The sequence below is a fragment of the Haliotis asinina genome, chromosome 4 (assembly GCF_037392515.1).
Source record: "Haliotis asinina isolate JCU_RB_2024 chromosome 4, JCU_Hal_asi_v2, whole genome shotgun sequence".
Classification (NCBI taxonomy): domain Eukaryota; kingdom Metazoa; phylum Mollusca; class Gastropoda; order Lepetellida; family Haliotidae; genus Haliotis; species Haliotis asinina.
The window spans coordinates 17,297,577-17,441,755 of NC_090283.1; the positions used below are offsets into that span (position 1 = coordinate 17,297,577).

At 39.8% G+C, this 144,179-nt stretch overlaps 3 protein-coding genes across 3 annotated transcripts; 2 read left to right on the forward strand and 1 right to left on the reverse strand.

Moving 5' to 3' along the window:
• Nucleotides 1–12,282: 12,282 nt before the first annotated feature.
• LOC137282302 (feeding circuit activating peptides-like) lies at nucleotides 12,283–60,903 on the forward strand. Its single transcript, XM_067814043.1, has 2 exons — nucleotides 12,283–12,428; nucleotides 58,783–60,903. Exons 1-2 carry the CDS (start codon nucleotides 12,364–12,366, stop codon nucleotides 59,906–59,908), a joined length of 1,191 nt encoding a protein of 396 aa, XP_067670144.1. The 5' UTR covers nucleotides 12,283–12,363; the 3' UTR covers nucleotides 59,909–60,903.
• Nucleotides 60,904–72,445: 11,542 nt separating this feature from the next.
• On the forward strand, nucleotides 72,446–73,960 carry LOC137280812 (uncharacterized). The gene is made up of 3 exons (XM_067812014.1): nucleotides 72,446–72,497; nucleotides 72,947–73,599; nucleotides 73,685–73,960. Exons 1-3 carry the CDS (start codon nucleotides 72,446–72,448, stop codon nucleotides 73,958–73,960), a joined length of 981 nt encoding a protein of 326 aa, XP_067668115.1.
• Nucleotides 73,961–77,966: 4,006 nt separating this feature from the next.
• LOC137280813 (uncharacterized) lies at nucleotides 77,967–79,548 on the reverse strand. The gene is given in 2 exon segments (XM_067812015.1): nucleotides 77,967–78,801; nucleotides 79,502–79,548. Coding segments are annotated over 2 exon segments (882 nt in total).
• Between the last annotated feature and the right edge of the window lie 64,631 nt (nucleotides 79,549–144,179).

The window sequence follows — 144,179 nt, forward strand, 5'->3', positions numbered from 1 at the left end:
GTCTATTTTGCAGTTCATGAAAACAAAAACGACAATTTGTTAGGCACCATGGGATCACATGAAATGTATATATTATTTTGTAATAGTTGAACATTTACATAAATGTCTCTTGAAAAATTCATCATAATGATGCGTAAATGACCTATTTGCACGTTCACGAGTAATTGAACTACGTCAAAACAGTGATAAATAATTAACGCTCACATGTCGACCAAAGAATGCCAATGTAATCATCCTATCTTCCTCACGATTAACAGGTAAAGGGTCCTCTTATCACTTGTCTTTCTGTTCTCATATATCTATCTTTATAGAATAGAGCCCCTTGTGGAAACAATATCCCCAGCTGGTAATTGAGCTAAACGATCTTACACTAACCTGTACATTCAGGATCGTGTTCATGATATTAACAACGGATGATTGATCATCTGGCCTTGGAATATGACAAGTGACGGGTCGACTGAAACTTTCATCGCCCTTTTGAAGAGTAATCATTTATAGACCCTTGTACTGTCACTGTTGTTTTGGCACTACACGTTTAACGAGAAGTGGATGGTGAAAGGCCCTTGGGATGGTCATATTTTGATAATTATTTTGTCAGCACTAGTGTAGTTGCATGGGTTTCCATGAGTTCTCAGTCCTGTATCAACTCTTCCCCATGATCAAACATGTTATAGTGGTATTGTGTAGTACTACAGGCGAGGCCAATAACGTTAGACGTCACACTCTTGGATTATAAAAGTAATAGTGATCTATATGCCTGCCTCGATATGTACATTAAGCACATCCCCACCACGCCCAGGTATATTGGTGTAATAAAACAGATGTACGTGAAATTAATAGATATTAGTTTAATAACCATCTCGATAATGATATGGGTTTTAAGTGGGCTCATTTCTAAACAAGATGCGAGATGACGCTCAAGGGGTTTTCGAAGCTTTAAGCAAATATCGATGATGGTGGTGATGATGATGATGATGATGATGAATAAGATGACGATGATTTTGATGATGACTGAGCATTAAAGATTCTACATAATCACCGAGCATTGACCGTTAAAAGAAGACCGTATATAAGCACTGCATACATCCCCATATCCGCAACACATAAGCATACATGGCCTAATTGATTTGTGTGTCTGTTTATACATCACCGGGAGAGCATCATCCTTATCAGCCACGTCAGGCCTCGACAATCCTAGAATACGATAGCTATGAATTAATGAAAGACTCCTATCAGATTGTATTGTGCACAGAGACATGCGTTGTTCCTGTCATCAGAACATATCCTCGCACACAACATCCGTCATTAGTTCGTGCTTAGTTCACTCCACTACAATTTAATGTAGTTCCATTTCCACATAACCGCTATCAAGTTCGCAAAAATATATGTAAATAAAAAAAATAGAAACAAAAGTATTCCGTAACGAAAATATATTAATGTCTGAGATACCGATAGACAGAAGAAGATGGTATTACGTTATTGTTTATACTTATGTGAACAAATAAGGGAACACATGAAAGCACACGTGTCCCTTCATTCTTTTCGCATCCGTGAAGATCCAGGGTAGAATAGGCCATCGACAACCCATCCTTGCCACAAAAGGTGACTATGCTTGCCGTAAGAGGCGACTAACGGGATCGGTTGTCAGGCTCGCCGACTTGGTTGATACATGTCATCGGTTCCCAACTGATCGATGCTCGTGCTGTCGACCACTGGATTGTCTGGTCCAGATTCGATAATTTACATTTCGTCGCCACATATCTGCTGGAAAATTGCTGGGTGTAGCGTAAAATTAAACTCACTCACTCATTCCATTATTATTTTCCAGGTTTCTTCACAAGGTATGGATTGCACTGTGGGTGAAACTTTGGAAACAATAACTACTGTCATATGTTCCCTTATTTGCTTTCATGAGTATATATTTTGAATTCTAAATGTTTGAAATCAAGCAATATTTCATGAAAGAAAATCACATAGCGCTGACTTGTAACTACAACACTTCATGTTTATCATAGCATAGCTTACTTGAGTTATTTTCATTTCAAAATGAAACATGGTAAAATCAAATGTGAGATTCCTTTTGACAATTTTGACTTAAGGAAGTCATTGTTGAGTGGCAAGGTAGGATATGATCATTTAACAGTACCTTCTTTGACAGAAGAAGTCGATTTAGTTTTCAGACCAGCTAATTGTGTGTCATTGTTCTCTGACTCCTGCAACTTTGTTCATGACATCAGTCAGTGGTTTGTGTGGGCAAGTCTCGACAACATCAAGAACCCCATGTCAATTATTGGCGACTGCGGATCAATGCACCAAAAATATGATATCTGATCAAAGATATCTACTTTGATGTTTAAAACGACTCTGTCTTACGCCGTTTTTAATCATCGGCTTGTCTGGTCCAATTAAACCAATATATCGACATTCTGTTATTTGTTTGTTGCTTAACGTGGAAAACCAACAATACTTCACCTACATGGCTGGAGTCTGCAATTAACTGGACCATATCATCAACTGATTGGCATCACGAGCATTGATCTGTGGGATGCGATGACATTCACTTTGGAACACCCTTTATGACAAGAAAAAGTTGCTAGAGATCTTTACCTGAATCTTCACGGATGTTCGACTCTTCTTTACGGAGGTACTGGCAAAACATGTGAGTGAGTTTAGTTTTACGCCGCTTTTAGCAATATTCCAGCAACATCACGGCGCGGGACATCAGAAATCTGCATCACACACTGCATCCATGTGGGGAATTGAACCTGGATCTTTGGCGTGACGAGCAAACGCTACTCCACCACCCTACTGTATGTACATGAAACAGATAAGGAAGTTCACAGGTGTCTTTCGTCTTCAGTTCAGCTGGACAAATCAGTGCATCAACTTTTAGAGAATCCCAGACCCCACTCCATGAACATCTTGCTGACCACTTACCAAACCGAGGATTGGGCATCACCTTCGAACACGCACTGACCATGTCATTGATGTCCAAAGTGACCCGAACATGAGGCTAGAGTAAGCATCTTGTGCCGATTCCCGTCTTTGGAGGAGACGCAGTAATTAGTACTGTGTGTGAACGAGACACCGTCTCTATTTAATCAAAGTAACCAGCTATTGAAAGACTGAAATAGATCGAGAAGCGTGAGTTAAAGTGATGTTTGAATGACTTAATTCAAAACGTCTACGCCTGCCGTTTCGACCCGCTCTGGTTCATCATTAAGAGTTCAGACGCATCCCTTGGTGACCCAGATAACGAATGATTTGATAACAGTCACCGGTGAACAAAGAACGATTTCATTTGTGACAAAAAGGTGTGGGGTCCCACACCATTTCTGTAAGCCATTCAGAATTACTGAAACACATTTACGGTTCCAGGGAATTAATTAGGAGCTATGGGTTAACGTGAACAGCGGAAAGGCCACGGCAAATGTATTGAACTGATGACCGAAGCAAGTAAACAGCTATGTCTGTTGGTCACGTTAAAGAAATACAGGGTGTGTGTGTGTGTGTTTGTTTGTTTGTGTGTGTGTGTGAGAGAGAGAGTGTGTGTGTGTTTGTTTGTGTGTGTGTGTGTGTGTGTGAGAGAGAGAGAGAGTGTGTGTATGTGTGTGTTTGTGTGTGTAATGAAGTGTTTTGCAGTGACAGGGTGGATATCGTTCTGTGCCGCTTTTAGCAATATTAACGAAATATGATGGCGGGGAACACTCAAAATGGGTTTCACTCATCGAGGGGAATGGAAGCCAGGCCTTCTGCGTGTCGAGAGAATGCGTTATGAACTAGACTACTCCACCACCCTGATTTGTCTCGGATGTGATGTTTGCACACTGTTTTTTTTCTCGCCAGATTACATCTTTTACCTATTTATTTGGTTTTCAAAGCCAACAATATTCAAGCTGCATGGCGTCAATCTGTAAATAATCTGGTCCAGAAAATCCAGTGATCAACAGCATGATTATCGATCTACACAACCGGTGTACAATGACATGTGTCAACCAAGTTAGCGAGTCTGACCATCTGATCGTATTAACTGAAGCTTACGACAAACAAGGGCTGCTGAGGATGAGACCAATATTACAACAAGCATAATTTTGTGTCAGTTAAGTACGTCAGTAATGTCTTCAACACCGCCTATATTAGACTAAATAAAAAGTGAAATGTTTCTCCGGCATCAGAGTGTCTCTCTTATCTATGCACGTAACAATTATTTATTGCCATTTAAAAACAATATTTTTTTCCTTTCCGCGTCCCGATCATAGATGTGTCCACTATGAGAATGAATGTCTGTAAGAACGAGTGTGACTGAATCTAAGAACTCATTAATACGTGCTAAGCTTTCCAAGCTGTATTTCTGAGAGAAAAAATTAAAATGTGTTCCTCCCTCGTTACTGTTTTTCTGTCAAATATTTTACGAAACGTCCTAATGCCCTCGTCACTCTTGAAAACATGTGTCCGAGAAACATTTATTTTTTTTAATGCAGCTGCCTCAGAATCATGAAGTAGGTCCTAAATTGATAAAATGTCAAGGCTGGAATACAAACAAGTAAATCATTTTCATTTTTACTGTAGACTTCGATTGTTAGGCAGTGGACCTTAATGTTAATCGGTTGTCACTGTGAAACCATGTTTCAAACGTTTGATCTTATTTGGTAAATTGTTGCCTTGAGAGAGTAGTCATGGGAACCGTTGAAACAGATCAACTTTTCAGGGGACTAGGCAGTCATGACACACATATTTAAACTGATGTGGCCTAAGGTTTAGACAAGGTTAATCCTGGTGAAATGACCAGTGGCTCGTGACGCACTGGTCAGATACTGACTGGACCCAGACGAAGTTACTGTGGTCAATTATCAAGTTGGTTGGGGTCACAACAAATGCCACCGGTCAGGTTTCGGAGCTTTGCTACGACTCCGACAAAGCGTCCAAAAGTTGTTAAAATGTAGTAGTGTGTCCAGACTTTATTGGTGACGGATGGAGTTGAACGTTAAGCAACAAACATACAAAACCTCCCACTTCCTCTAAGTCCAATACCATGACATCCAAAATATCATGTCTGGCATAATTTTGTTCAAATATTATGTTTCGTCCTTCGATATCAAAGTACTGCCATTTATCATTCCCAAATATAGATATAACGATTGACTTACTTGTAATTTGAAGAAATATTTTTTTCCGAGTCGTGGTACAGTGTACATATTTCAACATAGGTAACGCACATTGAACATCAATTAATTTCACCATATAACATTTCCTGAAGAATCCCATATTTACAGGCACTGTGATGTTACTTCCTGATTAAACAGACAGTGATCCACGTGAAGAATGGCACCCACTCGTTTACACTATGATTAACACACAAACAACCACAAGGACATTTAAGCATAGAAGCACACGACCTGTGAATATTAGAACTGGTTTTCACAAGCCATGCTTCTCGTGCCACACAACTACAAACATTAGAACCATCCTCACAACGTCAGTCACACGCATACAAGCACGGGCCTGTGAATATTAAATTTGGTGTTCACCAATCCATGCTTTTCGTGCCATACAACTACAAAGCGTAGAACGATGCTCATAATGTCAATCACTGGATTGTCTACTCCAAACTGCATTTTGTTACTGACAATATATCTGGTGCGGTGTAAAACAATGTATGTATGTATGTATGTATGTATGTATGTATGTATGTATGTATGTATGTGTGTGTGTGTGTGTGTGTGTGTGTGTGTGTGTGTGTGCATGTATACCTGCTTGCCTCTCTGTCTGTCTGTGTATGTACATTATCAGCACTCCCCGTTCCATTAAGTATGCAATCACAAGTTACAAATTATACATTTACCTATAAGAAATGGGATTTACTTTAGTTTTAAGCAGGTATACAGGGTACAAAATAAATAATGAAAAATGAGGTCTCCACGCTAAGGATGGTGTACAACTAGATCCTCCTTGGTGGTGTACGGATATATCCCCCATGAGTGAGTGAGTTTAGTTTTACAACGCACTCAGCAATATATCCCAGCTATATGGCGGCGATCTGTAAATAATCGAGTCTGGACCAGACAATCCAGTGATCAACAACATGGGCATCGATCTGCGCAATTGGGAACCGATGACATGTGCCAACCAAGTCAGGGAGCCTGCACACCCGATCCAGTTAGTCGTCTCTTACGACAAGCATAGTCACCTTTTATGGCAAGCATGGGTTACTGAAGGCCTATTCTACCCCGAGACCTTCATGGGTCTATCCTCCATGAATGCACTGTATGGCATGAGAGTGAATATCTGTTTCCACGATCATATACCAACTGTTAAGAAGCAGATACTTTAGATAAACACGTTCTTCAATCGAAAACACACATATTATCAACATAGTAACATCCTCATAGGGCGAAAAAACTCGATTTAGTGTAGGCAACTGGGACGTGAAGGAAGATGGAGACACGTCCCATGGGCTGTTTAATATTGAACAGATTGTTAAGAGATGCTGTTGCAATTATCGTTAATCAACACGGGCTAATGGAAAACCAAACACGTTGGCATTGGTTGTCATAACGACAACAGCAATTTGACATCTTATAACTTCTTTTTATTAAGATATTATTGAAACACTTGTCCATGGTCTCCACAATGAATATCATTTATGCTCAGCGCTATGACATTACCAGTAGTTGCTGTTGCTACGCACATGTCCCTGGTTTCAACTTCATTGTCTACACTCTGGAACAATGCGTAAACAAATGTATCATTGATGTTCAAAGTGATACAGGATTGAATTATTATGAACAGATCCTATTTCAATGCGCGATAAAGCTTCTATGTACCTTTTGGTGGAATTTTGGAGTGCTCTGGTTAGATCCTCAACGCATCGTATTATTTGAAAACGTTGTTTGTTGTTGCCTTGCTGTTGTTACCTTGCTGTTGTTGCCAAGACGAGTCGGCCTGGAAGCCATCATACTATATCTGTATCCATGTCAAAAAGCTGTGTCCGAAATCCGTATCAGTCTGAAAATCAATACCAGCAGTCCAACACTCAAACGTTCATAGTGTTACAAAAAGAGTCCACTTTGAACCAGCACAATAGAACACAGGCAAATCTAAGATGTTCAAGTATGTACTGAATAATAATGACAAAAACAACAGTACAGATTTCAAGTACAATACAGTTAAGTCACAAATTTAAAATATTAACTCACCAAAGTCTTGATATGACCGGAGAATAGATGGAAGGGTTGAAGATTGTTGACAGCCGTTGAAATCAATGCAGACGAGGCCATATGAACGGATGGTCTTGAAAAGCTGATGCTGGCAGACAGATGAGCGTAAGTCTAGTAAATAAAGTATTAGTAGTCCCACCTGTCTCTCAGCACAACAGTCCTGTATATATCTATTATACAGTTCCAGACAATTCCAAGAGAAGCCACACCTCTTTAGAAGTGAATCAGTGTGGCATTTTAATGTACAAAACAGAGAGAGATGGAGGCGTGATGGAGAGAGAGAAAGAGAGACAGAGAGAGACAGAGAGAGACAGAGAGAGAGCAATTAAACCTCTCCATCCTTATTTGCAACCTTGTGAATTATGTTCTCAAGGTCGTGGCCGGTCATATCATGCTTATTGCCAATACTCCACGGCTTAATTACTATACGGTCCGCCACCTACAATGTATCTCTGTGTACAGTATAACAGTGGCTCGCCTCAGACAGTTAATGAAGTAAGGACGTGTACAATTAACACTGGCAATAGTCATAATAAGCAATCTCTGCCAAAAGCAATTGTACCATTCCGATCAAATTATGAGCATGAGGAGTGGTGGTGATGTCCAGTGGTTAAAGCGTCCGCTCATCACACCGAAGACCCTGGTTCGATTCCCCACTATATGGAAGACATTAATACAAGCAATGCCATGAAATGATATTGGTCACTTAAGTAAAATAACCACAATAAATAAAATATGGAAACCACAAAATGTGTGGAGCTGATGCTGGTAGGCCATGACTCTTGGCGAAAGTCGTTGTCATTTGAGCCCCCATTTGCCTATCTCATCACGCTTTCCTTGTTTTCCTCCTTCCTGACTGACTGAGTTTATTTCTATGCCGCTCTTGGCAATATTCCAGCAACTTTATGGCGGGGAACACCAGTGGGCTTCACACATTGTACCCATGGGGGGATTTGAACCAGGGTCTTCGGCGTGACGAGCGAACGCTTTAACCACTAGGCTAGTCCATTCGGCCGCTTCTTTCCTGAAATAAAAAACAATTCTCATGATTGTACCCACACCAATATTCCAAAGCAGAATTTTGACAAACAAAACCCAACCAAGTACGAATGTTAAATAAAAATGTGTGTAGGCATTCTTTTCCCAATTTATTCACGACGACTTGCACAGATTGCACCAAGGATTCGTTCAAGGATTCAGGCAAAACAGAATTTCATATTTTCACTTTACGAGCCACAGGTTTAACGACTATGCTGTAAAGATTGTTAGTACACACGTTACGGTGGGGTGGTATAATGGTTAAAGCATTTGCTTGTCATACCGAACACCCGGGTTCGATTCCAATTCCCACATGGGTGCAGTGTGTAAAGAACATTTCTGGTGTACCCGCCGTGGCATTGCTGGAATCATACTAAAAGCGACATAAAACTAAACTCACTCACGCATTCTCCAATGTTTATTTGTGGAATCGATTTGTATTGGGACACTCGGGGAATCACGGATGCGTTTGAAGAAATAAACAATATGGACGAAATGAAAACAAAATCGAATGCCAGGGAGGATGAAGTGTTTCTGCATCCACACATTCACATTAAAGAGAGATGCCTATTTTCTGATTTTCATGCGTACGTTTTTCACTGAACTCTAATTACCACCTGCCTAATCCGTCAATGTATTTGTTGTTGAAGGATGTCGATGAGCACACGCTGGACAGAGCGAAGATGGATGATATCTGACGGCATTGATTTCTGAGGCATTTTTTGTGTGGACAGAACACAGTATAATTATATTCCATGTTATTTACATTGGCCATTGTAAACATCATTAGTTTCAATAGAATGTGAGGGCACTTGGTGCAGAAAAAACATGAGGTTTGGGTGTGGGGAGGAGTAGAATGCCCGTGCTGCAGTTGTGAATATGGATGTGGTGATGTCCGGGCGTGGCTGGGGCAGATACGGCTAGGGTTTAGGGTGTGGAGAGGAACAGGTGCGAGTAGGAATTGGGGTGTGGCTGGGACAGGTGCAGATAGGGATCCCGGTGTTGCCGAGTGCAGGTGTAGCTAGGGGTTCGGGTCTGAGTGGGTGCAGGTATGGCATACAGATCCAAATGTGGCTAGGGACAGGTGTGGCTAGGGGTCCGGTTGTGGCATGGGGAAGGTGTAGCTCTGGTTGTGGTATGGGGACGGTGTGGTTAGGGGTCCGGTTGTGGCATGGGGAAGGTGTGACTAGGGGTCAGGTGTGGTATGGGGAAGGTGTGGCTAGGGGTCAGGTGTGGCATGGGGACGGTGTGGTTAGGGGTCAGGTGTGGTATGGCGACGGTGTGGTTAGGGGTCCGGTTGTGGCATGGGGAAGGTGTGGCTAGGGGTCAAGTGTGGTATGGGGAAGGTGTGGTTAGGGGTCAGGTGTGGCATGGGGACGGTGTGGCTAGGGGTCAGGTTGTGGCATGGGGAAGGTGTGGTTAGGGGTCCGGTTGTGGCATGGGGAAGGTGTGGCTAGGGTCAGGTGTGGCATTGGGAAGGTGTGGCTAGGGGTCGGGTGTGGTATGGGGAAGGTGTGGCTAAGGGTCAGGTGTGGTATGGGGAAGGTGTGGTTAGGGGTCCGGTTGTGGCATGGGGAAGGTGTGGCTAGGGGTCAGGTGTGGCATGGGGAAGGTGTGGCTAGGGGTCCGGTTGTGGCATGGGGAAGGTGTGGCTAGGGTCAGGTGTGGCATTGGGAAGGTGTGGATAGGGGTCAGGTGTGGCATGGGGAAGGTGTGGCTAAGGGTCAGGTGTGGCATTGGGAAGGTGTGGCTAGGGGTCCGGTTGTGGCATGGGGAAGGTGTGGCTAGGGTCAGGTGTGGCATTGGGAAGGTGCGGATAGGGGTCGGGTGTGGCATGGGGAAGGTGTGGCTAAGGGTCAGGTGTGGCATGGGGAAGGTGTGGCTAAGGGTCAGGTGTGGCAACGTGTCCGGGTGTTGCCGGGGACAGAAGCGGCATGGGGTCCGGATGTGACAGGATGTACTCCAAGAAAAAGAAATATTGCAGTACTATCTACGACCGTTTTTAATAAAACAGGACCCATTAGTTGTATCTAAATAAAATATATGGCAAATGGTCACACGTATATTAATATCGTAATGCATCTAAAGTGCTGGTAATTGTGATACGACTGGGAACAGTTCCTGAATCAATACTAGCGACACTAGCTGTTCTAATTCAAAAGGGCAGTGTGGTAGCCTCGTGGGTAAAGTATTCGCTCGTATCGCCGAAGACCAGGGTTCGATCCTCCACTTGGTTACCATGTACGAGTCCCATTTCTTGTGATCCCCGCCGTGATATAGGTGGAACATTGCTGAAAGCGGCGATTTAGCAGAAATATCGCTTGACTCAGTAAAAAGTGAAAACACTTCAAGGAACAAATCTGAAAGTGATGTTCACGATGCAGAATAGCTCCTGTTAAATACACGAAATCCATGTCTGCTTTGGTCACGAGGTGACTAACGGGTAGCCAGGTTTGGTGACTTGGTTGACACAAGTCATCGTATGCCGTTTGTGTAGATCGATGCTTAGTTGGTTATTTGGTTTTCTGGTCGAAACGATATTTTTGACAGACTGCTGCATTATAGATGGAATATGGCTGGGTGCGGTGTAAAACTAAACTCACTCACTCGCTTTGGTAACGCTGGAGCAAAAACAGTGTAACGGTGGTTCTTCTTTGACGGTAACCCAGTCAACATGCAATAACCGACGTTTGCTGGAAGAGACACATTATTGGTCGCCTTATGGTCTGAATGTGATCTCAATGATGTGATCTCAGTATGCGATCTCAGTGATGTGATCAAATACCAATATCTTATTCAACTGTTACTGATAATCTTATCATACTGGGTTTGAATCCCGATTGGTTCTTATTGTACTCAAAGTTTCTCATCCCATACTAGCGTCTTCGATTTCGATAGCGTAAATGTGCAAAACTGGCATCACTGTATGTTTTTTCTAACACATCAGACATGATTTTCTAAAGCTAAATCTCAGAATCTCTAAATTTGTTTGTGGTTGAAGTCTACAGACAGCAAAATTTCAGCTACCTGACATCCAGCACTACGTTTGTACATAGTCGAATCTGAAGAAGGCAACATAGTGATGGATGTCATGAGCACCGATCCTCGCTAATGTGATTTTTTCTTGGTGTAAAACAAAGAGTATGTATTGCATGTTTGCTGTTTAAAGCCGCAGATGGTAAAATATATGATCAACTCGGTCAATCTAGTGACCCACATTGTTAGCATCGATGTTATGAAATATGGTACGATGCCGTGTGTCAGTGTGGTCACAGAGCTGAGTCACTTAGTCGCCTCTTTCGACAAGCAAAGAATAATGAAAATCAATTCCATCCAGTTAAACAAGATCATCACCCAGTCTAAGAAACGACGTGACTACCAATGGTAACTCTGGCGCTTTCGACTTCTTCGGGGACGACTAAAACGGTCACACGCGCAGCAACACCCTCGCCTGATTACAACTAGTGTAAGCTCATATGCCTTCGATCATCTACGCAAATTGATGATTCTTTAAATTACAGTTGTTAGAAGAAGCAGACGACACTTTAGTCCACTTCTGTGAAGGCTTGACACAAACGACATCGACAACGTCGTTAAAACCAATCACAACGTCACCAACGTGAATTTTATAATGTCGATATTAACATACGCGGGTTTTTTACTACCAAACACTCCGACACATTTCTTCAACATATCTTCCATATTTTACTTTCAGCAATCAGAACAGGCCTCAATGACACATCCAAGCGTTTTATGACGTGTTTATCACTAAACCCCATTTCGGTAGAAATTTGTAAGGCAAATACCAGGCAACAAAATGACACTTATCAACCTGTCGTCTGCATCTATTACCTCCAGTGGAGCCGACCCAAGAGTTCAGCCAATAGCGGTATCGCTTTCTCTGCTCAGTCCATTCAGCTTGGCAGCGCTTGTTGAGAACTTGTATTGATCAGGGATTCCTGATCAGCGGCCAGTCTGCGCATGTCAGAGAATCTGTAGATATAAAACTGATTGGTGTGTAGTCATCGTCCACTTTTAAACTTGCAGACGACAGATCGGCCGAGGCAGAAGACCCGGCACTTGTGAACGAGACACGGTGTCCGCGACTATGGAGACTGTGAAGATTTTCTTTTCCGCCTGTGTGCTACTGCTTCTCAGTGGGATGGTTCTGTGGTAGGTGAAACTTTGTCAAACTTTACTTCTGTTGAAAGATACTGTTAAACTGGGAAGGCGTGGCGAATGTTAAACTGGGATGGCGTGACAAATGTTAAACTGGGTGGGTGGCGAATGCTAGACTGGGTAGGTAACGAATGTTAGACTGGGGTGAGTGACGAAAATTAAACTGGGATGGGGTGACGAATGTTGGACTGGGATGGGGTGACGAATGTTGAACTGGGATGGCGTGACGAATGTTTAACTGTGATGGGGAAGGGTGACGACTAAGATAAAGAACTTTCTCTGATATGAACTTTTCGTTTTACATATTAGGAAAGCATTTATAACACTGCATGTGAAAGCCTTTTAGGAGGAAGATGAAATGACAGGGATCGACTTGAGAATTGATATAGGTATTACATCTTATCATCGGTGATGTTTACAAACACTTTGATGTGTATTAAAGCTGTTGAAGAATGGGCTGGTGATGGGAGATGAGGGTTCAGAAAGGGAATTTTGAACGGTACTGGGCTTTAACTCATATCAGCTCGGCAATTTATTTACAGTTTTATCAAAGACTTACTATTTAGAGTAGTTCACATGGGATGAAGTTGGGATAGGTGATAGTGTGTAAGTCGGGGCGGTGATGTGAAGTTTGAGTTAGGGTGGCGATCGAGTTTGGGTGGCGATGCGGGTTACGGTGGTGATGTGAGTTAGGGCGGCCATGTGAGTTGGGGTGGTGATGTGAGAGGGGGCGGTGATGATACCGAGGACTGGGACAGCCATGGCGATCTGAGTTGTGGTAGTGATGGGGGATTTCAAAGTCGACCAGGGCGATAACTTCTCAAAGACGGAGCATTACCTCAGATCAGCTTGATGATTTTCAGACTTATGATTGATAAGATTGCATTTCAAAGATTTTTCTATGTAATATAGTTACATGCTGAGGAAGATGAAGGTCGGAACTTGGTTAGGTGGCGGCAATGTGGATAGCGAAAAGATGGCAAATACTTTCGGGAACATGACCTATCTTAGCGAGAAGTTTACCGATTTATGATAAGTGTCACGATTTGAACGATTTTGAATTTGAAAGTCTATATAGCGATACGTTTTATCATCAATACAGATTTTGGCCGTCTATTCTTACACACTAGTATTGCTGACAGCTAATTTCCTGAATCGAGTTTTAACTATGTACGTCTTATTTTGCAATCTTCTAATACTTAAAATCGTTAAGCGAATGTTTACATTCTGAGATATGTGATCATGATGCTCTCAACATGATTATCACGACTATTTTCCACCCTAAATATGAATTGTTCCCGTGCATGGTATAGGCACTGCAAGAACCGCTGTTCTAATGCTTGAAAATGGATTGTTCCAGTGCATGTTATGGGCACTGCAAGAATCGCTGTTCTAATGCTTGAAAGTGGATAGTTCCAGAGCGTGTTAGAGGCACTGCAAGGACCGCTGTTTCAATGTTTGAACATGGAGATCGTTCCAGTTTCATGCAGTACACAGACCGCGCTGTTCTGATGCTTGTCAGTCATACGAGTTAAATACGTTTACCTTTACAGACTGATTTGAAACTCGTCCTATTATTTGATGTAACGGTTATAGGTCAGCCGGTAACTGCTCCGAGCTGTTAATCTAATCTCACGGTGTAATTTCCCTGTACGTTACGTTAGGATATGCCGACCTGTCATTAACTGTCACAATAACATTAGCGATGTTGTCGCATATGACACGAACCATAATCGCTGTTTAATGCGTTATATATATCCCAAACAAACAGCTCTGTGTGTAAGTAAATGAAATCGAATCAATCTTCCCTTAAGCTCGGTTCCTTATACAAATGACAGACACAGTGAGTGAATTTAGCTTTACGCAACATTAGCAATATTTAAGCACTATCACAGAAGGGGGCACAGAAATGGGCGTCATACATTGTACCCATGTAGGGATCCGAACCCAGGTCTTCAGCGTGACGAGCGAACGCTTGAGCGACTGGGCTACCTAACCGCCCCTGACGAACACAGTGCAAAGGGGCAAGAGGGTCGCAAGCAATGGCAGTTAGTCCACCATTTCTAGCGATCCTCTAGCCCCGTTTTATATTGTGTTTGCATACTTATTTTGATAGTATATTTCATTTACCCTTAACAAAATTTTAATATATCTTTGCGTTAATTTTATGCTGTTGATATATAGTTGGCATTGATGTATGGATATAGCATTCTCTCGTCACGATATGACTGAACAACTGCCGATGTGACGTGAACTCGCTCCTTCACCTATCATATGCAATAATGTAAACTCCCGTTAAGTATTTTCTGAATGAGTTTGGGTTAAATCAATGTGAGTGTGGACTAAATCAGTGAGATTGGATTAAATCATTGTGAGTTTGGATTAAATCACTGTGAGTTTGGATTAAATCGCTGTCAGTAATGACATTGTATTCGAGAACAATGTTACATGAGGTAATCTAATTCAGTAGCTAGTTATCGGGTCGGTGGGATAGGCTAGTGGTTATCCCGTCACGCTGAAAACCCGATTATGACTCCCCACAGGGATAAAATGTCTGAAAAGCATTTCGGGTGTCCCCCGCCGTGATATCGGTGTAACATTGTTAAAAGCGGCGTGAAACTCACTCTTGCCATTGAGTAAATTCAAAAGTCCTTTACCAAATACTCAGTGGCATTTGTCTGCCCGATAGATTCCACTTCACTCAGAGTCACTAGTGATGAATGGACCACCCGGTGCCCTGATCAGCTGGTAGCCGCATGTGTAACGCTCAGTCTTACTTGGGTGTCTCATACTCTTATCAGTCAGGAGAAGTTTACATATAAATGAAGGAATGAGTTTGGATTTACTCCGCGTTTAGCAATATTCCAACTATATCATAGTTGGGGTCATCGGAAACGGGTTCCACACATTGTCCACATATGAGGAGTCGAACCCGGATATTCGGCGTGACTAGCGAACGCTTTGAAATGTAGGTTGTCCTACAGCTCCAGTTTGCAAATAAAAAACGAGAAATTTTCGTTATTAATGGAATTCAAACATTATAGACTTCGTGCGTGAGTGAAAAAGAGAGTGAGTAAACGTTTTGACAGTTATCAAGAGCCACGTATTAATGACGTACTTCAATCGACCTTTCTAGGTCAGTAGATAGGTCAAATCAAAGGTTTCAAATCGCAATTTCCACCTCTAAATTGGATGACGCACCACCGCGAGTAAATCGTCCCCATTCTACCATGTTCAAGGCATGTATGGCTATACAATGCAGCCAGTGATCACACAATAGGAATCGAGCTAAATGTACCGTTTACAATATCATTCTACAGTGATCTCACCAAATTCAATTTAGCACCAACAAATCTTCTAACGTTGGAAAATAGGCTGAGGTTATCTTTAGAGCTTGACGCTGTCTCTCTCCCTTTCTTTCTCTCTCTTTCTTACTCTCTCTTTTTCTTTCTCTCCCTCTTTCTCTCTCTCTCCCTCTCTTTCTCTCTCTTTCTTTCTCTCTCTTTTTCTTTCTCTCTCTCCCTCTCTTTCTCTCTCTCTTTCTCTCTCTTTTTCTCTCTTTCTCCCCCTCTCTCTCCCCTCTCTCTCTTTCTCTCTCTCTTTCTCGTCTCTCTTTCTCTCTCTCTTTCCTTCTCGCTCTCTTTTCCTTTCTTTCTTTGTTTCTCTCTCTCTCTCTCCTTTCCTTGTCCTTGTATTTTGGCTTTAATTGTTGTTTCTATCGGATTTCGCCCGCTACGCCAATGAAATGATATGAAAGTGATTATTCTCCAGCTTTCACATTTTATCCAGTTTAACTCACGTCTCCATGTTCTTTATCACAAATAACAATACACACTTTGTTCACTTTCTGACATTAAAATAATGTTATTACGCGATTTACTTGCGTGAGGAACTGCAAGTGTTACTGGGGGGAAACGGATACGGCCAGAGAGAGAACGGCCACGGCCAACATACGTAAAAGCGTGTGCACACCCCAACGCCACTAAGATGTTGACAAACAAGTTAATTGTGTCCACAAACATTGGCAGTTATCGACAGGAATATCAAATTCCATGCCGTTGTTGAAGACCGTGATAATGATGTCGCATTCCCGTGTTGGGGTCGTCCCGGACACTCTACTAAATCATGAATACAACTAATCTCTACGCTGAGCGTCAGCGGATAAACGTACGCAGACAAGGGGAGTTCAAGATGTTGCAAACGCTGTATCGATAGTTCTTGAAGGTACGATGAAACAAAAACCCGCTGAAGGACACTTTCTTTTTAACTGTTCAGAATTTACTGCACCTATCATGACTGTAATGTCCCCATGTTAAATCATTATAGCATTGTTCATTATGCTTTGTCATTGCTGTGTAGGCATTTTATAGATACTGTTGCTGCTGCTACTACTACTGCTACTACTACAAGTATTAAAGCTACCGCTACTACTACTTGTAATACCACTACTGCTACTACTACCAGTATTACTACTACCGCTACTACTACTTCTAATACCACTACTGCCACTTCTATTACTACACTACTACTACTGCAACTACTAGCTACTAGAGAAAACTACTACTTATGCAACTATTAAACTGTCCAACCGCTAGATGTTCTTAATGTTTATCATTGCATTATCTGGTCCAGACTCCATGACTTTTAGGCCGCCGCTACGTAGCTACTACGTAGCTATTATGTGGCTACTACTACTACTACTACTACTACTGCTGCTGCTGCTACTACAACTACTACTACTACTGCTACTACTACTGCAGCTACTGCTACTACTGCTACTGCTACTACTACTGCTGCTACTCCTGGTGCTACTGCTACTGCTACTACCACTGTTACTACTACTACTACTGCTACAATTACGTACTGCTGTTACTACTACTGCTGCTGCAACTACTACTACTACTACTACTACTACTACTACTACCACTGCAACTATCATCGCTATCACTATCATCCACGTAACTCAACGTAACATTTACGTCAAATAATTCATTTACTTCACTTTGATGTATTTCTGTACAAATATTTCTGTGTAAACTCAAGTAATTTCATGTGATAAAGTAAACAAGTGATGATCATGCCCATCGCCATGTCAGAAATACTCTTTCACATGTTACAAATGCACGCTTGTATAATTCATACGACACGGAACTCCACCTTTGATCCGTAAACATCATCCCAGTCGCCACGCTGTTTACATCACATGTAAACAAGTGACACCCTTGTCCTCTCCAGCTATCCTGTTGCGTGATCGTTAAGCATACATTTGATGCTTATGGTTAATTATGTCTTAAATCAACCCTGCATCGTCGTGTTGCGACGAGAGATTAAACAATAAGTGTGTTACAACGAGGTTTAATGATGGCTCCAGGGCAGATGGTATTTCCAGAGCACAAATCAGATAATTGGCGTGCTTCACATAGTGAAACCGTTGGCTTCTATTGCCTTGATTGTGTTGAGAAACCTTGAAGCAGTACATACACTTGACGTCCATCGGTTTGATGTTGATGTCGTTGCCTTGAATAGTTTGCTAAGATTCAGTTAGATGAGCTAATTCAATCATGGTTCAGTCCCAGTAGAATGTTCTGAATAGTATTTACCAATGCCCTAAGTTGATTCGGCATTATTATCTGTATATGATTTACGACGAGATTTTTCCACGACTTGTATATATGAAGCTTGAACTTTTTCCTTAAGATTTGTTTAGTTTTCCAATATATCAATATATGGAGGGAGGGGGTGGGGTGGATGGGGGGTGGAGGGGTGTTACCAGTAGAGCAGAATGTGCTTACCCTTTATCAGAGCACCGGGTGTCAGAGATCATGTCATATAATTATTGTCACTGGATTGCCTGTAACGCCCAATTAAGGCTGTTTCGGCAGACAGATGATGCTGATCGTATATTGATATTATTATGACAAATCGTATTATAGGGTTAGCAAATCTTAGCTTTACAAATATTCTTAGGGACTACAGTAGAGCGACATGTTCAAATTTTGGATGTATGTTATACTTGAATCTACTCGGTTTTGTCACAGTGTGTGTGTGAATGAGTGAATGAGTGAGTGAGTGCATGAGTGAAACAGTGCGTGAGTGCTTGAGTGAGTACATGAGTGCTTGAGTGAGTGAGTGACTGAGTGCTTGAGTGAGTGAGTGAGTGAATGAGTGAGTGAGTGAGTATTACACCAAAGTCAGTATGACCTTACTCAGCTTTAAGCAATATTCCAGCTATACCATGGCGAGGTACACCAGAAAGGTGAAATTTGACCAATGTGGGGAATTGAACCCGGGCCTTCCAAGTGGCAACCTCACCACCCCTTCATGCTTAGAAGGTCGTGATGTGGGCTTAGTACCGTTTTGAACAGTAATTTAATCCAAACCGCTTTGTCAGATTAATGATGAATATGGTTTTACGCCGCGTTTAGAAATATTCCAGCACCATCACTGCAGGGGACACCACAAATGTGATTCTCACATTGTGCTCACGTGGAGAGTCGAATCGAGTCTTCAGCGTGACGTGTTAACGCTTTAACCATTAGGCTACCCCACCGTAGGATACATGGATGCTGAGAGCATGGTTGATATTGTGACCACCAGTCTACGCAAAATATGACGCAGCAACACAATTCACCGTCTCAGACCCCTGATTAATGTAGTGGCTCTGTCGACAAGGATTAGTTGTTCGGGGCCTATTTTGACCTGAATACCTGTTGGGTATACAACAAATATTGTCTTGTAGCCTGTGCTTTGGATGGATACAACTGACATAATTGAGAGTGGATACCGCCGCTCACACCTTGCCTATGCTTCAAATACCGTTTAAATTGGTGTACTGTCTAACGATCAAGGTGTAAGTCAGATGTCAGACAAAACAATTCGTTAAATAGTAATATAAAAACGTGATCATTAGTGTCACAATGTATTGCAAAACCAATATAGGCCTGTATATCTTCCATGTTATCGACATTGTACAGGGAGGAATGGTAAAATGGATGGTAAAATGGATAAAATGGGTTAACTTGGTAAACAGTTAGTGCGCGGGAATGTTTCGAGCTAAATGAACGCATCCCGCGAGGGTTGCGCCAAGGGCCTGTGCTGCGGCTCCAGATATTATGAGCAGAAAATCGTAAATCGTGACTGGAAAGGCCAATTCAGCAATCTGATGAGATGATATGTCCTTGGTGGTTTGAAATAAATCATCGGAAATATGCTGGGTAAATGACATAAATTCTATCAAAAACATGCTCGCTATCAAAATAGCTAATAATCCGAAGTAATCCTAATGAGAACGTTATCCTAATTGTCTGACGACCAGATCATATTTGTATTTCCTTCAATTAAAAACACAAAGCAAACTGAATAAAAGAGGAAACAATATTGGGTTTGAGTGCAAAGGTTTTTGGGTTTGTATGAATGATATTTCTTGTGCTATCATGTCTTTGTATCATTATCATCAATCACTACTTTACCTTACTTTATGTTTCTTTACAGGCCGATTTATGGGTGGTATTTTACTAAACGTTTGTAACAAAATCAGACACTTATGACAAGTTAATACTGTTCACTGCCGAAACCTCGAAAAATAGAAATCCTAATGTTTATTAAATCAAATGAAAATAATCAAACTAAATATTAGCACACAGATGAATGAAACCCTTTAGACACCGGCTGTTAAAAAAAAGCCGACGACGTGGCTATATTCAAGAACGTGAAATATGCGGGAAAGTTTTGCCGCCGATGAAAATGTGTGTTTGAGTTTAGTTTTACGCCGCACTCAGCAATATACTAGCTCTATGTCGGCGGTCTGTAAATAGTGGAATTTGGACCAGGCAGTCCTGTGATCAACAACATGAGCATCGATCTACACAACTGGAATACGGTGACATGATTTAACCACGCTTTTTCACCAATCACGTCTTACAAAAAGCATGGTTTACTAAAGATTAATTTTACCTCCGATCCTCACGAGAAGAACTCACTGGAAGGAAATAATTTAATACCCAGTGTAGTGTCAGCACACACCAAGCACACTTAAAATCTGAATTTGTTAAGTTCATTGAATAGTATTTACATTGATAGGAGACGACGCTCATAATATCAATCACTGGTTTGCTTGGTCCAGACTACATTACTTACAGGCCACCGTGACACCGTGAGACCGTGACGTTTAAAAACAAACATACAGACACTTTCCGCTACTAAAGTTATTTAGAAACGTTGAGCCTTAATGAAACGTCAATAAGGGTTATAATGTATGTTCTCACAACGTCGCTAGCGATATTGACGAAGCAGTCACCGTGAAATAGAATCGATGAGGCAATTTTAAAGCATGCGATAAAACCGATCACACAATAGCGAGCAGTGTCTTTTTCAATTTTACATTTAACACTCATGATCAAAGGATCGCTTCCAAATACCCCAATTAGTACTACGTGATCATAAATGGAACTTCATGCGATTCACAAGAGGAGGAGACGAATTAAAGAGACACTGGTGCGACTTTATTTGATATTTACGCATTGCCGTAACTAAAACTACTTTCACTTGGCTCTTATTTCACAGTAATGACCCTAACAGGACGGCACTGATACCGCCGTAAGTAAGATTTTACCGTTAGATCAGATGAAGCGCACTGGCAGGTACTTGGTCGCATACAATGCCAGGATGACCGGAGCCAATTAGTGAATGGTTCTTTTCGTGATGGTAATATAATATTTAATATTTCATTTTATTTGCATTTCATCTGTGGCAGTATAATTGATAGGAGGTGTTTGAAATCCTTTTTCGAGATTCTGTGACAAATATAAAGAGTAATAGCCTAATTACCTTGATGTATTTTGAAGTCAGGACCGGAAGGATTTGGGGAAATGATTGATATGTGTGACGTAATCATTTAGTTCATTTTATCAAGGAGATATTTAATAAACGATTCAAACAATAATTCAAACGTGAATTGTGAATACGCGTTATTTACGACACGTTTAGTGGTGCCACACATGAACAAAATAAATCATACTTTTAAGTTTCATTTCTAAGTCAGAGAAGAACTGTGGAAATGTTTCATCCATAAATTGATGACGCTAAAATATTGTAAAAAGCAACTGTCGGATCATAGGCAAATACTTTTGTCCAGTCGGTAGAACTATTTAGTTGAAGGTGGAATGTATCATCATGCTGATAAAGTAGGTTTACGGTTGTAATGTCATGAAACTGGTGCAATTTGAAGCTTGTACATTTCAGACAGAAATGAATTAAAATACTTCGTTTCAAAAGTTTAGACTCATGTAAAACACTCACGCTATGTTATGTATATCTATATATGTGGTTACATCGTAGGCTGATGTCTCCACTAACTTGGGGTAACCATTTACAAACCTTATGCAGATGGAATGCTTGAGGATCGCGCATCAAATTGCTAAAAAGCATGTGCAAATATCGTGCAGGTGAACAGTAGCGTTTTGGTGTAAATTTGTGTTCAGAATTCGCCATTTTGTACTGTTTTTTTATCATAGATTTAACTCGTGACAATAGTCGTTTCAATGTTACGAATTTGTTTTGCAATACATCATCTGGTAAACAGTTTTAAAAAGTAGGAAATAATTGTAAAAAAATGTAAAATCGAATTGAAACCAGTTGCCGGAACAACCTCGATATCTCCAGGCTATACGTTCCGATAAGTATCACTATACCCTGAATGCAACTACAGGTATAATTTTATTACCTCCCCTTGCTAGCTCCTCATTATCACAGTAACCAATCAGCTAAGTCGCTGTTACAACCGAGCTTGCCAGTGTCAACAAAGACAGCGGTCGGAGCTACGAAGGTTGTTCGCAGTGCGGCTCTGTGCCTTGGGGGGAATTATACAGACAAACTGACAGCACCGAAACTTTAACAAAATATATGCAGGAACTCTTTCTACCTGTGTCACAGAAGCTCTGTATTGTTTGTGTTGCCAAGTTTAGTCGGTTAGATAATGTAAAAAGCCAAAGTGAGTTGTGATTGGTACGCTCAACTTTCCAGCGTAGATACCTGATTGGATAAAAAGCCAGCCAAAGGAACTAATATATTCATCGAGGCGAGCCGTAGATTCGTAACTATTCGTCTCTTTCCGTGACCTACTAGAAGACTCGTCCCCCTTTCGTACACCATTATTGCCAAGAATCGTAGTAAACCAATCAAATCTCACGTAGTAAAACGTTTTCGAAACATGAAAATGGCGCATTGCTGGTTTTCACGAGTAAGTTACGAATGCCGTAGATACCATTCGTAACTATTCGTCTCTTTCCGTGACTTACAAGATGCCATCTGGATTGCCTGAATGACACGAGTAGATACGAATGCCGTAGATACCATTCGTAACTATTCGTCTCTTTCCGTGACTTACAAGATGCCATCTAACTTGCCGGAATGACACGAGTAGTTACGAATGCCGTAGATGTTTCAATGGTATACTGGAGATTAATCGGAACGTACAACCTGGAGATCTCGAGGATGTTGCCTGAAGTAAAAGAGACAAACGAACAAAATAGCAAATCAAAACAGAGAAACAAAAACGAAATGAAACAAAATAAACGATTAAAAAAACCCGAAAATATCAAAAAGAAAAAAACCCACCCCCACACAAAAATACCTCAACACATGATAATACGAAACAAAATAAAAAAAAAAAAAAAAAAAAACAGAGAAAAAAACAAGAAGACTGAAACGTATGGTGACAGTCAAAATTGGGAATTTGCTTTGCTCTAAGACAGATAAGACGTTTTCTGTCAGAACTTGTATATATATATATAGATCGCGAGTAAGAACAGGCACTTGTCCTTTGGTTCTCACACATCAGCCGTAACATCTCCACTTTATCATTAACGTCATTCGGTCCTTAGATTCGCTCTGACGGGCGGAGTGTATCAACCTACTTCAAACTCGTCTGTCACTCGACAGCAGAGATTCTTTCCTAACGAGTTTAGAAGGACGTATTTAAAGGTGAATTATCCATGGTAAACTTTCCAGAACAATTGCATGAGAATTGAAAGGTTAAAGCATACAATTCCACAGGCTTTAGAAATCGATCAGTGACGTGGAGAAATTATTCAGTAAAGACGAACCTGTTTGTAATTGAAAACCCGACGCTCCAAGTAGACAGAGAGCGAGAGATATTTATCCTAAGTGTGATTATGATGCAATTGTTACTTTCATCATGTAGAAGCAAAATCAGAGTTAGTAGTGGCAGTAGTAGTAGTAAGACAAAATAGGAATATGCAGCTACTAATCATTAGTATTTTCATTATCGTAGTAGTAATAGTAGTAGTAGTAGTCTTAGTAGTAGTGGGGGCGGTGGTGGTGGTAGTAGTAACAGTACGTCGTCGTCGTCGTCGTCGTAATAGTAGTAGTAGTAGTAAAATTAGTATATATAGCTGGAATATTGCAGAATGTGGCTTAAAACTAAACTCACAAAAATTAAATAGGTAGTAGTAATAATATTAGTAGCACTTGTAGTAATAGTGTTGGTAGTTGTGGTAGCACTAACAGTAGCAGTAACAGTTGTCGTAATAGTGTCAGTGTCAGTGGTAGTAATAGTAACAGCTGTAGTAATAGTGTCAGTGTCAGTGTCAGTGGTAGTAATAGTAACAGCTGTAGTAATAGTGATAGTAGCAGTGGTAGTAATAGTAACAGCTGCAGTAATAGTGTCAGTAGCAGTAGTAGTAATAGTAACAGCTGTACTAATAGTGTTAGTAGCAGTGGTAGTAATAGTAACGGCTGTAGTAACAGTGTTAGTAGCAGTAGTAGTACTAGTAGTAATAAAGATAGCTGTAGTAGTGGTGGTGCTAGTAGAAGTACAGGTAGTTGTGGCGTAAGTAGTATTAGTATTAGTATTAGTAGTATTAGTAGTAGTAGTAGTAGTAGTAGTAGTAGTAGTAGAGATCAGTAAAATATACGAAAATGATATAGCGACTCTAATCATAACATTGAAAAGAACTGAGCTTCCCTAGGAGCGCACGGTAACGTTACGTTTTCACGAACAAGTTGAAGTATCCAGGGTAGGTAACTTATCCAAATGCATAACAACAGATATTTGCATATTGACGGATGAGCTATGGCCGATGCTGCAAGTTGTCCCTGAGTTAAGGGCCAACTGTGCATGCGCAAAAGATTCGTTGTGTTTCGGGTTATCTCTCGGGACATTACGTATTTTATCAGTTCATTAGGAGCTATATCTGGGACAGTTAAACGTCAAAATGTGTTGACGGATTGCTCATCATAAAGTACACATTTTTTCTTCTTCCAAGAATTTCATAACACTGACAATTGATGCCGTTATTTTATGCAATGAGGCAATGAAGAAAAAAGATATATGGGGAAATAATAAGATATGGTTCTAACCTCAACACGAGCCTTTTTGGAAATTGCAAAGGAAATAAATTGGTTTTAAGATACGCATTTTGAACCACCGTGAATTAATAGCCGGAAATTTCACCGATGTCACAAATACTGCTTAAATCTATACAGACTGACGATTATATTGCCGCGTCCTTGATTAAAGTCCACATCAGTTCCTGGAGATATTTCAACTTCTATTCAGGTGATCGCAGAGTCGAACTATAGGACTGGGGACCAGTGGATGGTTTTTCCACCCGGTTAGAAATAAATTTGTGAAATTGTTCCTATTTCACCTATTTATTCATCCAAATCAAGTTGACTCTGCTTTGACAGAATGATTCCCGTTGGGACTGTAGGTGGAATTAACTTTTAACACTTTCTTGTGGAGTAATTGGTTTAAACAAGACACGACCTTTCGGAGCAGCAGGGTCATGGGCGTTAAGTTAAATACTTGTTCTGAAAATAGATTTGAGTATATTTACGACATTAAAAACAGTTATTTGAACGGAACAAGCTGGATTTAAGTTTTGACACCGTTTGGACATGACACATGGATTTTAAAATACATTTTGTTGTGCGCTCCTGGCAGTGGTACATCTTCATCATTCGTTCACACAACATGTGTAGGTTCGGGTTGGCACTGATCTTCGGTAACCCATACGTGTCGTAAATGGGATCGGGTGATCAGGCTCACTGACTTGATTGGCACATGTCATCGTATCGATGCAATGGGCATCAATAACTGGACTTCCTGGTCCAGATTCGATTATTTAAAGGCCACCACCATATAGGTAGCATACTGTTGTTTTCAAACAACAAACAAACATTCCTCAACTCACCGAAGTCACTGTATCAACGTACTTTCTGGGTCATCGCTGACGTCATTGTTTGGCGTCATGTACAGGCCAAATGACAGGGCTCCTGCAAAGGGGAAATAGCAATCCTTTTCGCTAACACGTGGTGCCATTACTGATTTTCAGTAGTCCATTCCTGCAGTTTCCACAGCTATTTTATCCTTCAGCTTAAGTGAATATTTTTCTGTGGATAATCTAAATTGCAATGACAATTAAAATTTCCATGATCTGATATCCGCGTTTCAGTCCACTCGTTCTATGTAGTACCCGCGTGTTGTTGTCATTAGGGTATCGGTGTCCCATTCTCCACCTGTGAAGATCCGGGTAAAACCCAAGGTTATCATCCCGACTGACGGGATCGGGTGGTGAGGCTCGCGAACGTGGTTGATACACGTCATCGTATCGCAGTTGCGCAGTTCGATGCTCATGCTGTTGATCACTGGATTGTCTGATCCAGACTCGATTTTTTACAGACCGTCGCCATATAGCTGGAATATTGCTAAGTGCGGCGTTAAACTCACTCACTAATAAGTCAGCCCCGCCTTAGGGATGTATTCTTCAAGTCATGCTGCTTTTCAAGGCATCTACTGGCAAAAAAGGACAAGCTGACCAACGACCTGCAAATTGACCCGTACTAATATCTATGAGTGCCGCTCTCTGTCACTTACCACTGAGAGCGAAGGGGCCCCAGGTTGTCTGCGATCACGTGTGGTGCGATGGGTGAATCGCGTGGCCTGTCTCAGCAAAGTGCTAATCGCGGTATCAATTTCATCTTCATCCACTGCAAGTGCACTAGCCAACATCTGATCCTCCTTTCCCAAATCAAATAGGTTAGCTCACTATCGTGCACCACCATTACCGTGCGCTGGTGGGTTCGACGCCACAAACCAGAATTGTAACACGAGGTGCTTATCAATAATGATAATCATTATGAAGATAATGAGCTCGAGTGATTGAGTATAGTTTTAAGTCGCTTTTAGGAACATTCCACCAATTTCACGGTGAGTACACCAGACATGGACTTCACACATTGTACCCATGTGGGGAATGGAACGCGGGTCTTCAGCGTGACGAAGGGACGCTTTCACCACTAGACAACCCCATCGCCTACGACGACGAGGACAACGTCGATGGCGTTTGAGTGCGTTTAGTTTTACCCCGCACTCAGCAATATCCCAGCTATATGGCGGCGGTCTGTAAATAATCGAGTCTGGACCAGACAATCCAGTGATCAATAACATGAGCATCGATCTGTGCAATTGGGAACCGATGACATGTGTCAATCAAGACTCGAGCCTGACCACCCGATCCCGTTAGTCGCCATTTATGGCAAGCATAGTCGCCTTTTATGGCAAGCATGGGTTGCTGAAGGCCTATTTCACGGGACTTTCACGGGTTGTTGTGAAGTTAATGTATGTGAAAATAACAAATATTTTTCGAATTACAATCAACTTCATTTTACGCTGTGGATTAAGACTATGACCAAAGCCACGTATTTGATATAGTCATCGATATTATGTTCCTATTTAAAGCGTGCTTACTGACTCCGTCAAAGTGAGAGCAAACATTTGGTATCTTGATCGGTTATATATCCGAATTCGATATCATCCCGAGAAGGTCCAGGGTAGAATAGGCCTTCACCAACCCATGCTTGCCATAAAAGGCAACCCAGCTTGTCGTAAGAGGCGACTAACGGGATCGGGTGGTCAGGCTCGCTGACTTGGTTGACACATGTCATCGGTTCCCAATTGCGCAGATCGATGCTCATGTTGTTGGTCACTGGATTGTCTGGTCCAGACTCGATTATTTACAGACCGCCACCATATAACTGGAATACTGCTGAGTGCGGTGTAAACCTAAACGCACTCACTCACTTATATATCCGAATTCGATATCATCTCGAGAGCAGCCATGTCTTGTACTGTCAACTTTCAAGAAGGTGACGTTTGGCTGCGAAAAAAAAACTACATGAAAAAACAGCGAAGATTAATTCTTCCATGATGTCCAACTGTCCAACAAACACACTGACAAAAAATACACCACATTAAACAGAAACTAAATATAATATCAATCTTATATTACGTCTTGGACTCCGCAGACTGTGATTTCGATGTAAGTCACGCATGTCCTCGGGACGCTTATGGGTATTAAACTTAGAACCGGAGTGACGGCGGATGAAGACGTTATAAAGACTTGAAGATGCTACGTTCTGCCTCGGTAGCCAATTTTCATGCTTCATGCCTGTTTTGATTAATTTCTGTCTTTGAAGAGTGTTTGTGGCCTGTCCGCCTTCTCCTAATGCCCTGACACAAAGCGTTGAGATGCCATGTGAAGGGTTTGTCCTGGATTGGATTGTTGAATGACGATTGTTGTTAATGACGCCAATGAGATGACTAGAACACGCCTGTTGAATCAGATCTTATCACATGTATGTCTGCATCTGTTTTTCCGAACCGTCCATCTTCCAGTGTCTGTCCGTCTATCTGCATGTTTGACCGCCTGTTTATTACTGTCTGTCTGTCTGCCTTTCCGACAGTCTGTCTCTCCCTGTCTGCCCGTCTTTGTCTGGCTGTCTGCATCATGTGCTATACGAAGGACAGTGGCAACTGGCGTTTTCTGATCTTCGGCGTGAAGGTGACACAAGGATTATTTGCTGTGACTAGTATGAGTAGACTCAGTGCATGACAGGACAAGCCATATATAAAGCCACTCTTAGTCCAGTGAAACGTTCACTCTCGTCTTTAGTACGGTTATGTTGAAGTTAATTTATGAAAATGATTTCGTTCAGTCCAGTGATGGGCATCAAACTACTTCAGTAGGTGAGGCGGGCCAATGTCTTGTCCACAAGGCCGCTTGACCGCCATTGACGTTAAGTTTTCATCCATGCATTCATCCCTACCTACCTCCCTCCCTCCATCTAGCCATTCTTCCACTTTTCATCAAACCATAGATTTAGTTTGTATAACATTTTACAAGATTTTCGAAATCATTGCTCCTCCATCTCTCTCTCTTTCTCTCTCTCTCTCTCTCTCTCTCTCTATATATATATATATATATATATCACTGTGTTCTCCCCAAACCATTTGTATCGATCAACGCATTAAGCAATCTCCCTGTATCGATCAATATACATTATATATATCAGTAAGGTTTTAGTTAATCATTCAAAGTCAACACAATGACCCTCAACCGAAGTATTTTGCAAGTTATACAGCCTCTTTGATGAGAGATATTTATTGCATAATCCTATCTTGCGCAGTCCCATTCAACATCTACAAAATCCCATTATGCCGTGAAAAAGGTTGTCGAGGAGGACCGTACTTCATAACTCACGCCTCTGTTGTCCGTTTTATTCCTCGGGAGTTCAACGATGGCGCTTTGCGTGATTAGGTTGTAGATTTGTATATAGCTTCATCATCCCCGAGGGGCGAACTGGATTGTCGGCATCACGATATTAAGCAAAGATGTCATCGCATGACCATATACAACGAGGCGGTAATCATATTGCACCATTAACACCATAAAATGGATTAGTACCAAGGAAGCTGGTTTTGAATTTGTTATGACAGTTTTTATGCTTCAGTTATCTGGCCAGTTCAACATCGCCATTTTCTGAGAACATATGGGGCTAGTTTTACGAAAAAACGTTTAGCTCTAAGGCCCACGTAAAAACCGATTAGACGAATCTAACAGAGATAAACATAGACCGGCCATGAATTGGTTCTTATAGCTTCGTTTCTCCACCTCGTGGCTGTTATTTAGTGGGCACTATCTAAACCAGCTCATGTCACAGAGGAATCTTAATCCAAAGAAATTTGTAACTGAAAGGCTGGACTGAAAATAATGACTGACTGGTTGTTGTTTAACACCGCCCTCAGCAATATTCCAGCTATATGGAGACGGTCTGTGAAATTAGTAATCAGATCTGGACCAGACAATCTAGTGATGAACTACATGAGCATCGATCTACGCAAATGGGGTAGGTTGACATGTGGCTGACAAGTCATCGGTCCTGACCACCAGATTCTGTTAATCACCACTTAGCGTGGCTTGTCGAAGATCTTCACGGATCAGAAATCAAACAGATGAATGCCAAGAAAGGTAGTGTAGAATGAGACACTTATCGTACCTCTTTCTTGGTGCTAGTTTCAGTGATGACATTGCCTTGGTCTGGTTTCACGAAGCAGTCTTAACTCGAAGACTATTGTAGTTCACAGACTAAACATGGTCTGGGTCTCATTCAGAGAAAGGATGAAGGTCAGTTTGGTTCGTGCACAAGTGTTGATGTTTCTTTGGATTATCCTTCCACCACACAAACAGATAATTATCTACCCTTTGGTTTCTATAGACTTGAAATGCTCTGTTATCCATTGTCCTGTCACGTGTAATGTGAGTGAGTGAGTGAGTGAGTGAGTGAGTGGAGTCCAATAACCTCGAATTAGCCGATTACCTATGATGACTATCTGTCGACCTCGTATGTTCTGAAAACAGCTTTTATTGATCGCTTATATGTACTGAGAGTGAGTGAGTCAGTTGGATCAGTAATATTTTGAAGAAATATTCAATAACCTTATCCTAGACAATTACCTACGATGAATATCTACCGATTACGTATGTTCAGATACCAGTACTAATTGATCTATCGATCTATCGCATATACTGTGAGTGAGTGAGTTAGATAAGTAATATTAAAAAAATAGTCAAAACTTCAACTTAGACAATTGATGACGATCTGTCGACCTCGTATGTTCTGATACCCGTACGTACTGACCTATGACATATACTGTGAGTGAGTGGGATAGGTCATATTTTACATATGTTCAATAACCTAAACATACAGCACGCAAGTAGGCAATTAAACATGCCCCCAAAACGTGGCGAACAAATACTCCAACCAAAAGATCCTTGTCCACTTCAATATTTAACTTGAAAAACGTGGGTAATTGTACATTACAGATTTCCTAAAACAGACGGCTTCCCTGACGGGATAAACTGATTCATCACTTCCATCTTCACGAATACAATATCCGTTTAAAGTGTCCTTTTGAAATGCAAGGCAGGGAAAATAACCCAATTCATTGTGTTGGAGAACAAAGGGCACGGGCCTTACCAGCACGGACCAAGTGCTCTTTTCCTCATCTCAAGTGAATTCTCATTTCGTATTCCTTTCCTGTTCTATCTTTTCAAACACTAAGTCTCTTTGTGTCAATGTCTGTCATACAGATACGTTGTTAGGGTCAGTCTTTATATTCACTCCCACGTTGAGCAAATATTTGTTCCTATTGATTTGTAACAAGCGTTTTTATTGTCTCCACCAATACGTTTGTTCCTAATAGGAAAAGTTCATCCGTAGAACGTCGGATGGCACGGTCGATTTTATGCAAGTTCGATCTTAGACTTTCATTAACTCGATGCAATTCGTTACAAGGGAATATATTGTCATATTTGGTAATTTCGACCATCCTCCTGTCTTGACTGGAAGTGCAGAACATAAAGAGGCAATGAGATCGTAGGGGGTGATGCAATGAAGATTCAGGATCGATAGACGTCAATCTCATGCCAATCCTTCTATCAATTGCATCATCGATCTAGACGTTTATACGTTTACATTAAATATCAACAATTTACACCAACTTTCCATGGGGACTTACAATGAAAGAATATGAAAGGGGTATTCGATGGTGATGCATTTTAAATGGGTTTCATAGTTTGGTTTTAAAGGTTGTACCCTTTCTGTGACTGTTTTCAGGCTAGTAACGAATATTATCACATTTGTATTTCGTAGCGCTTTGAGAACCCAAATACTGGTTGGATATAGCGCTACCTGATACTTGTTATTGGTCGCGTAAATGAGTATGGTTTTACGCCGCTTTTAGCAATATTCCATCTATATCATGGCATGGGACACCAGAAATGAGCTTCACACCCGTGTGGGGTATCGAACCCGTGTCCTTGGCGTGACGAACCACTTGGCTATCCTGCCGCCCTTCATTTTTATTGTTATTTTTATTACCAAGTCAAATTCAGTTCTCAAATGCTTATTTTGCCAAGCTGTCTATCTACGTACGTAAAATCAAGTAAATAATACATAAATGTTCTTGTTAGGTTGCAAGATATCTATAAACATTTCAACTGACAATCCATTCAACAACCTTACCAATACCAATCTGCCTATCATTTACCTGCGCATCAAAGATGCAGTACCACAGCTAGTTTCTGTGTGATCAACCACCTGTGAATCAAACCAACCAATACTTAGTCCAAGACAATCCATCCAATCCACCATTTACCTCAGTGACCATTAAGCTATCAATCCAATAATACAATCTATTTACGCAACCAAGCACAATCCTGAGCCAAGTACTCATTTGTTCTACCACCGAATGTTCCAATAAAAAATGTCTCTCACATTCGTGATATATTAACATGCACCAGAAAAAATGCTGACTGCATATGCATGTAAACATGCAGCATTACATATGAAAATATACTTTGACTTTCGAAATTCCTGGTAAGATTACTGGTAAAAAGTTGAACGATTTCATCTCCAACGCTATTTCACTTTCAAAAGTTCCCAGATTTCAATACGTACAGAGTGATCATAAAGTCTTTTGAAATAAATTGCTAAAAAACAAGAGGAGAAAAACTTGCAGGAAGCCCCATATCAGCCGTAGAAGAAGTAAATCCATGAGATTCCAAGTAATGCAGTAAATGACTGCTCTCGTCCATTTCCTCTCTTGTGAAGTGCCATGCATTTCATCCCCTTCGCACAGATCGCGAATCCGATACCGTTGTTGACGAAGTACCCCCCCTACTTGGCCATAGTAGAAAGCGGGCTGTCATCGTGCGATGAATTTAAGAGTCATTACTATCATCGATGGAACTTTCCAATACTCCTCTTGTGACAGCCTGCTCTACACACAAGTGATGATTTATTTACTGAAGGAAATTCGCAGCTGAAGAAATGAAAGCGATGTAGGTGGCTTGCGACCTCCTCAGAGACATATAAGCTGAATTAGCAATCGGGAGATATTTTCTACCTTTTTCAGAAGCATTAAGCACCGAAATGCATCATGCTGAAAAACTCGTTATTATATTTCGAAGCACTTACGCAAATCATTCGTGAGAAGCATTTTTAATGATTAAAAATATGATATTAGTTTTGGACGTTAATTGACATTCAAAGGCTCTTGGTATCTTGGAGCTTCAGTGTCTTCCCTTTCAGAAGTAACGTCAAAGCTGTGTGCTTCTGAGGTCATGTGACACATAACGAGGTACGCAGCTTCAGGGCTGTTTAGAAGTTGTACCGGTCAAGATAGTATTGACACATCAAGCTTGACAGGGTATGATGACTCTTCAGCAAGGACTCCATGTCCATGTCCATATATTTATTTCTAGGAATTGTCAATCTGACTAGGCATCATTATTCATTGTGACTTGTCAACACCATACTGCTTGTGGGTTTCAAAGAAGTAGTTCTTGTCTCTGTGACCTACAGCGAACATGCAGGAAAATGACTGACCAACAACACAAAGCGTCTCTTGTCTAGAGTAGTGTATTTCCAGGTTCGTGAGTTCCACGTTATTCTTGTGTGTTATTAGTGTCTGTGTAATCTACAGCGGACAAGCAGATAAAAGTTTGAAAACAACTCCAACCGTCTCTCGTCTTGAGTTGTGTATGTCCAGGTTTGTGAGCTCCGCATTAGTCTTGTGTTTTCATCAAAGCGGTTACTTGAGCGAGGCTGTTCTATCGCTATCGCTATCAGAAGCTTCCCGCTCGAAAGGAGACTTTCTGGGACTTTTTATGAAAGTGACCATTGTTCAGAGTCAAAGCTATTGACTTTTCTAAAAACGTACACTGGACATGCAGGGAAACGACTGACCACAAATACAAAACTTCACCTTTCATGGGCAGTGTGTTTGTAGGCTTGTAAGCACAGCGCCGTTCTCAGAGAAGTAGTAAAGGTCTGAGAGGTGGGGCTTTCCTTCCACCTCGTGTATACATGCAGAGAAACAACTGAATAACAAGTCAAGCGTCTTCATCCAGCTAGTATAATCTGGTTTCTCAGGTGTAACGTGATCAAATGTCGGTCTCCAGCTGGTGTTGTTACTCGCGGTGTCCCACATCTTGGTCTGTCCTGTGTCTGGCCTGTATGCTTGTAACGTTGCAGCAGTCTAGACACGGCAACGTGTGCAGCCGGAGGTTCTTGAAACATCAGCGTGTATTGGCCCCATACCTATGCCCTCTCACATTCAGATGCTGACAGTCGTGGCATGTCAGAGGTGATTACTGCATGTGTAACTGTCCGCACACTAAACTTTATACCCTTAGTACATGTAAAACTCTGACAGTGGCCCCAAATCGTGGTTTATACAATTGACCACTTCAAGGTTTTAATCACGGCGTGCACATGAATTCCACTGCAGGTATCAAACTGCTCTCTGTGTATGATTTACCTTAAAATATTTCTTTAATGTTTGAGAAAGGGTAATTTGGGGTATACTTTCTTTGACGGGTCAGTTTGATTTGATTTCATGTAAACTATACATGCATTAGGGAAATGACTTCAAATGAGACGATTCAAGGAGTAAATGCTGTTGTAGTAGTGAGTCGCCTCAAGCTGTCGCTATCGTAATAGTATTCTGCATAGTCTGTGAATAGTCACCCCTATTTAAAGACTGTGAAGGGAATCAAAACATTTGCTTAACCATAACGCCTTCACCCAACACACACACACACACACACACACACACACACACACACACACACACACACACACACACACACACACACACACACATCCTTTCGATCGCACTGAGTAATGGACAAAGAGAGAGAGTGTGTGTGCGTGTGTGTGTGAGAGAGAGAGAAAGAGAGATACACACACACTCACACGTTAACGTTTGATTGAAATACCAGCAAGCTTATGATATGTTGATATATGAGATGCTATCGACAGCTGACAAACATTCGGAATGCATGGCTTATTTCCTGATACTTAGGATGAGGTTCCGTTCCGTTGATTGTCGTAGCAGACCAGGCTCATCATTATTATTAGGCACAAATAATGATTATCTTGGCCATAGCCGACCAAGACACATTAAGAGACACTCCCATCCTAACATGTATCAATATTTATCGAAATCACAGTTTCGTATTTCTTGATGATTAAGCTTATTTCCCCAATTAGATCCCTTCTAGTAGGTTGACAAAGTTTTGTAAGTTGTGTGGACCTAATAACCTTCATTTAATCATTGACCACTGACCAACTGGACAGACGACTTAAGGTGTGTCTAAGAAATCTTGTCCAACATTCATCTCACAAATTATACGCTGTGTTCCGCGTTTTCCAGGTATCACAGTGATCAATAATTTTCTCGTTTATTATAACGATATCACTTATTTCAAATTATATACATAAACAGATTTAAGGTTCCTCATGAGCATCACCTTGGAAAATTAACATAATTAAATAGCATACGTTTTTAGAAAAGTCAATTGCTTTGACTCTGAACAATTGCCACTTTCATAAAAAAGTCCCAGAAAGTCTCCTTTCTAGCGGGAAGCTTCTGATAGCGACAGAACAGCCTCGCTCATAGTCATTGCGAGAATTGAATTTGAAAGGTCTGTAATTTGATTTCTTAAATTAGGCAGTGGTATTTGAAACCGCGCGGCGTGTTAGAGGTGATTTTTCTAAAGCGTTGAAGATCCAAATGGGCTGAAGGGCAGTGTTGTCTGGACAGATGACACCTTCTAGTGGGCTGTAAAATACTTGTTATCTCATAACAAATTGTCACCCTTCTTCCAAGGCGGCATTTACCGTCGATGGCACACTTTTTCACGTTCGATGGTGGACGCGAACACTGGGCTCGCGTGTCTTGCCATTAGGTGACACAGTAGTTGTCAAGAGCCACGTTTTTGCCTGACTTCAGTTGATGAAGCTACGGTATCAGCGAGTCTAAAAGGAGATGCCTAAATGATATAGTGTACCTATGAAGGAGGAAAGCTGGGAGAAGATGAAAGGTGTTGGATTCTAAGAAGAAAGTAAAGTATATTTATCCATGAATGTGTGGTTGTTGTGCAACATAGGATCATTAGGACTTTCCGATGGAAGGTTATAGATAACGAATCAGGATCCGATAGAATTGAGGTTGTATTTCTTTATTTATTTTGATTAAATTGACATGAACAATCACTCACGCCCTCACCAGTAAACTTTATTGGTAAATAAGATTACAGCCATAATTAAAATCTGTCAGCAAAGGACAGTCAAAGAGTATGGTGTATCCAAGTGTAAGGACAATTCACAACGCTAATGTAAAAGAATCGGAGTCTTTGCTGTCCTCAGAAACAAATTCCGTTTGGGGGAGTGATTGCGTTTACTTTTACCCCGCAACCGGCAATTTTCCAGCCATATGGAGGTGAAATTCCGTTTGTTGTATAGGAAAAATGGTAATGAAAATATGTGCATGAATCATTTAAACTCAGTGATGTCATCGGGTGTTCGCGAAAGAGGTACGTCCTACTGGCAGCACAAGAAATTCACAAAATTTGCCCCAAAATGGAAGTATTGTTTTGCTCTGCTGAACTCCTGTCAAACAAACCAGAGAATTACATGTGTGTGATTGATGAATCAGTAATTCCAGATTGATAAGTTGGAATTACGACTGCTGTGTAACAGTGCAGGTATTCTGATACTTGTAAATAAGGAAATGTGTTTCGGCAATAGAGTTGTTGGACAATAAATTAATTAGACAGTGTAAATGTCGGGGTTCCAAATCATTGCTTTTGTTATTTTTTGCATATTTAAATATGCTCCTGAACGTATGAAGAAAACAAACATGATCAAAATTAGAGTGAGTGAGGTTAGTTTTACGCCACCTTAAGCAATATGCCAGCTATATGACGGCGGTCTGCAAATAAACGAGTCCGGATTAGACAACCCAGTGGTCAATAGCATGGGCATCGATCTGCGCAATGGGGATACGATGACATGAGTCAACCAAGTCAGCTAGTCTGATCACATGAGCTTGGATCAAAATTAGAAAGAAATAATTAAACACAGAACAATAATTTTCCCTTTTCGCTGTTTAATGCTGCACTAAGCAGTTTTATATTTTGACACCATGACGGGAGTTTACTCATTTTATCTAAGAACAGAAAAATAGTGGTTGATAATATGAACAACGATGTACACAGTCGGCGCACACCTACAAGATTTTCAACGAGGTCATTATAAGTCATCACATCGTGTCGAGGGAAATACGGGGTTATATCAGTCCCGAGCGTTTATCTAGCTGAATGTTTTCACTAAATCAAAACAAAACAACACGCATCGATTCGACTTGTGTTTATATACGTGAGATGCCACTGTTTGACCTCAATGCACCGCACGTTACTAAAGGCTTGTCGATGCACGCTTTTCTCACTTCACGTCGTCACCAAGTGATTCCTCGCGGCGTGTAATCAGACTTTGATTCGTATTACCTCGGATAACCCAAGCTGTCTAATAGTCACATTACTATACCCTGCCGGGTACCCATTTTCTACTGGGTGAACAGTCAGTTTTGAACAAATGCGAGACCACATGCATCACACCTGCTTGGTTGACGTAGTGTCCTAGGATTTTGTTGGAGTCAAACTGTCAAACATAGTCACCCGTCCAAGGATTGTCTGAGCTTGATGTTGCTTAACTTCAGTTGATTCAGCTAGGCTCTGTGTACTGAACTGATTCCGCTGATATGAAACAATTTCATTACCTACGAGGGGGTTAACATTTTTCATACAATTCCATATGGCAAAATATCATTTTGTCAAGGTAACGTGACGTCATGAACAATGCCATGACGTCAAGGTTCTTCTGTGACTTTTCGTTCTACGGCGGGTAGTCAGCCCATGTTTGAAAGTAGATTTGGGTTTACTTTCCTCATTTTAACGACTTCGTTAAGAAACAGAATATTATATTCGTGCCCATTATATACTATGTTTACTACACTCGTGCCTGTATATCGGCATGTACTCCGCTCTCGCTTGGGAAATACCAACATTTAGACACTCGAGTCGTAAACACAGTATGACATGGGCACCCATGCAGTGAAAGCTGTCTAAACCGGCACCCAATGAGACTGAAGAAATAATCTGGACAAAGTGCCGGAGTGGAGAGCTGATGATAAATGTGCAAGTCACGGACAGGACTGAGATTTTATGCCAGTGTTGACAACTTGCCGGATTGGACAGATGCCGGTTTTGACAGTTTCCACTGTATAACATCCCCTATCTAGTTTTCCCGCCCTTGTGTTCTAGCACCTGTCTGGAACATTGGCTCTTACAGTCTAAGAGCTTCGGAAACGTAGTCATACATGTATCTGTGCCAGAAAAACCCAGAGAAAGCACAAAGGGTTGGAATCATATGTCAGTCATGAGTTCATTAATTTCTTCAAAGATCTGTTCTAGTGATGTGTCACTCTGTTCAGGACACAAGATTGTTGGTTATATGTCATGAAACAAAACCTGACGCGATATGTGACAGAAATATTTTGCCAAAGGTGTAATTATAATATACAGCGCTTGATTAAGCACATATTGGTGTCTGGGAACAAGTATTTGCACTAAGCTGCGACGGGACTTCTCTCTGAGGTTGTGATAAACCTAATCAAACGAACGAAACTGATACATCGCCTCAATATCTAATCACACTGTAAGTTTCATATGACGCCAGGGTGGTGTGTCATCTAATACCGTCATTATGCAACGGCTGAAGGTAGCTATGGTTACCACAGCATCACGCCCGTCATCAACAGCTATCCCAGAAGTCATCGCGGATGATTAGCTTAGAAATCCGGGAAAAAATCTAATTTGCATCTCTCTATCATCACACAGCGACAAATCGGTCTTGTTATGAGCCTGACAAGGCTAGTTTTGTGGCAAAATGAATTTAATATTAGGTTTCAACTTGAAAGTTACTATTTGGATCAAAGTATTCATCAAATTGTTGGAAGGAGTTTTTGTCGTCTTCCCCCGAGGAAAGAATGACGTCCTGAGCAACAAATAATCAATGAAAATATACCATTCCAAAATGTTGTTCGTAGTTTGTGTTTCGGAAAAACGACCAAGTTAGATAGTACTGATTCTTCATCGATTGGGTCTCTAGTATGTGTCCAAATTGCGGTTGTCAGTGTAAAACAGTCAGTCTTTCCTGTCATTGTCGTGTCTCCAGGTTCCTTGATTCCTCGTTAATTCCACACCATGGTTGTGTGCTGTTTACAATTCCCTTAAGCCTCATATAGTCAAGGAGGTTTTGTTTCTACAATACATCTTTATTGCTGCAACATTTATGGTGTGTTTATTTTTTTTTTATAACTGAATCAACGTTATCACGTGATGGCATTTCCATTGATTATTTACTAACATAAAATCGTTTCAATTTGAACTTAAATGAAATTTCATGTTATGCCTTTACGAAGCATATATTCCTACATTCTTCGCTGAAAAATTGAATCATAACGTATCATACATACTGAGTCAGTCTGAAAATGACTTGCTTAAGACGATTACAACAGACGGATTACCGACTAGATACCATCTGCAAAAGCTCGCGAAGATCGGGATTAGAATAGGTCTTCAGTAATCCATGCTTGTCGTAAGAGGTGACTAGCAGGGTCGGGTGGTCAGACGTACTGACTTGGCTAACATCATTTACCTTTTTCATGCTCGTGCTATTAATCACTGGATTCTCTGGTCCAGACTCGATTATTTGCAGACCGCTGTCGTACAGCTGGAATGTTACTGAGTGCGACTTTAAACGACCAAATGATGTGTTTAAAAGACTTTAGGGAGACAAACGTACGAATGCATTGCTCAAAGCAACATCCATGTGGCGTTCACAAAAAATTAGTTGCCAGGACCAAATTGTCTAAACCCGTGTTTACGGGCATTGGTGGTGAGCTTGGTATTAACGCGTTGATTGTATGGCACGAACCTTGATGTGACACATCATAATATCAGTTACTTGCTAAATGCCCAGGACGTCAGTATTAACAGACCAAAGCTGGAATGTTCCTGACAAACGAGTAAACTGATCTGTGTCACATATTCACTTAGTATTCACTCTTCAAAGTCCAGTGCCACCAACCTGTCAACATAATACCTCGTTTTCATTACAACGACTCCACGGCCAGGACTCCTCTTGTACGATTACATTCACAGGAAAAACACTAACACTAAATTGAACGAAATGCTTCAATTGCTTACACAACAGAGTGATACTTTCATAGTGAAGCATTTTCATCGGAACCATGAAACTTTAAGTAGAGCAATTATCGGTTCTTCATAAGGTGAACTCATGAATGAAATTCGGTGTTGGCAAATACGAGATTACCTTAGTTCTATGTTGGAGGAGAGCCATCAATGCTTCCTCCTTGTATGGGCTTGAGGGATGGGCTAATTTTACCCTAAGGCGCAGAGAACATTTTCCCGTCATGGAAAGCTTGCAGTTGTTCAGCAAGTGAGGTAACAAAGATGGGATCAATTACCTGTAATTGTGACACAGTGAGACTTCTTGAACAGCATCCTTGTCCTTGGAATTAAGTGGTGGTTTGAAGACGTGATTCTATAGTTTCAATAAGCAGCGTTTGTTCCTTTTTTGGAGTTAAAATACTCATTTTTGTGCAAAAGAAATACCCCACATGTAGGCCTTGGAATGAAAATGCGTTGTAAGCCATATTCATATTGTGAAGTAAGTAATTATGTTGACATACATACATCTGACCATTTACATCAATATTGATGTAAGACACATTAGGAACTACCTTTGATAAATAATATTGACTACGTTATGTCTTATACTTATGGGCACGATGGGATTGTTTGATATGTGCAAATTCAATACATGTTCAGTGTAGCCAGTACATAGTTACACTTTATTTGAAATCCATAATGCCGCCATCTTATAACATGAAAGAAAAGGTTTTCTGCAGAAGGATGTCGACATTTGAAAGTTCTGTTATACAATAGTCATTAACTGTGATGTATTCATAACTGAAACAAGAAAACATTTAACTGGGATCAAAATATTTTTATTGATTGAATTCGTCTATTTATTGCAGAGTTCAAACCGATTTTAATTAAACCAACTGTGTCTGCATTTCAGTTTCACGACCCACATAGATACATCAGCATTCTTATTACAAATCCACTTACACCAACATTCTTAACACAAATCCATGTAAAGCATACCTAACACAAATCTATTTACATCAGCATTGTTAACACAAATCCATTTTGATGCTGGCGTACCATAAGAAAAAACCGTAGAAGACTTGAAGTCTCTATCTTACATGATTTTATCTATGCAGCATAAAGAAAACAAAAGAAAAAGACAGGGTGAACTTTAAAAGTACTTATTGTTTCATTGAGCCCATTTCTTCGATGTACAGCAGAACTGTTTCCTACCCAAATCATTTTAGTAAGAAAGCGACACTTTATGCTGTTCGTCTGTTAAAAACTTTGACAGGTAGAGCCTGTGACCGGTTTGGGGACTGTCCATTGACACTTCAAACCAACACTTAAGAGACACTGAGACAGAAAGGTTATCTGTTGTATATCCATTCGTAATTACCATAAATGAGTTTCCATTGGAAATAAAGACGTTCCATTAGGCGAACATCACGCGCCAGATGTGACAGAGATTTAAGTAAATTGTTTTTCACCTGTGCTAAACAACGTGCCTATGTTTGCCTTTTCTTCGGGAAATGAACCCTGCTGGTGCTACACGAATACTTCGAACAGGAAATCAACAACAACTTTTGGGGTTGAGTCCCATCTGGGTTTGAAGGCGACAATAAATTGCCACTACAAAAAGTCAACGAATTGTAACTTAATCACCAAACGTTTCCATGAACATAAACGTGGGACAGATCTTGAGTTTCATGGGAAACTCTCAGTGGTTGAACTGGCCTGTTCCCCATAATGGAATGTTGGACTGGACTGTCAGTTGTCAGACTAATGTAGAGGTTAGATTGTTTTGTTGCATATCGTAGGCACTCGTGAAGATCAGGGTTAGAATTGGTCTTCAGTAACCCATGGTTATTGCAAGACGCGACTAACAGGACAGTGGTCACACTCGCTGATATGTTTGATATATGTCATTGTATACTGATGCTCTTGCAGTTTATCACTGGATTGTCTGGTTCAGATTCGATTATTTACAGACCATTGCTGTAACATCGCTGAGTGCGGTATTAAACAAAAAGCAAACAGTATCATATCATAGATTATTGGTTTGCTATAGATGTATATGTATATATGTGTAGATGACGGACACAACGAACCCGACTGAAATCGCTCTTAGTTATACATTTTGGAAATATACTCATGGAAACAAATAAGGGAACATATGAAAGTTCAAGTGTTCCTTTATTTATATCCAGAATTTCACTGACACTGCAATGCATACCCTGTGAAGAAACCTGGAAAAGAATAAAGGAACACATGTACCTTCTTGTACTTGTTCTCTTATTTGTTTCCATGAGTATATTTAGATTAAATATTTGAGGGGTAATGAATTCCCAGTAACTATACAATTTAAGCATTTTAAAGTGGTATGTCGATATCAGGCACATCCATAAAGACAGACCCGACTCATGATTGTCAAGTAAAGGCATCGGAATTAGTTTGGTAAAGAGGTTGTATTATCTGGGGTAGCACAGAAAACAATAAAAGTTGGTATCACATATAAGTCTTCTGGTCACTTGTTTCGTCAAAGACCAAGTTGGGTTTCTCTGAGTGAATGAGTTAATATAATCGTTACATCGGAAATATTTCAGCTACACCTTGACGAGAACAATCAACAAAAAGTCAACAGTAAACATAAAAAAGTTAGACATAAAAAAACTGTTGACGATGAACAGTGAAGTGCTAGAGCATCTAATCACAAAACGATATTATTGTAGAGAACACATAATATCATACACAGAGAGTTTAGATACATGACTAGTCAGCGAAATTATGATCTGTTATCGTTTCAAAATGAACGATTCTGCTTCTTTAAACATTGACAATGACTGTGAAATGTAATGACTTCCTTTGGGATGAGAATTGTCCAACATTCATAGGGACAGTAATGTTAAATCTAAAAGGTATTGTAAAACATTACTCTTAAATCACACTGTCATTGATGGTATATGGAAGTCCTGATATGACCATTGAACAGAATGAATACGTTATTAAATGTGTGCAAACTTGTATTCAAAAGTCAAAACGTATTGTGTGATTACGTGCACTGCGTCCCTTCCTCTCTTTTACTTTCCTATCTCTTCTCTTTGTTCTTTCCTAAGGTGTATATAATCATAACTTTAGTTATGTAAATATTAAGGAGCGGGTATTTTAAGTTGGATAACTTGTTCCCAATACGGTTCACATTTGTGAATAAAATATGTTTAAATCAAATCAATAATACATTATTAAAATGGGCTATGGATCAAGATCAACTAAAGGTAGATCACCATATTAGGGACCATGGGGACTTAAAGCACTCCCTGTCCAGGAACCAAAGAGATTTGTAATAGTACATGAAAATCCTGACGTAATATGGAACAGAAATAATTTAGCGAAGGCGCTACTGTGATACGCACTGCTTGATTAAATACATCGGTGTTTGAGAAACCGAATTTGTTGTGAGCTTTGACGGCAACAGCATGCGTACAGGGTGTAAAAACACTAATCACTCGATGAAAACTGATAAACAATATCCAGTATTAATCAACTTTGATATGACAGCATCGTCGCAGGTGTCACTGAACAAAAATGTTACCTAATGAGTGAAAATTGATGTAGTTACCATGACATCACGCCCACCATTAACAAGTATCCCAGAAGTCAGCGCGGATTAGCTTAGAAGTGTGCGAAAAGAAAAAGATTGCACCAGTGTTATCACATGGCGTCAAATCGGTCTTGCTACGAGCCTGACAAGGTATTTATGTTGCAAAATGAATTTAATAATAGGTTTCAACTTTAAAGTTACTGATTGGATCAAGCCATTCATCAGATTGTCAGCAGGAGTTCTTCCCCCCACGAGAGAATGACGTCCTTAGCTACAATTAATCAATAAAATAAAACCATATCTCATTGATATTTGTATTATGTGTAAAGTTTGAAAATCGGCCAAGCCAAATATAATTTATTTACTGATTCTTCGCTAATTAAGTTAATGATATAGTTTTGATCTCTTTCCAAATTATACTTGGCTGTTTGAAACCTGATATGTGTGCCAATCTCTGCTGTCAAATTGGCATCTCCAGATTGATTCTCTGTGAATTATCCACCGCAATGGTCAAGTGTTGTTTTACAGCCATATAGGCCTTATGACGTGTGAAGATCCCGGGTAAACGCATGTTGGCCATAGAAGGCAGCTTGTCGTAAGAGGTGACTAATGGGATCGGGAGGTCAGGTTCGCTGACCATTACTAAGATCGATGCTCATGCTTTTGATCACTGGAGTGTCTACTCCAGACTTGAATATTTACAACCGACATATAGCTGGAATATGGCTACGTGCGGCGTAAAACTAATCTCACTCACTGTGAGCCTTCTGTAGAGTCAGTGTGTCTTCTACTTTATAACTTTGTCGTTTCAGCGTTATGAATTTAGAACTAATTCATTGTTAACGTTTGACAACATTCTGACTAATAATTCTTAAATATTTAATTTAATTTCACCTTAAACTCACTTTCCCAGTGCACCGCAATGTCCAATTTTCTCTTGGATTCATCGCTGAGACCCCTGTTACAAGATAACCGTGGCAGAGAAAGGAACCCGCTAACTAATTAACAGAAATGATTGAACTGTTTGCACTATGCTTGTCGTAAGAGACGACGAACATGATCGGGTGGACATGACGGTGGACACATGGCATCGTGTCCAAACTGCGCAGGTCAGTGCTTACGCTGTTGATCACAGGATTGTTTGGTCCAGATTTATTTAGACCGCCGACATATAGCTGGAATCTTGCTGAGTGCGACGTTACAACAAAACTAAGAAACAAAATGATAGTGGAACATTATCAATATAAGCCTGAAACTCTAAGCATTTTCATCGTAGCCACGAAACTTTATGCAGAGCAAGTATTGGTTCTTCATAAGGCGAACTCGTGAATGTAATTCGGCATTGGCAAATGCGAGATTACCTTAGTTCTATGTTGGAGGAGAGTCATCAATGTTTCCTCCTTGTAAAGCTTTGAGGGATGGGCCAATTGTACCCTAAGGCGCCGTTAACATTTTCCCCGTCATGGAAAGCCTGCAATTGTTCACCAGCGAGCCAACAAAGAAAGGATCGAATATCTGTAAATGGGACACAGTGCACATGAATCCGAAAGGATTTTTTGCCATAGGAATTAAGCATATTTTTTCAAGGTTTTATTCTCCGGTTGTAGGACCACTGTATGTGATTCTCTGGTGGTTAAATACCCATTTGGTGCAAGTGAAATGCTCAAAAGGCTTTCATTCGAATATGAATAGGTTATCAGGTGTATTCATATTGGGAAGTAGGTAATTGTGTTGACATACATATGTTTGACTAAGTAAATATTGATGTAAAACGCATTAATACTTACATTTAATAAATAATGGACAGACATCTTTTCTCATAGTTATGGAATATATAGAATCGTGTGTTGTAGACAAAAACAAAATGTTCAATACAGGCAGTACATAGTTACATAAGCATTCTTATTAGAAATCCAATTTAATGCTAGCTTTCGATAGGAAAAAGTTATTGAAGCATACAAAATCTATATTGCATTTTTGTATTCTTGGGAGGATAAACAGACGAGAAGGAAGAACTTTTAACATACAAATGAAATTGAAAAAAAAATACTAATTATTTTATGGATTCCATTTCTTCGATGAATTGCAAAATCCGAACTGTTCTCTGCCAAAATAATTTCGGCGTTTGTGGTGTCCGATGATAATAAACCCCTGTGCCGACAGATGATGCCACTCGGAAAAACCATGACAGGCAGGGTCTGAGCAAGATTTGGAAGTTGTGCAATGGCATCTGAAACCTTCATATGCCAGACACTTTAGACAGAAATGTGGTCTGCTGTATATCCATCTGTAATTACTGTAAACGAGTTGACATTGGACATAGAGAACTTCCATTAGATGCACATGCTGCTCCAGATGGGACATGGGTCCGAATCGGTTTTTACTCATGTTGATAATTTTGCTGATGTTTGCTTTTTCTCAGAACAGTCTTGCTGCGGCAACTCCAACAGCCCTGTGTCTTACAGGCACAGCTGGAAACTGTCATATGCTGCGTTACTTAAGGTGTTTCCCATTATTTGAATAACGTGCTCCACCAAGTATTTGAATATATTTATCAAGATATCATGTGAGGAAAAGGGATGATTTGCATGGTGAAGTTATTCCATGTGTACATCCTTTCAATACTCTGGGTAATTTTCCTATGCTCTTGGGGTGCTTCCCATTTACTGAACAACATTCTATAGCAAGTATTTGAATTTACTTACCAAGACAGCAAGGTAGGAAGATATTATGGGTGGAAAAAGGATACTCTGCATGGTGAAGTTTTTCTGTTCATGTATATGTATATCCATCAGTATCCTGGGTTATTTTCAAATGCTGTTCATGATTTTTCCATTATTTGGACAACATGCTCTACCATATATTTGAATGTGTTTAGCAACATATCTGGGTGAAAAACGGATACTTTGCACGGCGATATGGTTCTGTGCACGTATTTAATGTAATGCCATATTTTGCTGCAAGGTTAGTCCCAAGACAAGTCATGCTCTGTTTGATGGGACATTCCGGGCTTGAATTTCAGGGTGAACTCCAAACAACAGTGACCTTCATTGACATGATGAATGGCTTCGTGCCATTAAAATCCCCAAATGAACATTTCAGTTAGGCTATATCTTTCGGTACGGGACTGGATGTTGTTTGTATTCATATAAGCTTTGAATCTGTAGCTTATTCGCAATTATTTCGTCATAATGAATTTTCTCTGTGCAAACAGCATCGGAATTCCATTCAATTTACAATATGTGTTTATCTGTTACGTTGATCTTAAGACATGTGTTTCCACCATATAATCAATGTAACAGAAAGATATCTGTTACGTTGATCTTAAGACATGTGTTTCCACCATATAATCAATGTAACAGAAAGATATCTGTTACGTTGATCTTAAGACATGTGTTTCCACCATATAATCAATGTAACAGAAAGATATCTTTGTTGGACTTGTTACGAGAAGTACTGTTTGCACGGTGCAAACATCGAATCTGACAGTTGTGGTCACAGTTAGGGAAAAGTGAGGAAAAATAAATCAGATATTGATGAGAACCGAAGGAAACGTAGATCCATTTTTCTTTTCCTCACTCACGTAATGGATAGTTGGTTTTACATCAATATTTACACAACCAATCAAACGCGTATACATCATCGTAATTTTGCACTTCGCGATATGAATATAATGTTTTAAATAAAGAAAAATAATAATGTTAATTTTAATGTTTTAGTATTTCAAAACAATCATATTTCGGAACATTTATGTGAAGTTTTTCATTTGCAGCGAAAGAGTATTGCATTTATAGTATACACATGAAATTATGATATTCATCGAAATAATAAATAGAAAATCGATATAAGTAACAGGTGATTGAGATGTGATTGGAGGTAAAATATTACATGATTTAAAAATAGTTATAAATAATGACAGGATTAAGAATTGTGATGATAGGTTTTGATAGGGTTTCTCACAGGTAGACGTACTAAGCATAGATAGAATACATTCCCTGCACTAGTGACGGGGTGCAGGGTCGGTACTTTGTGTCAAGAATTATTTATCTTCATGGGGCAAGGTGAAGTGACTCATAGATTTATTAAAGGGTACTAGCTGTGGAGAATGAACCCGGTCTTAAGAATTGCAAAGCGCTCGGGTGGCAGACTGGTGCGCTTGGCAAGGTGAGGTGACTCATAGCTTAGGTAAAGGGAATTGGCTGTAGAGAGGGAACCCGGTCTTAAGGAAAGCAAAGCACCAGTCTTGATGTTCTGCCCACTAGGATCTTCACGGAAATTTTATGAAGGCACCAGTAATTTGTCTTAAGATTTAGATAATGGCCATAAAGTGGGTTGACCAACAACACAGTGTTAATAAAACTATCAAACGAGGATCATCGTCTTGCGGTTGGTTGGGGAACTAACATAAAGTTCCACGGGCCCCTGGTTACTAACACTTTATCTCTCGCACGTCCCCTAATCGTCAGGACCGAAGTACAAGGGTATACTGTAGTCCATGTAGAGGCACACTATCCAAAGTGTGGGATACTGACAGGTAAACACCATCAACCTGTCCAGTAACGGCGTTGTTCGAATCCCTTGGAAATTTTAAAGATCCCTGAAAGTCCGGGGTAGAATAGGCCTTCAGCAACACATGCTTTCCATAAAAGCCGATTATTCTTGTCGTAAGAGGCGACTAACGGGATCGGGTGGTGAAGCTAGCTGACTTGGTTGACACGTTATCGGTTCCCAATTGCATAGAGTGATGCTCATGCTGTTGACCACTGGATTGTCTGGTGCAGACTCGATTGTTTACAGACCGCCGCAATATAGATGCAATATTGCTGAGTGCGGCGTAAAACTAAACTCACTCACTTGAAAATTTATAGAGGGACACGCGCTGTTTATTCAAACCATAATACCACAAAATAATACACCTAATCCCATGGGTAATACTACGTTTCCATTAATTACATCCTCGATATCTCCTGGGTATATGTTCCGATAAGTCTTCACTATACTCCACTATGCATCTAAGGCTCATCCTGACGAATCTATTACCTCCCTTGGCTGGCTCTATATCCAATCGGGTGTCTACACTCGGAAGTTGATCGAACCAATCACAACTCGCTTTCGCTTATTAAATTATGTAACCGATTAAACTTGGCAACACAAACCATGATTCTCTGAGAGAGGTATGAGTTCTTGTACATATTTTTTAAAGTTTCGGACCTGTCAATTTGTCTGTAAGATTTCCCCCAAATCTGTCCGAGTCGCTCTGCAAACAAACCTTCGCAGCTGCGACCGCTATCTTTGTTAACACTGGCAAGTTCAGTTGTAACGGCGGCATAGCTGATTGGCTAGTGTGAGCATGCGGAGCCAGCAAAGGGAGGTATTAATATTACCAGACCCGTAGACCCATCCAGGTTATCGGGCGACTTATCGGAACGTACACCCTGGAGGTATCGACGATGGAATAATTGGGACTGTATCACAATTATCGGTAATCGGTCCAACATGTGTTACTTTGCATGATTAATAATAGAGAGCTTTCCGTGATAGGAAATGTTCTTGTCGATTAACGGTAAAATTGGCCTATCCCTCAAAGCTTTCCACGGAGGAAACATTGATGGTTCTTGTCACACTTAGAACTAAGGAAATCTTGTGTTTCGGACACCGAATTTCATTCATTAATTCACATTACGGCTAACCGACAATTCCTCGGCGCAAACATTTCCCAAATTTCTGTCAATTAATTTTTACCGTTAGGATTTCTACCATATATTCGTTGTGATAAAAAAATGCTACTATGATATCATGTTGGTGGGTCTTGGCAGTAATGTTTGGACAGGTGCTTTCCGAATGAATATGAGTACTTACAGCCGTCAGCTATATTTCACTGTTTTGAAATAGTCAATTGCAAGTTATCCAGAAAACCAGTGCTTGATATCCGAGCAGCTTCTAGCAACAAGGTACTAGTCTTATCGGGGTCTTCTATTCACTATTCACCTATTCACTATAGACCTATTCACTTGTGCTGTCCACTGATGGCTTTCGTCACATGCTTAGACTACTCGCTTAACCCGTGGGGATCCGCATTAGAACTAATCTTCAGTAACCCATGCTTGTCGCAAAAAGCGACTAACGGGATCGGGTGTGCGGGCTCGTTGACTTGAGTGACACATGTCATCGTATCCAAACTGCGTAGACGATGCTCATGCTGTTGACAGCTGGAGTATCTGGTTCAGACCGTAGCCGTGTAGCTGGAATATTGCTGAGTGTGGCATAAAACCTAGCTCACTCTCTCATAGTGTAGATGAGTCCGATGGAGGATATATGACCTTTTTTTCACCTTGATCATAATGAGGATACATAGTGTGTCTTAAGCATTTTATGAAAATTGTTTCATGAGTATGTGCTGCTGAATCTCCTTTGTCTTGAACACCAGGTATAATAATTTATATTGCGCCAAACTCCGCTCACGAGGTGAGTGCTCATAGCGCTATCAGTCAAAGCAGGCATATTATTACCCCTTATAACCCAAGCTGCCTGTTAGGCGCTAGAAGGTTATACTCACATGACTTATGCCACCGGGTACCAATTTTCTGCTGGGTGAACAGAAGCAATTTTGAACAAACTCATTTGTCTAAGGTGAGACCACATGTCTCATTCGCTTCGCTGTAGGGCAGGACTGAAATCGCAGAAACTCTGAGGGGTTAAACTGCCGGTCACCCATCCGAGCACTGTCCACTCCCATCGCTGCTTAACTTCACCGGATTGTGATCTGAGCTTTATGCACAGGACCACACGCCACCACTATGGTCAAGGTTACTCGCCACTGGTATGGGATTAAAACAAATTCAGAATTATTTTGAAAAGGGGCAGTGGGGTAGCCTGGTGGTTAAAGCGTCCACTCGTCATGTCAAAGAGTGCGGGTTCGATTCCCCACATGAGTGTGTGATATTGCTGGAACATTACTAAAGCGGCGTAAAACCATATTCGTTCACTGACATAAAAACACAAAATTAGGACACAATTATCTTGTGACAGAGAGACTAGTGCAAATATATCCAAATCATTTATTTCTCAGTTTAAACTTCACACGAAGTGTAATTTTTTATCAAGCAAAATGGTTACGAAATTTCAAAGTAAAAAAGACATTTGGCATCTGAGAATAATAGAATCAAACTAGCCTTGTCAGGTTCATAACACGACCATTTTGTCGCTGTGTGATGATGGAGAAATGCAAATTCGATTTTTCCGCTGACTCGTAATGTAATCAGCCGCGTTGACTTCTGGGATATCTGTTGATGACGGCTTTGATGCCATGGTAACCACCGAATGCTCCATCCGTTACATAACGTCTGTGACAAGTGGCACATGTGAATATGCTGTCATATGAAGTGACATTATGACTAATATAGAAAATGTGAACCAGTTTTTCGTAGTGTGATTCGGTTTATCACAACCTGCCATAGTTAAGCAAGAGTACAGTGTCCATGGCACCCATACGTGTTTAATCAAGAAGTGGGAATAATGAAAACACCTTTGGCAAATTATGTTTGTCACCTGTCACGTGGGAAATCTGTTGCAAAACGCCACGAAAATGTTGCAATCTTTGGTTCCCGAAGTAAAGGTAAATAAACTTATCTCAAACTTTCATGTTTCGACAAATTAATTAACACAGAATTGACACACGATTCTTAAATTATGAACTTTTGTTGAAACTATTGGTAATTACACAAAATCGGTTGATATGCCTTCATTTGGACGTCATGAGCCAGCCCTGTGTTCACAGATGTTTCTGATTCTAAACATCTCTTAGGGACGTTTGATGACATTTCATCGTATCCCAACTGACGCTCATGCTGTTGATCAGTGGGTTGTCTGGCTAGGTCCCGACTCCATTTCTTACAGATCGCCGATATGTAGTTTGAATATTGTTGAGTGCGGCGTTAAACAAAGAAACAAGCAAGCAAGCAAGCAAGCAAGCAAGCAAGCAAGCAAACAAACAAACAAACAAACAAACAAACAAACAAACGGATAGTGAAACATTAGCACCACAACAAATAAACTATCAGCAGAGACATTATCGGTTAGTGCCTATGTGAATTCACAAATGACATTCCGTGTTCGCCAGCACAAAATTCCCTTGTACATGAGTGTGAAACAACAAGCAAATAAGAAGATGCTATGAAGAACAAGCTTGGATGTCGTGGTGGAAGTATAAATTTAAAGGCATTAAGCTCAACATTTAAGCAGGTTTAGTTCACCCTGGTATATCTGAGAACGTCTAAACATAAAGCGTTTATCGCCAGATTGGTCAATCTAGAGACCAGTATTGAGAAGGCGTATTACATGAATCGCCTCGTAAAGACTCTAGGACGGAATTATCCTCTGTATCACGTGCTGGCTGTCATGTTTATTGACCTGACTGATAGCATTTCAGCGTGCTCCACGCGCTTTGGATTAGTGTTCATAGTATCAACGGCTACTTTGTTAGAACCAGACTCAGAACGTTGTCAGCTGCCGTCGTGCATCTGGGACGTTGATGAGTGCAGTGTTGAATTCAAAATGCCACATATTTACGACAGTATTTTGTCCTGTGTTATATCTATCGGGGCATATGCACTCACTTTAGCTTATTATCCATACAGTAAAAGACGTATTATCCCTTAAGACTTTCCTGAAATGGATAAATGAAACTTCGAATTGCTCCATACATCGAACACTGTCGCACGCACTGTTGTTGGTGTTTACCGATCTTGTTTCACTCAGAAACTGTGAGTATGATATTCGTAAAGAGCACCCAGGGGACGTAACTCTATGGGAGTCGTTTGAAATTATGCTCGGAGGGTAGAGGGAGCAAGAGACGTTATAATGCAATGTCGCACTGATTCGTGTGAACTTTTGATTTGATACTATAATCTAAAGTAGGTAATTGTTTTTGGAATAAGTAATGTTTAACTTTCATGAGGGCTGATAATGTAATTTATTGTCATGTTTGAGTTAGGGGTTTACATATTCACCTTAAGTCTTATTGTGTATCTGTATGTTTCTAAGTTTGATCAAGCTTGTGTTATTCAAAGCTTATGATATTCTCTCCTTTGTCGACAGATATTTTAAAGTGAATACCTTTTTACTACTATATAGCTGTATCCTTGTTGTCATGGAAACTTTGACCACTTCCCCCTGAACCTGACATTCGAAGAAAACAATTAATGATTATTTAAACACGAATTTTAGTGATGCTCAACACACATGCATATAGCCAGGCCTTTCCAAACAAACGGAGACATATATGGCCATTTTACCAATTCCGTGCCTAGTCGTTCCCCCTGTAAGAAAATAGCTGGGAGACCACAAACACTATCATGAGAACTCGTTCTTTCATATTTCAACACAGATTTCATGTGTAAAGATCATCATTACAACAGATAAAAGAAACACACTTTCAGTAATGATGCATTATTAAACAACACCCGAGGCTCCCAGAATTTAAATATTTACAATCTGTTTTTGCCTGAATGTTGTAGAACTTTCTGTATCCCATGATTGGGCATAACTGTATAAACCATTTCACGAAAGCTACTGAGGCCATTTAACACCTTCAATGAAGTTCAACAAACTCTCAAGTGTGCCACCTATGGGATTCACCTAATTAAGCCCTTTGCTCGTCGTGACCGTCAATGCGGAGCCTACAAACTAATGACATACGATATGCTAAATTATTCGATTACAAAATTGCATACCCTGAAGCATCATAGAACTGGAATAAGCAACCCTCTTTGCACCAACTTCCTATGCAAATCTGATTTAACGGAGAGCCCATGACGGTTTCAAATCACGTTCAAGAGCACCAATAGTAGTAACTGCAAATAAAACGGATGTGTAGCTTAGTTGGATTCCCGAAGGCTGGAATTCCCCTTGGGAAACCATTTGACTCGTTGAGACAATAAAACAAGTGAATAGTGAGGATTTAAACTTCGGCTGCTTTTTATTCAACCTTCCTCTAATTGCCAGGGTTAAATGGTTTTGTTGTTTGACAGTTGTTTTTGGAACTGTTGCCATTCAGTGAAATGAGTGTCCGTTAGCTGTTCTTTACAATCCTTCAATCTTGTTCCTGGGGTGAAGTATTGCCAATAATTAACCCAGTACGGGAGCCTGATGGAGCAATTTGCCATTTAGCTGAACAGTGAGTGACACAGGAGATTCAGTGCAAGGCCCAAGTCGTTGACAAAGGAAGACATGGAGTTATTGCCCTTCTTTGAATACTCATTGCTTCTAGTCCACGTTTAATCAAGTCTTTCTTTACAAAAAGTGAGTGGAATCTGTCGGTTGCCGCGTGTGTTCCCTACGGGTGAATGCTGAAGTAATTGAGGGCTGAAACATATCCTGTACTCGACACAGACTCATTTACTTTGATTGCGATCAGTTTTACCAAATATATCAGTGCCAACCTTGCAGTGCTGATTAATAGGTAAGGTGTGACACGCATCGGGTGTTCTAACAAACATTATTCGCCAGGGCGAAGTAATCAAGTCACGCAAATTTGAAGGTATTGATAGTTGTAGAAGTAACTATTGTCTCGAATCAGATTACTAATTTGGGCATCGGCAATAATTTGATAACTATGTTCAAAGTAAATACGCTGATTATTTAACCAAATAAATTGCTAGTACTACAGAACATATTGGTATGATATTTTGATTAAGGTGAACATAATCCTCCTCCCAAAAAGCACAAACAAAAGAGAATCAAAAAAAAAAAAAAAGGAAGGACGCACCAAACACAGTAAAAAGGCCCACACAAAACGGTACACCTGTTTTCAGCTTAAAGGCAGTATCATACAATGTAATTATCCAGGGCAATGACTTTTTGAAATCAAAGTATATATATGTTGTTATATATCTATATGTGATATTGTATGAACAGCAGAATACGATATCTGTATTCACAAAAGTAAAATAACCGGTTTGTCTTCTGTAAGGGGTTTGATCAGTAATAACCTAATGTATTTTAAATTTAATTTAAACTTGCTTTACATTACCATTCTGTTTGATACCGTTTCCATGTTGTTTTGTCAACCACTTTTCAAGTGTATGCTGTTCGTATGCTGTTTAAAGACGAAGTCGCATTACGCGATTATGGTTTATTCAAGATATGGTCACCCTTTCACTCATTTAATCAATCAATACATTTGAAAACGAAATAGCTGAAGGAAGCATGGTATAATTTTAATCACACTAGATAGCTTCACTTCAATAGTATTAGCGTTCTGTGGTGTCCCGCAGAGATGTACTCGTTTACAAGTGTGTCCTCTTACTATTTTCCAATAACAAATGTTAAGCAGTGATGACTTTATATGATGTAAAGAGACACGCAAGTCTGGGACCGAATGTAAAGACGTTTTTATTTACAACAGGTTTTAACCACATGTGGTATGCACATTATGCTGAGTTTCCCTCATCGTGTAATAATTAGTTTATTTGCACAAATACTGAAAGATATATGCCAACGAAACTGGCTTGAAAAGATGTGTTTCTTCGAAAAGCGATTTCTATTCATCTTCTAAACCATCCGGGTTTTTTTCAGAGCATAATCTATCAGGTGTCACGATAAAATTATTCAATTACATCATCACATGATTTTTGGATTGAAAAAGGTAGATTTATGAAGACAAATGGCGAATATAGGCTATGTAAATCATATAAATGTCTTAGAAAATGGATAGTTATTATTTTTCACTTGTAGTTCAGTTATTAGACTACGCTGAATACACCTTAATAATTTTTTTATTGTTTTCATCCATCAGTAAACAGAGTTTTATTCCGTATTAAATTGCAACAATCACTATGTGATTAAGAATGTTGCTGTGTTTATATAGTATGCCATGAAACACAGGAAAGAATCGTCTGGGCGCCATAATTGTATGCAAACACAATATCAGTGTCGTATATAAAACTATTGAATTTCTATATTGTACTATTATATGTTGTACTATAGGCCTGTGGCTGTTTCGTATTGAATTAGGATTGATTGAAGTATTGTGAACATCTAACTTGTAGCTGTGTTTTATTCAGGGCGCACATCAGGGGCGTGGGATATCCTCTTTAGAAAATTTATTTCCCAAAGACCTGATCGAAATCCTTTGTTCTTTCCTGGGTGAAATCTGGGATGAGAGTTATTCCTAGATGAAAATAATTGTAGCCGTTGGGATAATAAATGGAAAAGGTACTAAGTGTACGAACTTTATTCTCACTGAGTTATGATCTGTTCATGAGTGTCATAAACAAGATGCACTGGAGAAGACAATGGAGTTGTTTTCACGTTTTACGTCACACTGAGAGAGGGCTACTGATGCTACTGCCTCTACTATATCATTACAATGCATGATTCTCACGCTCATTCTCTACCCGCTGTACACTGTGTGAAGCCCATGTCCTGTCCCATGATTTTCTCGGTCCTGGGTAGAATAGGCATTCACCAACCGATAGTTGCCGTGAAAGGCGACTATGCTTGTCGTAGGAGGCGACTAACCGGATCGGGTGGTCAGGCTCGCTTTCTTGGTTGACACATGTCATCTGTTTCCAATTGCGCAGATCGATGCTCATGTTGTTGATCACTGGATTGTCTGGTCTCGATTATATACAGACCACCGCCATATAGTTGGAATATTGCTGATTGCGGCGTCAAAACTAAACTCACGTGACTTTCCTGGAATACGGCAACAAGCGGCGTAAACCTAAACTCACTCACTCACTCAACTGTTACACTGGTTTTGTAACTGAGATCACGTTCGCCGTGCGAGCATTTGTTTTTGTACAACGAACACTTCTTTCACTACTGAGCTAGGTTTTTTAAGTCATTTTATGATTTTTTGACTTAAATACAGTCACATATATATAGACCATCCTCGATATTTCCAGGGTATACGTTCCGATAAGTCTCGACTATACCATGGATGCATCTACGGCTCGGTCCGGAAATTTTATTACCTCCCGCATCCTCACAATCAGCCAATCAGCTAGGCCCCCGTTACAACTGAACTTGCCAGTCTCAATAAATATAGCGGTTGTAGCTGCGAAGGTTTACTCGCAGTGCGACTCAAATTTAAGAGAAATCATACATGCACATTGATAGGTCCGAAAATTTAAAAAATATATGTATACAAGAACTCCCTCTGCCTCTTTCAGAGAACCTCTGCACAGTTTGTTTTGCCAAGTTTAATCGGTTAGATAATTTAAAAAGCGAAAGTGTGTTGTGATTGGCTCGCTCAACGTCCCGCCGTATACACCTGATTGGATAAAAAGTCAGCCAGGGGAGGTAATAAATTTATCGGGCTTAGCCGTAGATGCATCCAGGGTATAGTGGAGACTTATCGGAACGTATACGCTGGAGATATCGGGGATGAAATACATACTAGACATTTGTATAGCGAAGATATCTAGTTCGCCAGTTCAACTGCTGAATGGCGCTTTGTTCTCCCCCGATTATTGGATCACATTGTATTTTAATACAACTCTGGCAGCCTACTATGCGCACCGAGTTAATGTGGCTTACCCATTCTTACGAGGTACTCAGTTAACAGACTGGGAGACATCGTCACGGTACTGTGTCCATGTTTACTACACGTTGCTGTACCCGCAACTAGGTGTTCGCGCGTATTCGTGTGGCCACCATCTGGCCATCTACCAACGGATTCGCGTGTTCTTTTAAGTGCACAGGTTTGTGTATAGCACACTAGGGGTTGTGATAACACCGAAAGAGTCTGCACACAAAGTTGACTTCAAGTTGTTTTACACCCAGTCACAGGTGGGCTCGATACCGGCATCTCAGGTCGCTGGATTACTAGTCTGGCACCTTAGATAGCCCGTCCACCGCGCCCCACAGTACATACTTGACCTCAAGCATCTATCCCCCTGTGGCAGGAACTGAAGAGTATGAGTTGGCCAGTTAATCGTAAATGTAGAGCTTTAAAGGTCACATGCAACGTAAAACACAACTTTGCAGATTCTGGTACCTTTCGGTATGCACTTACCGAAACAAATCATAAAAAATGCCACTTCAACCTATAAAGTTGAAAAAACGCGATGAAAAAAAAGCCCGCGAAATCGGAGTTCAAACGTTTCACTAAATTCCCCCCCAGCGCTGGGGGGAAAACTGGTTTCAACAGCTGTGCTGCGCTGCGTCCATAACGCATGCGCAGTGAATAGGTTCCCGGAGCTTGAAACAGTATGCATGCCCAGCGTCTGAAGTCGTGAGCAGTAGTCTAATCTTGGTTGTGTACACAAACAAGTAAATGATCTACTCGTTACGTAAAACAACTTGTTGATTGTGGTAAGCAGTCTTTGTCACAGAGAAAGCTCAGTGTCTTGTTTATTCACACCTATATGTCTGCCTGCCTGTCTGCTAAAGACAACATGCAATACACAGGTTCAATCACTGACTACGTGCAATTTGAACTTAACACCTATCAGACTATACGACATAAAGAAAATAAGTTGATTTATGACTCGTGCACCCGGGTCCCGTGTCTGCCACATTATGTAATGGAAACGGAAACTGGTGCAAACTCTTGTCAGTTTGAAGTCCTGCTTTGTACTTGGACGAATGACAGATTCCAGTCACGCAGTAGTTTACCATCTGACATGATTTTTGATTGGATCGAGCGAAAATTCATAGAACATGTATTTTCCAAACCCAACATGTCTATATACATTCTTCATGGATAACGACTTCTTTTAGTGTATATGATTTTGTTTGACAACAGTATATGAATCCATACTGAAACGACGCATCAAGTACACAAAAAGAAGTTGTTACCCATAAAGAATCTTACTTTCTTGTGACTGGCTTTACTTCTAAAGTGCCCATCAAACAGATCATCTTACTGTACACACAACGAACCCTCAGTATATCAGCAAATGAAACAGCCAATCGGAAGCCGTCGTTACACTTGAGTGCATATCCACCCGCTATGACTGTGTTCGGTCTCCCGAGGGCTTCGTTTCGGGGGAAGTAAGCCCAAGTAAAAAATATTGCACTTTTGAATCGCGATTGTACGCTTATAATTTTGTTTATTTGTTTTTTTAAAGCAGCAATGTATATTAGATGTCATGAATAAGTGATAAATGTGTTTTAATAATGTTTGATTTTTTGGTTGTATGTGACCTTTAAGTAAACTGAGAATATTACAGATTGGAACGTAATGAAATCAAAATATTCGAAAACTGACCCCTTATTCACCAATTGTAAAATTGTATACGCATGCGTTTTTGTACATTTACATTTTTTACCTCGTTTCTCTTGCTTGTTTCAGCACCGAGGAGGAGGGGGAATCGCACGAAGTATCAAAGAGGTCATTAGACAGTGTCGGCAGCGGTTTCATCAAACGACCTCTTGACTATGTCGGCAGTGGTTTCATCAAACGACCTCTTGACTATGTGGGGAGTGGCTTCATTAAGAGGAAGTGGAACCCAGACATTGGGAAACGCCCAATAGATCAAATAGGTGCGGGCCTCATCAAGAGAACCATGGAACAAGATGAGGAGGAGAAACGAGATCTGGACTATCTTGGCCTTGGCCTTCTCAAGCGTGAGGATGACTATGAAGAGGAAAAGAGGAACTTGGATCGTGTGGGAATGGGGCTGATCAAGCGACCAATTGATACATTAGGAAGTGGGTTCATCAAGAAAAGACCCCTTGATTACCTTGGATCTGGTCTGATCAGGAAACGGTTCTACGACCCTTTCGAAGACAGCCTAAAGAAAAGACCCATTGATCGGATCGGCAGTGGTCTTATTAAGAAGCGGGCCATTGATGAACATGACATGGGTCTCTTAAAGCGATCACTTGATTCAGTTGGTTCTGGTTTCATTAAAAAGAGACCCATTGATTCCCTTGGCTCTGGATTTATCAAGAAACGTCCAATTGATTCCCTTGGATCCGGATTTATCAAGAAACGTCCAATTGATTCCCTTGGTTCAGGATTTATCAAGAAACGCCCAATCGATTCCCTTGGCTCCGGATTTATCAAGAAACGCCCAATCGATTCCCTTGGCTCCGGATTTATCAAGAAACGCCCCATCGATACCCTTGGCTCCGGATTTATCAAGAAACGCCCCATCGATTCTCTTGGCTCTGGATTTATCAAGAAACGCCCAATCGATTCTCTTGGCTCTGGATTCATCAAGAAACGCCCAATTGATTCCCTTGGCTCCGGATTTATCAAGAAACGCCCCATCGATTCTCTTGGCTCCGGATTTATCAAGAAACGCCCCATCGATTCTCTTGGCTCCGGATTTATCAAGAAACGCCCAATCGATTCTCTTGGCTCTGGATTCATCAAGAAACGCCCAATTGATTCCCTTGGCTCCGGATTTATCAAGAAACGTTCCACTGACACTAACAATGCTGATCTGATCAATAGAGATGCGTCAAAGTAAACGCTCACGGAGAGATTATTTGAAAAATAACACAGTTGTGTAAAAAATAAATAACATGCTTGAAATGGTGGGAGAAAGACATAATATGATATTTTGAACAGTCATACTGATCTTCAGTTTATTAAACAAATATTATAATTAAACTTTTCTACTAGTAGTAACGGTCATATTAACGGTCTTAAATAATTCGCTCAATTTGACAATTTGCTGCTGATTGAATCAGAAAATCACAACCATTTCATTTTTATGTCCGAATCAAAAGAAGCTGAAAAGTTTCTTTTGAAAAAGGAATGCAATGTTTAATTTTCGTACACTTCCTTATTTATTTGTTAACAAATGAAGAGAGAACCTCGTCAACGACTACTGTGCTAGGAAGTACAGTGAGTCTGGATGGTGCGTAGTGGTGACACCTATGGCAATCAAGACGTACGGACAGTTATCCTGAGATGACAGATCGAGACGTCACCTACATCTGTGATAGTGTCATTCTTAGCATTGTTATGGGAAAGGATTTGCAAAACAGGTATTTTACATGACATTCCAAACATACAATCCTCCTTATCAGAAAATACAAAATATGTTAAAAAGCAATTTTCTAGAGAAAAGGACATTTCAAAAAGTGAGTTCTGTCATTGTTTTACCTTCCCAGTAGGTTTTTTAACTGACAGCTGAGGTTCTAGAATGAGTGAGAGAGTGTGATGCTTAAAGGATCTCCATAAAGATAGAAACTGCTGTAGCAATGGCACACATACATGTTTTGTGGCATATAATAAATCCTGCAATCTACGTATCCTTAACCAGAATCTAGATAATATTGTAAAAATGTACATATGGATAGGTCATAGACAGAAACTTCATCGAAATCCGACTCAAAATTTCCATACGTTGAGGCGAGGAACCATCACTGTATATTTGAATATAATTTATTGTACAAATGAGTAATCTTGTTGGAAGCAACTGTTAATCTTATTTTTGAATAAATAAATGGACTCTAAGCAGGTAGTTTGTTTTAACGTTATCATTTGATGGCAGAGTACTTTACAAACCCGACTCTACTTCAATGTGGATTCCTGGTTTGAACCACATCAGCCTACGAGGATCGTAAGGTGTTACAAAATGGATCAGGTTGTCTTTTGTCGGTGTTGGGGTGTCTCGTTTTCACCCATCGTGGGTGGGTAGTCTCAATATCAATCGCCGGATTGTCTGATTCAGTTAAGGATTTAGCTGTTCTGTTTCTTAGTATTTTTAACGCTGCACTCAGTAATACCCCAGCTGTATGGCGGCTGTCTGTAAATAGTCGAGTCCCAACCGGACAATACAGTGATTGACGTGATGGGCGTTAATTTCAGTTGGAGTACGATGACATGTGTCTGGCAAGACAGCGACAGAGTTCTGTCAGTTATCGCATAGTCAGTTAGTCTGACCATTCGGACCCGTTAGTCGCCTCTTGTGACATGCATGGATAGCTAAAGACCAGTTCTAACACGGATCTTAACGAATGCTCTATGCATTCCTATTCTTGAAATAATAACTCAAATGTTCTTTACACATTGTACACACGAAGGAAAATGTTTTCGACGAAAGAAGCAAACACTTTAACCATCAGGCTACACCACCGCCCCTGTAAGCCCTATTACATGCACATGTAAGCAGCGGCAAATATACATTCCTGATATACATCTGTGAACTGTCCGCTATATACTGATATACATCTGTGAACTGTGCGCGATAGATTGGACCATGGTTCCTGGCTCGGAGCACGCAAAGGATCCATTGTACAGAGATGTGAACGGTTTAATTGCACAGCTACTACCGCTTCGTTGAGCGAGAATGAAATTTACACCTGCATATTGGCCAAAGGCCAACGGGCAACAGGTAGTTGTTGACTGTAGTAATCTCAATGATGCAAGATAAAATTAACGATCTAACTTAACTAACTGATGGGAGATAGGCTGTAGGAACTTCCATGGTACCGTTTCGGATAATACAACTTGAAGTCAGTGATATGAGGTAATGATTCTTCCAGGGTTACGAAACTTGATTGTCATTTTTTTTCTCACACCTTGATCTCTCGATCGGGTCATAATTCTGACAACATGAGACTCCATGTCCGTTAAATGTCATATCAATATTTTAAGGCTAACGGTGATATTGTGAAAAGGCTAACGGTGATATTTTGAAATGACATGCGTAGGGTTTTCCCTTCTCATGGATGCAGAATTTTGAAACATTAATATGTTCTGTATCACAAACGCTTTAACTACCCGTGCGGCCTTCTGGGTGTAAGTAACTCGGTCCTGATCGATCAAAATGTATATTAAGTGGTCTGAAGATATCCAGGTTAGATTTCTTCAGCAACCCATTCTTGTGAGAGTCTCATGGACGCTCTATGACGAGTGTCAACAAATGCCACTTGTTTGAGTTATGCTGATGATGTTAATCACTGGATTATCTGGTCCTCAATTCAAGATTTGTGTTCCGTTTTCGTTTCTTGCCTCGCTCGGCACTATTCCAGCTATCCCAACCAACAGACTATCCCAACGCCCCACGTTTGTTTGTTTGTTTTTTTTGACTCCACAATCAGCAATATTCCGGCTATATGGTTCAGGCTAATAATCGAGTCCGGACCAGACAATCTAGTGATCAACGGTATGAGCACCGATCAACCCAAATGGGACACGATGACCTGTGTGAAGCAAGCCAGTGAGGACCACCCAATCCTTTCAGTTGCTACTAACGACAATCGTGGATCGCTGAATACAATTTCTAAACCGGAGATCCACACAATAATGAAGAGATCGCAGTCGCATACCTGGAATGTTTCGAACGCTGCTTTAAACAGTAGAAAAAAAGAATATACTGACAACGTTCCCCCATCACGTCTGAATAGATAAGCGGTCACTTCTAATGAAATGAATGCTTGGAAGAAAGCAATCATCCTTCAGCTTAGCTTAAGCAAGACAGTACCAAGCAGGTCTGGAACAAATGAAAGCATTGACACATGGTAAATGTACACGATTACTTGTTTAGAATGTGCCTGACTATGTTGACACGTACTCTATGCATTGCTGCAAGGTCAGGCAATAGGGGGGATTCGCTTGCTGACAGTGTACGGAGTGAAGACCTTTGACGTCGATGAACCGACACACGTTATGTATGTGCCATAATATAATAAACTAAGTTCTTTTGTAGTGGCCTGAAAAAAAGAATGTAAATTTAGTGAATGAGTAATATAGTATAGTGAATGAGTAACGTTTTACACCGTTTAATCAATATTCAAGCAACAGAAATTTCTGGGGACCAGAAATGGGCCTCACCAAAACTACAAATTTACAGTGGGTGAAAATGGTTTTACGTCGCTGTTAGCAATACGCAAGCAAAATCGGTTTCTTAGGACCAGAAATGGGCTTCAGTAAAAGTACCCATATGAGCTAGGGAATATGGTTTTACGCCGCGTTTTTGCAATATCCCAGAGATATCACGGTGGGGAACACCGCAAGCTGGCTTCACACATTGTACCCATATGGGAAATGGAACCAGCGTCTTTTTCGTGACGAGCGAATTATTTAAGTCTCTTTCATCCAAAACCCACGGGATGGTGAGGTAGCCTAGTGGGTAAGGCTTTCGCTCGTCACGCCGAAAACACGGGTTCGATTCCCCACATGGTTACAACGTGTGAAGCTCATTTCTGGTGTCATTCACCGAAATATTACTTGAACATTGCTAGACTGGGAGATAAAGTAAACTCATTCCCTCACTGACTCTAAAATACACATTATTACAACGCACAGCGGTCTTTTGTATTCACCGCAGATGAAGGGATTATACCGCAAACGGGATTGTGAATTAATGACGATGACAAAATTGATCTTTGGCATTTTTATTGTCGTATTAAAATTATGGATTATGATAAAATAAGTTATTCATCTCAAACAATATCATAATCCATATTTCACTAAAATGAAATTACTTTTTCAACCTTTTCTACCACAATGGCACTATGAATTTCTGAGAAAACTCATTTCGATGACAAGTAAAAACAGCAATAAAAAGAATATATGTCTTTTCCTATCAAATGACTTGGTTGTTCCATTGTGTCACCTAAACGCGATGCACTGTCCCTCCCAAACTTCACCTTCATTTCTAGCGACGAAAGGGTAGCCTAGAGATTAAAGCGTCCACTCGTCACACCGAAGACCTGGGTTCGATTCTCCAAAGGGTGCTATGAGTGAAGCCCATTTCTGACATTCCCGCGATGACATTGTTGAATCAAGATTGATTTTAAATGCAAATATACCAGAGTGTATTCCTCCTCCACTTGGTAAATAAATGATGTTTTGTTAGTGTAAAGGTCTTAATAAAGAGGATTAAAACACAATCATAAGTCTAACAATTAGTCTCTGAAATGAACATAATTATATTACTGAAAAAAGTTCATAGTTAAAAAATAATATCATGAAATGGAGCCTTGAAACTTTTTTTCATTTTTAGAAGCTAGGAGAATCTAGACTTGCCATATTTTCTAGACTTGCGTTGGCTTTCTTGGATATATTTGCTTCAGGGTCTGTACGACACACTACGCAATCATTTGCACGGATGGATTTAGTAGGACACATTATAATGCAAAGATAATTTAACACGGTGAAGTTTTAAAAATGGCTCATCAGCCTCTAAACTATGACTCGGCAAGGCTCTGCAGAGTCCCGAATTTCCGGGTTCGATTCCCCACATGGGTGCAATGTGTGAAGCCCATTTTCTGGTGTCCCCCGCCGTGATATTGCTGGAATATTGCTAAAAAGCGGCGTAAAACTAAACTCACTCACTCACTCACTTTGCTGAGTCCAAGGCAATCTGATAATTTCGAACTGCTTTTCACATATCCTACCATAAATGTTGGAGTCCTAGTTGTCTACCGTATATTGAAGGAGGAGAGTTTTCTGAGCTCCTTCCCATAGCTTTTGATATATCCAGTGTCTTCAAACATTATTTGTTTATATATTTTATTTAAATTTTATATGAGAACGAAGGGTCCAACGTAAATAAAAATACCCGATCGGTCAAAGATGAATTGAAATGTAAATACCAAATATGAAATGGCATTGATTGACGTATTGGATGTATTTTGGCCCTTACTAGGGATTATGTATTCCTAAAATGTACTTGTCTATTTTCTTTGTAAATGAACACGATGAACGATGATAAAGTAAATTGAAAATTGATACTCGTTGATTTCTCGACTGGCAAACAAATCATTGGAGAGAATGCGATCGTGGTTGAATGTGAGACGCTGAAAGTCGTTTCCAGCATGACACCATCTTAACACACTGAGCCTTTCCCCACTTTTTCAGATATTATTGTGGCCAGAAAATAAGATTAATCTTTCGAAACAATGGACAAATGTTCGGAATATACGTTCATGTAAACATTATGTAAAAAATGTTGATAAGCGTGTCGTGTTTCAAGACGACCATTCAGTAGTGCGTTTCCACTAAACACGCTTCCATGAAATACCATTGTTATTAAACTCGTGAAAGATTTAGTATCAAACCCTCGTTTGATACCAAATCATTCACTCTTTTGATAAACATGGTATTACACGGAACGTCGTTTAGTATCCCCTATATATTCTATGATTAAAAACCTGGTACAAATAAATCTACTTTGAGTGACTCGGTCTTATGTACCCGTCGGGGGACAATTACTTTTACGCTACTTTAAAACCCTGCTGTTAACTATCTCTCTATTCTACCAATCGTTAAAAAATAAAAAAGAGAGACACATGTCAAACAAAACCCCTAGTTTATGAATAAAACATTTCAGTGCATGTTTAATTGCAGAGACATTGACATTATCCAGAATTTAAACCAATTTATTTTTACACAAAAACATAACTTCAAACACAGTAAAGATTGAGATATATTAATGCAACGTCTCAACATACATGATCTTGCTTCGTGAGCGTCAAAAACAACATTAGGTCTTTTTAAACACCGCCTGACGCAGTTTATGAACATTCTGAAACTGTAACAGCGAAACCACACCATATAATGTTCGCATGGCAACATGGTCGCTGTGGTCATGCGCACTGCAATCTGTCATTTCTTTCTGCAATCTCACTGAATAAGCCAAACGATGATGAGAGTTTTTAATCTTTGTCAGCGACACTAGTTCCGGCAGTAGACAAGGACGAGCTTTGCTCTTAAACAATATATTAAACTACTGTATGATCATCAAGGAGGAATAATCTATTTATGTCAGCGAAAGTAGTTCCGGCAGTAGTCAAGTATGAGCTTTGCTCTTAAACAATGTATTAAACTACTGTATGATCATCAAGGAGGAATAATCTATTTATGTCAGCGAAAGTAGTTCCGGCAGTAGTCAAGGACGAGCTTTGCTCTTAAACAATGTATTAAACCACTGTATGATCATCAAGGAGGAATAATCAATTTATGTCAGCGAAAGTAGTTCCGGCAGTAGTCAAGTATGAGCTTTGCTCATAAACAATGTATTAAACTACTGTATGATCATCAAGGAGGGATAATGAATTTATGTCAGCGAAAGTAGTTCCGGCAATAGACAAGGACGATCTTTGCTCTTAAACAATATATTAAACTACTGTATGATTATGAACGGGGGTTCATGATGAGTAGTACTGTAGTTGTTATGTTTGCCACATCCAAGTAAGGGCTAGCTTTACATATTTCTGGGCTTGTTGTGCCATTTAACGATTGGTGTTCATGTTTGCAACATCGTGATTGGGGTCATCTTTATTCTTCGTCTGAAATGTAATATACAAAATAGCCCACATGGATTTGAAGGAATCATGCGTGCGTGCCTGTGTGTGTACTTGGTATATATCCATTACAAATTGTTACGTACGTACAACCATGCAAAACAGTAAAATGCGTTTTCGATGTGAAAAGAGGGTATAAAAGCCAGACCAACCATCTTTAGATATCCCGAGGAAAACGACAGTAGAACAGCTAATATTAGAATCAATAAAAATCCAGTAAAAACGTTTAGTAAAAGCGTCTTCCATTTTCAAACAAACAGTACTATTTATGATTGCATACAACTTTGGATGTATACAATTAATTATAACGTCCTTTAATAATTGTTCACAACTCATGATTTCTATAACTAATTATTTACAAGAAACGGTACAATTAAAAAATGTTAAAATATGATGTTTGTTGTTATTTGTTCACAAGAACACTGCTATTGATAATTGTTCAAACGCACGATTTCTGTAATTTATCGTGTAAAGCTCAAACACGTGACAACAACGAGGACAATAAATCGTTTATAAATGTTAACAAATGTTAGAATTTCATATAAAGTAACAATAGTTTAGTCACCAAAGATTGTTTTGATCTGACCGATTGAAGTTTAAGACCACGCGTACGAATACACCAACTGAAAAACAGTTAGAGAGTATACTCTGAAAGGATCAAAGTCCTTGCAACACATCAGATTCAGCCAATCTGAAAGGATCAAAGTCCTTGTAACACATTAGATTCAGTCAATCTGAAAGGATCAAAGTCCATGTAACACATCAGATTCAGCCAATCGTCTCACTCATTTCTATTCATGCTCACACGCAGAGGTGATGACTTTAGTTATACTAATGTTGGAAACTGAACAAAATTATCAACAGGTATAACAATATGAGCTAAAACGGCAAAAGGACATAGGCTGTTGTGTACAATCGTGTTGGAAATGAATTAAGAAATAGTTCTTCAACAATGTTTCACAACAAGACGTGTCTCCAAACAGGTGGCATATACATGTCTTCCCCGAGAAGGTGGACAAATCCATAAGTTGAGTGGGTTCATTGTCCTTGAGTGGGTGAGTTACGGGAATTCAGTGTTTCCTTGAGTAGGTGAGTTAAAGTATTTCAGTATTACGACGCCTTATTGCGATATTCTCTCCTGCAATACCATGACATTCACACATTGCACCCACTTTCGGAATAGATCTCCGGTATTCAGCGTGACGAGCGACCACTTTAACGACTGGGCTACCCGACCCACTAGGTATCACAGATACCAGAATTCGTGAAGATTTGGCGATAGAAATGGCCATCGGCAACCTGCCGTGAGAAGCGACTAACGGGATCGTGTGTTCAGGCTCGCTGACGTGGTTGATGCACACCGTTGCATCCCCATCAGCATACATCGATACTGATAATGGCAGTACTGAGACTGTCTGGTCCAGATTCGATTATTTACAGACCGCCGCCATACAGCTGGAAAATTACTGTGTACGGCTGGAACAAGACACAGACATACACAACAGATATCAGACATTACTAAGTAGCGAATATAATAATTACTAGCACCGGTCTCGTCGATGATGTCGTGATTGGGACGTCGTTCCAGTCGTCCCTCGGTGGGGTTCTAGATGATGGTTTGGCGGTGGATGAGGGCACACTATCTGATGGTCCAGATATGAGACGGAGTTCATTTATACGCCGCACGCAGTAATATCCCAGCTGTAGGAGGTAGGTCTGGACCAGATAATCCAATGATCAACATCAGGAACATCGATCTACGTAATGGGATACGATGACAGGTGTTAACCAAGTCAGCGAGCCTGACCACCCGATCACTTAGATCTTGTGTTAAGATTTGCACGGACTGCTTAACACCAATTCTACTTCGGATTTTCACGGGTACACCGTATGAGTTTACCGTCCATCCACCCTCCAGCAAGTTTAGGCTTTCCTTTGTCTGAATCAACTTTCTAACAGCCTTTCGTCACACATTTAAATATTTGTTTCTCTGAATATTTATATGAATATAATTGAAAGACCAAATATTGGCGCGCTTTACAAACCCCAACCATTCGAACAATGAGAGGACGTCAGATGCCGCCCGTTGCTGCTTAATACACATATTTACTGAATGAATTTTCATGGTTGTGGTCCAGATGCTTCAGCCCTTCATGGGAAGATTTAACAACGGAAATGACCCCTGTTTCTGCACAGCTCGTGGAACACCCACGTACTAGTACTGTTTGCTGATTTGTTAGGAATTACACTTTTTGAAATTGATGAGACAAAACCTGAAGAATTTAGAGAGTCTGTTGTCTTCGTCTCAAGCCGCGCACACTCTATAAATCGATAAAAAAACTGAGAGTCTTGAGATACAGTGAAACAATTCTAGAAGTTACTTTTGATCGATATTTTACTTCCTAAAAACGTATTGATCTATTTATCATATCTATTAGTAGAGATAAATTGCAGTTATATTTGAAACTATTGCATATGAATGGGAACACAGAAAAATGTCGACAAAGAATGGTGAAGTCAGCCAACGATTAATTCAGATATAAATTTCACTTTTTAGGATTGTTAGTAAATGACTTTCGAGAACTTGACTCCTCCCCGCTGTCCGTTTACTTGATCCCACAAATCACTTTGCCAAACATGGTAAGAAATGGATACGGGTTCCACTATCTTCACGTGATTATCACCTTTCACCCACTACCAAATATGGGAAGGCACTGATTGACGTACTGGATGTGTCTTGACCCTTACTAGGGATTATGTATTCCTATAATGTCCTTGTCTATTTTCTTTGTAAGAGAACGATAAATGATGATGGGTTGCTTTGAAAAGTGATAGTCGTTAATTTCTCGACTGACAAACAAAACATTGGACAGAATGTGTTCGTTGTTGAAGGTGAGATGGTGAAAGTCGGGTTGTTTTGCTCCAAACAACGTCGGGGAACATGCTTTCCTACTTTTTCGGAAATTATTGGTTACTTCAAAATGAGATTAATATCGGTGGTAAATCTTTCGAAACAATGAACAGATGTTCGAAATATATTCTCACGTAAACAGTAATGCACTTATCAACCAACGATCGAGCATGCCAATGTGTTTGTGAGTCTTGGTTGACATAACTTTTCGTCTGTGTTTGCCTCGGACAAACCACACTTTGCCAATCTGAACCTTTAATGACAGGTGACCATAATACTAAAAATACTAACGTTGGTCTTACTTTTGAGACAATCTGTACTAACCTCAAAGTAGAAAGATGTTGAAATTGAATAAGACCATACTGAAAAGTACCACAGTATCTGTGACCCACTACTGTTTGACAAGTTTTAGATGAGCCAGCACAATGAACGCGTTTGTGACAAGCAGGCGGGGCGGGTTATCGGGACGAATGCACTCGGTTGCTACGGGTAGATTGGCGATTAAGCACGTGCAATACATGCTGGCTTTGGCCTGAAATCAATACCGCTACTGTTTAACTCATGTCTCGTAGAACGATTTAGTTCAGCAAAACGTAATCACGACACGATTAGCACGAGGAAATTGAACTTTTCAATATTTAGACGACAGTCTGTCTCCCTCCTGCTTCAAATGGATTGTTCTGGGGGGTGTTCCCATATATGCAAATTGGGGTCATTTGTCAGGTCGTGATTCATCTAATACTTGTCAAGCAGTAATAGTTCAACATATCGCGTGAGCTTACAGAAATGCTGGACGCCTTCGACCCGTGAAGATCCGGGTAAGAACTGATCTTCAGCAATCAATGCTTCTAAGAAACGGCTAACGGGATCGAGTAGTCAGACTCGCTGACTTAGATGACTCATACAACGTATCCCAACTGTGTAGATCGATGCTCATGCTGTCGATCACAGGATTGTCTTGTCCAGACTGGATTATTTACAGGTAATCGCCATTTAGATGGAATATTACTTTTTCAAATGTGGCTTCAAACATCAATCAAATAAACACCAGATACGCTTTCAGCTCGCTCTAGTCTTGTTATTTTCATAGTCAAGAGAAAAAACCGAAAATGGTGAATGCAGTTTAAATCGGCATGGATTCCTTCGAATATAGTGAAACAAAATACATGGGAATGTAAGATCGGTAACTTGGTAACAATAATGTTGTTACCTGTGATAACACTTTAAATTCATTTTGATTAACTATGCAGCTTATTTAATTACACCTTGCCAGACTTTCTTACTGCGGTTGCTATGTCAACACTTTCTTGGAGGATCAGAAGAAATATATTCATACTCAGTTGGCCATCTGGATTTTCTTGCAGAGCAAAAGAAATTAAAAAGTTCTGCTTGAGCATATTAAACTGTTCATGTCAAGACTGTGCTTTGAAGAGTTTTAAAATACAGAGTTTTTGGCCATCATTTGCATTTCAAACACCGAAAATAAACCTGAGCATCCAAACAGCTTCACAAATTTGTTAATCTTTATGCAGAATGAGTTGTAACATAAGTGCGCCCACGTCTGAAGAAAAGTAATTTTTCAGAAAAGTATGTTTGTACTCCAAGTAATGTTTTCATATGAACAGTTGGTTGGTTAGTTCCTTAGTCGCCTCTTACAAACAGCATTGGTTATGAAGACCAATTCTAATCATGGATGTTCACGGGTGTCATATGAGTTGGGTGCTCAGGCTCGCTAACTCGGATGACATGTCATTGTATCCCAGCTTGTCGATAGATGCTCATGCTGTTGAACATTGGATTGTCTTCAACAGACACGATGATTTACTGGGTGCTGCCACAGGGCTGGAGTATTGCTGTGTGTGACGTAAAACAGGAAACAAATAAACAAGACATAAAGTTATAGTCATTTCTTCAACATGCGAAACTTCTGCAAGCCTATGGCTTTTCAAAAGACAAGAGTTTTAATCACCTATTAAAAACAACAGAATTAATGTTCATTTTCTCATAAACAATGACGTGAACAAAGAGACTGTGTTGTGTCATCGACACTTGAAGCAATCATCGCTAAACACGTTATAAAAGCTAGAGCATTGGTCTTTGAATGCCTTTGTTTTGGGGGTTTTTTTGTTTGTTGTTTTTAATCAGAAAATATATTTTCATTTTTTAAATATGCAACTTATTTGATTACACCTTATCATGCACTCTTATAGGTGCTATGTCATAGATGATCACTACCTAATATACAACAGACTTGCTTGTGGCATTCCAGCTACAAAGCGTCGGTTTGTAAATACAGTCTAATATGGACCAGACAATCCAGTGATGAACCGCAAGAGCACCGCTCTACCCAACTTGGACACGATGACCCGCACGAGTCAGCGAGTCTGACCACCCGGTCCCGTAAGTCGCTTAGTAAGATAGCATTACATGATAACCATTCCTAACCTTCACGATTACATAAGCAAAATAATAATATAAATAAGTTTATATATTTGTATTTTACGAAGAAATGTGTCAACCAAGTCCTTGAAACAGATGCTTGTGAAGACATGACGGTGACAGCATTTGACGTCACGTCACACAAAGTGAAACTAACAAACGTAGTTTCAACGGTTTGTTCCCACTGTGCAGGCAGCCTGCAGGGGATTAGGATTAGTGATGTTGTTTTAAGGAAAGGGGTTGTCTCATGACTATGACTGAACTTAACTCACTTCATCAACAGCCACCAATATATATTATGACATTAATAGCTTAATTAATATCGATGAATAAAATTCAACCTGATATATATATATAAAGGCAGAACAATTTTATGGCACTGTCATTTATGACCATGGCTATTGTTCAAGTAAATCTAGAGTTCATCCCCAACACGCAAGGAGGGCGTAACCTTGTTTACCAAGGTTACAAGTTCAGAATCCAGAAGAGACGCAAAACCAGTGTATATTGGAGATGTTGCAACCATCAACACCGCCAATGATCTTATTACGACATATCGAAACACCCACAACCATCCGGCAAACCATAACAAGATCACAGTGGACAAGTTCCTTGCCAACTTGAAAGATATGGTCAAGACTGACACTACACTAATGCCAACTCTCTACCAAGAAGGTCTTCAAAGTAAGTTTTATTTTTTACCATTATTTTCGTATTTTCGCATGAATATGTAAATTGTTAATACGGGTGAGATTTTAAGACAAGTTCATATTGCATGAATATATAAATTCTTCAAAATGTAAAAGTGACATTTTAAGACAAGTATGTAACCGAAATATGATATAATGCATCATTATCATACCAGTGAAACTGACAATAATCATTTGCGTTTTAGGTCTTACTTCTGAGAAGCCAGAAGCTGCTGCTGTTGCTCCGACATTCTACAGCACCCACACCAGCCTGTACGGGTCACGAGCCAAAGAATTGCCACCTCTTCCCAGACAGCGAGCAGATGTCAACATTCCACACAACTACGCCCAGACATTGTCTGGTGACAACTTCATTATCCACGCTGACAACAAGATGACCATCTTCACCATGACCTCCAACCTCCAACACCTTTCCAGAGCCGACACCTTCTACTGCGACGGCACCTTCAGTATCAGCCCCAGTATTTACAACCAACTCTACACAATTCACGCCATGGTCAACCACAAGATGTTTCCACTTATTTACGGACTTCTTCCAGACAAGAAACAACCCACCTACCATAGGTTCTTAAGCATCATCAAACAAAAATCAGCCGACCAGAATATCCACCTTCAGCCAGCATTCGCCTTCACAGACTTTGAGTCAGCAGCCCAGAATGCCATCAAAGACGTGTTTCAGTGGCAACTGAAAGGTTGTTTGTTTCATTTCAGACAAGCCATCTGGAGGAAAGTCCAGAAATATGGTCTACAGAAGAGATTTGTGACTGACCCAGAAGTAACTAACTTCGTGGGAATTACTTCTGCTTTGCCACTAGTGCGACCAGAGGACATTGATGAGGTGTGGCTCAGTGCTGTGAACAATACGAAGCTCGTATCTCAATGGCCCAAGTGTGAACCAGTTTGCTGACTATGTGACACTGCAGTGGATTGAGGGTCCTGGTAGACAGATGTGGAATCACTTCCACACTGTTAGTTCCAAGACCACAAATCATGTTGAAGGTTGGCATGCAAGACTTGGCAAACTTGGCCAGAAACATCCCAACATCTATCGGTTCATTGGCATCATCCGAAAAGAGCAGAGCTACACCGAGACGACAATACTTCAGATGGTGCACGGTGGTAAGCAGGCCCCCAAGAAGAAGAAATACCGACACACCGACGATGAAATCCAATGCATGTCACATTTGGTTGGACTTTAACTATGCTGACATTAAATGTAACAGTTCATACCATGCTATGTAAAGTTATATTAATATTATATTAATTATCTTGTAAGTCTGTAATACTTGCTATGTAAAATTATATTAATATTATATCAATTATCTTGTAAGTCTGTAATACTTTAATTTTGTACTGCTGGTTATGTACATGGCACCAAATATTATATTGGACTATTATATTGGATTGTCACGGTTGTCATGAAGAATGTTATAAATGTTTATAAATAGCATGCAAAGAATAGTGGTGTCTGTTGTCTGTATCATTTCTGCCACAGAGATGTACTTATACGCCCTCCAACTAACCCCATTGTTTACTTGTTTAACCTGCCTGACTGCTTCAGTAATTACAAACAAGGTGTGTGCACAGTGAGAAGACCCCGTTTCAACATATAACTTAATGCTGAAACATGTTATAAACAACGCTGTAAGCTGTCGAAGCGGCCAAGTCACACAAACGTCCATCTGCTGTGTTGAAAATTAATGAATTGTGTGAATCATCTTAATCATGACAAACAAATTTACATATTGAGCATGGAGTTATGCAGCTGAGGTATGTTGACACCAGTCACACAAATTATCGAACCTGACCACTCCATTCCGTTCGTCTCGTCTTATGTCAAACATGGATTCCTGACTAGCTATTCTCAAAACGTTCGTAACCTAATGTACCTTTAAGCCCATGCTTAACACACTGCCTACGATCAAAGAATTTCGAGAATAAGAGCCGTAGAGGTTCATTCTAACCTGGATCCTCACGCCGGACTGGTCTTGGATATTTACAGTGGAAAGCTGTCTAATCCGGCACGTATTGGGACTGTGGAAATAATCCGTTTTAGAGAATGTGCCGGATTGCTGATGATAAATGAACAAGTCACAGAAGGGACTTGGATTTTATGCCTATGTTGACAATTTGCTGTATAGGGCAGATGCCAGTTTTGACAGCTTCCACTGTAGTTCCATTCCTGACTGCTTGAGGAATAACATACTTCACCATTTCTGCTCCACTACATAGTTGATGTTGTATAAAATGTAGTGCAGCGTTATGTGTTGAAATAAATGCGCGTTGTGAATATTTTACGACTGTTTCTGTAAAGTAAAAGCGACAGTGATCCTTCTGAATCCATTCTTCGAATGCAGAACAACAACCTTATCATGATCTTGTGTTTAATCATTATCAAAACAGCTCTGATACCCGATCTTCCTGAAAAGGATAGCGTACCCGTCTTCCCCGGGTCAGTCGTCATAAACACACGCAAATGCAGGTCAATTGTTCAGGCTAGAGCAACGTCGGGAATGGAATCGGATATAATGTTGTCACCGATGCCTCTCATTCAAGTTTCGTCGGTTTGGTTCATCAGCCATGAACAGCCATCATGGGTTTCACCCCGATTTTAACAAAATTCCAGCAATATGACGCTTCAGCGAACGCATTGATCACTGGACTACCCCACGATCCAAGCCATCAGGAATTTTATCTATTCGCCTATATACCATTTTGCATACAGCTTAAAACACCATTAATGGTCTGTTGATTCGCAATGGTAAGACCCGTGAAGGTCCCGGGGTGGAATAGGCCTACAGCAACCCATACTTGCTGTAAAAGGCGACTATGCGTGTCGTAAGAGGCGACTATCGGGGTCGGGTGGTCAGGCATGCTGACTTGGTTGACACATGTCATCGGTTCCCAGTTGCGCAGATCGATGCTCATGCTGTTGATCACTGGATTGTCTGGTCCAGACTCGATTAATTACAGACCGCCGCAGTATAGCTTGAATATTGCTGAGTGGCGTAAAAACAAACTCACTCACTCACTCGCACTAATAAACTATTGTCATCCCTCCATTGTAAAAGTGGACTCTTCTAGTTGAAGTAGTTGAAGGAGAAAAAGACTGTGACTTGGCATTTTCTGATCACAATAAACGATAATTTATTTATCATATATCACATCATACGTATCATCAAAACAGCATTAACTGGTGAAGATCCATGTCAGAACTGATCTTCAGTAAGCCATCCCTGTGGCCATCATGTAGAGCCCGTCGTCCTCCACTCTGAGACAAACTGTCCTCTGTACGTTAACCATTGTGACTGTCAGTGCTTGGCGAACACTTCATTGTATAGAGGTAGGCTGGTTTCAAGCCTAGTAGTAGCATGGAAGTGATTATGTTACAGTGAGTCAGACACAATAGTCCCAGTTAGCCTACACTGGTGAGTGAGTGAGTGAGTGAGTGAGTGAGTGAGTGAGTGAGTGAGTGAGTGAGTGAGTGAGTGAGTGAGTGAGTGAGTGAGTGAGTGAGTGAGTGAGTGAGTGAGTGAGTGAGTGAGTGAGTGAGTGAGTGAGTGAGTGAGTGAGTGAGTGAGTGAGTGAGTGAGTGAGTGAGTGAGTGAGTGAGTGAGTGAGTGAGTGAGTGAGTGAGTGAGTGAGTGAGTGAGTGAGTGAGTGAGTGAGTGAGTGAGTGAGTTGTTATTTAGAGCATTTAGACTATCGGCAATATTACAGTCATAACGTCAATGTTAAGACGTTAACAATACGAACTATTTCAACGTGTGTGTCTGACGGAAATCTTCCATAGTTGAATACCAAATTGTCTGAAGTCCCAAAAACGTCCCAAAAGTAAACTTAAGTCAACCAAACTTTTAATCGTAGTAAGTAATACGTTTTGTTAGCAAGTCCTACATCTGTGTAGAATCGCCAGTGGATGAAGTGATGGTGTAAGTCTATGTAGGGTCCATGCAGGTCATATATTGTGAACGATTGCCTTCCTTCAAGAATTTTATTCAGCTCCTGGGTTGAATATTCGAACATTTTTGTGGTGAAAAATGGTGACGACGGAAATGGGAATGTAAGACGCAAATGGGACTGGGAATCGGCTACTAGTGACTCACAAAGAAAAAAAATAAGATAAAAAAAATAAAAAATCAAAATCAAACAGAACACGAAGAGCGTCTCAATGTAAAATATCTATCTTCAGGAAGAAGTCGACACAGGAGTTACGTCCCTTGATGTGCCTGCCGCCGTGTAAAATATCCATCTTCATGAAGAAGTCGACACCAGGGTTACGTACCATGATATGTGTGCAATCGATAGGCGTAGTTCAAATTTATTTCAAACTCGGACTGACTATTATTCTCGGTTTCGAAGCAAGAAACCTTGTAGTTGCTTTACACAAGGAGGTAAATACGTAAGTCACTTTAGGCATGTCTGGATGCCAAGTCAGCCAGCCATAGAAAGATTCGAATACTGTGACGCAGTCATCAAGGAAACATAAAATCAGCTATGACACATTACGAATGAGTGAGTGAGAAGAATTTTACGTCGTCTTTTGCAATATTCCAGCAATATCCAGGCGGAGGACACCTCCACCAATTGGCTTTACACATTGTGTCCATGTGGGAATCGAACACGGGTTTTCGACGTGACGAGTGAACGCTTGATCCACCCGCCCACCGCTGTTCTACGTTAGAGACATTTTGTTTGCTATAGTTCAGCTATGTGACAGAGATGTGTAACTAATCGAGTCTGTGCCATGTTTAACATTTTAAGTTAGGTAGTCATGTCGCAACCAAAGTCAAAGTCAAAGCCTTTATTCAGAACTGGAGGCTCCGAGGCCCAGATTACAAACTGTGCTGAAATACATTTTTGTTTCTTACAGAGATGTGCATAAATCATTTCTGATAAGTACACTAATCACTTTCTGTAAGACATGAACCCATGTTATTGTTTTTAAATATGACATTTTACATACACACTATTCTTTTCAAAGTATTAACATCACTCAGAGACATAAATAGTTGTATATTTTCCCGGGAAGGGTATTGATGAAAATATTTTGGAATGAGTACCAGATTTTGAAGACTTTGATGAACTGCTAACAACAAAACAAGAAGCTATTGTTCCGCTGTCTAAACATCAGCAGCAAAGCATCTATTTTGCAGGACCCTGAAATCTTGGGGACGGCATACCAGTCACACCTTACCAAGAAAATCAAAGCTTTATCAAGAGAACATCCACAGGATCCCGTTTTCGTTCTAGATCGTTGGCCAGAGTATTCACAGGTTGTATCTGATGATAGGCATCTGCAGGGAATTTCTCATTTCGTTTCGCAGTTGAACCAATCAAACGGCTTCATTAGGGACTTCTCTCGCTAACAGACCTCTTTCCAATGAGACCACTCGCCAGCCGATCAAACGGTCGTTTTCCCTCTGTCTTCGCCTTCCTCTTCATGAACCCAAAGCCGTGCTTACGAATTTGAACTTGGTGAGCAGATTCTAATGGCACTCGGTACTTTGGGGGAGCTGAAGACTGAATAGAAAAATCAAGCATTCTGACAGCATTTTCAATCATTTTCTGGAGGAGGAACTCTGCAGCTAAACCCCACTCAATGTCTTCTCTGACTTGACCAGCTGTGGGGAACCCGTTGTCATCTTGAGAGTTGTTCTTCTGGATTGTCGGCATATTATAACCGATGTCCTTAGCAGATCCACCAGGAGCAACGGACAGGGTGTGTGCCATCTGTGACTTCAACTGATCTGGTGCGGAAGTTGTCAGTAAAGCAGGGGTTTGAATGCCGGAGATGATGGCCCTTGGAACTGGTCGTGCGTTGTCTTTGTCTTGTCTGGTCGGGGCACGGATTCTCTTTGTGAGAACTGATGTCATGTGGACATTGACTGAATCACTGGGCACAAACTCAGCACTGCGCTTCTTAACCAAGAGGTATGGGACTGTTTTGTATGGACGTGATATTAGGGATGGACTTTTCTTCTCTGTTTCTGCAGCTCGTCTAAGTTTAGGTTCAAGAGTCATTGCCAATGCTGATACACTACAACATAAAACACATTGGCATAACATAGCAGTCGTACATTGCAGCCTTTTCAACAAGTATAATCATCAAATCTAATAGGCTGCTAATCGAATGCTACAATTTCCTCGGCACGAATCAAATATCTAAAGCTCAGATTAAAAACGACAAGAGGATAATCCTGAACTGTTTAACCGAACACTAAAGAGTACAATATAACTTTGCTGACCCATGAATATCACTGTTAAAGTTCGTCTCCAACAGCCATGTTCATCGGGTCATCTACACAGGCATTATTATTATATTAAGTCTTTATATAGCGGTGTAGTCCATGTACATACATGCTCTGTTTCCCCTCAATCATTAAATGTCAATCTCAACTTTACATCGTATTTTTCAAATATCAACTCCCTGGGGATCATACAACTCATGGAGCCACAAGACGCACCAAGTTAAGGTGACTTTCCCATCATTCTTTCAAGGTACCCATTCAGGACTTGGACGCATAGTCACAGTGCTTTGTCTGCTTGTCTGCCGGTTGTCTGCTGTACTAGCAACTAGGTGTTTACAGCGTGTTTGCACTTGAGATGCACGTCATCTCACCCATTAGCGTAGAGTTTAATCTATTGCAACTTTACTAACAACGTAAAAGCATTCAGCCATCTCCCAACAAGAGAGACAAGAACAAAACAAACGATACAACAAATATGTGACGGCTTACCTGATGCTCAGAAGCATCAACAGCGTCCTCGAGGAGGTGAGAGACATGATTCAGCAGTAGCTTGTTTTCAACCTGTCGGTGTCTTCTCGGCACTGAAGTGACAGACTGGTCTCGCCTCGTGGTGCGGAATGATTTATACCCATGACTGTGAGTTTTTCACACATTCTGTTGAAAGGAGTGTTGCTCCGAAATATGACTCATATCACAGTGTCATTTACGTCAAGGAGTTTCAACAGATCACGTATGTGACACATTTGAAATTTCATACTTCTCATTCCTGTCACTTGGAACTTGCTGAAGGCCTTTCTTGGGATCGGACCTTCAAGGGTTGTTTGTAATCATGTCTGGACCAGCCAATTCAGAGGCAGTACAGATGGAAGGGTAATATAACGCAGAGTCACTGATGGCACAAAAGTCACAGAAGGTAATACTGGCATCAAACATTATCCTTTTTTTATCGAAATCAAAGTGAATGGCATGCTTTGCATATAAGATAATTATTTTTTTCGAGTTGAATTCTGATTGATTCCATAGCTCCACCTCTTTTTCCTCATTACTGTGAAAACTAGCTTGGCTGTGTCCGGGTTATATTAATATGAAGTGAGTGAGTGAGTGAGTGAGTATGGTTTTACGCCGGTTTTAGCAATGTTCCAGTAATATCGCGGCGAGGGGACACCAGAAATGGGCTTCACACACTCTACTCATGTGGGAATCGAACTTGGGTCGCCGGCTTGACGAGCGGATGCTTTGAACACAGGGCTATCCCACCACCCGGCATCACTAGACAGAAACTCCGACGATGTGTACAACTGCCGCTCAACTGTCCATATCGATACAGGCCGGGGGGGGGGGGGGGGGAGCAGTCTAGTGGTTAAAATCATCCTCACTCAATCACTCACTCAATCAGTAGTTGTACCCACAATACGCCGCTGAATGTCAGGGATCGTTTCCACACATGCATACAATGTTGTGAAACCTAGTTTGGCGTCAGATATGACAACCATACATTTAAACCAAATTGTATTTTCGAAAGAAATTGATGTAAAAATGTGGTCAAGTCTCTTCGAGAAAGTTTCATCTCATTCCCAATATATATAGTATAAAGTCTCACTAGAAACATTACCAAACGAATGTCGCCAAGAAAGTTAAAAACACAAGAAAAAAATTCCGACGTTTCATTAACGTTTGTCACACTCTTTGCGTGATTTGTGACGTTACTCTACGTGAGGTATGACGTTACTCTGCGTGAGGTATCACCCGCTGGAACAACAAGTGCATTGATGGGGTGACTGTCCGCTTGCGTTTGCAGTGATCGCGTACTTGGTTTGGTGGCGAAAGTAAAATCGTGGTGAAAAATCTAGTCACCACTTGCGAAACACGAACATTATCGTTTAAATATCAACACTTCATGAATACACAGGTTCTGGTGGTGACATATAGAACGTTTCAAGTTGCTAGGTTAAACATGAAGAAAGCAATTGTCGATTATCGGCAGAACATATCTTTTTACGTAGACAAATACAAATTTGGAATATGCGGTGATAGGAAATTTCTGTACACTTTTTTTAAAAAAAAGATCGAAAATATGAAATAAGTAGGGTTTGGATGTAGCAAAGTATATTCGCAGTCAGTTTCAGATTTAGCAACAGGAATGAGGGGGTTAGGTGTGGATATTGCCCTTCTATGGATGACTTTTCTGTAGTTGTCAATCATTGTGTGCAGAAACAGAGTTTTGAAAATAGAGACAATGACCATAACACTTAATAAAAACAAAGGCAGTAATTCATATTTACAAAGCGTACACGTGACAATGTATATGAAGCCAACTGGAGAGTACTAAAAAGACATTATCCATCTGCTAAAACACAAAATCTCTACCCATAGTACATAAAGCCACAGCTAGTTCCCTATGCAAACAGCGAACCAGAGACACATGGATGTATCGCCAAAGTGTGAAAAGTGATCAGAGATGTCATTTGGCTTACATGTGCGCCATACTCCGACTTTCCATTAACATACTCATAACTACTCACTGAGATGTGTTGTTGACCAACTGATCAGTGGTCACCACACAGACAAACATGTACACGGGGAAGGTTTCCACCATATTGAGTACATACAGTCAGTCCGTGTGTCATGTGAGACGTGGAAAGAGAATTCGTACTTTTTGTATTATTTAAACATCTCTCAATAATTTTCATAGGACGTATTCAGGGATATTTATGGTTCCAAATATATTAATAGAATTACACGTCATTAGTATCATCAATACCGGTTTTGTGAAATTAGTCTTATGCCGCCCTTCGCGATATTCCAGCAATTTCTCGTCGAGGGACACCAGAAATGGGCTTCACTCCTTGTACATATATAGGAAATCGAACCCGGGTGATCGGCGTGAAGAGCGAACTCTTTAACTTCTAGGATACCCATCTGCCACAGTAATGGTGTTGATGAAAGGCTAAATTCACCCCTACGTCGGCCAGCGCCATTACTAAAGGGCCAAGCTATTAGTAACAACAATTCGTAAAAGTTGTAAAATCTTCGTTTTTGTTTCAAACAAATACAACTGTTTTTTTCACAAACCTTCTTAATAGTATTGAAAAACACATGATTTATTTCTTTAATGTCCGATAAATTCCGTTTCAAATGGCACACATTTTATTCAAAATGGCGACATGGAAATTCAATTGTTGACACTTGCGGAAAGGTGTCAGACCTAGACTCATGCTTAGTCTCTGAATAGATAATTACAAATTTTGATGGCAACCAACAAACCTATACAGATTGAAAAGAAGCTCCAGGGTGATCTGGGATTGTGAACCTGGGGAAATCTAGACTTGCTTCATTTAGGACTTTAGCATTGCACGGAGGCTAGGATGTAAGGAAAATAATGTGGTTCACGGACTGTGAGAGTGTCAGACCATAGGCCTGGTCAAAGTCAGCAGTAGGTTGCTATCCACTTTATGTGAGTCAGGGTGCTGTTGGTGGACTGTGACAGAGATTTCAAGAATTCAAGCTAGTCAGCAGTCCTAGTTGATAGGCACATGATTAACGCCGCGTTGTGACACCGATTCCTTAACGCAGCAGATCTTCCAACAGAACACTTCAATGTTAACAATGTAAGGATATCCAGGAGCACCGGTCGTCGACGTTTAAAGGCAGCCGGACTATGCTGTAGGCGACATGCATTTCGTCCACTACTAACACCACGTCACAGGCAAGTGCATTTGAGATGGAGTAGCCATCACGGCCAGTGGTCTCGTGTGCTCTTCACGGATGAAAGCAGATTCAATTTGTACGTCCAAGGTGGTCGGCAGAGGACAGACAGACAAGGCATTGATTGTATCTCCTCCCCACCTCCCCTGGATACAAAACCAAGGTAGCCACTTTTTAGCTTACACACAATACAAGTTGTTCACTGGCCAGAAGGCGAACATGGGTTGATGTACCCTCGATGTTTGTTTATATTCCCAATGTTAATTTTGAATTGTTTGAAGCCAGGGTACAAAAGTTTTATAGCCATTGCTAGAATTCGCCAAGAAAACCAAATTTAGAGTTATCTCCCTTTCACCGCATTCGCAAAATGTCGGTAATTTCCGTATATCGTGCGTGATGCATTGTAACGCGTGATAAGGAATTACTACTACGAAGTACCAAACGAGTTCGGCATTCCCAGCGCCGGGGTACATAGAAAATATTATTCACTTGTAAGCGGGGTACATTGAAAATAACAGAGAAGCGCTCAACCAATCACAAAGTGACATCTAGGACTGAAGTGTGATAATAAACATTATGATGACGCTCTTAGAAAGGTTTCTAGGCTTGTGTTGGACTGTACATTGTTTGACTCTTTATCAATGACTGCTATAGTCCGCTTGGCTCAAAAGAGGACGATGAATTGCAATCTAACTGTTAGATTGTTAAACATAGCATACTCAGTGAAACGCTGATTATAATCAAGCCATCATACTGACTCTGAGAGAATTTTGTTGGTTAACAATCTACCATATTAAAATATTCACTCAGTGCACTATCTGTTACGATGGAGGAGTTTAGAGAAAGGGTCAGCCACGTGTTCGTGAAGCACGCGCACAAGTTCTGTTATGCCGTTGGGCCGTACTGTGCCGTTATTTTTTCATTAACGTGTGCTGTGTCGTCTCAGTCCTTTTTCGCTGGTACTTCAATTTCTGATTCTATGCCCATAAAGTTTAGACCCAAAGAACATATTTCAGTCATCTTCACTTCCACTTGGTCCCGTGCACAAGTTTGAAAAGACTGTACGATACCAAATGAATATTATGGATTCAATAGGGCAAAGACGTCACATATATGTGGAAAGGTGTATCATTAAAAATATCGGCTCATTGAAATGATGTAAAGTCAAACCATTAGGAAATAAACTTATTTGTCTACGTGAAAAGATATGTTCTGTCGATAATCGACGATTTCTTCTTTAACCTTTAACCTACCACCTTGAACTTTCTATTAAATATTATAACCACCACATCCTGTGCATTCGTGAAATGCTAATATTTCAACCATACTGTTCGTGTTTCGCAAATGGTGACCAGCTTTTTTAACACCGATCTTACATTCGCAACAAAACAAGCACGCGATCACTGCAAACACAGACGGACAGTCACCCCATCAGTGCACTCTGCAGGACAGTGGTTCCACGGGGTGGGTATGACGTTACTCTGCGTGAGGTGTGACGTTACTCTACATGAGGTGTGGCGTTACTCCACGTGATGTGTGACGTTAATTTATCACGTGCAATTTATTTGAACCGACGAGACATTGAAATTGACAAAAGGGGTGAGAAAAGTAATAATGCTTCATGCTAACTGCCGTGAGTCATGAAGTGACTCAGTATGGCTCTACACCGCCTTTCCGTCTTAGAACGGAAGTGGTTGTGTTCCGCGCATGTGAACACTCAGTCACTCAGTCGATGAATTGTTATTATGTTTACCTGGCATGTTCAACCATCCTCGAAATGAAAACAGGGTGAAGCTTACGTAAAATCCCCATCTCCACCTGACAGATTCCATCTTATGAAACACAGAATAAATGGTAGCGTTCTAATTTGAAATGCCGTAAAACCATGTTGACTCGACATTCGACAAAATTAGTTCGAGATATCCACTGCTGGTTGTATTGCCACCATGGGTTCAACGCACGTCACTGAAGTCAAATGTGGATTAAAGTAAACAGTATTTTGTCAAATAGAGGATTTAGCGAAATATCGTTAAGGCGGGAATTACCACTAGATCATTGAACAGTTATAAAACAAGGAATGATCGGGCTGTTCAGTTAATCTTTAATCAGCTGTCGAACTCGTCAAAATGTGCAATTTATAAATTATTATTAGCCAGTGCAATCTTCAATATTATTTATGTAAATCTATTCCATATCATTATAGAAAGGGCTTATCTAAATGCAGACTTGGTTCCCATAATTTAGGAAGAGAAACTGGAAGGAATAAAAAAATAACTCTTGTAAATGGAAAATGTCAAATGTAAAATGTTCTATTCTCAGCTCACTACAGTTCCTGTTTTAGACTTTATTAAAGTGATACATAATGAATTCTTTTTGATTGAAATGTCAGCAATCAAGTTGATCTTGCTGGTGATAAAAGTAAAAGTTTGCATTAGATCACGCGATAAACAGTAGATCCTTAGGTAACATGGGTATTCGTTGGTAACATCAGTGAGTGTGTTTGAAGTTGTATGTCTTGTGGAAGGCTGTCACCTTTGGACTCGCGAACAAGGGGTAATTGTGACTGTAATGAATGCTTGTTGCATGGGTTTAGCAATTAAATCTGTCATAGGTATGTCTTATGCCTAGGCACCCGTGAAGTTCCCGGGGTTGAATAGGCCTTCAGCAACCCATGCTTGCCATTAAAGGCGACTAGGCTTGTCGTAAGAGGCGACTAACGGGATCGGGTGGTCAGGCTCGCTGACTTGGTTCACTCCTGTCATCGGTTCCCATTTGCGCAGATCGATGTTCATATTTTTGATCACTGGATAGTCTGGTCCAGACTCGATTATTTACAGACCGCCGCCATATGGCTGGAATATTGTTGAGTGCGGCGTAAAACTAAACTCACTCACTTATGCCTAGGTAACTCGTTTTTATAGTTACAACTTCTGTAAATGTCCATCTAATAGCAAATGCCATTGCAAAACATAGGTAATTATAGCAGAGTTATTACACTTCACTAAGATGCATAATGTATTGATTGTTTTAGCTACATGTTTATATGTACCTTATGGTATATAGTATATGGTAATGGTTCAAGAGTTTTGAATATTCGTGAAGTGCTTTCTTTGAATATAAATACATGTTGAAACATTTGGTAAAAAGAATTTCAGGTGTAATGATTTTAGTTCAATTTCTATAATTCTCATAAAATATTGAACTCACTAGTGTAAATATAGCCAGTTACGTCAGGCCACTGTTACATTTTGCAAAATATTCCATACTGTTTTAAGGCACAGTTTACACATGAACTAAGGTATTGTAAAAACAAATTCGCAACGTCGAAAAAGTATTGTCATGAGTTCAATAAATGATGAAAATCAGTGACAATTGGCGAATTCTTAACAAAACGTTACACCAAAACGCACATGTACACATGTACGATATTTACATATGCTTTTCAAGAATTTGATATGATCATCGTGCTGTTCATCTGACTGAGGTTTGCAGTTGGTTCCCTCAAGTTAGTGGAGAAATCACTCTTCAATGTGACTATGTATATAGATAACATTTAGTGAGTGTTTCTAGTGAGTCTAAACGTTTGAAGAGAAGTATATTTCCATCAGTCAAAATGACATTGCAGCTGCCAAACAGACACCGGGATAAAACAAAAAGAAAGCCTGAAACTGGTTTTAAACAATCTTTTTTGACATGTCCTATGCCTTTAGTCAAACAATTTCCAAAGTGACCGATTTTTTAATAAACCAGCTATGATTTAGTTTGACATATACATTATGTTATACTTGTTACATACAAGTACATTCTTATCTTATCTTCGACCCAAAATTTACTTTTTGGTGCATTTTCAAATTTGCTGTACTGTTTTTTCAAATTCTTTTTATTCATTTCCTTCAGTGGGTGTACAGATAGTTCCATTTTTACATGATAGCAGTCATTGTACAGCATATAAGAAAAAAGCGCTCCCAGAATGGGCATGACAGGTGTATGTTTACGTTATATAACACGTTGCAACGGTTTTTAATTAGAATGAAATTTAGACATGCCATTGTATTTGTATGCGGTAATTCTTTCTACTTTGTACACGTCCTTGGCGATGTTAACAAAGCAATCAATGGACATGTTTTTTTTTTCTGTTTCATACTTAAAATATGAATATAGGTTTGGCCAGCAGGATGATGTGTGTTACCAGTAGATGAACTGTACTGTTGCAATAGAGAATGTCTTGATCAGAAATGGGAATATCACATTGTGTAGGATTAATAAGGTTTTCAACCTTTCTCCAGAATTGCTGTACACGATTACATTTTATGAATACATGTTGGGGGCTTCCTGGCTGTGGTTAACAAAAAGAGCAAATATTTGTGTCAATTATCTTCATTTGCACACTCACTCATTTCTAGTATACATTACTAAGTATATAAATTTATACAGAAAGCTTTTAACCTTTGTACTTTTTTATAATTATATAATTAAACAATACGTTCCATGAAATGTCTGTGTTTAGTTTATTCTGCCACTTCCGACAACCTGTTGGTAGAGTATCACATTAGTTTGTCATAGAAAATTCTACATCCTTTAATTTTGACAGAGTAGGTCTAAAAGTACAGTGAGAGGTTTTGTGTACCTACATTAGGAGAAAAAAGAGTATTTTTCCAGAATTTGAGAATGTTTACAATGTCTTTGATGTACTCTATCATTGTACCTTTCATGCAGTATTCTTTAAAAATTAAGAAAAGAAAAGACCAAAAACAAATCACCCCACATATCTCTTACTGTATTGGACACCTTTGTTAAACCAACACTCCATCAAGATGTTACTGTTATTATTAAACTGGTGATTCAGCCACATAGGTTCAGTCAGGACATCTTAAAATTTGTTGTAATTGTTGTCTAAGACGCATATGTTTTGTGAAAAGAGCATTTATTGGTGCTGTCTCGCGTACATCAAAAAAGGCACCAAAATGCTCCATTTTCGTAAAGCCTTAAAATATTAGACAAAAAGAAATTACGATATGTTCTCCGAGTTTCTATAGTCATTAACGTATAATGCATGCCGAAAAAACCCCAGTTAATTTGAATGCCATGCGACGAACAATACATCTAATCACAGGATAAACACGATGTTGATAGTTGTAATTCGGAAACTACGCCTTCAACTTGCTTCACTGATTCACCAACTTATCACTTTTAGAGATTAGTGATGGCAACTGATTTTCATAAGAAGGAACTATGTTGACTTTACATTGATCCTGTTTTTTACACCTGGTACCGTGCTGTGTTTCAGGCTTTGCCACCACAGCCTCCACAGCCTCTACCCAGGCTTCCTGTACATCAGGAAGTGGAAGTACGGGAAGTCCAGCCGCTTTTCGAATCAATGTGAACAATATCTTTGCTCTTGGGGATCTTCCTTGTACTGGACAGGTAAGCCAAGGTCTAAAGTTTTCCTCTCTATAGCCTTGGTGCAGTGGAAGAAACCCCAAATGATGTTTGCTGGTGGGGAACTCCATCTCTACTGCGCGAATGGCCGCCATCTCGACCTTTGTCTGCACCGTAGCTGGTAACAAGGGTCGGCAGAGAATCTGCTGCATCTCTGTCTTCAGAACGGTCTTTCAAGAAGTCTCCAGTAGTGGCACATTCCGTCGGCATTTCTTGATGACGTATCTCCAGTGTGTGGTCTGGCTTCTGGTTCTATTCAAAAACGTAGTGAGTGAGTGAGTTTAGTTTTACGCCGCACTCAGCAATATTCCAGCCATATGGCGGCGGTCTGTAAATAATCGAGTCTGGACCAGACAATCCAGTGATCAACAGTACGAGCATCGATCTGCGCAATTGGGAACCGATGACATGTGTCAACCAAGTCAGCGAGCCTGACCACCCGATCCCGTTAGTCGCCTCTTACGACAAGCATAGTCACCTTTTATGGCAAGCATGGGTTGGTGAAGGCCTATTCTACCCCGGGACCTTCACGGGTCCTCAAAAAAGTAGATTAAACCATCAATATATACCTCTTGGGTTCCTTTCCTAAACTAAATGAATTTAACAAATTTAGTTAAAACTTATTTATTACGAACTTCCTGTATGCCATGTAGCTGAACAGTTTTCCTGCTAACCTTCCAAGTCAACCAGTCACGTCCACGTTTTCCTGCGAACCTTCCAAGTCAACCAGTCACGTCCACGTTTTCCTGCTAACCTTCCAAGTCAACCAGTCACGTCCACGTTTTCCTGCTAACCTTCCAAGTCAACCAGTCACGTCCACGTTTTCCTGCGAACCTTCCAAGTCAACCAGTCACGTCCACGTTTTCCTGCTAACCTTCCAAGTCAACCAGTCACGTCCACGTTTTCCTGCTAACCTTCCAAGTCAACCAGTCACGTCCACGTTTTCCTGCTAACCTTCCAAGTCAACCAGTCACGTCCACGTTTTCCTGCTAACCTTCCAAGTCAACCAGTCACGTCCACGTTTTCCTGCTAACCTTCCAAGTCAACCAGTCACGTCCACGTTTTCCTGCGAACCTTCCAAGTCAACCAGTCACGTCCACGTTTTCCTGCTAACCTTCCAAGTCAACCAGTCACGTCCACGTTTTCCTGCTAACCTTCCAAGTCAACCAGTCACGTCCATGCGGCTCCCCGGCCAATAGTTACGGCTGCCTGAACATAGAATGTGGCTCTCCCGGGTATGCTGTTAAAACATGCTTAGTGATTCAAACCTGTTACCGCCTTTAACAAAACAAGACGTTTCCCACGTGACAAACCTAACCCGGGTCATACGAGATTTCAAATGTATTGAAATGCATGTCCTGCAGTGACCTGCACAGCATTTACACATGCTGGAAACCAATGACAACAATGGCCCGATTTACACACCTGTGAAATACACGTAAATGCAGTGTTGACTGTTCGTTTATTTTAACACCACTTTGAATGTATGTAAATGTGACAGCCATGTGATACGTAGATTTCAAACGCTGTTCATATGGCCGTATATTTTCGAACATTAGTACCTTTGGGCAATATAGCCATTTTGTTGGTGCAAGAGGTCACTTACATGTGTTATGGACAAAGAAGATTGGTTCAGTGTCAGTTAAAGTGGGGGCACTTTTTGACCGGTTACGGTAATCCATTAATTGATTAACCTATGGGAAATGTGAGCTCTACGCACTGGACGACACACCACCATGATTGTTGTATCTCAATATTTACATCATAACTTGTTCGAGATCAGGGCTTTAAAGTACATGATCTAGAAGCCTTTTACCTCAACAAAAAACGTCAACTCTCACTATCAAGCTGTGTATTTGCTGTTAATCGCTTTGAGAAAATTTTCTTTTAATCATTCAAATGCACTCTCAGTTTTGGAGAACATACCTTGCATAAGTAGTGACTTACTTGATTGGTAGTTCGCACGTAAGCTCCTATTGACAACCAATCAGTGAAATATCGTTTCTCGACGATGTGTTAACTTTGACTATTGTTCTTTTAATCCAAACAGAAATTTTCCAAAGTCTTACACTACGTATGGTACTGGGTGTCATTTCCAAAGTCTTACACTACGAATGGTACTGGGTGTCATTTCCAAAGTCTTACACTACGTATGGTACTGGATGTCATTTCCAAAGACTTAAACTACGTATGGTACTGGGTGTCAATTCCAAAGTCTCAAACTACGTATGGTACTGGGACTCATTTCCAAAGTCTTAAACTACGTATGGTACTGGGTGTCATTTACAAAGTCGTACATTACGGATGGTACTGGGTGTCATTTCCAAAGTCTTACACTACGTATGGTACTGGGTGTCATTTCCAAAGACTTAAACTACGTATGGTACTGGGAGTCATTTCCAAACTCTTAAACTACGTATGGTACTGGGAGTCATTTCCAAAGTCTTAAACTACGTATGGTACTGGGAGTCATTTCCAAAGTCTTAAACTACGTATGGAACTGGGTGTCATTTCCAAAGTCTTACATTACGGATGGTACTGGGTGTCATTTACAAAGTCTTAAACTACGTATGGTACTGGGTGTCATTTCCAAAGACTTAAACTACGTATGGTACTGGGTGTCATTTCCAAAGACTTAAACTACGTATGGTACTGGGTGTCATTTCCAAAGACTTAAACTACGTATGGTACTGGGTGTCATTTACAAAGTCTTAAACTACGTATGGTACTGGGTGTCATTTCCAAAGACTTAAACTACGTATGGTACTGGGTGTCAATTCCAAAGACTTAAACTACGTATGGTACTGGGTGTCATTTCCAAAGACTTAAACTACGTATGGTACTGGGTGTCATTTACAAAGTCTTAAACTACGTATGGTACTGGGTGTCATTTCCAAAGACTTAAACTACGTATGGCACTGGGTGTCATTTACAAAGACTTAAACTACGTATGGTACTGGGTGTCATTTCAAAAGTCTTAAACTACGTGTGGCACTGGGTGTCATTTTCATACACTTAAACTACGTATGGTACTTGGTGTCATTTCCAAAGTCTTAAACTACGTATGGTACTGGATGTCATTCACAAAGTCTTAAACTACGTATGGTACTGGGTGTCATTTCCAAAGTCTTAAACTACGTATGGTACTGGGAGTCGTTTCCAAAGTCTTGAACTACGTATGGTACTGGGTGTCATTTCCAAAGTCTTACATGACGGATGGTACTGGGTGTCATTTCCAAAGTCTTAAACTACGTATGGTACTGGGTGTCATTTCCAAAGACTTAAAATACGTATGGTACTGGGTGTCATTTCCAAAGACTTAAACTACGTATGGTACTGGGTGTCATTTCCAAAGACTTAAACTACGTATGGTACTGGGTGTCATTTCCAAAGACTTAAGCTACGTATGGTACTGGGTGTCATTTCCAAAGTCTTAAACTAAGTATGGTACTGGGTGTCATTTCCAAAGACTTAAAATACGTATGGTACTGGGTGTCATTTCCAAAGACTTAAACTACGTATGGTACTGGGTGTCATTTACAAAGTTTTAAACTACGTATGGTACTGGGAGTCATTTCCAAAGTCTTAAACTACGTATGGCACTAGGTGTCATTTTCAAAGACTTAAACTACGTATGGTACTGGGTGTCATTTCCAAAGACTTAAACTACGTATGGTACTGGGTGTCATTTCCAAAGACTTAAACTACGTATGGTACTGGGTGTCATTTACTAAGTCTTAAACTACGTATGGTACTGGGTGTCATTTCCAAAGACTAAAACTACGTATGGTCCTGGGTGTCATTTACAAAGTCTTAAACTACGTATGGTACTGGGTGTCATTTACAAAATCTTAAACTACGTATAGTACTGGGTGTCATTTACAAAGTCTTGAACTACGTATGGTACTGGGTGTCATTTCAAAAGTCTTAAACTACGTGTGGCACTGGGTGTCATTTACAAAGTCTTAAACTACGTATGGTACTGGGTGTCATTTCCAAAGACATAAACTACGTATGGTACTGGGTGTCATTTCCAAAGACTTAAACTACGTATGGTACTGGGTGTCATTTACAAAGTCTTAAACTACGTATGGTACTGGGAGTCGTTTCCAAAGTCTTACATGACGGATGGTACTGGGTGTCATTTCCAAAGTCTTAAACTACGTTTGGTACTGGGTGTCATTTCCAAAGTCTTAAACTACGTATGGTACTGGGTGTCATTTCCAAAGACTTAAACTACGTATGGTACTGGGTGTCATTTTCAAAGTCTTAAACTACGTATGGTACTGGGTGTCATTTACTAAGTCTTAAACTACGTATGGTACTGGGTGTCATTTACAAAGACTTAAACTACGTATGGTCCTGGGTGTCATTTACAAAGTCTTAAACTACGTATGGTACTGGGTGTCATTTACAAAGTCTTAAACTACGTATAGTACTGGGTGTCATTTACAAAGTCTTAAACTACGTATGGTACTGGATGTCATTTACAAAGTCTTAAACTACGTATGGTACTGGGTGTCATTTCCAAAGACTTAAACTACGTATGGTACTGGGTGTCATTTTCAAAGTCTTAAACTACGTATGGTACTGGATGTCATTTACAAAGTCTTAAACTACCTATGGTACTGGGAGTCATTTTCAAAGTCTTAAACTACGTATGGTACTGGGTGTCATTTTCAAAGTCTTACATTACGTATGGTACTGGGTGTCATTTCCAAAGTCTTAAACTACGTATGGTACTGGGTGTCATTTCCAAAGACTTAAACTACGTATGGTACTGGATGTCATTTCCAAAGACTTAAACTACGTATGGTACTAGGTGTCATTTCCAAAGTTATAGGCTACGTATGGTACTGGGTGTCATTTACAAAGTTTTAAGCTACGTATGGTACTGGGTGTCATTTCCAAAGTTTTAAACTACGTATGGTACTGGATGTCATTTGCAAAAACTTAAACTACGTATGGTACTGGGTGTCAGTTCCAAAGTCTTAAACTACGTATGGTACTGGGTGTCATTTCCAAAGACTTAAGCTACGTTTGGTACTGGGTGTGATTTCCAAAGACTGAAACTACGTATGGTACTGGGTGTCATTTCCAAAGACTTAAACTACGTATGGTACTGGGTGTCATTTACACAGTCTTGAACTACGTATGGTACTGGATGTCATTTACAAAGACTTAAACTACGTATGGTACTGGGTGTCATTTACACAGTCTTAAACTACGTATGGTACTGGGAGTCATTTCCAAAGTCTTAAACTACGTATGGCACTAGGTGTCATTTTCAAAGACTTAAACTACGTATGGTACTGGGTGTCATTTCCAAAGACTTAAACTACGTATGGTACTGGGTGTCATTTCCAAAGACTTAAACTACGTATGGTACTGGGTGTCATTTACTAAGTCTTAAACTACGTATGGTACTGGGTGTCATTTCCAAAGACTAAAACTACGTATGGTCCTGGGTGTCATTTACAAAGTCTTAAACTACGTATGGTACTGGGTGTCATTTACAAAATCTTAAACTACGTATAGTACTGGGTGTCATTTACAAAGTCTTGAACTACGTATGGTACTGGGTGTCATTTCCAAAGTCTTACATTACGGATGGTACTGGGTGTCATTTACAAAGTCTTAAACTACGTATGGTACTGGGTGTCATTTCCAAAGACATAAACTACGTATGGTACTGGGTGTCATTTCCAAAGACTTAAACTACGTATGGTACTGGGTGTCATTTACAAAGTCTTAAACTACGTATGGTACTGGGAGTCGTTTCCAAAGTCTTACATGACGGATGGTACTGGGTGTCATTTCCAAAGTCTTAAACTACGTTTGGTACTGGGTGTCATTTCCAAAGACTTAAAATACGTATGGTACTGGGTGTCATTTCCAAAGACTTAAACTACGTATGGTACTGGGTGTCATTTACTAAGTCTTAAACTACGTATGGTACTGGGTGTCATTTACAAAGACTTAAACTACGTATGGTCCTGGGTGTCATTTACAAAGTCTTAAACTACGTATGGTACTGGGTGTCATTTACAAAGTCTTAAACTACGTATAGTACTGGGTGTCATTTACAAAGTCTTAAACTACGTATGGTACTGGATGTCATTTACAAAGTCTTAAACTACGTATGGTACTGGGTGTCATTTCCAAAGACTTAAACTACGTATGGTACTGGGTGTCATTTTCAAAGTCTTAAACTACGTATGGTACTGGATGTCATTTACAAAGTCTTAAACTACCTATGGTACTGGGAGTCATTTTCAAAGTCTTACACTACGTATGGTACTGGGTGTCATTTTCAAAGTCTTACATTACGTATGGTACTGGGTGTCATTTCCAAAGTCTTAAACTACGTATGGTACTGGGTGTCATTTCCAAAGACTTAAACTACGTATGGTACTGGATGTCATTTCCAAAGACTTAAACTACGTATGGTACTAGGTGTCATTTCCAAAGTTATAGGCTACGTATGGTACTGGGTGTCATTTACAAAGTTTTAAGCTACGTATGGTACTGGGTGTCATTTCCAAAGTTTTAAACTACGTATGGTACTGGATGTCATTTGCAAAAACTTAAACTACGTATGGTACTGGGTGTCAGTTCCAAAGTCTTAAACTACGTATGGTACTGGGTGTCATTTCCAAAGACTTAAGCTACGTTTGGTACTGGGTGTGATTTCCAAAGACTGAAACTACGTATGGTACTGGGTGTCATTTCCAAAGACTTAAACTACGTATGGTACTGGGTGTCATTTACACAGTCTTGAACTACGTATGGTACTGGATGTCATTTACAAAGATTTAAACTACGTATGGTACTGGGTGTCATTTACACAGTCTTAAACTACGTATGGTACTGGGAGTCATTTCCAAACTCTTAAACTACGTATGGTACTGGGAGTCATTTCCCAAGTCTTAAACTACGTATGGTACTGGGAGTCATTTCCAAAGTCTTAAACTACGTATGGTACTGGGTGTCATTTCCAAAGTCTTTCATTACGGATGGTACTGGGTGTCATTTACAAAGTCTTAAACTACGTATGGTACTGGGTGTCATTTCCAAAGTCTTAAACTATATATGGTACTGGGTGTCACTTCCATAGACTTAAGCTACGTATGGCATTGGGTGTCATTTCCAAAGTTTTAAGCTACGGATGGTACTAGGTGTCATTTCCAAAGCTATAGGCTACGTATGGTACTGGGTGTCATTTACAAAGTTTTAAGCTACGTGTGGTACTGGGTGTCATTTCCAAAGTTTTAAACTACGTATGGTACTGGATGTCATTTGCAAAAACTTAAACTACGTATGGTACTGGGTGTCAGTTCCAAAGTCTTTAACTACGTATGGTACTGGGTGTCATTTCCAAAGACTTAAGCTACGTTTGGTACTGGGTGTGATTTCCAAAGACTTAAACTACGTATGGTACTGGGTGTCATTTACAAAGACTTAAACTACGTATGGTACTGGGTGTCATTTACACAGTCTTAAACTACGTATGGTACTGGGTGTCATTTACAAAGACTTAAACTACGTATGGTACTGGGTGTCATTTACACAGTCTTAAACTACGTATGGTACTGGGAGTCATTTCCAAACTCTTAAACTACGTATGGTACTGGGAGTCATTTCCCAAGTCTTAAACTACGTATGGTACTGGGAGTCATTTCCAAAGTCTTAAACTACGTATGGTACTGGGTGTCATTTCGAAAGTCTTACATTACGGATGGTACTGGGTGTCATTTACAAAGTCTTAAACTACGTATGGTACTGGGTGTCATTTCCAAAGACTTAAACTACGTATGGTACTGGGTGTCATTTCCAAAGACTTAAACTACGTATGGTACTGGGTGTCATTTCCAAAGACTAAAACTACGTATGGTACTGGGTGTCATTTACAAAGTCTTAAACTACGTATGGTACTGGGTGTCATTTCCAAAGACTTAAACTACGTATGGTACTGGGTGTCATTTACAAAGACTTAAACTACGTATGGTACTGGGTGTCATTTCCAAAGACTTAAACTACGTATGGTACTGGGTGTCATTTACAAAGTCTTAAACTACGTATGGTACTGGGTGTCATTTCCAAAGACTTAAAATACGTGTGGTACTGGGTGTCATTTACAAAGTCTTAAACTACGTATGGTACTGGGTGTCATTTCAAAAGTCTTAAACTACGTGTGGTACTGGGTGTCATTTTCATACACTTAAACTACGTATGGTACTTGGTGTCATTTCCAAAGTCTTAAACTACGTATGGTACTGGATGTCATTTACAAAGTCTTAAACTACGTATGGTACTGGGTGTCATTTCCAAAGTCTTAAACTACGTATGGCACTGGGAGTCATTTCCAAAGTCTTAAACTACGTATGGTACTGGGAGTCGTTTCCAAAGTCTTGAACTACGTATGGTACTGGGTGTCATTTCCAAAGACTTAAACTACGTATGGTACTGGGTGTCATTTACAAAGACTTAAACTACGTATGGTACTGGGTGTCATTTCCAAAGACTTAAACTACGTATGGTACTGGGTGTCATTTACAAAGTCTTAAACTACGTATGGTACTGGGTGTCATTTCCAAAGACTTAAACTACGTATGGTACTGGGTGTCATTTACAAAGACTTAAACTACGTATGGTACTGGGTGTCATTTCCAAAGACTTAAACTACGTATGGTACTGGGTGTCATTTACAAAGTCTTAAACTACGTATGGTACTGGGTGTCATTTCCAAAGTCTTAAACTACGAATGGTACTGGGTGTCATTTCAAAAGTCTTAAACTACGTGTGGTACTGGGTGTCATTTTCATACACTTAAACTACGCATGGTGCTTGGTGTCATTTCCAAAGTCTTAAACTACGTATGGTACTGGATGTCATTTACAAAGTCTTAAACTACGTATGGTACTGGGTGTCATTTCCAAAGTCTTATAATACGTATGGCACTGGGAGTCATTTCCAAAGTCTTAAACTACGTATGGCACTGGGAGTCGTTTCCAAAGTCTTGAACTACGTATGGTACTGGGTGTCATTTCCAAAGTCTTACATGACGGATGGTACTGGCTGTCATTTCCAAAGTCTTAAACTACGTATGGTACTGGGTGTCATTTCCAAAGACTTAAACTACGTATGGTACTGGGAGTCATTTCCAAAGTCTTAAACTACGTATGGCACTAGGTGTCATTTCCAAAGACTTAAACTACGTATGGTACTGGGTGTCATTTCCAAAGACTTAAACTACGTATGGTACTGGGTGTCATTTCCAAAGACTTGAACTACGTATGGTACTGGGTGTCATTTACTAAGTCTTAAACTACGTATGGTACTGGGTGTCATTTCCAAAGACTTAAACTACGTATGGTCCTGGGTGTCATTTACAAAGTCTTGAACTACGTATGGTACTGGGTGTCATTTACAAAGTCTTAAACTACGTGTGGTACTGGGTGTCATTTCCAAAGACTTAAACTACGTATGGTACTGGATGTCATTTACAAAGTCTTAAACTACGTATGGTACTGGGTGTCATGTCCAAAGACTTAAACTACGTATGGTACTGGGTGTCATTTTCAAAGTCTTAAACTACGTATGGTACTGGGTGTCATTTACAAAGTCTTAAACTACGTATGGTACTGGGAGGCATTTCCAAAGTCTTACATTACGTATGGTACTGGGTGTCATTTCCAAAGTCATAAACTACGTATGGTACTGGGTGTCATTTCCAAAGACTTAAACTACGTATGGTACTGGTTGTCATTTCAAAAGTCTTAAAGTACGTGTGGTACTGGGTGTCATTTACAAAGTCTTAAACTACGTACGGTACTGGGTGTTATTTCCAAAGACTTAAACTACGTATGGTACTGGGTGTCATTTACAAAGTCTTAAACTACGTATGGTACTGGGTGTCATTTCCAAAGTCTTAAACTACGTATGGCACTGGGAGTCATTTCCAAAGTCTTAAACTACGTATGGTACTGGGAGTCGTTTCCAAAGTCTTGAACTACGTATGGTACTGGGTGTCATTTCCAAAGACTTAAACTACGTATGGTACTGGGTGTCATTTACAAAGACTTAAACTACGTATGGTACTGGGTGTCATTTCCAAAGACTTAAACTACGTATGGTACTGGGTGTCATTTACAAAGTCTTAAACTACGTATGGTACTGGGTGTCATTTCCAAAGACTTAAACTACGTATGGTACTGGGTGTCATTAACAAAGACTTAAACTACGTATGGTACTGGGTGTCATTTCCAAAGACTTAAACTACGTATGGTACTGGGTGTCATTTACAAAGTCTTAAACTACGTATGGTACTGGGTGTCATTTCCAAAGACTTAAACTACGTATGGTACTGGGTGTCATTTCCAAAGACTTAAACTACGTATGGTACTGGGTGTCATTTCAAAAGTCTTAAACTACGTGTGGTACTGGGTGTCATTTTCATACACTTAAACTACGCATGGTGCTTGGTGTCATTTCCAAAGTCTTAAACTACGTATGGTACTGGATGTCATTTACAAAGTCTTAAACTACGTATGGTACTGGGTGTCATTTTCAAAGTCTTAAAATACGTATGGCACTGGGAGTCATTTCCAAAGTCTTAAACTACGTATGGTACTGGGTGTCATTTCAAAAGTCTTGAACTACGTATGGTACTGGGTGTCATTTCCAAAGTCTTACATGACGGATGGTACTGGCTGTCATTTCCAAAGTCTTAAACTACGTATGGTACTGGGTGTCATTTCCAAAGACTTAAAATACGTATGGTACTGGGTGTCATTTCCAAAGACTTAAACTACGTATGGTACTGGGTGTCATTTCCAAAGACTTAAACTACGTATGGTACTGGGTGTCATTTCCAAAGTCTTAAACTACGTATGGTACTGGATGTCATTTACAAAGTCTTAAACTACGTATGGTACTGGGAGTCATTTCCAAAGTCTTAAACTACGTATGGCACTAGGTGTCATTTCCAAAGACTTAAACTACGTCTGGTACTGGGTGTCATTTCCAAAGACTTAAACTACGTATGGTACTGGGTGTCATTTCCAAAGACTTGAACTACGTATGGTACTGGGTGTCATTTACTAAGTCTTAAACTACGTATGGTACTGGGTGTCATTTCCAAAGACTTAAACTAGGTATGGTCCTGGGTGTCATTTACAAAGTCTTGAACTACGTGTGGTACTGGGTGTCATTTACAAAGTCTTAAACTACGTATAGTACTGGGTGTCATTTCCAAAGACTTAAACTACGTATGGTACTGGATGTCATTTACAAAGTCTTGAACTACGTATGGTACTGGGTGTCATGTCCAAAGACTTAAACTACGTATGGTACTGGGTGTCATTTTCAAAGTCTTAAACTACGTATGGTACTGGATGTCATTTACAAAGTCTTAAACTACGTATGGTACTGGGAGTCATTTTCAAAGTCTTAAACTACGTATGGTACTGGGTGTCATTTCCAAAGTCTTACATTACGTATGGTACTGGGTGTCATTTCCAAAGTCTTAAACTACGTATGGTACTGGGTGTCATTTCCAAAGACTTAAAGTACGTATGGTACTGGTTGTCATTTCAAAAGTCTTAAACTACGTATGGTACTGGGTGTCATTTACAAAGTCTTAAACTACGTATGGTACTGGGTGTCATTTCCAAAGACTTAAACTACGTATGGTACTGGGTGTCATTTACAAAGTCTTAAACTACGTATGGTACTGGGTGTCATTTCCAAAGACTTAAACTACGTATGGTACTGGGTGTCATTTCCAAAGACTTAATCTACGTATGGTACTGGGTGTCATTTCAAAAGTCTTAAACTACGTGTGGTACTGGGTGTCATTTTCATACACTTAAACTACGCATGGTGCTTGGTGTCATTTCCAAAGTCTTAAACTACGTATGGTACTGGATGTCATTTACAAAGTCTTAAACTACGTATGGTACTGGGTGTCATTTCCAAAGTCTTAAACTACGTATAGCACTGGGAGTCATTTCCAAAGTCTTAAACTATGTATGGTACTGGGAGTCGTTTCCAAAGTCTTGAACTACGTATGGTACTGGGTGTCATTTCCAAAGTCTTACATGACGGATGGTACTGGCTGTCATTTCCAAAGTCTTAAACTACGTATGGTACTGGGTGTCATGTCCAAAGACTTAAACTACGTATGGTACTGGGTGTCATTTTCAAAGTCTTAAACTACGTATGGTACTGGATGTCATTTACAAAGTCTTAAACTACGTATGGTACTGGGTGTCATTTCCAAAGACTTAAGCTACGTATGGTACTGGGTTTGATTTCCAAAGTCTTAAACTACGTATGGTACTGGGTGTCATTTCCAAAGACTTAAAATACGTATGGTACTGGGTGTCATTTCCAAAGACTTAAACTACGTATGGTACTGGATGTCATTTACAAAGTCTTAAACTACGTATGGTACTGGGAGTCATTTCCAAAGTCTTAAAGTACGTATGGCACTAGGTGTCATTTCCAAAGACTTAAACTACGTATGGTACTGGGTGTCATTTCCAAAGACTTAAACTACGTATGGTACTGGGTGTCATTTCCAAAGACTTGAACTACGTATGGTACTGGGTGTCATTTACAAAGTCTCAAACTACGTATGGTACTGGGTGTCATTTACAAAGACTTAAACTACGTATGGTCCTGGGTGTCATTTACAAAGTCTTGAACTACGTATGGTACTGGGTGTCTTTTACAAAGTCTCAAACTACGTATAGTACTGGGTGTCATTTCCAAAGACTTAAACTACGTATGGTACTGGATGTCATTTACAAAGTCTTAAACTACGTATGGTACTGGGTGTCATGTCCAAAGACTTAAACTACGTATGGTACTGGGTGTCATTTTCAAAGTCTTAAACTACGTATGGTACTGGATGTCATTTACAAAGTCTTAAACTACGTATGGTACTGGGAGTCATTTTCAAAGTCTTAAACTACGTATGGTACTGGGTGTCATTTCCAAAGTCTTACATTACGTATGGTACTAGGTGTCATTTCCAAAGTCTTAAACTACGTATGGTACTGGGTGTCATTTCCAAAGACTTAAACTACGTATGGTACTGGGTGTCATTTCCAAAGACTTAAACTACGTATGGTACTGGGTGTCATTTCCAAAGACTTAAACTACGTATGGTACTGGGTGTCATTTCCAAAGACTTAAACTACGTATGGTACTGGGTGTCATGTCCAAAGACTTAAACTACGTATGGTACTGGGTGTCATTTCAAAGTCTTAAACTACGTATGGTACTGGATGTCATTTACAAAGTCTTGAACTACGTATGGTACTGGGTGTCATTTACAAAGTCTTAAACTACGTATAGTACTGGGTGTCATTTCCAAAGACTTAAACTACGTATGGTACTGGATGTCATTTACAAAGTCTTAAACTACGTATGGTACTGGGTGTCATGTCCAAAGACTTAAACTACGTATGGTACTGGGTGTCATTTTCAAAGTCTTAAACTACTAATGTACTGGATGTCATTTACAAAGTCTTAAACTACGTATGGTACTGGGAGTCATTTTCAAAGTCTTAAACTACGTATGGTACTGGGTGTCATTTCCAAAGTCTTACATTACGTATGGTACTGGGTGTCATTTCCAAAGTCTTAAACTACGTATGGTACTGGGTGTCATTTCCAAAGACTTAAACTACGTATGGTACTGGGTGTCATTTCCAAAGACTTAAACTACGTATGGTACTGGGTGTCATTTCCAAAGACTTAAACTACGTATGGTACTGGGTGTCATGTCCAAAGACTTAAACTACGTATGGTACTGGGTGTCATTTCAAAGTCTTAAACTACGTATGGTACTGGATGTCATTTACAAAGTCTTGAACTACGTATGGTACTGGGTGTCATTTACAAAGTCTTAAACTACGTATAGTACTGGGTGTCATTTCCAAAGACTTAAACTACGTATGGTACTGGATGTCATTTACAAAGTCTTAAACTACGTATGGTACTGGGTGTCATGTCCAAAGACTTAAACTACGTATGGTACTGGGTGTCATTTTCAAAGTCTTAAACTACTAATGTACTGGATGTCATTTACAAAGTCTTAAACTACGTATGGTACTGGGAGTCATTTTCAAAGTCTTAAACTACGTATGGTACTGGGTGTCATTTCCAAAGTCTTACATTACGTATGGTACTGGGTGTCATTTCCAAAGTCTTAAACTACGTATGGTACTGGGTGTCATTTCCAAAGACTTAAACTACGTATGGTACTGGGTGTCATTTCCAAAGACTTAAACTACGTATGGTACTGGGTGTCATTTCCAAAGACTTAAGCTACGTTTGGTACTAGGTGTGATTTCCAAAGACTTAAGCTACGTTTGGTACTGGGTGTCATTTCCAAAGTCTTAAACTAAATATGGTACTGGGTGTCACTTCCAAAGACTTAAGCTACGTATGGTATTGGGTGTCATTTCCAAAGTTTTAAGCTACGGATGGTACTAGGTGTCATTTCCAAAGTTATAGGCTACGCATGGTACTGGGTGTCATTTGCAAAGTTTTAAGCTACGTATGGTACTGGGTGTCATTTCCAAAGTTTTAAACTACGTATGGTACTGGATGTCATTTGCAAAAACTTAAACTACGTATGGCACTGGGTGTCAGTTCCAAAGTCTTAAACTACGTATGGTACTGGGTGTCATTTCCAAAGACTAAAGCTACGTTTGGTACTGGGTTTGATTTCCAAAGACTTAAACTACGTATGGTACTGGGTGTCATTTACACAGTCTTAAACTACGTATGGTACTGGATGTCATTTCCAAAGACTTAAACTACGAAAGGTACTGGGTGTCATTTACAAAGTCTTAAACTACGTATGGTACTGGGTGTCATTTCAAACGTCTTAAACTACGTTTGGTACTGGGTGTCATTTACAAAGTCTTAAACTACGAATGGTACCGGATGTCATTTACAAAGTCTTAAACTACGCATGGTACTGGGTGTCATTTCCAAAGACTTAAACTACGTATGGTACTGGGTGTCATTTGCAAAGTCTTAAACTACGTATGGTACTGGGTGTCATTTACAAAGTCTTAAACTACGTATGGTACTGGGTGTCATTTCCAAAGACTTAAAATACGTATGGTACTGGGTGTCATTTCCAAAGACTTAAACTACGTATGGTACTGGGTGTCATTTCCAAAGACTTAAACTACGTATGGTACTGGGTGTCATTTCCAAAGACTTAAGCTACGTATGGTACTGGGTGTCATTTCCAAAGTCTTAAACTACGTATGGTACTGGGTGTCATTTCCAAAGACTTAAAATACGTATGGTACTGGGTGTCATTTCCAAAGACTTAAACTACGTATGGTACTGGATGTCATTTACAAAGTTTTAAACTACGTATGGTACTGGGAGTCATTTCCAAAGTCTTAAACTACGTATGGCACTTGGTGTCATTTCCAAAGACTTAAACTACGTATGGTACTGGGTGTCATTTCCAAAGACTTAAACTACGTATGGTACTGGGTGTCATTTCCAAAGACTTGAACTACGTATGGTACTGGGTGTCATTTACTAAGTCTTAAACTACGTATGGTACTGGGTGTCATTTCCAAAGACTTAAACTACGTATGGTACTGGGTGTCATTTCCAAAGACTTAAACTACGTATGGTACTGGGTGTCATTTCCAAAGTCTTAAACTACGTATGGTACTGGGTGTCATTTCCAAAGACTTAAAGTACGTATGGTACTGGTTGTCATTTCAAAAGTCTTAAACTACGTATGGTACTGGGTGTCATTTACAAAGTCTTAAACTACGTATGGTACTGGGTGTCATTTCCAAAGACTTAAACTACGTATGGTACTGGGTGTCATTTACAAAGTCTTAAACTACGTATGGTACTGGGTGTCATTTCCAAAGACTTAAACTACGTATGGTACTGGGTGTCATTTCCAAAGACTTAAACTACGTATGGTACTGGGTGTCATTTCAAAAGTCTTAAACTACGTGTGGTACTGGGTGTCATTTTCATACACTTAAACTACGCATGGTGCTTGGTGTCATTTCCAAAGTCTTAAACTACGTATGGTACTGGATGTCATTTACAAAGTCTTAAACTACGTATGGTACTGGGTGTCATTTCCAAAGTCTTAAACTACGTATAGCACTGGGAGTCATTTCCAAAGTCTTAAACTACGTATGGTACTGGGAGTCGTTTCCAAAGTCTTGAACTACGTATGGTACTGGGTGTCATTTCCAAAGTCTTACATGACGGATGGTACTGGCTGTCATTTCCAAAGTCTTAAACTACGTATGGTACTGGGTGTCATGTCCAAAGACTTAAACTACGTATGGTACTGGGTGTCATTTTCAAAGTCTTAAACTACGTATGGTACTGGATGTCATTTACAAAGTCTTAAACTACGTATGGTACTGGGTGTCATTTCCAAAGACTTAAGCTACGTATGGTACTGGGTGTCATTTCCAAAGTCTTAAACTACGTATGGTACTGGGTGTCATTTCCAAAGACTTAAAATACGTATGGTACTGGGTGTCATTTCCAAAGACTTAAACTACGTATGGTACTGGATGTCATTTACAAAGTCTTAAACTACGTATGGTACTGGGTGTCATTTCCAAAGTCTTAAAGTACGTATGGCACTAGGTGTCATTTCCAAAGACTTAAACTACGTATGGTACTGGGTGTCATTTCCAAAGACTTAAACTACGTATGGTACTGGGTGTCATTTCCAAAGACTTGAACTACGTATGGTACTGGGTGTCATTTACAAAGTCTCAAACTACGTATGGTACTGGGTGTCATTTACAAAGACTTAAAGTACGTATGGTCCTGGGTGTCATTTACAAAGTCTTGAACTACGTATGGTACTGGGTGTCTTTTACAAAGTCTCAAACTACGTATAGTACTGGGTGTCATTTCCAAAGACTTAAACTACGTATGGTACTGGATGTCATTTACAAAGTCTTAAACTACGTATGGTACTGGGTGTCATGTCCAAAGACTTAAACTACGTATGGTACTGGGTGTCATTTTCAAAGTCTTAAACTACGTATGGTACTGGATGTCATTTACAAAGTCTTAAACTACGTATGGTACTGGGAGTCATTTTCAAAGTCTTAAACTACGTATGGTACTGGGTGTCATTTCCAAAGTCTTACATTACGTATGGTACTAGGTGTCATTTCCAAAGTCTTAAACTACGTATGGTACTGGGTGTCATTTCCAAAGACTTAAACTACGTATGGTACTGGGTGTCATTTCCAAAGACTTAAACTACGTATGGTACTGGGTGTCATTTCCAAAGACTTAAACTACGTATGGTACTGGGTGTCATTTCCAAAGACTTAAACTACGTATGGTACTGGGTGTCATGTCCAAAGACTTAAACTACGTATGGTACTGGGTGTCATTTCAAAGTCTTAAACTACGTATGGTACTGGATGTCATTTACAAAGTCTTGAACTACGTATGGTACTGGGTGTCATTTACAAAGTCTTAAACTACGTATAGTACTGGGTGTCATTTCCAAAGACTTAAACTACGTATGGTACTGGATGTCATTTACAAAGTCTTAAACTACGTATGGTACTGGGTGTCATGTCCAAAGACTTAAACTACGTATGGTACTGGGTGTCATTTTCAAAGTCTTAAACTACGTATGGTACTGGATGTCATTTACAAAGTCTTAAACTACGTATGGTACTGGGAGTCATTTTCAAAGTCTTAAACTACGTATGGTACTGGGTGTCATTTCCAAAGTCTTACATTACGTATGGTACTGGGTGTCATTTCCAAAGTCTTAAACTACGTATGGTACTGGGTGTCATTTCCAAAGACTTAAACTACGTATGGTACTGGGTGTCATTTCCAAAGACTTAAACTACGTATGGTACTGGGTGTCATTTCCAAAGACTTAAGCTACGTTTGGTACTAGGTGTGATTTCCAAAGACTTAAGCTACGTTTGGTACTGGGTGTCATTTCCAAAGTCTTAAACTAAATATGGTACTGGGTGTCACTTCCAAAGACTTAAGCTACGTATGGTATTGGGTGTCATTTCCAAAGTTTTAAGCTACGGATGGTACTAGGTGTCATTTCCAAAGTTATAGGCTACGCATGGTACTGGGTGTCATTTGCAAAGTTTTAAGCTACGTATGGTACTGGGTGTCATTTCCAAAGTTTTAAACTACGTATGGTACTGGATGTCATTTGCAAAAACTTAAACTACGTATGGCACTGGGTGTCAGTTCCAAAGTCTTAAACTACGTATGGTACTGGGTGTCATTTCCAAAGACTAAAGCTACGTTTGGTACTGGGTTTGATTTCCAAAGACTTAAACTACGTATGGTACTGGGTGTCATTTACACAGTCTTAAACTACGTATGGTACTGGATGTCATTTCCAAAGACTTAAACTACGTAAGGTACTGGGTGTCATTTACAAAGTCTTAAACTACGTATGGTACTGGGTGTCATTTCAAACGTCTTAAACTACGTTTGGTACTGGGTGTCATTTACAAAGTCTTAAACTACGAATGGTACCGGATGTCATTTACAAAGTCTTAAACTACGCATGGTACTGGGTGTCATTTCCAAAGACTTAAACTACGTATGGTACTGGGTGTCATTTGCAAAGTCTTAAACTACGTATGGTACTGGGTGTCATTTACAAAGTCTTAAACTACGTATGGTACTGGGTGTCATTTCCAAAGACTTAAAATACGTATGGTACTGGGTGTCATTTCCAAAGACTTAAACTACGTATGGTACTGGGTGTCATTTCCAAAGACTTAAACTACGTATGGTACTGGGTGTCATTTCCAAAGACTTAAGCTACGTATGGTACTGGGTGTCATTTCCAAAGTCTTAAACTACGTATGGTACTGGGTGTCATTTCCAAAGACTTAAAATACGTATGGTACTGGGTGTCATTTCCAAAGACTTAAACTACGTATGGTACTGGATGTCATTTACAAAGTTTTAAACTACGTATGGTACTGGGAGTCATTTCCAAAGTCTTAAACTACGTATGGCACTTGGTGTCATTTCCAAAGACTTAAACTACGTATGGTACTGGGTGTCATTTCCAAAGACTTAAACTACGTATGGTACTGGGTGTCATTTCCAAAGACTTGAACTACGTATGGTACTGGGTGTCATTTACTAAGTCTTAAACTACGTATGGTACTGGGTGTCATTTCCAAAGACTTAAACTACGTATGGTACTGGGTGTCATTTCCAAAGACTTAAACTACGTATGGTACTGGGTGTCATTTCAAAAGTCTTAAACTACGTGTGGTACTGGGTGTCATTTTCATACACTTAAACTACGCATGGTGCTTGGTGTCATTTCCAAAGTCTTAAACTACGTATGGTACTGGATGTCATTTACAAAGTCTTAAACTACGTATGGTACTGGGTGTCATTTACAAAGTCTTAAACTACGTATGGCACTGGGAGTCATTTCCAAAGTCTTAAACTACGTATGGTACTGGGAGTCGTTTCCAAAGTCTTGAACTACGTATGGTACTGGGTGTCATTTCCAAAGTCTTACATGACGGATGGTACTGGCTGTCATTTCCAAAGTCTTAAACTACGTATGGTACTGGGTGTCATTTCCAAAGACTTAAAATACGTATGGTACTGGGTGTCATTTCCAAAGACTTAAACTACGTATGGTACTGGGTGTCACTTCCAAAGACTTAAACTACGTATGGTACTGGGTGTCATTTCCAAAGACTTAAGCTACGTATGGTACTGGGTGTCATTTCCAAAGTCTTAAACTACGTATGGTACTGGGTGTCATTTCCAAAGACTTAAACTACGTATGGTACTGGATGTCATTTACAAAGTCTTAAACTACGTATGGTACTGGGTGTCATTTCCAAAGACTTAAACTACGTATGGTACTGGATGTCATTTACAAAGTCTTAAACTACGTATGGTACTGGGAGTCATTTCCAAAGTCTTAAACTACGTATGGCACTAGGTGTCATTTCCAAAGACTTAAACTACGTATGGTACTGGGTGTCATTTCCAAAGACTAAAACTACGTATGGTACTGGGTGTCATTTCCAAAGACTTGAACTACGTATGGTACTGGGTGTCATTTACTAAGTCTTAAACTACGTATGGTACTGGGTGTCATTTACAAAGACTTAAACTACGTATGGTCCTGGGTGTCATTTACAAAGTCTTGAACTACGTATGGTACTGGGTGTCATTTACAAAGTCTTAAACTACGTATAGTACTGGGTGTCATTTCCAAAGACTTAAACTACGTATGGTACTGGATGTCATTTACAAAGTCTTAAACTACGTATGGTACTGGGTGTCATGTCCAAAGACTTAAACTACGTATGGTACTGGGTGTCATTTTCAAAGTCTTAAACTACGTATGGTACTGGATGTCATTTACAAAGTCTTAAACTACGTATGGTACTGGGAGTCATTTTCAAAGTCTTAAACTACGTATGGTACTGGGTGTCATTTCCAAAGTCTTACATTACGTATGGTACTGGGTGTCATTTCCAAAGTCTTAAACTACGCATGGTACTGGGTGTCATTTCCAAAGACTTAAACTACGTATGGTACTGGGTGTCATTTCCAAAGACTTAAACTACGTATGGTACTGGGTGTCATTTCCAAAGACTTAAGCTACGTTTGGTACTAGGTGTGATTTCCAAAGACTTAAGCTACGTTTGGTACTGGGTGTCATTTCCAAAGTCTTAAACTAAATATGGTACTGGGTGTCACTTCCAAAGACTTAAGCTACGTATGGTATTGGGTGTCATTTCCAAAGTTTTAAGCTACGGATGGTACTAGGTGTCATTTCCAAAGTTATAGGCTACGCATGGTACTGGGTGTCATTTGCAAAGTTTTAAGCTACGTATGGTACTGGGTGTCATTTCCAAAGTTTTAAACTACGTATGGTACTGGATGTCATTTGCAAAAACTTAAACTACGTATGGCACTGGGTGTCAGTTCCAAAGTCTTAAACTACGTATGGTACTGGGTGTCATTTCCAAAGACTAAAGCTACGTTTGGTACTGGGTTTGATTTCCAAAGACTTAAACTACGTATGGTACTGGGTGTCATTTACACAGTCTTAAACTACGTATGTTACTGGATGTCATTTCCAAAGACTTAAACTACGTAAGGTACTGGGTGTCATTTACATAGTCTTAAACTACGTATGGTACTGGGTGTCACTTCCAAAGACTTAAACTACGTATGGTACTGGGTGTCATTTCCAAAGACTTAAGCTACGTATGGTACTGGGTGTCATTTCCAAAGTCTTAAACTACGTATGGTACTGGGTGTCATTTCCAAAGACTTAAAATACGTATGGTACTGGGTGTCATTTCCAAAGACTTAAACTACGTATGGTACTGGATGTCATTTACAAAGTCTTAAACTACGTATGGTACTGGGAGTCATTTCCAAAGTCTTAAACTACGTATGGCACTAGGTGTCATTTCCAAAGACTTAAACTACGTATGGTACTGGGTGTCATTTCCAAAGACTAAAACTACGTATGGTACTGGGTGTCATTTCCAAAGACTTAAACTACGTATGGTACTGGATGTCATTTACAAAGTCTTAAACTACGTATGGTACTGGGTGTCATGTCCAAAGACTTAAACTACGTATGGTACTGGGTGTCATTTTCAAAGTCTTAAACTACGTATGGTACTGGATGTCATTTACAAAGTCTTAAACTACGTATGGTACTGGGAGTCATTTTCAAAGTCTTAAACTACGTATGGTACTGGGTGTCATTTCCAAAGTCTTACATTACGTATGGTACTGGGTGTCATTTCCAAAGTCTTAAACTACGCATGGTACTGGGTGTCATTTCCAAAGACTTAAACTACGTATGGTACTGGGTGTCATTTCCAAAGACTTAAACTACGTATGGTACTGGGTGTCATTTCCAAAGACTTAAGCTACGTTTGGTACTAGGTGTGATTTCCAAAGACTTAAGCTACGTTTGGTACTGGGTGTCATTTCCAAAGTCTTAAACTAAATATGGTACTGGGTGTCACTTCCAAAGACTTAAGCTACGTATGGTATTGGGTGTCATTTCCAAAGTTTTAAGCTACGGATGGTACTAGGTGTCATTTCCAAAGTTATAGGCTACGCATGGTACTGGGTGTCATTTCCAAAGACTAAAACTACGTATGGTACTGGGTGTCATTTCCAAAGACTTGAACTACGTATGGTACTGGGTGTCATTTACTAAGTCTTAAACTACGTATGGTACTGGGTGTCATTTACAAAGACTTAAACTACGTATGGTCCTGGGTGTCATTTACAAAGTCTTGAACTACGTATGGTACTGGGTGTCATTTACAAAGTCTTAAACTACGTATAGTACTGGGTGTCATTTCCAAAGACTTAAACTACGTATGGTACTGGATGTCATTTACAAAGTCTTAAACTACGTATGGTACTGGGTGTCATGTCCAAAGACTTAAACTACGTATGGTACTGGGTGTCATTTTCAAAGTCTTAAACTACGTATGGTACTGGATGTCATTTACAAAGTCTTAAACTACGTATGGTACTGGGAGTCATTTTCAAAGTCTTAAACTACGTATGGTACTGGGTGTCATTTCCAAAGTCTTACATTACGTATGGTACTGGGTGTCATTTCCAAAGTCTTAAACTACGCATGGTACTGGGTGTCATTTCCAAAGACTTAAACTACGTATGGTACTGGGTGTCATTTCCAAAGACTTAAACTACGTATGGTACTGGGTGTCATTTCCAAAGACTTAAGCTACGTTTGGTACTAGGTGTGATTTCCAAAGACTTAAGCTACGTTTGGTACTGGGTGTCATTTCCAAAGTCTTAAACTAAATATGGTACTGGGTGTCACTTCCAAAGACTTAAGCTACGTATGGTATTGGGTGTCATTTCCAAAGTTTTAAGCTACGGATGGTACTAGGTGTCATTTCCAAAGTTATAGGCTACGCATGGTACTGGGTGTCATTTGCAAAGTTTTAAGCTACGTATGGTACTGGGTGTCATTTCCAAAGTTTTAAACTACGTATGGTACTGGATGTCATTTGCAAAAACTTAAACTACGTATGGCACTGGGTGTCAGTTCCAAAGTCTTAAACTACGTATGGTACTGGGTGTCATTTCCAAAGACTAAAGCTACGTTTGGTACTGGGTTTGATTTCCAAAGACTTAAACTACGTATGGTACTGGGTGTCATTTACACAGTCTTAAACTACGTATGTTACTGGATGTCATTTCCAAAGACTTAAACTACGTAAGGTACTGGGTGTCATTTACATAGTCTTAAACTACGTATGGTACTGGGTGTCACTTCCAAAGACTTAAACTACGTATGGTACTGGGTGTCATTTCCAAAGACTTAAGCTACGTATGGTACTGGGTGTCATTTCCAAAGTCTTAAACTACGTATGGTACTGGGTGTCATTTCCAAAGACTTAAAATACGTATGGTACTGGGTGTCATTTCCAAAGACTTAAACTACGTATGGTACTGGATGTCATTTACAAAGTCTTAAACTACGTATGGTACTGGGAGTCATTTCCAAAGTCTTAAACTACGTATGGCACTAGGTGTCATTTCCAAAGACTTAAACTACGTATGGTACTGGGTGTCATTTCCAAAGACTAAAACTACGTATGGTACTGGGTGTCATTTCCAAAGACTTAAACTACGTATGGTACTGGATGTCATTTACAAAGTCTTAAACTACGTATGGTACTGGGTGTCATGTCCAAAGACTTAAACTACGTATGGTACTGGGTGTCATTTTCAAAGTCTTAAACTACGTATGGTACTGGATGTCATTTACAAAGTCTTAAACTACGTATGGTACTGGGAGTCATTTTCAAAGTCTTAAACTACGTATGGTACTGGGTGTCATTTCCAAAGTCTTACATTACGTATGGTACTGGGTGTCATTTCCAAAGTCTTAAACTACGCATGGTACTGGGTGTCATTTCCAAAGACTTAAACTACGTATGGTACTGGGTGTCATTTCCAAAGACTTAAACTACGTATGGTACTGGGTGTCATTTCCAAAGACTTAAGCTACGTTTGGTACTAGGTGTGATTTCCAAAGACTTAAGCTACGTTTGGTACTGGGTGTCATTTCCAAAGTCTTAAACTAAATATGGTACTGGGTGTCACTTCCAAAGACTTAAGCTACGTATGGTATTGGGTGTCATTTCCAAAGTTTTAAGCTACGGATGGTACTAGGTGTCATTTCCAAAGTTATAGGCTACGCATGGTACTGGGTGTCATTTGCAAAGTTTTAAGCTACGTATGGTACTGGGTGTCATTTCCAAAGTTTTAAACTACGTATGGTACTGGATGTCATTTGCAAAAACTTAAACTACGTATGGCACTGGGTGTCAGTTCCAAAGTCTTAAACTACGTATGGTACTGGGTGTCATTTCCAAAGACTAAAGCTACGTTTGGTACTGGGTTTGATTTCCAAAGACTTAAACTACGTATGGTACTGGGTGTCATTTACACAGTCTTAAACTACGTATGTTACTGGATGTCATTTCCAAAGACTTAAACTACGTAAGGTACTGGGTGTCATTTACATAGTCTTAAACTACGTATGGTACTGGGTGTCATTTCAAACGTCTTAAACTACGTATGGTTCTGGGTGTCATTTACAAAGTCTTAAACTACGAATGGTACCGGATGTCATTTACAAAGTCTTAAACTACGCATGGTACTGGGTGTCATTTCCAAAGACTTAAACTACGTATGGTACTGGGTGTCATTTGCAAAGTCTTAAACTACGTATGGTACTGGGTGTCATTTACAAAGTCTTAAACTACGTATGGTACTGGGTGTCATTTCCAAAGACTTAAAATACGTATGGTACTGGGTGTCATTTCCAAAGACTTAAAGTACGTATGGTACTGGGTGTCATTTCCAAAGACTTAAACTACGTATGGTACTGGGTGTCATTTCCAAAGACTTAAGCTACGTATGGTACTGGGTGTCATTTCCAAAGTCTTAAACTACGTATGGTACTGGGTGTCATTTCCAAAGACTTGAAATACGTATGGTACTGGGTGTCATTTCCAAAGACTTAAACAACGTATGGTACTGGATGTCATTTACAAAGTTTTAAACTACGTATGGTACTGGGAGTCATTTCCAAAGTCTTAAACTACGTATGGCGCTTGGTGTCATTTCCAAAGACTTAAACTACGTATGGTACTGGGTGTCATTTCCAAAGACTTAAACTACGTATGGTACTGGGTGTCATTTCCAAAGACTTGAACTACGTATGGTACTGGGTGTCATTTGCAAAGTCTTAAACTACGTATGGTACTGGGTGTCATTTCCAAAGACTTAAACTACGTATGGTACTGGGTGTCATTTGCAAAGTCTTAAACTACGTATGGTACTGGGTGTCATTTACAAAGTCTTAAACTACGTATGGTACTGGGTGTCATTTCCAAAGACTTAAAATACGTATGGTACTGGGTGTCATTTCCAAAGACTTAAAGTACGTATGGTACTGGGTGTCATTTCCAAAGACTTAAACTACGTATGGTACTGGGTGTCATTTCCAAAGACTTAAGCTACGTATGGTACTGGGTGTCATTTCCAAAGTCTTAAACTACGTATGGTACTGGGTGTCATTTCCAAAGACTTGAAATACGTATGGTACTGGGTGTCATTTCCAAAGACTTAAACAACGTATGGTACTGGATGTCATTTACAAAGTTTTAAACTACGTATGGTACTGGGAGTCATTTCCAAAGTCTTAAACTACGTATGGCGCTTGGTGTCATTTCCAAAGACTTAAACTACGTATGGTACTGGGTGTCATTTCCAAAGACTTAAACTACGTATGGTACTGGGTGTCATTTCCAAAGACTTGAACTACGTATGGTACTGGGTGTCATTTACTAAGTCTTAAACTACGTATGGTACTGGGTGTCATTTCCAAAGACTTAAACTACGTATGGTCCTGGGTGTCATTTACAAAGTCTTGAACTACGTATGGTACTGGGTGTCATTTCCAAAGTCTTAAACTACGTATAGTACTGGGTGTCATTTCCAAAGACTTAAACTACGTATGGTACTGGATGTCATTTACAAAGTCTTAAACTACGTATGGTACTGGGTGTCATTTCCAAAGACTTAAACTACGTATGGTACTGGGTGTCATTTTCAAAGACTTAAACTACGTATGGTACTGGATGTCATTTACAAAGTCTTAAACTACGTATGGTACTGGGAGTCATTTTCATAGTCTTAAACTACGTATGGTACTGGGTGTCATTTCCAAAGTCTTACATTACGTATGGTACTGGGTGTCATTTCCAAAGTCTTAAACTACGTATGGTACTGGGTGTCATTTCCAAAGACTTAAACTACGTATGGTACTGGGTGTCATTTCCAAAGACTTAAACTACGTATGGTACTGGGTGTCATTTACAAAGTCTTAAACTACGTATGGTACTGGGTGTCATTTCCAAAGACTTAAACTACGTATGGTACTGGGTGTCATTTACAAAGACTTAAACTACGTATGGTACTGGGTGTCATTTCCAAAGACTTAAACTACGTATGGTACTGGGTGTCATTTCCAAAGTCTTAAACTACGTATGGTACTGGGTGTCATTTCCAAAGACTTAAACTACGTATGGTACTGGGAGTCATTTCCAAAGACTTAAACTACGTATGGTACTGGGTGTCATTTCAAAAGTCTTAAAGTACGTGTGGTACTGGGTGTCATTTTCATACACTTAAACTACGCATGGTGCTTGGTGTCATTTCCAAAGACTTAAACTACGTATGGTACTGGGTGTCATTTCCAAAGACTTAAGCTACGTTTGGTACTAGGTGTGATTTCCAAAGACTTAAGCTACGTTTGGTACTGGGTGTCATTTAAAACGTCTTAAACTAAATATGGTACTGGGTGTCACTTCCAAAGACTTAAGCTACGTATGGTATTGGGTGTCATTTCCAAAGTTTTAAGCTACGGATGGTACTAGGTGTCATTTCCAAAGTTATAGGCTACGCATGGTACTGGGTGTCATTTCAAACGTCTTAAACTACGTTTGGTACTGGGTGTCATTTTCAAAGTCTTAAACTACGTATGGTACTGGATGTCATTTACAAAGTCTTAAACTACGTATGGTACTGGGAGTCATTTTCAAAGTCTTAAACTACGTATGGTACTGGGTGTCATTTCCAAAGTCTTACATTACGTATGGTACTGGGTGTCATTTCCAAAGTCTTAAACTACGCATGGTACTGGGTGTCATTTCCAAAGACTTAAACTACGTATGGTACTGGGTGTCATTTCCAAAGACTTAAACTACGTATGGTACTGGGTGTCATTTCCAAAGACTTAAGCTACGTTTGGTACTAGGTGTGATTTCCAAAGACTTAAGCTACGTTTGGTACTGGGTGTCATTTCCAAAGTCTTAAACTAAATATGGTACTGGGTGTCACTTCCAAAGACTTAAGCTACGTATGGTATTGGGTGTCATTTCCAAAGTTTTAAGCTACGGATGGTACTAGGTGTCATTTCCAAAGTTATAGGCTACGCATGGTACTGGGTGTCATTTGCAAAGTTTTAAGCTACGTATGGTACTGGGTGTCATTTCCAAAGTTTTAAACTACGTATGGTACTGGATGTCATTTGCAAAAACTTAAACTACGTATGGCACTGGGTGTCAGTTCCAAAGTCTTAAACTACGTATGGTACTGGGTGTCATTTCCAAAGACTAAAGCTACGTTTGGTACTGGGTTTGATTTCCAAAGACTTAAACTACGTATGGTACTGGGTGTCATTTACACAGTCTTAAACTACGTATGTTACTGGATGTCATTTCCAAAGACTTAAACTACGTAAGGTACTGGGTGTCATTTACATAGTCTTAAACTACGTATGGTACTGGGTGTCACTTCCAAAGACTTAAACTACGTATGGTACTGGGTGTCATTTCCAAAGACTTAAGCTACGTATGGTACTGGGTGTCATTTCCAAAGTCTTAAACTACGTATGGTACTGGGTGTCATTTCCAAAGACTTAAAATACGTATGGTACTGGGTGTCATTTCCAAAGACTTAAACTACGTATGGTACTGGATGTCATTTACAAAGTCTTAAACTACGTATGGTACTGGGAGTCATTTCCAAAGTCTTAAACTACGTATGGCACTAGGTGTCATTTCCAAAGACTTAAACTACGTATGGTACTGGGTGTCATTTCCAAAGACTAAAACTACGTATGGTACTGGGTGTCATTTCCAAAGACTTAAACTACGTATGGTACTGGATGTCATTTACAAAGTCTTAAACTACGTATGGTACTGGGTGTCATGTCCAAAGACTTAAACTACGTATGGTACTGGGTGTCATTTTCAAAGTCTTAAACTACGTATGGTACTGGATGTCATTTACAAAGTCTTAAACTACGTATGGTACTGGGAGTCATTTTCAAAGTCTTAAACTACGTATGGTACTGGGTGTCATTTCCAAAGTCTTACATTACGTATGGTACTGGGTGTCATTTCCAAAGTCTTAAACTACGCATGGTACTGGGTGTCATTTCCAAAGACTTAAACTACGTATGGTACTGGGTGTCATTTCCAAAGACTTAAACTACGTATGGTACTGGGTGTCATTTCCAAAGACTTAAGCTACGTTTGGTACTAGGTGTGATTTCCAAAGACTTAAGCTACGTTTGGTACTGGGTGTCATTTCCAAAGTCTTAAACTAAATATGGTACTGGGTGTCACTTCCAAAGACTTAAGCTACGTATGGTATTGGGTGTCATTTCCAAAGTTTTAAGCTACGGATGGTACTAGGTGTCATTTCCAAAGTTATAGGCTACGCATGGTACTGGGTGTCATTTGCAAAGTTTTAAGCTACGTATGGTACTGGGTGTCATTTCCAAAGTTTTAAACTACGTATGGTACTGGATGTCATTTGCAAAAACTTAAACTACGTATGGCACTGGGTGTCAGTTCCAAAGTCTTAAACTACGTATGGTACTGGGTGTCATTTCCAAAGACTAAAGCTACGTTTGGTACTGGGTTTGATTTCCAAAGACTTAAACTACGTATGGTACTGGGTGTCATTTACACAGTCTTAAACTACGTATGTTACTGGATGTCATTTCCAAAGACTTAAACTACGTAAGGTACTGGGTGTCATTTACATAGTCTTAAACTACGTATGGTACTGGGTGTCATTTCAAACGTCTTAAACTACGTATGGTTCTGGGTGTCATTTACAAAGTCTTAAACTACGAATGGTACCGGATGTCATTTACAAAGTCTTAAACTACGCATGGTACTGGGTGTCATTTCCAAAGACTTAAACTACGTATGGTACTGGGTGTCATTTGCAAAGTCTTAAACTACGTATGGTACTGGGTGTCATTTACAAAGTCTTAAACTACGTATGGTACTGGGTGTCATTTCCAAAGACTTAAACTACGTATGGTACTGGGTGTCATTTCCAAAGACTTAAAGTACGTATGGTACTGGGTGTCATTTCCAAAGACTTAAACTACGTATGGTACTGGGTGTCATTTCCAAAGACTTAAGCTACGTATGGTACTGGGTGTCATTTCCAAAGTCTTAAACTACGTATGGTACTGGGTGTCATTTCCAAAGACTTGAAATACGTATGGTACTGGGTGTCATTTCCAAAGACTTAAACAACGTATGGTACTGGATGTCATTTACAAAGTTTTAAACTACGTATGGTACTGGGAGTCATTTCCAAAGTCTTAAACTACGTATGGCGCTTGGTGTCATTTCCAAAGACTTAAACTACGTATGGTACTGGGTGTCATTTCCAAAGACTTAAACTACGTATGGTACTGGGTGTCATTTCCAAAGACTTGAACTACGTATGGTACTGGGTGTCATTTGCAAAGTCTTAAACTACGTATGGTACTGGGTGTCATTTCCAAAGACTTAAACTACGTATGGTACTGGGTGTCATTTGCAAAGTCTTAAACTACGTATGGTACTGAGTGTCATTTACAAAGTCTTAAACTACGTATGGTACTGGGTGTCATTTCCAAAGACTTAAAATACGTATGGTACTGGGTGTCATTTCCAAAGACTTAAAGTACGTATGGTACTGGGTGTCATTTCCAAAGACTTAAACTACGTATGGTACTGGGTGTCATTTCCAAAGACTTAAGCTACGTATGGTACTGGGTGTCATTTCCAAAGTCTTAAACTACGTATGGTACTGGGTGTCATTTCCAAAGACTTGAAATACGTATGGTACTGGGTGTCATTTCCAAAGACTTAAACAACGTATGGTACTGGATGTCATTTACAAAGTTTTAAACTACGTATGGTACTGGGAGTCATTTCCAAAGTCTTAAACTACGTATGGCGCTTGGTGTCATTTCCAAAGACTTAAACTACGTATGGTACTGGGTGTCATTTCCAAAGACTTAAACTACGTATGGTACTGGGTGTCATTTCCAAAGACTTGAACTACGTATGGTACTGGGTGTCATTTACTAAGTCTTAAACTACGTATGGTACTGGGTGTCATTTCCAAAGACTTAAACTACGTATGGTCCTGGGTGTCATTTACAAAGTCTTGAACTACGTATGGTACTGGGTGTCATTTCCAAAGTCTTAAACTACGTATAGTACTGGGTGTCATTTCCAAAGACTTAAACTACGTATGGTACTGGATGTCATTTACAAAGTCTTAAACTACGTATGGTACTGGGTGTCATTTCCAAAGACTTAAACTACGTATGGTACTGGGTGTCATTTTCAAAGACTTAAACTACGTATGGTACTGGATGTCATTTACAAAGTCTTAAACTACGTATGGTACTGGGAGTCATTTTCAAAGTCTTAAACTACGTATGGTACTGGGTGTCATTTCCAAAGTCTTACATTACGTATGGTACTGGGTGTCATTTCCAAAGTCTTAAACTACGTATGGTACTGGGTGTCATTTCCAAAGACTTAAACTACGTATGGTACTGGGTGTCATTTCCAAAGACTTAAACTACGTATGGTACTGGGTGTCATTTACAAAGTCTTAAACTACGTATGGTACTGGGTGTCATTTCCAAAGACTTAAACTACGTATGGTACTGGGTGTCATTTACAAAGACTTAAACTACGTATGGTACTGGGTGTCATTTCCAAAGACTTAAACTACGTATGGTACTGGGTGTCATTTCCAAAGTCTTAAACTACGTATGGTACTGGGTGTCATTTCCAAAGACTTAAACTACGTATGGTACTGGGAGTCATTTCCAAAGACTTAAACTACGTATGGTACTGGGTGTCATTTCAAAAGTCTTAAAGTACGTGTGGTACTGGGTGTCATTTTCATACACTTAAACTACGCATGGTGCTTGGTGTCATTTCCAAAGACTTAAACTACGTATGGTACTGGGTGTCATTTCCAAAGACTTAAGCTACGTTTGGTACTAGGTGTGATTTCCAAAGACTTAAGCTACGTTTGGTACTGGGTGTCATTTAAAACGTCTTAAACTAAATATGGTACTGGGTGTCACTTCCAAAGACTTAAGCTACGTATGGTATTGGGTGTCATTTCCAAAGTTTTAAGCTACGGATGGTACTAGGTGTCATTTCCAAAGTTATAGGCTACGCATGGTACTGGGTGTCATTTCAAACGTCTTAAACTACGTTTGGTACTGGGTGTCATTTACAAAGTCTTAAACTACGTTTGGTACTGGGTGTCATTTACAAAGTCTTAAACTACGTATGGTACTGGGTGTCATTTACAAAGTCTTACATTACGTATGGTACTGGGTGTCATTTACAAACTCTTAAACTACGTATAGTACTGGGTGTCATTTCCAAAGACTTAAACTACGTATGGTACTGGGTGTCATTTCCAAAGACTTAAACTACGTGTGGTACTGGGTGTCATTTCCAAAGACTTAAGCTACGTATGGTACTGGGTGTCATTTGCAAAGTCTTAAACTACGTATGGTACTGGGTGTCATTTACAAAGTCTTAAACTACGTATGGTACTGGGTGTCATTTCCAAAGACTTAAAATACGTATGGTACTGGGTGTCATTTCCAAAGACTTAAACTACGTATGGTACTGGGTGTCATTTCCAAAGACTTAAACTACGTATGGTACTGGGTGTCATTTCCAAAGACTTAAGCTACGTATGGTACTGGGTGTCATTTCCAAAGTCTTAAACTACGTATGGTACTGGGTGTCATTTCCAAAGACTTAAAATACGTATGGTACTGGGTGTCATTTCCAAAGACTTAAACTACGTATGGTACTGGATGTCATTTACAAAGTTTTAAACTACGTATGGTACTGGGAGTCATTTCCAAAGTCTTAAACTACGTATGGCACTTGGTGTCATTTCCAAAGACTTAAACTACGTATGGTACTGGGTGTCATTTCCAAAGACTTAAACTACGTATGGTACTGGGTGTCATTTCCAAAGACTTGAACTACGTATGGTACTGGGTGTCATTTACTAAGTCTTAAACTACGTATGGTACTGGGTGTCATTTCCAAAGACTTAAACTACGTATGGTACTGGGTGTCATTTCCAAAGACTTAAACTACGTATGGTACTGGGTGTCATTTCAAAAGTCTTAAACTACGTGTGGTACTGGGTGTCATTTTGATACACTTAAACTACGCATGGTGCTTGGTGTCATTTCCAAAGTCTTAAACTACGTATGGTACTGGATGTCATTTACAAAGTCTTAAACTACGTATGGTACTGGGTGTCATTTACAAAGTCTTAAACTACGTATGGCACTGGGAGTCATTTCCAAAGTCTTAAACTACGTATGGTACTGGGAGTCGTTTCCAAAGTCTTGAACTACGTATGGTACTGGGTGTCATTTCCAAAGTCTTACATGACGGATGGTACTGGCTGTCATTTCCAAAGTCTTAAACTACGTATGGTACTGGGTGTCATTTCCAAAGACTTAAAATACGTATGGTACTGGGTGTCATTTCCAAAGACTTAAACTACGTATGGTACTGGGTGTCACTTCCAAAGACTTAAACTACGTATGGTACTGGGTGTCATTTCCAAAGACTTAAGCTACGTATGGTACTGGGTGTCATTTCCAAAGTCTTAAACTACGTATGGTACTGGGTGTCATTTCCAAAGACTTAAAATACGTATGGTACTGGGTGTCATTTCCAAAGACTTAAACTACGTATGGTACTGGATGTCATTTACAAAGTCTTAAACTACGTATGGTACTGGGAGTCATTTCCAAAGTCTTAAACTACGTATGGCACTAGGTGTCATTTCCAAAGACTTAAACTACGTATGGTACTGGGTGTCATTTCCAAAGACTAAAACTACGTATGGTACTGGGTGTCATTTCCAAAGACTTGAACTACGTATGGTACTGGGTGTCATTTACTAAGTCTTAAACTACGTATGGTACTGGGTGTCATTTACAAAGACTTAAACTACGTATGGTCCTGGGTGTCATTTACAAAGTCTTGAACTACGTATGGTACTGGGTGTCATTTACAAAGTCTTAAACTACGTATAGTACTGGGTGTCATTTCCAAAGACTTAAACTACGTATGGTACTGGATGTCATTTACAAAGTCTTAAACTACGTATGGAACTGGGTGTCATGTCCAAAGACTTAAACTACGTATGGTACTGGGTGTCATTTTCAAAGTCTTAAACTACGTATGGTACTGGATGTCATTTACAAAGTCTTAAACTACGTATGGTGCTGGGAGTCATTTTCAAAGTCTTAAACTACGTATGGTACTGGGTGTCATTTCCAAAGTCTTACATTACGTATGGTACTGGGTGTCATTTCCAAAGTCTTAAACTACGCATGGTACTGGGTGTCATTTCCAAAGACTTAAACTACGTATGGTACTGGGTGTCATTTCCAAAGACTTAAACTACGTATGGTACTGGGTGTCATTTCCAAAGACTTAAGCTACGTTTGGTACTAGGTGTGATTTCCAAAGACTTAAGCTACGTTTGGTACTGGGTGTCATTTCCAAAGTCTTAAACTAAATATGGTACTGGGTGTCACTTCCAAAGACTTAAGCTACGTATGGTATTGGGTGTCATTTCCAAAGTTTTAAGCTACGGATGGTACTAGGTGTCATTTCCAAAGTTATAGGCTACGCATGGTACTGGGTGTCATTTGCAAAGTTTTAAGCTACGTATGGTACTGGGTGTCATTTCCAAAGTTTTAAACTACGTATGGTACTGGATGTCATTTGCAAAAACTTAAACTACGTATGGCACTGGGTGTCAGTTCCAAAGTCTTAAACTACGTATGGTACTGGGTGTCATTTCCAAAGACTAAAGCTACGTTTGGTACTGGGTTTGATTTCCAAAGACTTAAACTACGTATGGTACTGGGTGTCATTTACACAGTCTTAAACTACGTATGTTACTGGATGTCATTTCCAAAGACTTAAACTACGTAAGGTACTGGGTGTCATTTACATAGTCTTAAACTACGTATGGTACTGGGTGTCATTTCAAACGTCTTAAACTACGTATGGTTCTGGGTGTCATTTACAAAGTCTTAAACTACGAATGGTACCGGATGTCATTTACAAAGTCTTAAACTACGCATGGTACTGGGTGTCATTTCCAAAGACTTAAACTACGTATGGTACTGGGTGTCATTTGCAAAGTCTTAAACTACGTATGGTACTGGGTGTCATTTACAAAGTCTTAAACTACGTATGGTACTGGGTGTCATTTCCAAAGACTTAAAATACGTATGGTACTGGGTGTCATTTCCAAAGACTTAAAGTACGTATGGTACTGGGTGTCATTTCCAAAGACTTAAACTACGTATGGTACTGGGTGTCATTTCCAAAGACTTAAGCTACGTATGGTACTGGGTGTCATTTCCAAAGTCTTAAACTACGTATGGTACTGGGTGTCATTTCCAAAGACTTGAAATACGTATGGTACTGGGTGTCATTTCCAAAGACTTAAACAACGTATGGTACTGGATGTCATTTACAAAGTTTTAAACTACGTATGGTACTGGGAGTCATTTCCAAAGTCTTAAACTACGTATGGCGCTTGGTGTCATTTCCAAAGACTTAAACTACGTATGGTACTGGGTGTCATTTCCAAAGACTTAAACTACGTATGGTACTGGGTGTCATTTCCAAAGACTTGAACTACGTATGGTACTGGGTGTCATTTACTAAGTCTTAAACTACGTATGGTACTGGGTGTCATTTCCAAAGACTTAAACTACGTATGGTACTGGGTGTCATTTGCAAAGTCTTAAACTACGTATGGTACTGGGTGTCATTTACAAAGTCTTAAACTACGTATGGTACTGGGTGTCATTTCCAAAGACTTAAAATACGTATGGTACTGGGTGTCATTTCCAAAGACTTAAAGTACGTATGGTACTGGGTGTCATTTCCAAAGACTTAAACTACGTATGGTACTGGGTGTCATTTCCAAAGACTTAAGCTACGTATGGTACTGGGTGTCATTTCCAAAGTCTTAAACTACGTATGGTACTGGGTGTCATTTCCAAAGACTTGAAATACGTATGGTACTGGGTGTCATTTCCAAAGACTTAAACAACGTATGGTACTGGATGTCATTTACAAAGTTTTAAACTACGTATGGTACTGGGAGTCATTTCCAAAGTCTTAAACTACGTATGGCGCTTGGTGTCATTTCCAAAGACTTAAACTACGTATGGTACTGGGTGTCATTTCCAAAGACTTAAACTACGTATGGTACTGGGTGTCATTTCCAAAGACTTGAACTACGTATGGTACTGGGTGTCATTTACTAAGTCTTAAACTACGTATGGTACTGGGTGTCATTTCCAAAGACTTAAACTACGTATGGTCCTGGGTGTCATTTACAAAGTCTTGAACTACGTGTGGTACTGGGTGTCATTTCCAAAGTCTTAAACTACGTATAGTACTGGGTGTCATTTCCAAAGACTTAAACTACGTATGGTACTGGATGTCATTTACAAAGTCTTAAACTACGTATGGTACTGGGTGTCATTTCCAAAGACTTAAACTACGTATGGTACTGGGTGTCATTTTCAAAGACTTAAACTACGTATGGTACTGGATGTCATTTACAAAGTCTTAAACTACGTATGGTACTGGGAGTCATTTTCAAAGTCTTAAACTACGTATGGTACTGGGTGTCATTTCCAAAGTCTTACATTACGTATGGTACTGGGTGTCATTTCCAAAGTCTTAAACTACGTATGGTACTGGGTGTCATTTCCAAAGACTTAAACTACGTATGGTACTGGGTGTCATTTCCAAAGACTTAAACTACGTATGGTACTGGGTGTCATTTACAAAGTCTTAAACTACGTATGGTACTGGGTGTCATTTCCAAAGACTTAAACTACGTATGGTACTGGGTGTCATTTACAAAGACTTAAACTACGTATGGTACTGGGTGTCATTTCCAAAGACTTAAACTACGTATGGTACTGGGTGTCATTTCCAAAGTCTTAAACTACGTATGGTACTGGGTGTCATTTCCAAAGACTTAAACTACGTATGGTACTGGGAGTCATTTCCAAAGACTTAAACTACGTATGGTACTGGGTGTCATTTCAAAAGTCTTAAAGTACGTGTGGTACTGGGTGTCATTTTCATACACTTAAACTACGCATGGTGCTTGGTGTCATTTCCAAAGACTTAAACTACGTATGGTACTGGGTGTCATTTCCAAAGACTTAAGCTACGTTTGGTACTAGGTGTGATTTCCAAAGACTTAAGCTACGTTTGGTACTGGGTGTCATTTAAAACGTCTTAAACTAAATATGGTACTGGGTGTCACTTCCAAAGACTTAAGCTACGTATGGTATTGGGTGTCATTTCCAAAGTTTTAAGCTACGGATGGTACTAGGTGTCATTTCCAAAGTTATAGGCTACGCATGGTACTGGGTGTCATTTACAAAGTTTTAAGCTACGTATGGTACTGGGTGTCATTTCCAAAGTTTTAAACTACGTATGGTACTGGATGTCATTTGCAAAAACTTAAACTACGTATGGCACTGGGTGTCAGTTCCAAAGTCTTAAACTACGTATGGTACTGGGTGTCATTTCCAAAGACTAAAGCTACGCTTGGTACTGGGTTTGATTTCCAAAGACTTAAGCTACGTATGGTACTGGGTGTCATTTACACAGTCTTAAACTACGTATGGTACTGGATGTCATTTCCAAAGACTTAAACTACGTAAGGTACTGGGTGTCATTTACATAGTCTTAAACTACGTATGGTACTGGGTGTCATTTCAAACGTCTTAAACTACGTTTGGTACTGGGTGTCATTTACAAAGTCTTAAACTACGTTTGGTACTGGGTGTCATTTACAAAGTCTTAAACTACGTATGGTACTGGGTGTCATTTACAAAGTCTTACATTACGTATGGTACTGGGTGTCATTTACAAACTCTTAAACTACGTATAGTACTGGGTGTCATTTCCAAAGACTTAAACTACGTATGGTACTGGGTGTCATTTCCAAAGACTTAAACTACGTGTGGTACTGGGTGTCATTTCCAAAGACTTAAGCTACGTATGGTACTGGGTGTCGTTTCCAAAGTCTTAAACTACGTATGGTACTGGGTGTCATTTCCAAAGACTTAAACTACGTATGGTACTGGGTGTCATTTCCAAAGACTGAAAACTACGTGTGGTCCTGGGTGTCATTTACAAAGTCTAAAACTACGTATGGTACTTTGAGTCATTTCCAAAGTCTTAAACTACGTATGGTACTGGGTGCCATTTCCAAAGACTTAAACTACGTTTTGTACTGGGTGTCATTTCCAAAGACTTGAACTACGTATGGTACTGGGTGTCATTTCCAAAGACTTAAACTACGTATGGTACTGGGTGTCACTTCCAAAGACTTAAACTACCTATGGTCCTGGGTGTCATTTACAAAGTCTTAAACTACGTTTGGTACTGGGTGTCATTTACAAAGTCTTAAACTACGTATGGTACTGGGTGTCATTTACAAAGTCTTAAACTACGTATAGTACTGGGTGTCATTTCCAAAGACTTAAACTACGTATGGTACTGGATGTCATTTACAAAGTCTTAAACTACGTATGGTACTGAGTGTCATGTCCAAAGACTTAAACTACGTATGGTACTGGGTGTCATTTTCAAAGTCTTAAACTACGTATGGTACTGGATGTCATTTACAAAGTCTTAAACTACGTATGGTACTGGGAGTCATTTCCAAAGTCTTAAACTACGTATGGCACTAGGTGTCATTTCCAAAGACTTAAACTACGTATGGTACTGGGTGTCATTTCCAAAGACTTAAACTACGTATGGTACTGGGTGTCATTTCCAAAGACTTGAACTACGTATGGTACTGGGTGTCATTTTCAAAGTCTTAAACTACGTATGGTACTGGATGTCATTTACAAAGTCTTAAACTACGTATGGTACTGGGAGTCATTTTCAAAGTCTTAAACTACGTATGGTACTGGGTGTCATTTCCAAAGTCTTACATTACGTATGGTACTGGGTGTCATTTCCAAAGTCTTAAACTACGTATGGTACTGGGTGTCATTTCCAAAGACTTAAACTACGTATGGTACTGGTTGTCATTTCAAAAGTCTTAAACTACGTGTGGTACTGGGTGTCATTTACAAAGTCTTAAACTACGTATGGTACTGGGTGTCATTTCCAAAGACTTAAACTACGTATGGTACCGGGTGTCATTTACAAAGTCTTAAACTACGTATGGTACTGGGTGTCATTTCCAAAGACTTAAACTACGTATGGTACTGGGTGTCATTTCCAAAGACTTAAACTACGTATGGTACTGGGTGTCATTTCAAAAGTCTTAAACTACGTGTGGTACTGGGTGTCATTTTCATACACTTAAACTACGCATGGTGCTTGGTGTCATTTCCAAAGTCTTAAACTACGTATGGTACTAGATGTCATTTACAAAGTCTTAAACTACGTATGGTACTGGGTGTCATTTCCAAAGTCTTAAACTACGTATGGCACTGGGAGTCATTTCCAAAGTCTTAAACTACGTATGGTACTGGGAGTCGTTTCCAAAGTCTTGAACTACGTATGGTACTAGGTGTCATTTCCAAAGTCTTACATGACGGATGGTACTGGCTGTCATTTCCAAAGTCTTAAACTACGTATGGTACTGGGTGTCATTTCCAAAGACTTAAAATACGTATGGTACTGGGTGTCATTTCCAAAGACTTAAACTACGTATGGTACTGGGTGTCACTTCCAAAGACTTAAACTACGTATGGTACTGGGTGTCATTTCCAAAGACTTAAGCTACGTATGGTACTGGGTGTCATTTCCAAAGTCTTAAACTACGTATGGTACTGGGTGTCATTTCCAAAGACTTAAAATACGTATGGTACTGGGTGTCATTTCCAAAGACTTAAACTACGTATGGTACTGGATGTCATTTACAAAGTCTTAAACTACGTATGGTACTGGGAGTCATTTCCAAAGTCTTAAACTACGTATGGCACTAGGTGTCATTTCCAAAGACTTAAACTACGTATGGTACTGGGTGTCATTTCCAAAGACTTAAACTACGTATGGTACTGGGTGTCATTTCCAAAGACTTGAACTACGTATGGTACTGGGTGTCATTTACTAAGTCTTAAACTACGTATGGTACTGGGTGTCATTTACAAAGACTTAAACTACGTATGGTCCTGGGTGTCATTTTCAAAGTCTTAAACTACGTATGGTACTGGATGTCATTTACAAAGTCTTAAACTACGTATGGTACTGGGAGTCATTTTCAAAGTCTTAAACTACGTATGGTACTGGGTGTCACTTCCAAAGTCTTACATTACGTATGGTACTGGGTGTCATTTCCAAAGTCTTGAACTACGTATGGTACTGGGTGTCATTTCCAAAGACTTAAACTACGTATGGTACTGGGTGTCATTTCCAAAGACTTAAGCTACGTTTGGTACTAGGTGTGATTTCCAAAGACTTAAGCTACGTTTGGTACTGGGTGTCATTTCCAAAGTCTTAAACTAAATATGGTACTGGGTGTCACTTCCAAAGACTTAAGCTACGTATGGTATTGGGTGTCATTTCCAAAGTTTTAAGCTACGGATGGTACTAGGTGTCAATTCCAAAGTTATAGGCTACGCATGGTACTGGGTGTCATTTGCAAAGTTTTAAGCTACGTATGGTACTGGGTGTCATTTCCAAAGTTTTAAACTACGTATGGCACTGGGTGTCAGTTCCAAAGTCTTAAACTACGTATTGTACTGGGTGTCATTTCCAAAGACTAAAGCTACGTTTGGTACTGGGTTTGATTTCCAAAGACTTAAACTACGTATGGTACTGGGTGTCATTTACACAGTCTTAAACTACGTATGGTACTGGATGTCATTTCCAAAGACTTAAACTACGTAAGGTACTGGGTGTCATTTACATAGTCTTAAACTACGTATGGTACTGGGTGTCATTTCAAACGTCTTAAACTACGTTTGGTACTGGGTGTCATTTACAAAGTCTTAAACTACGTATGGTACTGGATGTCATTTACAAAGTCTTAAACTACGCATGGTACTGGGTGTCATTTCCAAAGACTTAAACTACGTATGGTACTGGGTGTCATTTGCAAAGTCTTAAACTACGTATGGTACTGGGTGTCATTTCCAAAGTCTTAAACTACGTATGGTACTGGGTGTCATTTCCAAAGACTTAAAATACGTATGGTACTGGGTGTCATTTCCAAAGACTTAAACTACGTATGGTACTGGGTGTCATTTCCAAAGACTTAAACTACGTATGGTACTGGGTGTCAATTCCAAAGACTTAAGCTACGTATGGTACTGGGTGTCATTTCCAAAGTCTTAAACTACGTATGGTACTGGGTGTCATTTCCAAAGACTTAAAATACGTTTGGTACTGGGTGTCATTTCCAAAGACTTAAACTACGTATGGTACTGAATGTCATTTACAAAGTTTTAAACTACGTATGGTACTGGGAGTCATTTCCAAAGTCTTAAACTACGTATGGCACTTGGTGTCATTTCCAAAGACTTAAACTACGTATGGTACTGGGTGTCATTTCCAAAGACTTAAACTACGTATGGTACTGGGTGTCATTTCCAAAGACTTGAACTACGTATGGTACTGGGTGTCATTTACTAAGTCTTAAACTACGTATGGTAGTGGGTGTCATTTCCAAAGACTTAAACTACGTATGGTACTGGGTGTCATGTCCAAAGACTTAAACTACGTATGGTACTGGATGTCATTTACAAAGTCTTAAACTACGTATGGTACTGGGTGTCATTTCCAAAGACTTAAACTACGTATGGTACTGGGTGTCATTTTCAAAGTCTTAAACTAAATATGGTACTGGGTGTCACTTCCAAAGACTTAAGCTACGTATGGTATTGGGTGTCATTTCCAAAGTTTTAAGCTACGGATGGTACTAGGTGTCATTTCCAAAGTTATAGGCTACGCATGGTACTGGGTGTCATTTGCAAAGTTTTAAGCTACGTATGGTTCTGGGTGTCATTTCCAAAGTTTTAAACTACGTATGGTACTGGATGTCATTTGCAAAAACTTAAACTACGTATGGCACTGGGTGTCAGTTCCAAAGTCTTAAACTACGTATGGTACTGGGTGTCATTTCCAAAGACTAAAGCCACGTTTGGTACTGGGTTTGATTTCCAAAGACTTAAACTACGTATGGTACTGGGTGTCATTTACACAGTCTTAAACTACGTATGGTACTGGATGTCATTTACAAAGTCTTAAACTACGTATGGTACTGGGAGTCATTTCCAAAGTCTTAAACTACGTATGGCACTAGGTGTCATTTCCAAAGACTTAAACTACGTATGGTACTGGGTGTCATTTCCAAAGACTTAAACTACGTATGGTACTGGGTGTCATTTCCAAAGACTTGAACTACTTATGGTACTGGGTGTCATTTACTAAGTCTTAAACTACGTATGGTACTGGGTGTCATTTCCAAAGACTTAAACTACGTGTGGTCCTGGGTGTCATTTACAAAGTCTTGAACTACGTATGGTACTGGGTGTCATTTACAAAGTCTTAAACTACGTATAGTACTGGGTGTCATTTCCAAAGACTTAAACTACGTATGGTACTGGATGTCATTTACAAAGTCTTAAACTACGTATGGTACTGGGTGTCATGTCCAAAGACTTAAACTACGTATGGTACTGGGTGTCATTTTCAAAGTCTTAAACTACGTATGGTACTGGATGTCATTTAGAAAGTCTTAAACTACGTATGGTACTGGGAGTCATTTTCAAAGTCTTAAACTACGTATGGTACTGGGTGTCATTTCCAAAGACTTAAACTACGTATGGTACTGGGTGTCATTTTCAAAGTCTTAAACTAAATATGGTACTGGGTGTCACTTCCAAAGACTTAAGCTACGTATGGTATTGGGTGTCATTTCCAAAGTTTTAAGCTACGGATGGTACTAGGTGTCATTTCCAAAGTTATAGGCTACGCATGGAACTGGGTGTCATTTGCAAAGTTTTAAGCTACGTATGGTTCTGGGTGTCATTTCCAAAGTTTTAAACTACGTATGGTACTGGATGTCATTTGCAAAAACTTAAACTACGTATGGCACTGGGTGTCAGTTCCAAAGTCTTAAACTACGTATGGTACTGGGTGTCATTTCCAAAGACTAAAGCTACGTTTGGTACTGGGTTTGATTTCCAAAGACTTAAACTACGTATGGTACTGGGTGTCATTTACACAGTCTTAAACTACGTATGGTACTGGATGTCATTTACAAAGTCTTAAACTACGTATGGTACTGGGAGTTATTTCCAAAGTCTTAAACTACGTATGGCACTAGGTGTCATTTCCAAAGACTTAAACTACGTATGGTACTGGGTGTCATTTCCAAAGACTTAAACTACGTATGGTACTGGGTGTCATTTCCAAAGACTTGAACTACGTATGGTACTGGGTGTCATTTACTAAGTCTTAAACTACGTATGGTACTGGGTGTCATTTCCAAAGACTTAAACTACGTGTGGTCCTGGGTGTCATTTACAAAGTCTTGAACTACGTATGGTACTGGGTGTCATTTACAAAGTCTTAAACTACGTATAGTACTGGGTGTCATTTCCAAAGACTTAAACTACGTATGGTACTGGATGTCATTTACAAAGTCTTAAACTACGTATGGTACTGGGTGTCATGTCCAAAGACTTAAACTACGTATGGTACTGGGTGTCATTTTCAAAGTCTTAAACTACGTATGGTACTGGATGTCATTTAGAAAGTCTTAAACTACGTATGGTACTGGGAGTCATTTTCAAAGTCTTAAACTACGTATGGTACTGGGTGTCATTTCCAAAGTCTTACATTACGTATGGTACTGGGTGTCATTTCCAAAGTCTTAAACTACGTATGGTACTGGGTGTCATTTCCAAAGACTTAAACTACGTATGGTACTGGTTGTCATTTCAAAAGTCTTAAACTACTTGTGGTACTGGGTGTCATTTACAAAGTCTTAAACTACGTATGGTACTGGGTGTCATTTCCAAAGACTTAAACTACGTATGGTACTGGGTGTCATTTACAAAGTCTTAAACTACGTATGGTACTGGGTGTCATTTCCAAAGACTTAAACTACGTATGGTACTGGGTGTCATTTCCAAAGACTTAAACTACGTATGGTACTGGGTGTCATTTCAAAAGTCTTAAACTACGTGTGGTACTGGGTGTCATTTTCATACACTTAAACTACGCATGGTGCTTGGTGTCATTTCCAAAGTCTTAAACTACGTATGGTACTAGATGTCATTTACAAAGTCTTAAACTACGTATGGTACTGGGTGTCATTTCCACAGTCTTAAACTACGTATGGCACTGGGAGTCATTTCCAAAGTCTTAAACTACGTATGGTACTGGGAGTCGTTTCCAAAGTCTTGAACTACGTATGGTACTGGGTGTCATTTCCAAAGTCTTACATGACGGATGGTACTGGCTGTCATTTCCAAAGTCTTAAACTACGTATGGTACTGGGTGTCATTTCCAAAGACTTAAAATACGTATGGTACTGGGTGTCATTTCCAAAGACTTAAACTACGTATGGTACTGGGTGTCACTTCCAAAGACTTAAACTACGTATGGTACTGGGTGTCATTTCCAAAGACTTAAGCTACGTATGGTACTGGGTGTCATTTCCAAAGTCTTAAACTACGTATGGTACTGGGTGTCATTTCCAAAGACTTAAGCTACGTATGGTACTGGGTGTCATTTCCAAAGACTTAAACTACGTATGGTACTGGATGTCATTTACAAAGTCTTAAACTACGTATGGTACTGGGAGTCATTTCCAAAGTCTTAAACTACGTATGGCACTAGGTGTCATTTCCAAAGACTTAAACTACGTATGGTACTGGGTGTCATTTCCAAAGACTTAAACTACGTATGGTACTGGGTGTCATTTCCAAAGACTTGAACTACGTATGGTACTGGGTGTCATTTACTAAGTCTTAAACTACGTATGGTACTGGGTGTCATTTACAAAGACTTAAACTACGTATGGTCCTGGGTGTCATTTACAAAGTCTTGAACTACGTATGGTACTGGGTGTCATTTACAAAGTCTTAAACTACGTATAGTACTGGGTGTCATTTCCAAAGACTTAAACTACGTATGGTACTGGATGTCATTTACAAAGTCTTAAACTACGTATGGTACTGGGTGTCATGTCCAAAGACTTAAACTACGTATGGTACTGGGTGTCATTTTCAAAGTCTTAAACTACGTATGGTACTGGATGTCATTTACAAAGTCTTAAACTACGTATGGTACTGGGAGTCATTTCCAAAGTCTTACATTACGTATGGTACTGGGTGTCATTTCCAAAGTCTTGAACTACGTATGGTACTGGGTGTCATTTCCAAAGACTTAAACTACGTATGGTACTGGGTGTCATTTCCAAAGACTTAAGCTACGTTTGGTACTAGGTGTGATTTCCAAAGACTTAAGCTACGTTTGGTACTGGGAGTCATTTCCAAAGTCTTACATTACGTATGGTACTGGGTGTCATTTCCAAAGTCTTGAACTACGTATGGTACTGGGTGTCATTTCCAAAGACTTAAACTACGTATGGTACTGGGTGTCATTTCCAAAGACTTAAGCTACGTTTGGTACTAGGTGTGATTTCCAAAGACTTAAGCTACGTTTGGTACTGGGTGTCATTTCCAAAGTCTTAAACTAAATATGGTACTGGGTGTCACTTCGAAAGACTTAAGCTACGTATGGTATTGGGTGTCATTTCCAAAGTTTTAAGCTACGGATGGTACTAGGTGTCATTTCCAAAGTTATAGGCTACGCATGGTACTGGGTGTCATTTGCAAAGTTTTAAGCTACGTATGGTACTGGGTGTCATTTCCAAAGTTTTAAACTACGTATGGCACTGGGTGTCAGTTCCAAAGTCTTAAACTACGTATGGTACTGGGTGTCATTTCCAAAGACTAAAGCTACGTTTGGTACTGGGTTTGGTTTCCAAAGACTTAAACTACGTATGGTACTGGGTGTCATTTACACAGTCTTAAACTACGTATGGTACTGGATGTAATTTCCAAAGACTTAAACTACGTAAGGTACTGGGTGTCATTTACATAGTCTTAAACTACGTATGGTACTGGGTGTCATTTCAAACGTCTTAAACTACGTTTGGTACTGGGTGTCATTTACAAAGTCTTAAACTACGAATGGTTTTGGATGTCATTTACAAAGTCTTAAACTACGCATGGTACTGGGTGTCATTTGCAAAGACTTAAACTACGTATGGTACTGGGTGTCATTTGCAAAGTCTTAAACTACGTATGGTACTGGGTGTCATTTCCAAAGTCTTAAACTACGTATGGTACTGGGTGTCATTTCCAAAGACTTAAAATACGTATGGTACTGGGTGTCATTTCCAAAGACTTAAACTACGTATGGTACTGGGTGTCATTTCCAAAGACTTAAACTACGTATGGTACTGGGTGTCATTTCCAAAGACTTAAGCTACGTATGGTACTGGGTGTCATTTCCAAAGTCTTAAACTACGTATGGTACTGGGTGTCATTTCCAAAGACTTAAAATACGTATGGTACTGGGTGTCATTTCCAAAGACTTAAACTACGTATGGTACTGGATGTCATTTACACAGTCTTAAACTACGTATGGTACTGGGAGTCATTTCCAAAGTCTTAAACTACGTATGGCACTAGGTGTCATTTCCAAAGACTTAAACTACGTATGGTACTGGGTGTCATTTCCAAAGACTTAAACTACGTATGGTACTGGATGTCATTTCCAAAGACTTGAACTACGTATGGTACTGGGTGTCATTTACTAAGTCTTAAACTACGTATGGTACTGGGTGTCATTTACAAAGACTTAAACTACGTATGGTCCTGGGTGTCATTTACAAAGTCTTGAACTACGTATGGTACTGGGTGTCATTTACAAAGTCTTAAACTACGTATAGTACTGGGTGTCATTTCCAAAGACTTAAACTACGTATGGTACTGGATGTCATTTACAAAGTCTTAAACTACGTATGGTACTGGGTGTCATGTCCAAAGACTTAAACTACGTATGGTACTGGGTGTCATTTTCAAAGTCTTAAACTACGTATGGTACTGGATGTCATTTACAAAGTCTTAAACTACGTATGGTACTGGGAGTCATTTTCAAAGTCTTAAACTACGTATGGTACTGGGTGTCATTTCCAAAGTCTTACATTACGTATGGTACTGGGTGTCATTTCCAAAGTCTTGAACTACGTATGGTACTGGGTGTCATTTCCAAAGACTTAAACTACGTATGGTACTGGGTGTCATTTCCAAAGACTTAAGCTACGTTTGGTACTAGGTGTGATTTCCAAAGACTTAAGCTACGTTTGGTACTGGGTGTCATTTCCAAAGTCTTAAACTAAATATGGTACTGGGTGTCACTTCCAAAGACTTAAGCTACGTATGGTATTGGGTGTCATTTACAAAGTTTTAAGCTACGGATGGTACTAGGTGTCATTTCCAAAGTTATAGGCTACGCATGGTACTGGGTGTCATTTGCAAAGTTTTAAGCTACGTATGGTACTGGGTGTCATTTCCAAAGTTTTAAACTACGTATGGCACTGGGTGTCAGTTCCAAAGTCTTAAACTACGTATGGTACTGGGTGTCATTTCCAAAGACTAAAGCTACGTTTGGTACTGGGTTTGATTTCCAAAGACTTAAACTACGTATGGTACTGGGTGTCATTTACACAGTCTTAAACTACGTATGGTACTGGATGTCATTTCCAAAGACTTAAACTACGAAAGGTACTGGGTGTCATTTACATAGTCTTAAACTACGTATGGTACTGGGTGTCATTTCAAACGTCTTAAACTACGTTTGGTACTGGGTGTCATTTACAAAGTCTTAAACTACGAATGGTACTGGATGTCATTTACAAAGTCTTAAACTACGCATGGTACTGGGTGTCATTTCCAAAGACTTAAACTACGTATGGTACTGGGTGTCATTTGCAAAGTCTTAAACTACGTATGGTACTGGGTGTCATTTCCAAAGTCTTAAACTACGTATGGTACTGGGTGTCATTTCCAAAGACTTAAAATACGTATGGTACTGGGTGTCATTTCCAAAGACTTAAACTACGTATGGTACTGGGTGTCATTTCCAAAGACTTAAACTACGTATGGTACTGGGTGTCAATTCCAAAGACTTAAGCTACGTATGGTACTGGGTGTCATTTCCAAAGTCTTAAACTACGTATGGTACTGGGTGTCATTTCCAAAGACTTAAAATACGTATGGTACTGGGTGTCATTTCCAAAGACTTAAACTACGTATGGTACTGGATGTCATTTACAAAGTTTTAAACTACGTATGGTACTGGGAGTCATTTCCAAAGTCTTAAACTACGTATGGCACTTGGTGTCATTTCCAAAGACTTAAACTACGTATGGTACTGGGTGTCATTTCCAAAGACTTAAACTACGTATGGTACTGGGTGTCATTTCCAAAGACTTGAACTACGTATGGTACTGGGTGTCATTTACTAAGTCTTAAACTACGTATGGTACTGGGTGTCATTTCCAAAGACTTAAACTACGTATGGTACTGGGTGTCATTTCCAAAGACTTAAACTACGTATGGTACTGGATGTCATTTACAAAGTCTTAAACTACGTATGGTACTGGGTGTCATTTCCAAAGACTTAAACTACGTATGGTACTGGGTGTCATTTTCAAAGTCTTAAACTAAATATGGTACTGGGTGTCACTTCCAAAGACTTAAGCTACGTATGGTATTGGGTGTCATTTCCAATGTTTTAAGCTACGGATGGTACTAGGTGTCATTTACAAAGTTATAGGCTACGCATGGTACTGGGTGTCATTTGCAAAGTTTTAAGCTACGTATGGTACTGGGTGTCATTTCCAAAGTTTTAAACTACGTATGGTACTGGATGTCATTTGCAAAAACTTAAACTACGTATGGCACTGGGTGTCAGTTCCAAAGTCTTAAACTACGTATGGTACTGGGTGTCATTTCCAAAGACTAAAGCTACGTTTGGTACTGGGTTTGATTTCCAAAGACTTAAACTACGTATGGTACTGGGTGTCATTTACACAGTCTTAAACTACGTATGGTACTGGATGTCATTTACAAAGTCTTAAACTACGTATGGTACTGGGAGTCATTTCCAAAGTCTTAAACTACGTATGGCACTAGGTGTCATTTCCAAAGACTTAAACTACGTATGGTACTGGGTGTCATTTCCAAAGACTTAAACTACGTATGGTACTGGGTGTCATTTCCAAAGACTTGAACTACGTATGGTACTGGGTGTCATTTACTAAGTCTTAAACTACGTATGGTACTGGGTGTCATTTCCAAAGACTTAAACTACGTGTGGTCCTGGGTGTCATTTACAAAGTCTTGAACTACGTATGGTACTGGGTGTCATTTACAAAGTCTTAAACTACGTATAGTACTGGGTGTCATTTCCAAAGACTTAAACTACGTATGGTACTGGATGTCATTTACAAAGTCTTAAACTACGTATGGTACTGGGTGTCATGTCCAAAGACTTAAACTACGTATGGTACTGGGTGTCATTTTCAAAGTCTTAAACTACGTATGGTACTGGATGTCATTTAGAAAGTCTTAAACTACGTATGGTACTGGGAGTCATTTTCAAAGTCTTAAACTACGTATGGTACTGGGTGTCATTTCCAAAGTCTTACATTACGTATGGTACTGGGTGTCATTTCCAAAGTCTTGAACTACGTATGGTACTGGGTGTCATTTCCAAAGACTTAAACTACGTATGGTACTGGGTGTCATTTCCAAAGACTTAAGCTACGTTTGGTACTAGGTGTGATTTCCAAAGACTTAAGCTACGTTTGGTACTGGGTGTCATTTCCAAAGTCTTAAACTAAATATGGTACTGGGTGTCACTTCGAAAGACTTAAGCTACGTATGGTATTGGGTGTCATTTCCAAAGTTTTAAGCTACGGATGGTACTAGGTGTCATTTCCAAAGTTATAGGCTACGCATGGTACTGGGTGTCATTTGCAAAGTTTTAAGCTACGTATGGTACTGGGTGTCATTTCCAAAGTTTTAAACTACGTATGGCACTGGTTGTCAGTTCCAAAGTCTTAAACTACGTATGGTACTGGGTGTCATTTCCAAAGACTAAAGCTACGTTTGGTACTGGGTTTGGTTTCCAAAGACTTAAACTACGTATGGTACTGGGTGTCATTTACACAGTCTTAAACTACGTATGGTACTGGATGTCATTTCCAAAGACTTAAACTACGTAAGGTACTGGGTGTCATTTACATAGTCTTAAACTACGTATGGTACTGGGTGTCATTTCAAACGTCTTAAACTACGTTTGGTACTGGGTGTCATTTACAAAGTCTTAAACTACGAATGGTTTTGGATGTCATTTACAAAGTCTTAAACTACGCATGGTACTGGGTGTCATTTCCAAAGACTTAAACTACGTATGGTACTGGGTGTCATTTGCAAAGTCTTAAACTACGTATGGTACTGGGTGTCATTTCCAAAGTCTTAAACTACGTATGGTACTGGGTGTCATTTCCAAAGACTTAAAATACGTATGGTACTGGGTGTCATTTCCAAAGACTTAAACTACGTATGGTACTGGGTGTCATTTCCAAAGACTTAAACTACGTATGGTACTGGGTGTCATTTCCAAAGACTTAAGCTACGTATGGTACTGGGTGTCATTTCCAAAGTCTTAAACTACGTATGGTACTGGGTGTCATTTCCAAAGACTTAAAATACGTATGGTACTGGGTGTCATTTCCAAAGACTTAAACTACGTATGGTACTGGATGTCATTTACAAAGTCTTAAACTACGTATGGTACTGGGAGTCATTTCCAAAGTCTTAAACTACGTATGGCACTAGGTGTCATTTCCAAAGACTTAAACTACGTATGGTACTGGGTGTCATTTCCAAAGACTTAAACTACGTATGGTACTGGGTGTCATTTCCAAAGACTTGAACTACGTATGGTACTGGGTGTCATTTACTAAGTCTTAAACTACGTATGGTACTGGGTGTCATTTCCAAAGACTTAAACTACGTATGGTCCTGGGTGTCATTTACAAAGTCTTGAACTACGTATGGTACTGGGTGTCATTTACAAAGTCTTAAACTACGTATAGTACTGGGTGTCATTTCCAAAGACTTAAACTACGTATGGTACTGGATGTCATTTACAAAGTCTTAAACTACGTATGGTACTGGGTGTCATGTCCAAAGACTTAAACTACGTATGGTACTGGGTGTCATTTTCAAAGTCTTAAACTACGTATGGTACTGGATGTCATTTACAAAGTCTTAAACTACGTATGGTACTGGGAGTCATTTTCAAAGTCTTAAACTACGTATGGTACTGGGTGTCATTTCCAAAGTCTTACAGTACGTATGGTACTGGGTGTCATTTCCAAAGTCTTGAACTACGTATGGTACTGGGTGTCATTTCCAAAGACTTAAACTACGTATGGTACTGGGTGTCATTTCCAAAGACTTAAGCTACGTTTGGTACTAGGTGTGATTTCCAAAGACTTAAGCTACGTTTGGTACTGGGTGTCAATTCCAAAGACTTAAGCTACGTATGGTATTGGGTGTCATTTACAAAGTTTTAAGCTACGGATGGTACTAGGTGTCATTTCCAAAGTTATAGGCTACGCATGGTACTGGGTGTCATTTGCAAAGTTTTAAGCTACGTATGGTACTGGGTGTCATTTCCAAAGTTTTAAACTACGTATGGCACTGGGTGTCAGTTCCAAAGTCTTAAACTACGTATGGTACTGGGTGTCATTTCCAAAGACTAAAGCTACGTTTGGTACTGGGTTTGATTTCCAAAGACTTAAACTACGTATGGTACTGGGTGTCATTTACACAGTCTTAAACTACGTATGGTACTGGATGTCATTTCCAAAGACTTAAACTACGAAAGGTACTGGGTGTCATTTACATAGTCTTAAACTACGTATGGTACTGGGTGTCATTTCAAACGTCTTAAACTACGTTTGGTACTGGGTGTCATTTACAAAGTCTTAAACTACGAATGGTACTGGATGTCATTTACAAAGTCTTAAACTACGCATGGTACTGGGTGTCATTTCCAAAGACTTAAACTACGTATGGTACTGGGTGTCATTTGCAAAGTCTTAAACTACGTATGGTACTGGGTGTCATTTCCAAAGTCTTAAACTACGTATGGTACTGGGTGTCATTTCCAAAGACTTAAAATACGTATGGTACTGGGTGTCATTTCCAAAGACTTAAACTACGTATGGTACTGGGTGTCATTTCCAAAGACTTAAACTACGTATGGTACTGGGTGTCAATTCCAAAGACTTAAGCTACGTATGGTACTGGGTGTCATTTCCAAAGTCTTAAACTACGTATGGTACTGGGTGTCATTTCCAAAGACTTAAAATACGTATGGTACTGGGTGTCATTTCCAAAGACTTAAACTACGTATGGTACTGGATGTCATTTACAAAGTTTTAAACTACGTATGGTACTGGGAGTCATTTCCAAAGTCTTAAACTACGTATGGCACTTGGTGTCATTTCCAAAGACTTAAACTACGTATGGTACTGGGTGTCATTTCCAAAGACTTAAACTACGTATGGTACTGGGTGTCATTTCCAAAGACTTGAACTACGTATGGTACTGGGTGTCATTTACTAAGTCTTAAACTACGTATGGTACTGGGTGTCATTTCCAAAGACTTAAACTACGTATGGTACTGGGTGTCATTTCCAAAGACTTAAACTACGTATGGTACTGGATGTCATTTACAAAGTCTTAAACTACGTATGGTACTGGGTGTCATTTCCAAAGACTTAAACTACGTATGGTACTGGGTGTCATTTTCAAAGTCTTAAACTAAATATGGTACTGGGTGTCACTTCCAAAGACTTAAGCTACGTATGGTATTGGGTGTCATTTCCAATGTTTTAAGCTACGGATGGTACTAGGTGTCATTTCCAAAGTTATAGGCTACGCATGGTACTGGGTGTCATTTGCAAAGTTTTAAGCTACGTATGGTACTGGGTGTCATTTCCAAAGTTTTAAACTACGTATGGTACTGGATGTCATTTGCAAAAACTTAAACTACGTATGGCACTGGGTGTCAGTTCCAAAGTCTTAAACTACGTATGGTACTGGGTGTCATTTCCAAAGACTAAAGCTACGTTTGGTACTGGGTTTGATTTCCAAAGACTTAAACTACGTATGGTACTGGGTGTCATTTACACAGTCTTAAACTACGTATGGTACTGGATGTCATTTACAAAGTCTTAAACTACGTATGGTACTGGGAGTCATTTCCAAAGTCTTAAACTACGTATGGCACTAGGTGTCATTTCCAAAGACTTAAACTACGTATGGTACTGGGTGTCATTTCCAAAGACTTAAACTACGTATGGTACTGGGTGTCATTTCCAAAGACTTGAACTACGTATGGTACTGGGTGTCATTTACTAAGTCTTAAACTACGTATGGTACTGGGTGTCATTTCCAAAGACTTAAACTACGTGTGGTCCTGGGTGTCATTTACAAAGTCTTGAACTACGTATGGTACTGGGTGTCATTTACAAAGTCTTAAACTACGTATAGTACTGGGTGTCATTTCCAAAGACTTAAACTACGTATGGTACTGGATGTCATTTACAAAGTCTTAAACTACGTATGGTACTGGGTGTCATGTCCAAAGACTTAAACTACGTATGGTACTGGGTGTCATTTTCAAAGTCTTAAACTACGTATGGTACTGGATGTCATTTAGAAAGTCTTAAACTACGTATGGTACTGGGAGTCATTTTCAAAGTCTTAAACTACGTATGGTACTGGGTGTCATTTCCAAAGTCTTACATTACGTATGGTACTGGGTGTCATTTCCAAAGTCTTGAACTACGTATGGTACTGGGTGTCATTTCCAAAGACTTAAACTACGTATGGTACTGGGTGTCATTTCCAAAGACTTAAGCTACGTTTGGTACTAGGTGTGATTTCCAAAGACTTAAGCTACGTTTGGTACTGGGTGTCATTTCCAAAGTCTTAAACTAAATATGGTACTGGGTGTCACTTCGAAAGACTTAAGCTACGTATGGTATTGGGTGTCATTTCCAAAGTTTTAAGCTACGGATGGTACTAGGTGTCATTTCCAAAGTTATAGGCTACGCATGGTACTGGGTGTCATTTGCAAAGTTTTAAGCTACGTATGGTACTGGGTGTCATTTCCAAAGTTTTAAACTACGTATGGCACTGGTTGTCAGTTCCAAAGTCTTAAACTACGTATGGTACTGGGTGTCATTTCCAAAGACTAAAGCTACGTTTGGTACTGGGTTTGGTTTCCAAAGACTTAAACTACGTATGGTACTGGGTGTCATTTACACAGTCTTAAACTACGTATGGTACTGGATGTCATTTCCAAAGACTTAAACTACGTAAGGTACTGGGTGTCATTTACATAGTCTTAAACTACGTATGGTACTGGGTGTCATTTCAAACGTCTTAAACTACGTTTGGTACTGGGTGTCATTTACAAAGTCTTAAACTACGAATGGTTTTGGATGTCATTTACAAAGTCTTAAACTACGCATGGTACTGGGTGTCATTTCCAAAGACTTAAACTACGTATGGTACTGGGTGTCATTTGCAAAGTCTTAAACTACGTATGGTACTGGGTGTCATTTCCAAAGTCTTAAACTACGTATGGTACTGGGTGTCATTTCCAAAGACTTAAAATACGTATGGTACTGGGTGTCATTTCCAAAGACTTAAACTACGTATGGTACTGGGTGTCATTTCCAAAGACTTAAACTACGTATGGTACTGGGTGTCATTTCCAAAGACTTAAGCTACGTATGGTACTGGGTGTCATTTCCAAAGTCTTAAACTACGTATGGTACTGGGTGTCATTTCCAAAGACTTAAAATACGTATGGTACTGGGTGTCATTTCCAAAGACTTAAACTACGTATGGTACTGGATGTCATTTACAAAGTCTTAAACTACGTATGGTACTGGGAGTCATTTCCAAAGTCTTAAACTACGTATGGCACTAGGTGTCATTTCCAAAGACTTAAACTACGTATGGTACTGGGTGTCATTTCCAAAGACTTAAACTACGTATGGTACTGGGTGTCATTTCCAAAGACTTGAACTACGTATGGTACTGGGTGTCATTTACTAAGTCTTAAACTACGTATGGTACTGGGTGTCATTTCCAAAGACTTAAACTACGTATGGTCCTGGGTGTCATTTACAAAGTCTTGAACTACGTATGGTACTGGGTGTCATTTACAAAGTCTTAAACTACGTATAGTACTGGGTGTCATTTCCAAAGACTTAAACTACGTATGGTACTGGATGTCATTTACAAAGTCTTAAACTACGTATGGTACTGGGTGTCATGTCCAAAGACTTAAACTACGTATGGTACTGGGTGGCATTTTCAAAGTCTTAAACTACGTATGGTACTGGATGTCATTTACAAAGTCTTAAACTACGTATGGTACTGGGAGTCATTTTCAAAGTCTTAAACTACGTATGGTACTGGGTGTCATTTCCAAAGTCTTACATTACGTATGGTACTGGGTGTCATTTCCAAAGTCTTGAACTACGTATGGTACTGGGTGTCATTTCCAAAGACTTAAACTACGTATGGTACTGGGTGTCATTTCCAAAGACTTAAGCTACGTTTGGTACTAGGTGTGATTTCCAAAGACTTAAGCTACGTTTGGTACTGGGTGTCATTTCCAAAGTCTTAAACTAAATATGGTACTGGGTGTCACTTCCAAAGACTTAAGCTACGTATGGTATTGGGTGTCATTTACAAAGTTTTAAGCTACGGATGGTACTAGGTGTCATTTCCAAAGTTATAGGCTACGCATGGTACTGGGTGTCATTTGCAAAGTTTTAAGCTACGTATGGTACTGGGTGTCATTTCCAAAGTTTTAAACTACGTATGGCACTGGGTGTCAGTTCCAAAGTCTTAAACTACGTATGGTACTGGGTGTCATTTCCAAAGACTAAAGCTACGTTTGGTACTGGGTTTGATTTCCAAAGACTTAAACTACGTATGGTACTGGGTGTCATTTACACAGTCTTAAACTACGTATGGTACTGGATGTCATTTCCAAAGACTTAAACTACGAAAGGTACTGGGTGTCATTTACATAGTCTTAAACTACGTATGGTACTGGGTGTCATTTCCAAAGTTTTAAACTACGTATGGTACTGGATGTCATTTGCAAAAACTAAAACTACGTATGGCACTGGGTGTCAGTTCCAAAGTCTTAAACTACGTATGGTACTGGGTGTCATTTCCAAAGACTAAAGCTACGTATGGTACTGGGTTTGATTTCCAAAGACTTAAACTACGTATGGTACTGGGTGTCATTTACACAGTCTT

What these genes read in the sequence shown, in the direction of transcription:
- LOC137282302 (XM_067814043.1), top strand. Translation starts at nt 12,364, where the DNA reads ATGGAGACTGTGAAGATTTTCTTTTCCGCCTGTGTGCTACTGCTTCTC. An exon ending in CTCAGTGGGATGGTTCTGTG is followed by an intron (nt 12,429 to 58,782) that starts GTAGGTGAAACT and finishes TGCTTGTTTCAG; the next exon opens with CACCGAGGAGGAGGGGGAAT.
- LOC137280812 (XM_067812014.1), top strand. Translation starts at nt 72,446, where the DNA reads ATGGCTATTGTTCAAGTAAATCTAGAGTTCATCCCCAACACGCAAGGA. An exon ending in CCCCAACACGCAAGGAGGGC is followed by an intron (nt 72,498 to 72,946) that starts GTAACCTTGTTT and finishes TTTGCGTTTTAG; the next exon opens with GTCTTACTTCTGAGAAGCCA. An exon ending in GACCAGAGGACATTGATGAG is followed by an intron (nt 73,600 to 73,684) that starts GTGTGGCTCAGT and finishes GTGACACTGCAG; the next exon opens with TGGATTGAGGGTCCTGGTAG.